The 102120-nt window shown below is 50.5% G+C and overlaps 1 protein-coding gene across 2 annotated transcripts; it reads left to right on the top strand.

Moving 5' to 3' along the window:
- Positions 1 to 7633: 7633 nt before the first annotated feature.
- FBLN1 (fibulin 1) lies at positions 7634 to 86417 on the top strand. Of its 2 annotated transcripts, XM_084749767.1 has the most exons (17): positions 7635 to 7814; positions 23841 to 23946; positions 26457 to 26592; positions 28815 to 28986; positions 30402 to 30458; positions 31621 to 31722; positions 32235 to 32372; positions 33391 to 33528; positions 37865 to 38008; positions 39096 to 39224; positions 39925 to 40053; positions 41334 to 41453; positions 43056 to 43187; positions 45309 to 45432; positions 63632 to 63774; positions 65347 to 65478; positions 85822 to 86417. In XM_084749767.1, the coding sequence occupies exons 1-17, from the start codon at positions 7733 to 7735 to the stop codon at positions 85959 to 85961; spliced, it is 2124 nt and encodes a 707-aa protein (XP_084605893.1). In that variant the 5' UTR covers positions 7635 to 7732; the 3' UTR covers positions 85962 to 86417. The 2 variants fall into 2 exon arrangements, with proteins under 2 accessions (XP_084605894.1, XP_084605893.1); XM_084749768.1 differs by lacking the exons at positions 63632 to 63774; positions 65347 to 65478; positions 85822 to 86417 and adding an exon at positions 52828 to 53270 and having other exon boundaries at positions 7634 to 7814.
- The last annotated feature ends 15703 nt before the right edge of the window (positions 86418 to 102120 follow it).

Raw genomic sequence — 102120 nt, 5'->3', positions numbered from 1 at the left:
TCCACCTACCTTGCTTGTTAGTGGGCGTGGCCAGGAAGCTCCGTGAAAACATGGGAGAGTGGAGGAAAGAGTTCGAGTTCAAAACCCTGTACCCTGTGGTGATTTATGGAAGCCGCACACATCAAAGACCAGAATGAGCACTCTGCAGCTCCAGCTGTGTCAAGAGGGAGGGATTATGGGAAATCTTTGTTTCCGTTTTCCCAATTGTTTACATTGTGGTTCTGGTTAAAGATATATTGTAAATAAAAAGCAATCAAAAGCATAGAAGGAAATGGCTAGTTTAGTGAGTGAGTGAGTGAGTGAGTGTGTGTGTGTTGGCATGGCCTGCTTTAGATTTTGTCTCTGCAGACAATAGAATCTCACCCTGGCTGATTTTAATAAGTAGAATATGTTGAGGGGGAAAGTACATCAATGTCAACTTCCCAGTGTGTGTGTGTGTGTGTGTGTGTGTGTAAAAGTGTGTGTGAGTGTGTATGAGTGTGTGTGTGTGTACGTGCATGTGTGTGGTCATGTGCAAGTGGAGTCAAGACCCATGTTAGATGTCTTCCTCACTCCTCTGCTTTATTTTTTGAGACAGGGCCTTTCTCTGCAAGCCTGCAACGTGTGAGTTGGCTGCACTAACTTCTAGGAAGCCCAGAGATTCCCTTGCCTTCACCTCCCTGGTGCTGGACTTGCAGAAGCCCAGGCTGCACCCAGCTTTTATGTGGGTGCTTTGGATTCTCAGGCTTGCCCTACAAGCACTTTACTGCCTGAGTCATTTCTCCAGCCGCAATATTCATATTTATTTTAACAAAGGCAGTGTATACACAGTCTTAACTTCTGCTTTCATTTTTAGCTTATTTGGACAATAGTTTGTTTCAACAGTGTTCCTGTTTGCAAATGTGAAGTTTTACCATATTTCAGGGGGGTCTGTTGTATTTATATGACTGTCCCTGTATGATATATTCTTTATATTTCTTTTTATGATTATGTTTCTATGGTAAGTCTCATGGTGATAAGTATTTGCACACAATGCTCCTGTACTTGTCCACAACAAACATGTAAAACCATATAGCTTTCCTTCATATCATATCATATTATATGATTTTTCCATGGAAATATTCCACTCAGAGTGGCAATCAATTACAAAATGTTTAATACTATAGTAGTACAGATGGAGGTGCGAGTGCAGGTCCACAGCTGCGCTTGGCAGGCGCAGGGCCCTGGTTTAATCCCTAGTGCCACTGTGAGCATGGTGATCATAGCGGTGATGGGGGGGGGGTGGTTGTGATGATGGTGATATTGGTGATGATGGTGATGGTGATGAAGTTCCCACACACAGATGAGCCTGGAGGACACTACACTCAGTGAAATAAAACACCCTCAGAAAGATAAACACCTTGTTGGGCAGTGGTGGCGCACGCCTTTAATCCCAGCACTTGGGAAGCAGAGGCAGGCTGATCTCTGTGAGTTCAAGGCCAGCCTAGTTTACAAAGTGAGTTCAGGACAGCCAAGGCTACACAGAGAAACCCTGTCTCAAAAAAACAAAAAAACAAAAAAACAAAACAAAACAAAAAAAAAAAAACAAAAAAGAAAGAAAAAAGAAAGAAAGAAAGAAAAACATCTTGTGTCTTATAGGTCATTTTAAAATTATCCAACATTTGGGTTCAGAACGCATGATATTTACCAGGCCCAGGAGGCAGAGGAGAAGTGGAGGTGAGCTTTAGGGCATTGGTTTCCAAGTTGCAGACTCAGGATTAATATGTTCCGAGCTCTGGTGTACACCACCAGAACAATAAATGGACTAAACCTCTGATACTGTAAGCCAGCCCATTTAAACATTTCCTTTATAAGAGTTTCCACGGTCATGGTGTCTCTTCACAGCAATAGAAACCCTAACTAAGACACCAACTGTCTCATTAACTGCCCTCACTAGAGACAACTAAGTATTGTGTAGCTATGGCCCTGGTGACATCAGTTCTGGGTTGTCTGTCCTCAGGGGTTGTCTGTGCTTTCTGTTTTGTTGTTTACATAGGTTTACATGTGTGTGGGGAGGAGGGTAGTGCATGCACATGGAGGCCAAAGGTTGACCTTTCCCCTTCCTCATCACTGAATATAAAAGATACATAACACTAACCCCTTGCTAATGCCCGAGAGTCCAACTGCTCCCCCCAAACTTTTCTAAGCCAACTCCCAATCCAAACTAGAAGATCAGAGTAGAAAATTATTAACAGCTAAACTTGCCTCCAAGGTCAGGGGTCGGATGATAAGTTTTGAAAAATAAACAGGATGTGAAACAAAACTTAGAGATGAACCTACACACAATTTGTGTTGAAAAAAAAAAAGACAGATGTAAGTGATGGTGGGAAAGATCAGATCCAGGAGATGTGTCAAATCGCACCTTCCGCCTATGCGGAAGAGGGAGTAGAGGCCCTGCAACGGGGCTCAGGAACCGTTCTCTGCGCACACACTGTGCATCATTTTCGTCTGTTGCTTTCTGCAGCCCATTCAAGGCCACAGCCCATCTCTCAGCATTTCTCTTCCTGCTCACAATGACCATCCCAAGAAGACAAGGCAACTAAAGAAGGAGCATCTAGAAGGGCAGTGAGGCACTACAGGCCCAGGCCCACTCCTAACCTGCGGGGTAGTAGTGACCCTGCAGCAACCCTGGGGGCTGACGTCTCTCAAGTCTCTCAACGTCGCATGTAAAGGGCAAAGGAGAATGCCGGTCCTGGCAGTGGGTGTAGTGTTACATGAGACTCTTGCTGAAGGCTGACTTTTTCTTAGCATGTGAGAGCACCACTATAGAGAAAGGGCCTCTCTCCGTTCAAGCCTCCACAAGGCCTTCCAAGCATAGCGTGAGAGGCATGCAGTCCCTGGCCTCCAGGAACACAGAAGCCAATGCACTAACAGAGATATGAAGGAACATAAAGGGGACTGGAAGCCAGGGGTAGGAGAGGAGTCAGGGTAGGCCAGGGGACATCCAGGCCCAAATGTGGCTAGCCGTGGGAAACAGGAGTCCCTCTTAGAGGTGAATCTTGGCCAAGGCATGAAGGGCAGGAAGAAGCCAGCTGCTTAAATGTAAGGCCACGAGGCCTTTGAAGCTGCCTTTGAAGCTGCCTTTGAAGCGAGTTTAGGAACCAGACAGAAGCCAATAGTCGAACCGCACACACAGCTCCCTTCCAGGGAAGGGCTTCTCTCTGCACAGAAGCAGAAAGCAAGGTGAGGGTTTAGGTGCTCTGGGAGCTGTGCAAATGCTGCGGGCTGAGGAGGGGGTGTGACGGACATGAGGCTGAGATGTGCCCTCGAGGGACAGACAGAGGTCAGGGCAGCCTCTGCTTTCAGAATGCCACGAGGGAGGGAACCCGGCTTCACGTACAGAAATCACAGGCAGCTGTGCTTTAGAGGCCAGCAGCTTGAAGCCATTTGTCTCCTAACTTGGGGGAAGGGGAAGGACAGGACAGGCTACAAACGCCAGCTACGCTCTCTCAGCCAGATGAAGAGCTATTTGTTATCAGGAAAGCCATCTGCTAATCTGGACTCTGGAGATGAGACAAAGCTGGGCTGTCACACAGGCCGTAATGAACGACTTCCTGCTAGGCGTGGATTGTGTGATTTGTATGGCTATGTGTCATCTGGCCTCGGACCCAGTCCTAGAGCTCCACTCTCACTCTCCACAAGGAACCTCTCAGAAGATCAGCCTCATTTTATTTTTCTTTTTGGAGACGGGATTCCTGTGTGTAGCCCTGGCTGTCTTGGATCTTGCTCTGTAGACCAAGCCGGCCTCAAACTCCAAGATCTACCTGCTTCTGCCTCCTGAGTGCTGAAGAGGCTTGCGTCAGCCTCATTTTAAGAACTCTTATTGGGGGCTGGAGAGATGGCTCAGAGGTTAAGAACACTGCTTGCTCTTCCAAAGGTCCTGAGTTCAATTCCCAGCAACCACATAGTGGCTCATAACCATCTATAATAAAATCTGGTGCCCTCTTCTGGCTTGCAGGTGTACATTCAGGCAAAAACATTGTATACATAATAAATAAATAAATCTTTAAAAAAAAAAAAAGAACTCTTATTGATTGATTGATTGATTGATTGCAAAATGCAATCCAACATGTAGCTCCTGAAGTTCTCTTAAGTTTTACATAATATTTGTGCCTTCCAGTAACATGGGATCCTTCTTTGGGCTAAAACCAAGAACCACAGAAGTCACCACAGTTTGCTTCTTTTCTTTTCGTTGCCAAGAAACTCAGGGTCAAGTTGAGGTGCAATAATTATATCTCTCTAGGTTTCTTTCTTGCATAATTGTTAATTCAATTCAATTATGCATACCACAAGTAGGCTGTTGATGGACATTGCATTTTTCTATATTTTTGCTGTTACAAATGATTCATCCATTGTAATAACTTAGTAAAAGAGAGAAATACAAATGGCTCATAACACATAAGAGATGTTTGGTTCTTTCTGGAAATGGAAATTAGACTGTTTTCTGGTTTTGGTTTTGCTGGTGAAAATAGCCTGCATGAAGAAATTCTAGCCTACACTGGCTGGGAGGTAGTTCCCTTCCCTTGAATGTGAATTCCTCACTTTTGGGCTTTCAGGGCACCCCAGCCAGGAATGTCAAAGACAGCCCAGCATGGAGGACAGAACTCACACTGCCATAGTTTCTAACCCTGCAGAACACTTCACAACAGTCAACTGGCTACTGGTTATACCCATAACATTCACACAGTGTGAACATATACAAGGCAAGGACATGTTTCTGCACTGGCGTTTGGTAGAAATTGGACACCCAGATACCAAGTAGACCAGGGATGGGGGTGGGGGTGGGGGTCTAGGAGTCAGAAAACACGGAATCCAATCCCAGTGGCGCCACCGTCCAGCCTTGAGCCTCCTGGTCAGAAGTGAGAGAGTAGCCAGCTGCTTCCTGACTCTCTCCCACGCTCCAGGGGGCTGAGGTCAAGGGCCAGTGTTGAGTGCTTCCATACACTCAGAAGACATGGAACTTAACATGCTGACCTAAATAGCAGAAATCACTCTCCAGTGACAGCACGTACCAAGGGGTGGCAGTGTGATGGGGCCGTGACTGCCATGGTTGGCTAGCATCCTATTCAAGGAGCTGGAGGCAAGGGGACGGTTTAACAGGAAGTGAAGAGGATTATATAAAGTATTCTGTGACAGCAATCTTTGGGCACAAACATTAATACCAAGGGTGATGTCTGTCCAACACTGCACAGGTCATTGCTGTAGGTATCTTCACAGAAGTATTTTCTGGGCAAGGATGGGATGGCTTTTGTGGTAGAAGAGTCTCCTGGGATGGAAGGTTCCTGTTACTGGGAAATCACATGTGAGCACACCTCCTTTATTCATACCCTCCTATTGAACTGGTTTTTTATTAGGGTCTGACATGAACGACTCCATGTGGACATGTGGATAGCTTCCTCTTCCTTCTCTTCTTCCTCTTCCCCACATTCACACTCCACTTCCTCCTTGTTCTCCTGTTTTGTTCTGTTTTGCTTTTTTTCAGGCGTCGGGGCAAGAACCTCAAAAGTAAGGGAAGATGAGAAAGAGTGACCTGGCAGAGCCTAGCAAGGACTGAGCACAGATCTCGGGTCTCCTCCTCCTCCTCCTCCTCCTAACTCTGCATCAATAATCAAATCATAACAGAGTCCTAATGAACTTCCAATCTGCTCACAGCTCAGGGACCCCTCTCTCCAGCACCTGCTCAGGCCTCCTGAACCACATCCAGGCAAAACTCCTCACCATCCTCTCTGGTGCCAAAGCTTGTAAGCCTCTGCAGAGACTGGTCCCTCTGCCCTCCCTCCTTCCCCCTCTCCTTTTCTTTCTTGTCACCTGAGGCCATCTCACACAACCTCCTCTGTCCTTGAACTCACTGTGTAGCTAAGGGGGTCACCTTAAACTTCTGATCCTCCTGCTTATAATCTCCTGACTGCTGGGGCCACACCTGTCACCACTATAGCTGTTTTATGCACTGTTGAGAATCCAACACAGAGTTTTTTGTTTTTTGGTTTTTTTTCATACTAGGCGAACATTCTATCCACTTGAGCCCTGCCTCACTTCTGGGAAGCCTCCTGAACTGAACTGAGGGACAGCCAGAGCCACCTGGTCCTTCCTCCAGCTTTCCTGGTCTCTCTGCAAACCTCTAGCATTAGGCGTCTTTTGAGATGAGGTTTCTTACATTCAGAGACAGCTGGACACAGCGTCATCTGGACACAATGGTGCATGCCTGTAGACCTAGCTGCTTAGGAGGGTGAGAAAGGAGGCTCACTGGAGCCTAGGAGGTCAAGGCTAGCCGGGGCAACATAGCATGACCACCCCCAACCCCACCCCCCACCCCCGCCTCTCAGAATTAAACAGAAGGGCATATTTTGCAAGTGAACAGCCTGTTAAGTTTTCACACACTGACTGTATGAAGGAAACCACTTCTCAGACACTACTCATGCCAGAAGCACCATGCTCCTAAGTTCGGACCCTTCCTGCCCCTCCTACAAGCAGACCTACACAGCAGAAGTTCACCTGTGGCTGCTCCTACTCTGCACTGTCAAGAGTTTAAGGTCCTACCATGTGTTCCTCCCCCTCCCCCCCTCCCCACTCAGTACTCACTGACTGTGGATGATGTTGGGTGGCTCCCACCATGGACAGTCCTAGCTCAACATCTCTGTGTGCAGAAAGGCATTTATTTCAGCGGAGCCTAGTCCCTGTGATTGAGTCCCTGGTCCCACACAACTCACTAAACGGTTTCCTATGGTCCTCCAAGTTTACTTGCACTGAGATTTGTCTTTTCGTTTTAGTATTTTTGTTTGTTTGTTTTTTCAAGACAGGGTTTGTCTGGGTAGCCGTTGATGTCCTGGAACTCCCTCTGTAGACCTGGCTGCCTGCCTCTGCCTCTTGAGTGCTGGGATTAAGGGCATCTGTCACATCTTGCTAAAAGTCTAATGTTTTGCGTTGATTTTTATTTATTTTACAGGAGTGCTGGAAATTCGAACTCAGGTCCTCATGCCTTCACAATAAGTTACTCAGTTTTTTTTTTATTTGTTTGTTTCCTTTATTTTTAATAAATCTATGAGTCTTCTAAACTAGCTGGTGGCTGCCATGCATTCTACACAAACTGGCTTCTGCGGGTCCAGCCTAGGAGAGCTGCTTGCTATCCTGAGCTGTCAGGTCAAAACAAACTTTTCCAGTGACCTTCCAGGCTGTTGAGGAGCCCAGAATATACCCCTGGTGCTAGGAGTCTGTTTGGCCTGACAGGCAGCTCTGGCCAGCCAGTCCGATCCAACCCGCTGGAGCCAACCATGGACTTGCGGAGTCCCGGGAATTCGTGAGGCAAGAAAGAAGCCTATGCTGGGTGCGGGGCAGGAGTGGCAAAAGGGACTCCATGAGAGGCCTGAGACGCCTAAATCCAATCTCAGCAAGGTCCGGGTCCTCTGCAAGCCATCTTTAGGGGGCTGATGGGATGCGGATCGATTCTGGGGCACCGCGCCTAGTTGGGTGGCGGGCCACGTCTCACAGCTTAGTGGCCCCCGTGGGTGAGTCCCTGCAGGAGAGTCTGGGTGGCCGCGTGCCCGGGCGGCAATGCCGGAGGTAGGGTCCCCGCGGGCCCCGCCCCCCGCCGCGCCTCCTCCGGGCGGGATAATTGAACGGCGCACACAGGGAGCCTCAAGTCGGCTGCCCAGGCCCAGCCAGAACGTGCAGCCGCTGCCCGCCGCTCCTTTGTCCGCCGCCCGAGCCCACCGGCCCCATGAAGCGACTCGCGACGACGTCGCGCCCGCTGCCGCTGCCGCTGCTGCTGCTCAGCAGCCTCTCGCTGCTGGCGGCCCGAGGTAGGGGCGCCCCGAGCCCAATGGCCCCGCACTAGGTCCCCACCCGGGCCCCGCGCTCCCTGGAAGTTTGCAGCTGCCGACACTCCGGAGCGCGCACTGCGCCCCGGGGGTCATCGGATGGTCCCCAGAGCTGCATGGAATCCAGGCCCGCGACCTCCTCTCCCCAACAATACTTCCGGCACGGCCCTAATGCCCCCCTCCTCGCTATGAGGACTTGTTTTAAACTCTTTCACCTTCCTGAAAGAGATCCTCCAGCGGCTTCTTGCAGCCACATTCTCTGCTGGTGGGGACGACCAGAACACTGCCCGTTGGGCGGCCGTGGGGTGGGAAGTAATCAATCTGTTCTGGAAGTAGTGTTAGTGTGTTTTCCTTACCGCCTCCAGCCTGTACCCTCAGATGCGAGGAGGTTATGGGGGCCTGCTGCATTCATTTTGTTTCTGAGCTGAGACAGGAAGACAGGATCAATAAGTTGTTCAAGGATGGGGGCAGAAAGAAAAGAGAAAATAGAGGAACATTCCGGGAGATTTGGGAGTTGGCCACCCCCTCCCTGCTGGGCCATCGAGTGCCTGGCTAGCAGATTGGTGGCCCCAAACCACTTCCCCAATACAGGAAACTTAGAATGAACTAGGGTCCACCCAGGCTGTGCTTCCCCCCCCCCCCCCAATCCATAATTCTTAAGGTCTGGGGCAAGTACTTCACCTGTACCTCAGAAAAGATGTGAGGCTGTAAATCTATGACCTTTAACCTCTGGGGCTCTGGGGCTCTCAGAGCCATCAACCAAGCCTGGCCCCTCCTGGAGTCTTTGTTTCTGCAAGGGGCCGTCTCCACAGCACTCTCTAATCTCTTACTCTTTAGGGTTAGCTTAGTTTATTTTTAGATTCTCGGATAGCTAACCTCCTGGTCAAAAGGTCACCACGGGGTTGTGGATAACTGCAGGCAGGAGTCTGAGAGAGAGGCAGAGAGGAGAGAGAAGGGACTGTCTTGCCTGGTTCTGAATGCTGGAAGAGTTCTGCCTGTTCTGGGCACTGGCTGCAGCCTTGGCACATCTTGGGTCCTTTCTCAGTGTAGGAGACAGAGTGGGTAGGGCTCATAGCCCTCTGTTAGTGCCAAGAGCTTTGCAGCCCCTCAGAGTTCATAGAGGCTTCTCGGAGGAGATTGTGCTTGGCCCGGAGACGATGAGTGAGGTGGATGTGAGCCAGAGAAGGCATTTGGGTCACTGCCAGAGAGAGGGAAAATCAGAGAGGACTTTTGATAAGGGAGGGAGGCACACGGTTGCAAATGGCAGGGACCTCTGATACCCGCCGCACGACGACGTTGTGCAGATGAACAAAGCAGATGGAGACATGAGGCGCTCCCAGCTGCGTGTGAGAACCCACACTCGCCAACCTGGTTCCCGTTCAGCGCTGCAAGCACCGTTCTTCATAGAAAAGCTTCAATCTGAAGCCACCCAGGATAGAACATCCCGGGACCCATTTTGTGTCTTGGGCCTTGCGTTTGGGTCAGTTCGGTTTGATGATGTGGTCTTAAGAAAAGGGTTTGAGTCTGCTCGGCTCCTTCCTGCAGCCAGGTGAGCTCGATCTTAGGCCTCAGAGACATCTGAAAAAGGCCTTGGAGAAGATAGACATGGAATTGTGCCCTGTTGCTAATCTGCTGCCATTCATTTGGCCGCCGCCGGTGGGTTCTGTGGCCACCTATATGCAGAAAGGCCCTCATCTTTCTTGCCAAGGGACAGAGTCAGCCCACGGTTATCCTGTGACTGATCTGTCCCTGTTGGGCTTGGCTGTTCCAGGGCCAGCTGAGGGTGTGGGGAGGGGGAGGTGTTGGGAGAAACAGTTGTGTCTTCTCCAAGGCTTTCTTGGAGGCCTCTGGCTCCAGCTGGCAGTTTCCGACTGATTAAAAGAAAGTCCTGTTGGGAGGGACAACAAAGGCAGAGAGCGCCTTGGCAGAAACATGTGGCTGTGAGCTGAGAGCTCCTGGAAGTTTCCCAGTCAGGAGGTGGAGACCCGGAGGCAGGAAGATGAGACTGGGGGTTGGGAGAACCCTGGGGGCAGCACTGAGACCTCCAGCACTTAGGTGGCCTAACCCTGAGCTGCATGTATCCCTCCCTGTGTCCGAGTGTCGTCTCCCTCTCCCCCACATTGTACTCTGGAGGGCAGAAGTCGGGGAGCCCAGCTACCCAACTCACTCATCAGGGTAGGTACCTGAGTACCTATTGTTTTGGAAACCAGTTTTCCTATCTACAGGGAAAAATCCAGTACTATGGCTGGGTGGTTCCCTGTTTGTAAAAAAAAAACAAGATAACAGATTCCGACTTGTTAGGTTGGTTGCCTTAAGGGTTAAGGAAGAGAAGCCAGAACTGAGAAGAGGCTGAACCATCATTGTGTCATTCTTTTTTTTTTTTCCCCGAGACAAGGTTTCTCTGTGTAGCCTCAACTGTCCTGGCCTCGCTCTGTAGACCAGGCTGGCCTCAAACTCAGCAGGGATCCACGTGCCTCTGCCTCCCCAGTGTTGGGATTAAAAGCGTGTGCCACCACTGCCCAGCCTCATTGTGTCATTCCCGTTCATGCTAATATTGAACTTCAGACTCTTCCAGAAGGAGCACCCCAGCAGAGTCCCAGACTGCAGCCTTCACAGGCAGCCCTGATGGTGCAGGCCATGCAGAGGCATTCACTAGATAGCTGCCCAGGGACAGCTCAGCGCCAGACACTGAGGTTTCCTGGATGTGGCGGGGGATGAGACAGACTCAGCCCTTTCCCCCTCATGTGGCTCCCAGTTCCCAGGAGATCCAGATCAAGAGTCAGGACAGAGTCAGAGTCAGGGGAGACTTCCTGGAGGAGGCAGCATACTCTGCCAGAAGAGAGTTCATCTCACCATTCGGTCGAAGGTGTGGGTAGGGCTGGGAGGGAAGTGTGCATCCCTGGCAGAAGGAAGAGCCTGAGCAAAGTCCTGCAGGCAAAAGAAACCGTGAACATCTTAGTTACTTCTCAATTGCCAGGACAAAACACCGTAGCCAAAGCAAGTTATGAAAGAAAGCATTTAAGTTGGGGATCAAGGGCTGGAGTCCATGGTCGTCATAGCATGGAGCATGGCACCAAGCAGGCAGGCAGGCAAGCATGGTGGTCCAGCAAGGCCACACCCCCTAATCCTTCCCAAACTGTTCCACCGACTGAGGACCAAGTATTCAAATATATAAAGCTATGGGGGGGGGGCATTCTCATTCAAACCATCACAATGAGATACCCAGGAACATAAAGGGGCTCTGCCCTACCCTTGTGCCTGGGGAAGCCCCCTGCTTCCAACTCCCTGAAGTCCCAGCAACCCAAGCAAAAGGCATGGACTGGACAGGCAGCCCTGCAGATAACACTCTGGGAAACAGTTCTCAAAGGGCACACAAGATTCTGCCAGTGCACTTTGTTTTTATTTATTTTTTTTTTTAGGTTTATTTATTTATTATTTATTTATTTTTGGCTTTTCGAGACAGGGTTTCTCTGTTTAGCCTTGGCTGTGTCGGACTTGCTGTGTAGACCAGGCTGGCCTCAAACTCAACAGCAATCCGCCTGTCTCTGCCGCCCAAATGCTGGGATTATAGGCGTGTGCCACCACGCCCGGCGGTTTATTTACTTTTAACTTTTATCTGTGTTAGAGTTTTGCCTGCGTGTTTGTGTAGCACGTGTGTGCAGTGCCAGAGGAGGCCAGAAGAGAGCATCAGATCCCCTGGTCCTTGAGGTATAGATAGTTGTGAGCTGCCATGTGGGTTCTAGGAACTGAACCCATGTCCTGTGCAAGAGTACCTAGTGCTTTAAAAAAAAAAAGATTTATTTATTTATTATTATGTATACCGTTCTCTGTCTGCATGTACACCTGCAGGCCAGAAGAGGGCATCAGATCACATTATAGATGGTTGTGAGCCACCATATGGTTGCTGGGAATTGAACTCAGGACCTCCGGAAGAACAGTCAGTGCTCTTAACCTCTGAGCCATCTCTCCAGCCCTTTGGTGCTTTTGTTAGTTAGTTAGTTAGTTAGTTAGTTAGTTAGTTAGTTAGTTAGTTAGTTAGTTAGCTAGTTAGCTAGTTTGTTTGTTTGTTTGTTTGTTTTTGAGACAGGGTTTCTCTGTGTGTATCAGTGCTCTTAACCTCTGAGCCATCTCTCCAGCCCCCTGGTGCTTTTGTTAGTTAGTTAGTTAGTTAGTTAGTTAGTTAGTTAGGACCTCCAGAAGAACAGTCAGTGCTCTTAACCTCTGAGCCATCTCTCCAGTCCTCTAGTTAGTTAGTTAGTTAGTTAGTTAGTCAGTTAGTTAGTTAGTTTGTTTGTTTCTGAGACAGGGTTTCTCTGTGTGTATCCCGTACCTAGTGCTTTTAACTTCTAAGTCACCATTCTAGCCTAACTCCCCCCCACCCCCCCACCCCTGCGCCTAGTGCATTTTATCCAAAAAAGATTTTCCTTCTGTGAAATAGCAGATCATAACAATTTGATTGATAGCTGCTTTGACATATCCCATGTGAGTCCAATTTCTTTGAGATGATCTCAGCTGTGGCTGTGTAACAAAATAGGGTGGGAAGGAAGGGACTTTTTCAACATCTGGGCAAGGCATCTGGCCCACTCCAGGCAAGCAGGGTGCCTCACTTCCTTCCATCCCAGGCTGGTCCTGAGTCAGGCTGGATCTGTGATGTAGTTAGTAATTGCTACTCCAGTGGTCTGTATGTTTCCAGGAGGTGTATATGGGGGGGTTATTACCCCCCAAAAGAAGGAGGAGGCAGCTAGACTCAGTTCTGAAAGTGGCTCAAGGGCCTGGAGAGATGGCTCAGAGGTTAAGAGCAGTGATTGCTCCTCCAGAGGTTCTGAGTTCAATTCCCAGCAACCACATGGTGGCTCCCAGCCATCTATAATGTGATATAATGCCATCTTCTGGCTTGTAGGTGTACATGCAGGCAGAGCACTGTATACATAATAATAATAAATAAATAAATCTTTAAAAAAGAAAGAAAAGAAAGTGGCTCAAGATGGTGGGTGACCCAAGCCTGTATTTCTCTGAGTCAGTCTACTTCACTGTGGCTAATGCTGCTCTGGGCTGTTAGGCTGACTAAAGCGGTTTCTATCCAGAATCTTCACAGCCCCGTGAGATAGGTGACCCAGTATTTTTCCTGGGTCTCTTTCATTTTGGCCCTGTCACCTACTGCAGTTAAGATAGACTGAGTTTTGCCACATGTGTGAAGTTTTCACTTAAAATTCTCTTGGGAGAATCCCATTACTAGGAGTCTGTACTGCCTGTAGTCTGGCTGAGAGTGGCCATGCAACACTATTCTCCCTTGACATTGTGCATTCTTGAAACCAGCCCTGGGCCCCAATTCACCTATAGGACCTGACTGCGCCTCAAATGCCTCCTCACAGAGGAGACTGTCATTGTCCCTGTTGTACAGAAGGACACCAAGGCACACAGAGATCAAGGGTCCAAGGCAGCCAGGCCAAGCACTTCGGTCCTTACAAGGATGCTCAGTGGCCCCACCTCTCTCCAGTTAATGCTCCGTTTTCTTAATTCCAGCCTCAGTGAGGGGATGGGGCTTCCCCTGGGCTTTTATAGTGCACATGGGAGCTTCAGAAGCTGAGCTGGGTTGAGGTCCAGCCAACTTCTGCTTCTCTGCCCGAATCTCTCCCTTAATGGCCCAAATAGAGTTGCTAGGGTCTCCTGAGATCTTTTGTTTATTCGCAGACATGGAGTGGTGGCGGTTGCAAAGCGCTGGGACAAAGCACACAGTGAAACACAGCCGGTGCCCTGCCCTCCAGGTGTCAAGTTCAAGTAAAATCATTTGTGCTGAGTGCTGGGGATGTAAGAGAACAAAGAGGCTGTGCAAGACAGGAAACAGATCTGCCATGCGCCTGCATGTTGGAGCGAGTTGAGGGTGGTTAGGAGTCCCTGAAGGAAGGGCTCTTGGCAGGAGTGCATTGGCCTAGGACCACCTGGCTGCAACTTCTAAAGGCCAGGTGCAAGGATACATGACAGGTGGCCAGAGAGGTGAAGAAAACCAAGGGGAGATGGGTCTTAGGAGCTCAAGAGACCCTCAGTGTAGAGTACAGTGCTACGACGGGGCCAGCGGTTGGGGGATGGCCCGGTGTGTGCTAGGCTTGGCACAGGAGATGGCTGCCTGGGCTGGACTTGCTCCAGGGAAGCTTCAAGGGGAAGCTAATTCACCTTCCCACCTGTGCACTGCTCATGTCTTCTGCCGCTGCCTCCTCCTGACCCTTGCACCATCTGTGATGGGTGCTGGGCGTGTGTACTGTGTTTGGTTTGGCTTTCTTGTCAGGGTCTCTGAAGATAGCATCTCACTGCAGTTCTGGCTTCTTCATCCCTGGCTCTTGGGCCCTGTAGGGCTTCCCCCCCCCCCCCCCCCGACACACACTTCTGCTGTAGCTTTAGAGAAGGCAGTGACTGGGGCAATGCGCAGGATCCTTGCAAGGTGTGAGCTCTGGAGGCTCCAGGGAGCAGGCCCAGAATCACAGCCACTACGGGAACACAAGGGCTATCCACACTCTTTGAGGGTCTGAGCTTGATCAGAACCCCAGGGAGTCAATTGATGCTAGCATCACTTTTAGTCCTTCTCCCGCTCCCTTTCACACACACACACACACACACACACACACACACACACACACACACACACACAAAATCCAATAATCTGTAGAGGAGTGTTAATTCAGAACATGGCTGCTATGGCAACAGATCACATCCAAAGACCTCCTAGGTCTGTGTGATCCAGCTGGAATACAAACACGCCTTTAATCCAGGAGACAGATGCAAACAGATCCGAGTTCAAGGTCAGCCTGGAATAGAGCAAGCTTCAGGAAAAGAAAAGCTTAGGTCCAGACATGGTGATACATGCCTTTAATACCAAAGAAAGGTAACGTTAGTTTGTAGAAGGAAGCACCCATGTTGGAAAAGTGATGTCTAGTTGAGTTGCAGAAAAGGTGACGCATCAGAGAAGATTTGACAGAATAGGATACGCCCAACTCTCACGAGAAGAGAGAGGAGAGGGAAGCTACTTGAGAGGCAGTTTCACGGAGCATCTGTGCTGGAACACATGTGGCGCGCTGTTGATACCTCTCAGCTTCATGGGGTTTACTTACTTGTGGCTGTGTGCAGGTGTCTGTGTGTGTGAAGTCCAGAGGTTAACCTCCAGTGTTGTTCCTTGGGAACTGTCTAGCTTGTTGTTGTTGTTTTGTTTTGTTGAGACAGGCTTTCTCTGCATAGCCTTGGCTGTCCTAGACTTGCTTTGTAGACCAGGCTGGCCTCGAACTCACAGAGATCGCCTGATTCTGCCTCCCTGAGTGCTGGGATTAAAGGCATGTGCCACCACACCCAGCTGTAGCTTGGTTTTTAGTGTAATTGAAAAAAAAATGTGTCTGTGTGTGTGTGTGTGTGTGTGTGTGTGTGTGTCCGTGTGTGTATATATGTACCCTCAGAGGCCAGAAGAGGGTGTGGGATCCCCTAGCACTGGAGTTGAGAACTACTCAGCCTGGGTGCTGGAAACCGAACTCAGGCCCCCTGGAAGAGCAGTAATTACTCCTCTTCACTGCTGGGTCATCTCTCCAGCCCCACCCTGCCTTTGAGACAAAGCCTTTCACCAGGACCTGAGGTTTAGCACTGTTAGGCTTGGCTGGCTGACGAGCAAGCCTCAATAATCCTCCTGCCTCTGCCTCCCCAACACTGGGATTACAAATGCTTAGCACCATGTTCAGCCTTTTATGTGGGTTCTGGGGTTTCATCTCAGGAGCACAGGCTTTCATGGAGAGGAGTTCACTGACCAAGCACTCTCCCAGCCCCTTGAGGGTGTTAACTCACCTGGAAGAAAGTTAGCCCGATGACCTCTGCCCCCTGTGGGCCCGTGCCATCTTTTAGAGCAGGGATCTGGGTCATCAGATGGTGGGTAGGGGGAGTAATTGTCCTGTTTGTTTGATTTTGAGGGTTCTGTTTTATCCCGTAGTCCTGGCCCCAGGATTAACCCCTTCACCTCCCTATCCCTGCACAACAGGTTGAGGAACTGAGGTCCTCACAGGTTAGAGAGAATGGCAGCCTGTCTGAGGCTGTGCAGGGTCACCTTGTTTTTAGGTGGCGTCTTATATCACTCAAGCTGGTCCCCATCTCCTGGACGGTTACAGACTCTTGTAAGTTATCTGGGTGCTGGGACTCAAACCCTGGTCCTCTGCAAGAGTAGCCAGTGCTCTTAAGTGCTGAGCTGTCTCTCCAGCCCCAAAGAGGATGGTACTTTGTTTGTTTTGAGACAGGGTTTCTTTCTCTATGTATCCCTGGCTGTCCTGGAACTCTCTCACTCTCTCTCTAGACCAGGCTGGCCTTGAATTCACAGAGATCCACCTGCCTCTGCCTCCTGAGGGCTGAGATTAAAAGTGTGCGCCATCACGGCCTGACAGAGGATGGCACTCAGTGCTGTTTGCTTGCCTTTGGACATTTGACTGACAGTCGGCCACATTTGGCAAGTGAGTTTATTCCTGGTTTATACTACTAATTGCTTGTGGGTCCTGTCACACAGGCAGATGGCTGAGTTAGAAGCTAAAACTAGTCGATAGGTGGTACTTCTCCTCAGAAAAGACAAGCAGGACTGAAGTGAGAGAAGGTTCTAGATTGGCTGGAGGGCCTACTCAGTGGAGGGACAGACCTTAACGCTCAGGGAGTATGGTGAGTTAACTGACAGACTTTGAAGCTGCCCCTGGATGCTGTCTGCACAGAAGCAGCCATGATGTCCTGGAAACAGAATAGAAAGACAGAGTTGTGGGGACACGGGAGGGCAAGGAGCCCCTCACCCTGGAGTCTGACTGAAGCCTCTTGTCAACTGAGAAGCAAGAATTCCAGCACTTGCAAACAATACTCCTCTCATTTACAGATACTTTCTATCAGCGGTTCTCAGCCTGTAAGGGCTGGGGAGGAGGCGTGGTTGAGGGGGGTGACGCATATCAAATATTTACATTATGATTCATAACAGTAGCAGGACTACAGTTATGAAGTAGTAGGAACTTAATCATTTCATGGTTGGAGGTCACCACAACGCGAGGAACTGTATTAAAGGGTTGCAGCATTAGGAAGGTCTGAGAACCACTGCTTTGCGTTAAAGTGAGACGAACCAGGCTTAAAGCCTGGACAGTAGCGCGTTGGGTTAGGGCCTCGTTCTTTCCTGTAGGTTGGGCCTGGGAATCTCAAGCGAGGTGAGGTGTTTACAGTGCGGCTTTTCTACCCGCCACATTCCTGTGGGATAGACTTTTGTACCTTCTTAACAGCCGTGATCCCTTTCGGCCCTCGGGTAATCATTTAGTTTTCACAGCGAGCCTTTGAAGAGAGTAACTTCAAACCCTACACAAATGATATATGTGACTCTCAGAAATTCAGTGATCTCCCACTCTCCCTGGGGAGCCCACACCCACACTTGGGTATGTCTCATGTCCCGAGACTCCTTTGAGAAGCCCATATCTATGCGCTTGGGTGTGTCTTATCTTTCTGTCTGCGCACCTCTCCTTCTCTTAATCCTCTTACTTAAGCCAGTTTTTGGTTTTTTTTTTTTTTTAAATACTCTTATCAAACCTCAACTCTGGCCAGTCTTGAAATTCTTTTTTGCACCCATGCCGTGATCAACTCCGGTTTGGCCACAGTTGAGCAGGTGTGGTTATCAGGCCCTTTCTCCATGCCCTGTTGGAAGTGAGGGGGCAGTGAAACCACCCAACCGGACCACTCTGTGGGTAGAAAGAAACACCTGTTTGGGAAATCAAAGTTGCGGACTGTCTCACAGGGATGGAGAGCAGCAATTTGGTGGGAAGCGGCAGGTGATGATGGTCTTTGAGTCCATACAAGTTGTTCAGATGAAGCAGGAACTAGATGCCCTCGCCTGGTGTAGTTGACCTTCGGGGCAGATAAGGGAGGCAGTGGTTTTCCTGGTAAAGAGAAAATCGCCTTACAAGATTCTTGAGCAATACTATGTTTAAGCTTCTGTTTATCCAATAAGATTCCTTGTGTTTACCCAGTTCTGTTTAGGACCTTGTCACCAGGGCTGCCATTTTGGGGGCCTTCACTGGACCTGACACTTCCCCCATGGATACCTCAGAGGCACAGGGGAAGACGCTACCCAGGGAGGCTTGGTTGGGTTTGGTTTTGGTTTTGGTTTTTCGAGACCGGGTTTCTCTGTGTAATCTTGGTTGTCCTGGACTCACTTTTGTAGACCAGGCTGGCCTCGAACTCACAGCGATCTGCCTGCCTCTGCCTCCTGAGTGCTGGGATTAAAGGCATGTACCACCACACCTGGCTCCCTGGGAGGTTTTTAAAAATAAATCATTTGAATGATTTTTACTCATTACTGCAGTTTAACTGTCCCCGTTTGGAATCTCATAGCTCAGCATGCAACTCATCTCACTGCCTCTCCAGCTGCTCTTGAAGAACATTCTACAAATTAATCTCTTCACAGTGTTCAGACCAGCATTGGCTGAAAAAGACAAATGAGTTTATGGGCAAAATATTCAGTTTCTTTCCTAATGACAGAGAAGGCAGAATGGCTCACAAAACCTATTTTATTTTATTTTATTTTGGGCAGGCAGGATCTCATACAGAGTCCAAGCTTGAGATCTGGCTCCCTCAGCTTTCCAACCTGAGATTTATAGGAATATACCACTATTGCCTGTCTAGGACTGTGCCATTAGTGCCTGTCTAGGACTGTACCACTATTGCCTGTCTAGGACTGTACCACTATTGCCTGTCTAGGACTGTACCACTAGTGCCTGCCTAGGACTGTACCACTAGTGCCTGCCTAGGACTGTACCACTAGTGCCTGTCTAGGACTGTACCACTAGTGCCTGCCTAGGACTGTACCACTAGTGCCTGCCTAGGACTGTACCACTAGTGCCTGCCTAGGACTGTAACACCATTGCCTGCCTAGGACTGTAACACCATTGCCTGCCTAGGACTGTACCACTATTGCTTTCCTAGGACTGTACCACTATTGCCTGCCTAGGACTCTACCACCATTGCCTGCCTAGGACTATACCACCATTGCCTGTCTAGGACTGTACCACTATTGCCTGCCTAAACACATTTTTAAAAAAAAAAAGACATTCTTGCTATGTAACTCTGGCTAGCCTGGAACTCATAGAGATCCACCTACCTTTACTTCCTGAATACTGGGATTAAAGGTGTGTGCCACCACCATGCCTGATGAAAACACTAAAGTTTTTAAAGGTTTGTTTATATTTACGTGTGTGAATATTTTGCCTGTATTTATGTATGTGCATCTCATGAGTGTAGTTCCCAAGGAGGCCAGAAGGGGGCATCAGATCCCCTTGAGCTGGAGTTACAGACAGTTGTGAGCTGTCCTGTGGGTGCTGTAAAAATAGTAAAGGCTCTTAGCTGCTGAGCCATCTTTCTAGCCCCTAAACACTAATTTTTTTAATGAATGTTTTCATTGTGGTAAAATGTGTATCACATTAAACTCATCCTCCTAACTGTCAGATGTATACTCGCAGAGCCCATAAGAGAATACACATTGCTGGGCAAATGTCACTTCCATTTACTAGAACTTTCTCATCTTCCCAGACAGAAATTCCACACCTATTAAATTCCACACTCCACCTCTAAGCCCCTGACAAACACCTGCTTACTGGCTATAATTTTTTAGCATTAGAAAAGGTGCATATGTGTGAGTGGCCCGTGCAGTGGCACATGTGTGGAGAGAGCAGCCTGCAGGAAGTCCGCTCTTTCTTCCTACCATGTGAGGCTCAGGGATCGAACTTGGATCTTCAGGTTTGGCACAGCCACCTGCACTCTGAGCCATCTGTGCCCTTGTCTGGAGCACCAAGCCCACTTCCCTGAACGTTTCATTTTCATAGGAGTAGTATAACTTATCTTAAAAAAAAAAATGAATGCGAACATAGCAATCTACCTTTTTAACTAGAATGAAAGTGTGTTGGAGGGGATGGTGTGTGTGTGTGTGTGTGTGTGTGTGTGTGTGTGTGTGTGTGTGTGTTCTCCTGTGCTTCAGGCCAGCCTGGCTGTGCCCTACAGAACCTGTCTTGCTTGAGACACACATATCTTTTAATGATTAACCTTCTATAGAGGGTGTCTTTGTTGGCATCTTGAGCTGTGATACCAGGGGCTCCGCACCCCCAGAATGTCTCCCCATTTCTCCAACCCCTCCTCTTCTTACAGCTCAGTCTTTTTTTTTTTTAATGGCTATAAGGTGACTGATGCTGAGCCCAGCAAGGGCAAGGCGGCCATCTCTAGGGCTCAGAAGTGGCAACTCCAGGCTCTCTGGCTCTTGTTGAAGTTCTGGCCAGTCTTGCCCCTTGCTGTGGTCAGCCCCAGCCTAGGAACCTTCCCTCTGGTCCCTCCCTCCACTCCCTGAGATGAACCAGAAAGAAGCCTCTTTTGAAAGGCAAGAGCATCCTGCCCAAACAGCCTCTGTGTTTTAAGGGTGGCCATGCCCACCAGTTGCTTCATGAACCTCAGTGGGTATGCTCATCAATACAGATGCTGTAGGGACCAGTGAGGGGAGAGAGATGCATCTCTGTCCATGAAGAAGGTCCAGTTCAGGGTGGGACTGCAGAACTCAAGTCGGGGAGCAGCAGTGTATAGGGCCTCGGAGTCTGCCAAGTCCTGGGTGACGCAAAGCTCTGGTGGGGATGGGAGCACCGCAGCATTGTTTTTTGTTTATGGTGACTTGATTTAGCTTCAGTTCCTAGCTCAGTTTGAAGGCTGAAGTCCTTCCTTGCTATGGCCATTTGATGGCAGAGCACTTAGGGTATCTGAAAGAGCCTAGTGACTATGGGATGGGGGAACAGAAGTAGGCAGAACCCAGGTGGACTTCCCATAACTTCAGGGTGGTGACACTAGACCCCTCCCCGGATGAGGACCTGGAGGTTCAGCTGCTGCAGGGGTATGTCCAGGAGAGGAAAGCAGGGCAGTAGCTCAGACCCAGGTGTGCCCATGCCAGCCTTCTCCCTCATTCAGCATCTGGAGCTGCCGCAAACCATTCAAGACTGGCATGTGCCCTCTCGGGCTTCTTTCATGTTGGGCTTGGAGCTCCCAGTGCATCCTTAGACAGACAACTCCACCTTGTTCAAGGAGCCTGTGAGCTTGGGCCAGTCAGGACAGCTCAAGTAGACACGGGTCATGCTTGGCAACCTCCAGTGGTCTCACGATTTAGCTATAGGACTGGGCTTATAGAGCGATCCCTTGCGTGCACCAACAGGAGTCAGAAAACATTGTTGTCCCTAGCCTGGCTGCTCTCCTTTTCAGGCTCTAGCCAGAGCAAGTAATTAGAATAAGAATTCTAAATCTTGGTGTTCTGCACAGCTGTTCTGCCAAGCTTGGGCATTCCTTCCTGAGAGAGGAAAGTTAGAAGTAAGCGATCTCCCTGGAAGGCAAACAAGGCAGGAAGGGGTTGCAGCTTCTCAGTTGCACCACTGAGCCCACTAACATTATGTCCTGGGCTTGAGATGGTAGCAAGACGCTCAGAGCTTGAGGGGATAGGACCTAGGGACTGAGTGGGACCTTGTTTGTTTCAGCAGGGACACTTGTCACTCCTCTGGCCACTTCCAACCTGGTTGTGGTCCCTGCCTGTCTCTTCCTGCTCCCTGAGGGGACATGCAGGCACTGTCCTCTGACTTACCAGACCCCTCAAGCCCAGGGAAGGTGAGCTGACCCTGTGCAGCTTCATGGCAGTCCCCGACAGCTTTCAGACAGCTTTGGTCTGCAAATATCAGGTCTGGGACACTCCGCTCAAGGACATTTGAGCCACATTCCAGGCACATTCCAAGTTTCCAGACTGCCCCAAAGGTCCAACATCTGATTGTCTTGCTGAGCATAAGGTTCTGAGTGTCCAGGGTCCCCAGACAGGTATCATTTTCAACACACTAGAAGACTCCCTGCAGCTCAGGACTCAAGTCCCACCCACCTACTCAGAGCACAGCTGCACCAAGGGAGTTCTCCACTCAGGGCCTCTAGCAGAGGCTCCCCTCTAACAGGTAACAGCAGGCTTCCCTCCTGATGTCTTTTTTTTTTAAATTAATTTATTCAGATTACATCTCAATTGTTATTCCCTCACTTATATCCTCCCATTCTTCCCTCCCTCCCTCTTTTACCTTATTCCCTTCCCCTAGGTCTGGGACAGAAGGGAACCTCCTCCCCCACCATATGGTCACAGCCTATCAAGTCTCATCTTGGTAGCCTGCTTATCCTTTCACTGAGTGCCATCAGGCCTCCCCACCAACGGAAAGTGGTCAAATATGGAGTACCAGAATTCATGTCAGAGTCAGTCCCTGCTTTTCACACAACTGTGGAGAATGTCCTGTCTATTGGCTAGATCTGAGTAGAGGTTCAATGTTTACTGCATCCTTGGTTGGGGCAGTAGTTTGAGCAGACCCCCCTGGGTCCAAATCCGCCCATCATGATGTTCTTCTTGTGGGTTTCTAGGACCCTCTGGATCCTTCTATTTCCCCATTCTCCCATACTTCTCTCACCTAGAGTCCCCAAAGTCTTAACAAGTTGCCATGTTCAGAACCTCATCAACTTGTCTGCCATCTCAGACATTGCAGAAGTCTCATGGTCAGAGGGGCGAAGTGGCCTGGCCAGGGTCACAAAGAGAAAGTTCTAGCACTAGAGCCCAAGTTTGTTTGGCTCCAGAACTTTGCCCCCCCCAACCTTGCCCTTGTTTTTGTTTGTTATTCTTTTTCTTTTCTTTCTTTTTTTTCAAGACAGAATTTCTTTGTGTAGCCTTGGCTGTCCTGGACTTGCTTTGTAGACCAGGCTGGCCTCGAACTCACCTGCCTCTGCCTCCCGAGTGCTGGGACTAAAGGCGCGCACTGCCATACCCGCCTCTTGTTTGTTTTTCTTGAGAGCAGTTTACTGTGTATATCAGACCAGACTTGCAGGCATCCTCCTGCCTCAGCCTTCTACCTATCTCTTTATCTCAGCTCTTTGCTTCCACGTCAGTTTTTTGCCAAAGTATAAGGGGACAGGATCTCTGGCTGGGAGAGTCAGATAAATGGAACGTTAGAGGCAGTGAGATGAGCCCAGGATGAAGAATTCTGAGATGGGAGCCAGGCCCCTAAGACTGGCTGAGTGGGCCCAGCAGCCTGTAGGGAGGTGACAGGCAGTGAGTGTAAGGAGGGTCTGGGTCTGGAGAAGAGCTTAAGGAGTCAGGCTGAGGGTAGGAGTCTTATCACATCTGGGGTGTGTGTGTGTGTTTATGGGTATAAATGTATGTGTGTGTCTGTATGTCTGTGAGTGTATATATGTATATGTTTGTATATATATATGTGTCTGTGTGTATGCTTATATGTGTGTACGTGTGTGTGTTCATATGTATATGTGTGAGTGTGTGTGTGTGTGTGTGTGTGTGTGTGTGTGTGTGTGTGTACACATGGAATCCAGAAGATAGCGTGATTGCTATCTTCAGAATGTCAGTTGCCACCCTGAGATGCGATGGGGGTCTTGTATCAGTAAGGACTTTCCCCATCCATATGTTGAGGATGGAAGCCCCTCTCCCAGCTTGTTACAAACACTAAATGAGAACCTGAATGTGGGCCCCAAAAGCTGGTCCAGAGATGGAAGGCCTTTTTTTTTTTTTGAGACTCCTCTTCCTTTCTCCCCTCTGGAGGAATCAGGCCCTGGTCATCCTGTAAGTGCTAGGTCGGTAGTGCCCCCACCACACATCTGTCAGCAGAACTCTCTTTTGTTCTCTGGACCAGAAAAGCAAGGATGTGACCTGTATGCTCAGGTCCCAGCACTGAGCTTGGTGCTTTCAGAGCTGGCCTAGGCCTTTGTGGGAAGAGTAGGATGGATGCTTCCAGCTGAGAGTGATTGGCATGCTCAGCGCTGGTTTACAAAGTGATTAAGAGTGTTCTGTGGGCACTCAGCGCCCTTCCAGACTTGGTCTGATGTTGTAGTTGGGGCTGCAGGGAGCAGGCATCCTGATGACATGGCTGGGGGGGGGCGGATACCAAGCAGGTCACCCATCTGCCTGTTCTCTTCTCTACACAGTGAACGCAGACTTCTCCATGGAGGCTTGCTGTACAGAGGGAAATCAAATGGCTATCCAGCACAGGGACTGCTCGCTGCCCTACACCTCAGAATCCAAGGAGTGCAGGTACGCGTACCAGTGGCCACTGTTTGACGGCACATGCCCATCTAGAGGCAAGTGGGAGGAAGGACAGTGTGTGCCAGGTGTCCGAGATGTGGCTAGGGGGACCTGTCTCCCTCCGCCTGCTTCTCTTTCCTCTGTGCTTCTGGGCCCTTTGCCCAGATCTTGGCTCGTTGTCCTGGGCTGCCCTGTGCTCACTTAGGGGCATCTGTTGCTTTCTCTGGCCTGAAAAAGATGATCCAGATGTGCAGCCCTGTCTAACTCTGGGCAAGTCAGTTTCCCAAATAAAAGGAAAGATAGAGGCTGCGGGGCTAGGTTCCTGCCAGCTGCCTCTTAGCCATCATCGGCCTCTGCCAAGCCACTGGTGCCTGGGGCTACTTGTACAAAGTTGGGGACCATCTGTAGGAGGTGGGAGGGGGTGGTTCTCAGTCACTGGAGGGGTTACACTTATAGAACTGGGTGGGGCTTATAACTTTAAGGCAATAGTGTGCCCATGAGCTTATGGGCCAGTGTGACACCACTGAATAGTGACATAGTGACATTGCCCAATCCAGTAGGGGAGAAATGGGCTCCCTGAGGCGGAAGTGCTTGTCCCTGTTTAGCAACAGAAGCAATGAAGGGAGAGCAGGGATCAGGAGCCAGTTCCCCAGGCATCTTTCCCATTAGGGCAAGGTTTGCATCTATACCCCAGAGTGCTTGTGGGGACTAGGCCATCTGGCCTGTGTCCTTAGAGCCTTTGTGGTTGAAGAGCACACAGTAGGTCTGCAGACAACAGTACTTTGTAAATTGTGATAATAACATACACATAAAACTCACCATCTTGGTCCTTTGTGAGGGCCCATTCATGCTGTCCACCTCCTAGACCCTTCCAGTCCTGCAAAATGGAACTTCTGACCCCACGCAACTCTTCTGACCCCGCGCAACCTCAGACCCTGGCTAACCCATCAACTTCCTGTCTCTGCATTTGACTTCTGTGTACCTGTTGAACTGACTTGTCTCACTTAGCATTGGGCCCGGTAGGTTCCTCTGTGTCATTTGCATATATCAGAATTTCCTTTGGGTTTTGAGGCAGAGTCACATTCTGTCACATTGTGACAACTTCGCTCACCTATCCCTTCCTCCACTCACATTTAAGTTCCTTCCACATTTTGCCTGTTGCAATTGGCACTGCACGAGCTTGGGCAGGCATACATCTGTGGGAGACCCTGCCCCAAATTCTCTTGATTGGGGTAGCTGGATCCTATGACAGATCTGTCTTCAGGTCTTGGGAGGAACCCAGTGCTGTTTTCCCAATAGCTGCCCATGTTTCCTTCCTACCAGCCATGGACAATTTATACAGCCCATGGCTCATCATCTTCATTGCTTTAGTTACTTCTCTATTGCTGTTACAAGACAGCATGGCCAAGGCAACTTATAAAAGAAAGCTTTAAATTGGGTTTACAGTTCCAAGCAGTTATGTCCATGATAGAGTCTAGTTACAATCCGCCTCCAACAGGGCCACACTCCCTAATCCTTTCCAAATAGTTTCACCAACTGGAGAGCCAAATATTCAAATATATATGAGTTGGGACCATTCCCGTTCAAAGCACCACAGTAGCACTTACCTTCTTTTTTAGCATCATGGGTATTAATGGCGTAGTATAGACACATCCATCCCACCCAGATCTGGAGGATGGCTCTGGAGAGACATGGGAAGCCGGGTTCACACCTCTGAGCCCTGGGGAGAGGAAGAGGTGGCCAGGGCAGCTGTCCATGGGTGTAGGCAACCTGGCTGGCAGTAAAGGGAGACAGGGAAGCCATGTCCTCTCTTGCTGACAGGTTTAGGTGGTTGTTTCTGCCCTTGCTGGCTCTGGCTTTAGCTTACTTTGGTCTGGGTGAGATCACGTATGACACCCCTCCTTCCTTGGGGCCTGAGGGGCTGGCTTTTTGGCCCCTGAGACGTCACAAAATACGTTTGAGTCTCAGGATTAGACTCTGATAGGTTCGGGTCCTACCTGAGCCCCTGTTTTCTGAAGAGCTTTTCATAGCCAAGGCTGTGGGGGGGGGCCGGGGGGGAGCAGGAGGCTGGGGCTGGGGATCCTGGTTGCTACTGTCTTCCACACTGGGTCCTTCTACAAAAGACTCTGAAACTTCCCCCTCTGAGCCTGGAAGACAGAGGGGAGGCTGAGAAGAATTGAGCTAGGTGGCAGGAGGAGAGGGTGGAGCCTGGAGCCTACAGCAGGCTGCTTTGTTTATATAAATAGATAAGAACATTCTATACCCAGCTTTGGCAAAGGGCTCTCAACTGTGTACAGAGTGGGGTCTCTTGACTCCCACCCCGGACACTACCCTGTGTTTGGTTTTTCTAACTAGACACCTGCCAAGTGCTTCCTGTAGGCTAGACACTGTGTGTCTCTCTTCCTGTGGGACCTGGGAAGTGGAGGATATTCCAGAGGGTGGCACCTCTCTCCTCGGGACTCTCTTCTGAGCTTGGCTCCACCAAAAAAGCCCTGGCACGACCCCTGCTCTGCCCACAGGATGGTCCAGGAGCAGTGTTGTCACAACCATCTGGAAGAGCTGCACTGTACCACAGGCATCAACATGGCCAGCGAGCCAGAAGGCTGTTCCACGCTCCAAAACTACAACAGTAGCCTCGAGACCATATTCATAAAGGTGAGTAAGGCTGAGGGCCACACAAGGCCACCATTCTCCCTGGCCATCCTTGTCCACCTTTCCTTGTGACCATCAGACCACTCAGGTATCCTCCCTTCCTCATTTAGTGGGTAAGCCTTACCAGCTGGACTTCCAGACAGGAATGGGGGATGGTCCAGCTTCCCCCTGGGGAAACAGGAAGAGCCTGAGGATTACCCTGCCCCAGTCTTTAGGCAGAAGGTAGAGCAGGGGTTTTCTGGGCCTTTCAGAATCTCCTCCATTCCCCCACTGCCTAGGAGGTCCCAGTGTTTCTCTGCTCTTCAGGTAAACTGAGGCTCTGAGCTCACAGCGGACCCATACTGTGGCCTCTAATAACATGAGACTTCTGTAACCATCTATAGAAGGCATTGGTTCAGAGAGGCCAAGACTCCCGTAGCCTCTCAGAGGGGAGTCTCCATAGAACATAATCAGGATAAGTAATGAGATTCCCTTTCCTGAATGCTCCTGGGGCCCCAGGTTCTGGCCAGGCTGTAGAGCTGCCATGGCTATGGAAAGCTTGTGTGTGTGTGTGTGTGTGTGTGTGTGTGTGTGTGTGTGTGTACACATGTGCCTGCACACACATGGGAGCTGATCACAGCATCTCCAGGCTTGAATACAAACAGACCAATGGTCAGACCCCACCTGCCCAGGAGAAAAGCCAGTGTCTTCCTGGGTGACTGCCAGAAGTGATGACAATGGCTTTCCGGGACACACCCTATCCCCATCAGGAAGGTGGCAGGGGAATCTAGGAGTGAAAATCTGATTACAGTCTGGATTCTGGGAGGGTGGTAGGCATGCCTGCACTGGATCCAGAGCTCTGCCTTGGCAGCCATGGCCTATCACAGCCACCAGGCCTTTATGGTGCTGGGGAGGAGACGCTGACATGGTGAGCTAGGGAGGGCTAGAGTGAGTGGCCTGGTTAAGAGGGTCTGTGAGCCAAGACTCTAGGCGCATTCAGAGACTGCTTTCCTGGGCTCATCTTAGGCTGTATGCCTGGCAGGCAGCTGTGCCTCCATCCCTAGACTTGAGGAAAGAGAGGTGTGAAATATTAGAACATTCTGGCAAGAGCAGGGACAGATTACCTGGCTGAGTTAATGATGTGTGTCTCTGGAAAGGATTAGTCACACCCCGGAGGAGGGTTAGGTCACAGTGGCTCCTTGAGGCAGCAGAGTGGGTAGAGTGACATGAAAGGACCCCTCAGCCTCCACAGGCACTGAAGCAAAGCTGCTGGCTGTGGGCTTTCTGGAAAATTCTCTGTCTTTAGAAGGACTGACCTGGAACTTTTTGTGTGTACCCTAGGATGTGGATTAGGGCACAGGTCTAACTTTGGGGGTGTGGGGTCTCAGTGAACGGCAATAACCAAGCCTCATGCCTTACTGGGGACCTTGAGGCTCTTGTGCCCAACCCTTGGGGTTGAGAGTGTGCACCCATTCTTCTGGCAGGGAGTTGAGACCTTGCAGACAGAGCAGACCCTTGGGGGGCATTGGTTTGGTCCCTTCTCCTTGAGATAGATGGGCTGGACTGGGGGTTGCTGGTCAGAAAAGGGATGTCCAAGGGGGTAGCTGTCTTAGAGTTTTACTACTGTGAGGAGACACTGTGGCCACAGCAACTCTTATAAAGGAAAACATCTGATTGGGGTTGGCTTACAGTTCAGAGGTTCAGTCCATTTGTCGTCATGGTGGGAAGCATGGTGGCACACAGGCAGACATGGTGCTGGAGAAGGAGCTGGGAGTTCTACCTCCAGATGGTCAGACAGCAGGAAGATAGTGAGGCACTGAGCATGACGAGCATCTGAGACCTCAAAGGCCACCCCTAGTGACACCCTTACTCCAACAGTGCTACACCTATTCCAGCAAGGCCACACAATCTCCTAATAGTGCTATTCCTTATGGACCTATGGGGGCCGTTTTTTATTCAAACCACTGCAATAGTCACGCAGCAGAGGGTGGGGAGGGAAGTGGAGTCCTGGTAGGTGCCAGACCTTGTAGATTCCTTTCAAACCAGACCCAGGAGGCTTGGAGGGGCCCAGCATGCTTTTTGACATTCTTCTGATACCAAGATAAATTACCCATACTAGATGCTTTCTTGCTGTCCTGAGGACACGGACACGAGGGTGTCAGAGGTGTGTCCCTAAGGTTCTTGTGGGGGTCCCAAGGGCTGCTTGTCCAACCCCCTGTCCCCAATCTAGAATCTCTTGTCCACAGAGGTGCTGCCACTGTTGCATGCTGGGAAAGGCGGCCCGGGCCCGAGGCCAGACCTGTGAGGCCAACCTCATGATAAGCTACCAATGTGGGCTGGTATTCCGTGCCTGCTGTGTGAAGGACCAAGAGAATTCAGACTTCCTCCCGGGCAACGGTGGGACCCTTCAGGACCCAGGTAACTCCTCTCCCTTGCAGTATGGAGCAGTGGGTTAGCGTTCTCTGGGGCGTGTGCATCTGTGACACGGTTGGCTCACCCTTTCTGCAGGGGTCGCATTACTGGATTCCACCAATCACAGATTAGGAATATTAGAGAAAAGAGGGCTGGGAGATGGCTCAGTGGGTAAAATGCTTGCTGTGCAAACACAAAGGCCTCAGTTTGGATTCCTAGCACCCACATACAAGCTAGAGAAAGCAGCATGCGTCTTTAACCCAGGGCTTGGGGTGTAGAGCAGACAGGGAGATCCCCAGGGGTGAGCCTCAGTTCAGTGAGAGACCCTGTCTCAAAAAATAAGATGAGACCCGGGCGTGGTGGCACACACCTTTAATCCCGGGAGGCAGAGGCAGACAGATCTCTGTGAGTTCGAGGCCAGCCTGGTCTACAAAGAGAGTTCCAGGACAGCCAAGGCTACACACAGAGAAACCCTGTCTCAAAAAACAAACAAACAAACAAACAAAATAAGATGAGAGCAATAGAGGAAGACATTACCCAGAAACAGCTCCCTGAGAACTTGAAGCTGTGGGTTTAACCAGCTCTGCCTGTCTTCATCATCTACAAGCCAGATGTGCATAAGCCCCGAGGGGTATGGCTCTGTGATGTAGGAACTTGTTGGTTTTATTTTGTTGTTGTTGTTGTTGTTGTTGTTGTTTTTGTTTTTCGAGACAGAGTTTCTCTGTGCAGACTTGGCTGTCCTGGAATAACTTTGTAGACCAGGCTGGCCTCGAACTCACAGCGATCTACCTGCCTCTGCCTCCCGAGGGCTGGGATTAAAGGCCTGCGCCACCACTGCCCGTTGTTGGTTTTAATTCGTTTATTTTTTTTATGCACATCTGCGTGTCCTCCATGTATGTATACCATGTGCCCCCCAGAGGCTAGAAGGGTGCTCTTAGAGGTCAGAGGAAGGAGTTGGAAATCCTAGAACTGGAGCTGCCAGTGGCTGTACACCAATTGTGGGTGCTAGGACCTGAACCCAGGTCCTTTGCACGAAAATGCTTTTTTAATGGCTGAGTCGTCATGTCTCCAGCCCCGGCCTCCTGGGTCTTTAATCAGCTCTCACTGACATCGTGAGCTCCTGAGCCGTTTGGGAAGCACTGGGAAGGTGCAGGCACCCGTTCACCATGCTTGCTGGGGATTTTGTCTCAGTCTCATCTCTCTTGAGCTTTATACTCATATAGAATCCAATATCCAGTTCAGGCCTTGTTTCAGGAGATTGCCTAAGAGCTTAACTGCCCCTTCAAGTGAGGGTACATTTAATAAAGGCAAGAGAATGCAGAGTGTACAAATGAGTCTCCTGCCTGATGCTGACAGAAGTAGCTATGCCTTCTCCTAAGATGAGATCGGATCGTGATCTTGTCTCGTCTCTCTGCCCCTAGCTAAGATCCCTGATGATGAGGAACAAGAAGACCCGTATCTGAATGACCGCTGTCGAGGTGAGGTGTTGGGACCCTCGGGAACCCTTTGGTAGGTAGCTAAGAAAGCCCAGGGGATGGTGCTGACTGCTGCAGGGACTCAGCTGGAAAATGCTTCCGCTCTTGTGGCCCCGACGGGCCCCCTGTCTACTCTGTCCCTGAGTGCTCAGAGCTGGGGGTCTGTGGGGGGCAGTGGCTTACAGAGGCAGGACAGGTGTGAGTACTCCAGCACCAGCAAGCTCACGGGCCCTGCGATGGTGAAGCTTCTCCGCAGGTGGAACACCCCCAGGAGAGTAGCTAATTTCTTGCCCTTTGTGACCCCGGAATCCCAGTTGTCCCTTTAGAGTCGTGGTCTCCCAGGAGACCTTTACACTTAAGTCAGGGTGGCCTTGTAGCTTTGCTTTTCCTGATTAAAACTATTTTTCTTCAGGAACATTCTGGCACATCTAGTCTGGCCAGCCTGTTTCCGTTCCACCCTGGGGCTCACTCTGTGATGGGGCGTTAGTTGTGGAGGCAGCGTAATCACAGAATGATGGAAGTCAGGACACGGTGTCAACCAGCACCGAGGCCGGGAGGGAGGCCAGAGAAAGATAAGGAGCTCCAGCGAAACCTGGAACCCTCTCTGGGTGGCCACAGATGATTTCTGGGAGAGTGACAGCCAGTGTGTGACTTAGGAGGGTGCATTAGCCAGGATGGTAAAGCCTGTGTGTACCTGGTAGCCCGTCCGAGTGGGGTCACAGTTAAAATATCCCCATATGTGCTCTGCAGGGAGTGTGAGTCACAGAAGGGGTGCCAGGCAGGAAGAGGCCATACCCACAGATGTGGTGGCACCTGGCCTTGGGCCAGTGTTAGTGGGAATGGGCAGCTGGGAGGGCTTGAGAGTCACATGGGCTCCTGTAGAGTATGGCCTCCAGGTGGAGCCTGTTCCTCCAGGCCTAATGTTGTCAGTGAGCAGACCGCCTCTCCAGGTCCACTTTAACCACACAGGCAGTGCATGTTACCTAACTTGTCAGACCTCTGCTGCCTCCAGTGGTCCCAGAGATGGCCCGAGTCAAGGCTTGGGAGTGTCCCAAGGACCACATGTGGTGACATCAAGGAGCCTGTCTTCTGTGTCAGTGTACCCTGGGAGGGTCTCTGAAGGTCTCTCGGTGTATTCATTACCTCCCATGGGTGCTGGTTGCAGGTGGCGGGCCCTGTAAGCAGCAGTGCCGTGACACCGGGGACAAAGTGGTCTGCTCCTGCTTTGTGGGCTACCAGCTGCAGTCGGATGGTGTCTCCTGTGAAGGTAATATCTGAGGGCTGGCCACTGTGTATGGGAACCTCTCCCAACGATCTGAGCGGGCCTGTGTGGTACAACCTTGGCCCCATTCCTGCAGAAGAGCTGGTACCTGCTTGCCGCTGTTGCCTGGAGTTCAGGCCCCTAGACAAGGCTGTGTTTTAGATGTATATAGAAAACAGTGTGGGAAAGGGGCTACATTGGCGTTCACCTGGGTTCTGGGTTCTGTCTAGGAGATGGAGATGATGCTGTCTCCTTTGTGGGAGTCTTGTGGATGCTGTGATGCTAGGGCCTGGCACTTACCCAAAGAGATCTGAAACTTAACAGGGCTCGATTTGGCGATGGCCCCTCTCCAGAGCCCTTTCCAGATGTGCCCACAGCAAGACCAGCTCAGTTTGATTGGGCAGCTTGAAGAATGCAGGAAACCAGATCCTCCATGACCTTCTGGAACAGTCCTTCTGCTCAAGCTTAAGGCTTGGTTGTTCTTGCTGGTTACCTCTGCGTTGCCTTAATCTCTCTAGATATCAATGAATGCATCACAGGCAGCCATAACTGCCGCCTGGGAGAATCCTGCATCAATACCGTGGGCTCTTTCCGCTGCCAACGGGACAGCAGCTGTGGGACTGGCTATGAGCTCACAGAGGATAATAACTGCAAAGGTACACCTCATATCCAAATCTAAAATCCTCCCCTTCCCCAGTTGTGGGTGTGGCATAGACAGAAGGGCCCATTCGGCTCTGTGGTGCTGCCTCCGTGTGGCTGCCTGGGCTACTGCAAGAAAGAGGCGGTCAACCTCCTTGCAAGTACACTAGAGTGTTGCAGGTGGGGGTAGGGGGCAATGAAGGAAGAGCCGGGTCTATGATGAGCAGATTTACTTTTAGTATGGGGCTGTGCTAGCACGTCTGACTTAGGACGATTGGAGCCTGATCCCTGACAAACAAGTCCAGGTCTTCACTCATGTTTCTGTATAAACAAAACCAAACCCGAATCAGACCAGGCTCTGGTAAAGACGTAGCATAGGTCTTGTGTAAAAATGTTGATCATTGAATTATGTGGGGGGACCCAAGAGCCAGACGGCTTCTCTTGGCAGCCAAGCCCTTGAGCAATCCGGCTGCCCCACCCAGCACTGGGCTCTGGCTAAGCTCTGGACTCCACTAGAGCCTGGGAGCCAGGCCAGCTGAAGAGATAGATACACTTGAGCCTTTGACAGGCACGAACTTCAAGACAGGCCCATACATCTTGTCCTATCTTGATGTGACTATTGTTAATATTTGGAATATTATGAAGACCTCGGGATGAGAAGGATTTCAGAGTTCGTGTTTATTGTCACTAAGATAATTGCTGTAATGATCTAATCTAAACATAGACTTCTGAATGAGTAATAACACCTGCCAGGAAAATGCCTGGGCAATTTGTTAAATAGCAAAAGCCTTGCCTCATAAGTCAGGGTCGGGGAGTGTTTTTTTGGTTTTTTGTTTTTTTTTTAATCTTTAGCAATTTTTTACACAGTTTGGCTCACTGAAGGCCTTTTCGTAACACCCTTTCTGTTGAAATGTTTTGGGGTTATTGTCTGAGAAATGAGTATATTTTTAAAGTACTTTCTTGTGATTTTGAAGTATTGTGAGATGCTTCTGGCGGGACTCTTGCTAACAATCTCCTTTTTTTATGATGCACCAGATATTGACGAGTGTGAGAGTGGTATTCATAACTGCCCCCCCGATTTTATCTGTCAGAATACTCTGGGATCCTTCCGTTGCAGACCCAAGCTGCAGTGCAAGAACGGTTTTATACAGGATGCTCTAGGCAACTGCATTGGTAAGATATGATGCCACTCGTGGGGATGGTCCACCAAGCGTCCAGGGACAATTAGCATAGATCAGGGGCTGGCAAGCTTCCTTAAAGAGCAAATAGCAGATGCCATAGGCATTGTGAGGCCTGTGGTCTGGGTCACAGTGACTCAACTGGGAAGTCACAGGTCAAAAGGCACAAAGTGTGTGTGTGTGTGTGTGTGTGTGTGTGTGTGTGTGTGTGTATGTATGTATATATGTATATGTATATATACATACATACATACATACATACATACATACATACATACACCCAGGTGGTGGGGTTGTGTCCCAATAAAGCCTTATTTATAAAACTACTGACATGCTACATGTAGTCTAAGGCATCTCCATGGTTTGGATGAAGGAGTACGGACTTTAGAATAAAAGACTCTTAGATTTTAACTTAGTGTCCAAAGATTTACTTCATTCCTTGGAGCCTCAGGTGCTTCCCCTATTGCATGGGAGTGTTACTATAACATCTGGCTAAGAGGCTAGAGGCAAGGACCAAGGTGGGCGCTTGGGATGGGGATGTGGGAAGCAGCATTTGACTGGCTCCCTGTCACAGCCACTTAGACCGTTAGAAGTTGTTTCCCAGAATATGAGACAGAATAGAGTGGTGGTTACCGGGGACCCAGGGATGGAGAGTTGGTGTTTGATGGAGACACTTTCACCCTGGAAGATGACAAGACTCAGAGATGGATGGGTTGATGGCAGAGTAGACCAGTATGTAAAGGAGAGAAGATGACATGAGTTCAGTGTGACCATAAGAGGTCAGAGAAAGGCTGCCCGGGTAGGAGGGGCACCAGCCCCCTCTCTGTTTTGTTGTCTTTGCGCTTGACAGTGGCACCCCCTGGCTGTTAGCATTTAAGTCCAGATCTGCCTGGCAGGAAGGTGCTTCTAACCCCTTCCTTTGAGGTCAGAGAGTCCACTCCTTTAATCTGAGCTGCAAGTGTCACTGGTGGCCACCCCTTGTCCCTCTTAAAGGAAGATACTGGGCTCTGATATGCAAGTTCCTATCCTATTTCTTTCTTGACTCTCCAATGACCTTGCCTTTGTCTTTTCTTTGAAATGGGTTTGAAACGTCATTTCCCCTGTCCCTGTCTTAATACCCCTAAGTAGAACCTTTTGGGCCAGGAGTTTCCCCCGAGCCCTGCCCACACAGCCCGGGTCTTAGCTAGTGGAGAAGTGTCTGAGTTGTTGGGACCTCAGCTGGGTTGTGAGTTGGCCCCTTACCAGCCTCCCGAAGTCACTGTCGTCACTCTGCAGTAAGCAGGCTGTGACTTCCCTGGGGCAGGGAGGAAAGAGGTCCCTGCTGAGACTTGTAGCTCAGGGGTTCTTGTGGAGACTGTATCAGCTGGGGACGGAAACCCTGACTCATGGCAGAATTGGCCCTGCTTTTTTTTCTGCGAGAAAATCTTTGCAGGTGTCGTCATGCTCCGGGTTTCCCTTCACAGAGTTCAGGGGCAGAGGTTCCCCATGAGCACCCCAACCAGATCAGATACAAACCCAGGAGGAGCCCAGGATATTAGTCAGATCCTAACCTGGTGGCATATACCTCTCCCATCACCTCTGTGTATATCACAACCAGAGACATTCAGTGTAGAGGCCCGTAATTTGTCATGGGGAGAGGGTCCCCCTTTGTACTTACTGGTCACAACTAAACCAAGGACTCACTCTTCTAGAAATTACTTCTTTTAGTATAAAAATCATGCCTACCTGATTACAAATGAGGAAAACCTAAGAACAGAAAATGACGCTTTGCCTGCTGGGCCAGCCTCTGGGTAGGCAGGGCCGCCCTTCTGGGCATTGCTCCCACAGTTTGTTTTTTCATGGAAACAGGGCCGGACTGTTCTATCACTTGGTTTTTCCCTCTTGACAATGTGTTTAGAAATCATGCTGTGTTGGCATTTTTTAAATCCTGTTTAAAATCACATCATTAGCAGAAATAGCTATCAGGGGACAGTGTATGAATTATAAAGGGAGGAGCTGGGTACCGAGGTACACACCTGTCATTCCAGCACTGCACAGGACAAGGCAGGAGGACTGAAGTGAGTTGAAGGCTAGCCTGGGCTCTACAGGAATTAAAGTCCAGCCTGGGCTACACGTTGAGACCCTGTTTCATAAAACAAAACAAAAATAAAAACCGAAGATGGAGGCCACCCAGGAGAGAGCAGCAGGCTCTCCTGTGCATGCATCCAGGGCCTACAACCTGTACACTTCTGCCTGTGTTTCCTTGCTCTCCCAAAGCAGCCCCATCTATGGTGGAAAATACTGACCCCCCAGGATCTACCTTCCCAGAACCCCGCTCCATTCCTGTCCCTGTGCAAGGAAAGATAAATTCTGCCTCCATCAGACTAGCATAGAAGATAAAAGGCTGGCCTAGGAAAGCAGAGGCCATCTCAGTACAAAGAGTAAAATCCTTTTAGATCTTTGTGGTTGGTTTTTCAACACTTTGAGGAAGTCTTTTCTGGCTCGTCTTATTCTTTTTCTTTGCCCCCTGGTGAGGAGGAGGGAAGGGGTCAAAGCGCTGTTTCCTGTATGCTCGCCTACAGCTGTGGAGTTCTTCAAAGATCCTGGGGCCGTCACAGGTCCCGGTTGGTCTTAGAAGTCCTTTGTGAGACAAAGCGAGCCGGGAATGACAGGTGGGGTACCTGGCTTGTGCCATGACAGTCCCCAGAGGGAAGGCACTCAGCATGTCCCCCACAGCCCCCCTCTGGCCTCTCCTGTCCATCTTTGTCGATCTACTTTTGATTTCATTGATTCATTCATCGTGTAACTTTCGAGCAGCCCAGGCCAGGGAGACTCTCCTCCAAAGAGCACACAGTGTCAAGGGACACCAGTGTTGCATAGAACAGTTTGGGAAATCACATCAGACAGAGCACTCCAGGCTGGGGGTTGGGGGGCCGGGGTCACCACTGGCCACTGCACTCACTGCTGACAACAGGCAGAGGTCACCCAGCTTTGTGTGGAAGAGTAGATTAATGGCCTTGTGGCCATCTGGTTTCCGTCATAACCGCCAGGCTTCTGCAGTGGTAATGCAGAAAGCAGCTGTAGGCCACATGTGAGGCGGCAGGCCTGGCTGGCTGCCAATAAAACTTTATTGACAGGAATAAGCAGTGGGCCAGATTTGGCTAGAGGGGATCTTGAGGAAGGAGACTGGAAGTGATTGTGAAGATGCATGCCAGGCCTCTAGACCTGGGCTCTGTTGCCTTCTCGGCTTCTTGTGAGCCCGAGGAGTGACTTGCTCTCCCCAGGTTCTGGGCTCCCAGTATAACGTACAGACAGTAATGCCGGCTCTGCTGCCTGCAGGCTGGTTGTTGCAGTCCAGCGTGATTACAGATGGGAAGGCCGCTGTAAACTTTGAAGTGCTGCATAGTCTGTGTTGAGGCCCATTCCAAGGATGCGAGGGAGTCAGGCTGAATTTTACACAGCCCGAGGAGGGTAGGGCTCGGCCCCCAGGAAGCTGACCCCACTTTCCCACTTTAGCTATGAATCTTCCACCATTGCTCCCTTCCTGCTGTCCCCTGACACCATGCGCTTTGTGAATATATGAACTAGGAGGCTCCTGAAGGTGACTTTCTGAGACCTAGGTCCTTTTTAAATGTGCTCCGGGAAGAGGTTTGGTTTATGGGATAGAATTTGCGCATAAAGAGCAAACAGATGTGTATGTACTCCAATGTTTCTCGAGTGTTTCCTGGGACGCCTTTGTGTGTGTCCATCCGTGTTTTGTGCGTGTCTACCAGTTGCCCCAGACTAGAGTTGTGTCCTTTTGAGTGAGGAGACCCCATGTGGGGAGTTCTGAGTGGCTTGAGTCAGCCTGGATGGGGGACACAGGAAGGAGATTTGGTAGAGATGGTGGTCACAGACATGGCTGTCACACTGAGTGGGGGTGGGGTTCTGGCTGGTCCAGGAGCTATATAACCAAGGCTTCTAAAGACTAGCCAGGTGAAGTTGACAGGGACCACATACCCACCAGAGGAGCATAGGGCCTCTCTATGGTCTGATGCTGGTACAGAGGGGTGGGTACCTCTGTCTCCCTGACACCAAGCTCAGGCCAGGCCCTATCTACCTGTGTGAGTTAGATGCATGCAGGAAAGTCAGGCCAGCAGGTACCACAAGAGATGGAGAGGTTGTGGTTGGAAGCAGGGGGAGAGAACAGGGCGGGACCTGAGGCTGCCTTGTCCTGCAGGGTAAAGGGATCCGGGACTGTTGGCTTGTGACTTGGCAGAGAGAAGGGAAAGGCTCTTTTGGAGGTTCGGTGGCTGTATTCATGGCTAGCCTCTATGTTTAACCATGCTGCATCTTGTCTCTTCTCTCTGTAGATATCAATGAGTGTTTAAGTATCAGTGCCCCATGCCCTGTGGGGCAGACATGCATCAATACAGAGGGCTCCTACACATGTCAGAAGAATGTGCCCAACTGTGGTCGTGGCTATCATCTCAACGAAGAGGGAACTCGCTGCATTGGTTGGTATCACACATAAACACACACACACACATACACACACACACCACACACACATACACACTCACACCACACACACACCACACACACACACCCACTCACACCACATACACACCACACACACACACACACACACACACCACACACACATACCACACACACACATATATACCACACACACACACACACCACACACATACACACCACACACACACACACCACACACACACCACACACACCACCACCCACACACACACATACACACACCACACACACACACACACCACACACACCATACACACACACCACACACACACACACCACATACACACACCACACACACACTCACCACACACACACCACACACACACACCAGACATACACACACACCACACACCACATACACACACACATACACACACCACACACACACACATGCACACACATTTATAATTTCTGAAACTTGGCTTTTCTGTGTTTCCAGCACATCCCTTCTCTTCTCTAGAAGGGAGAGTTGGTCCCCAAAGTGAAGATGTTCTGCCTGTGTATCAATTCATTTGCCCCTCCCCAGGCACAGGCCTCTGCTGTCTTACCTGCACCATTACAGTAAAACACCAGCACTGCTAGCCCTGTCTTCAGTCTGCCCAGTGTTCTCAGGCTAGCAGATCATAGCTTAGCCTATTGGTGGCCCAGGACTGACACTCAGAATTCAGTTCTCCTAAACTGGCATGACATAGGTCTTGCTGCTCCCCAGAGGACACGAGACTGCTAGGTGGCATCTTGTTTATGCCTACCCACATGCCTGCTTCTGTGTAGCTTTGGGCCAGGGCAGTCAGCTGGCCTAGATCTCTTCCAGGAAAGGGACCATCCTCCCAGCAACCCCCAGGCCATCTCAGCATCTCCCTCACAGTCCTGGGTACTCCCTGCCTCACTGGGCATCAGTGCTGGCCCCTTGGAGGGTCAGCTGCTATTCCAGATTGGGCCCAGCACATAGCAGGTGCTCTGTGAAGAATAAGTTGCTACTGTCCGTGTACAGTTTAGTGTGTACACTAAAGGCCTTTCAGCGTGTCATCCTTTCTCTTTCACAAGATGTGGACGAGTGCTCACCACCAGCAGAGCCCTGTGGGAAGGGACACCACTGCTTGAACTCTCCCGGCAGCTTCCGCTGCGAGTGCAAGGCCGGGTTCTATTTTGATGCCATCAGCAGGACCTGTGTGGGTATGTAGATGCCTTTTAGGTTCTGGGGGGTCCTGAGCAGGTGACACCACACAGGAGACAGTCTGTGGTACCTAGGGTGACCATGTCCAGCTCATCCTCATCTCAGGAGGCCCCAAGTGTAGGCAGTCCCAGAGTGAAAACTCTCAGGCAGGAGACATTGTCTAACTGTAGCTCTGCTGCCACCTTGGCCTCTGGCCACCATCAGGGCCCTGGTGGTGTCAGCCTGCTCCCTCATGGAACAGGCGTTCTGTTTGACCCCAGCTTCCAAGGGCCTCCAAGACCCCAGCCCAGGTCTGCAGCTGGCAAGATGTCAGTGATTTCTCAGACTTGCTACAGACCTGCAGGGCCCTGAGGCTTGGGATGCGCAGCTCCCAAAAGTAGTCAGAACGAAGGGTGGCCCGGGGTGGAGTCAGACTCTATCCAGTTAGCACTTCCTGTTACCAAACCAGGGTACTCGGTTGAGGCTGACAACTGCCTGGCCTCCAACAAATCCCTGCAGACTCTCCCGTGGGCAGAGGGGTATCTGTCCAGATGTGCCACGTTGGTCCAAACACAGGGCACAGCCAGGCCTCAGGCCTTCCACCTGAGACACGAAGGGACTTTAGGGGCAGAGGACCACGAGCGGCTGCCGCTGGCAGAAAGGTGGCACGTGGCGCTGCTCCAGCGGACATGCTCTGAGCCGCCTGCCCCTCCGTTTCAGACGTCAACGAGTGCCAGCGTTATCCTGGGCGCCTGTGCAGCCACAAGTGCGAGAACACACCGGGCTCCTACCACTGCAGCTGCTCCGCAGGCTTCCGGCTCTCTACTATAGACAGCCGGTCTTGTGAAGGTAAGCGGGTGGGTCACGGAGCAGGCCAGCAGCCTCAGCCATGTCCCTCCTCTGCTCACAGACTCATTTTTGGGTTTCCTGGGATATGACTATATGCCAGTGGCAGCCATGCTGAAACTTGGCCAGTCTCTCTGGCAGGGCTTGGTCGGTCGTTTGGGCTTGAGAGTCTTGCTGTGCACAGATAACAGAGTGTCTTGTATTATCAGCTGTGATTATTGTTTCTGGCTGTGCTTAAGCATCTGAGCCTTGTGCTTGGGTAATACTGAGGACACGGTCCTGAGGCCTGGCCAGCCTTGCCTCGACTATGTGTAATTGAGCACATGTACTATGGGTGTCGCAAGATGTGGTTCCTGTGTCAGGGAGTATGTCTACGATGTGATGGAGAGCCACGCTGCATATAGACCAAGCAGGTGACCTGGCCAGGCATGTGGGGGCCCCAGATATGACGTGTTGAGAGGATAGTGGTCTATCCCTCTTTCCCTCTCAGAAAGAGCAGTAAGTGAATGTAAGAAGGAATCTCTAAGCCAGAGGTTAGCAAGCTTTTTCTCTTCCAGCTGCATGGTGACTATTTGACACCTTTTTAGCCAGTCTGTACATAGTACCCCACCCTGCTGTAGGAGTACAAATGCAGCCATAGGTCCTGGTCAAATGTGTTTGTAGCTATGTGCCAATAAAACTTTATTTACAAAAACAAGTGGCAGGCCAAACTTGGCCTGGAGCTTGCTCTAGGTGAAAGGAATTGATGACTGATAGCTATGTTGCTGAATAGCTTCTATGTCCAGAAATTTAGAAGTACCAGGGTTACTGTCCCATAGGCTATGTCACCTGTGTCACCATGTAGGAGATGAAGTAGGAAAGCAGGAAAGATTTTCACTGAGAGTTAGAAGGGACTGTGGTCCCGATGGGACTCTGGATATGCCGTCATGCTGAGCCTGTGCCCTGTGGGGACAGGATGGAATGGAGCCAAGCCTGAAGGCCGTCACTGCCATCCAGCCAGGTGATGGTGCAGCTTCCCAGAGGCAATATTGGGTGGAAAATTCCAGATTTCTCAGCTATAGTGGGATGGGAGTGGAGGCCCCTCTGTCTTTGGGCATCTCACTCAGTTGTGAAACTTCAAAGTTCACGTCCCTGTTTTACACTAGGGAGCTGGTGAGTAAGTATTAGACCCACTGCTCTCTGTGTCCTCCGTCAGGACTGCTGGGAAGGCAGGGACCGCAGGTGTGGCTCGGAGGTGTGGCTCTGAGCCGTGACACCCGCCCCCCCAACCTTTTCTCTTCTAGATGTAAATGAGTGCCTCGATATCCCCTGCAGCCAGGAGTGTGCTAACGTCTATGGCTCCTACCAGTGTTACTGCCGACGAGGCTACCAGCTGAGTGACGTGGATGGGGTCACCTGTGAAGGTGAGGTCACAGTGTGTACTGTGGGGCGCACCCTGACCTCATCATAGCATGGCAGTGTCTGGCTGCATTTCAGAATTCGGGGCAGAGTAGGATTTCTCCACCTGGCCAAGTTCCTGTTTGCACCCTCGGAGGCTGGGCCGGCTCCTTACTTTTCTTCTTCTTTTTTTTTTTAAAAAAAATATATTTTATTAATTTATTCATATTACATCTCAATGGTTATCCCCTCCCTTATATCCTCCCATTCCTCCCTCCCTTCCATTTTCCCCTTCCTCCCCTCCCCTATGACTGTGACTGAGGGGAACCTCCTCCCCCTTTATATGCTCATAGGGTATCAAGTCTCTTCTTGGTAGCCTGCTATCCTTCCTCTGAGTGCCACCAGGCCTCCCCATCCAGGGGACGTGGTCAAATATGAGGCACCAGAGTACGTGTGAAAGTCAGTTCCCACTCTCCACTCAACTGTGGAGAACATCCTGTCCATTGGCTAGGTCTGGGTAGGGGTTCGAAGTTTACTGCACATATTGTCCTTGGTTTCTTCTGATAGATATTGAAGACCGTTTACTGGGGTTGAGAGGGAGGTTAAGGAAGAGAGCAGCCCAGTCCATGGGTTGCTCTAAAATACACATGGCATGGTCGTAACCTGTCGGTGTGCTGACACTCAGGGCACAGGGCACAGGGCTTGGCAGCAGTATGTGGCTGAGAGGTGTGGAGCAACCTGAGGACCACCAGTCCCTGAGACCGAGCTCTGCTCTGGCCTTTCGAGCTCCACCCTCACCACACCTGGCCATCATCTTTTTCTGTCAAACGCAATACTCCTTCCTTGGACTTTTGGACAGTCCAACCAGATTACAGCTAGCTCAGGAGCACCTGGGAGCTTCAAGGGGAAAATGCTACAGATGTTATAACAATGTTGTGCATGCATTAGCAATTGTTAATCTACTGGGCTATGTCCCCAGATTTCTAAAACCTGAAGCTTTCTGAGTACCAGTGTGACTCCACACTGACAAATTCTCTACCATGAGTCCTGTCCAGACTCAGGCACACTGACAACACTGTCTAGAAATACCTTTTAGTCTGCGTGTATAAAACAGATGGATTTGGAGGTTAGACTTGACTCTTACCCCCAAGATATCTTATTGTACAAGTGGCAATGTCCCCCAAATACTTGAGACACTTCTGGTCTCAAGCATTTCAGATAAGGGAGACAGATCAGGGAGACCCAGCCTGTATTTTCATGTGATGTGTTGTGAGTTTTGTTTGTTTGGCTGGTTGGGTTGAATGGTTGTTTGTTTGTTTGTTTGTTTGTTTGTCTTAGCAGATTGCTCTCTATTCCCTTTCTCTGCATACTTCCCACCATGAACCTGCTAAATATCCCTCCACTAGTCCCACCCCCTCCCTGGGCCTCAGTTTCCCCTTCTGTAACAATGGTCTCTGTGGCCACCCCCAGCCCCAGCACCAGTGCCTGAGACCTTTTCCTGGTTTGCTTTCTGCTGGTGCTCCCGAAGCCCAGCCTGGCCTCCTGGGGCTTACCAGTTGGCCTCGCTGCAGCTATGTCCATGGGCCAGAGCTAGATGCTGAGAGAGAACTGTGCCTCTGCTCTTTCAGATATTGATGAGTGTGCCCTGCCCACTGGGGGTCACATCTGCTCCTACCGCTGCATCAACGTCCCTGGAAGCTTCCAGTGCAGCTGCCCCTCGTCTGGCTACAGGCTAGCCCCCAATGGTCGCAACTGCCAAGGTGAGTGAGGCAGATTCTCTGCGTTGGGGTAGCCCAGGCATATTACAAGTCCCACGGTGTCAGGGGAGAGAGATGTGCTTCCCACATGTAGGGCCTGTACCACAGTTGGGAATGTATTCACAAGGTAGGGAGGGGTGTTCCGGCCTCTCCCAATACAACATCTAGCCTATCCTCAGAGCTGTCTGGGCTCCTTAGGTCCTATTAGGTAAGAACACCGGCGTCCTCCCACTCTGTCCTTGTCAGCCCTTGGAAGAGTGACTCAAGGACCCTGTGCTCAGCTTAGTCTAGGCGTGCAGCCTCTCACCCCAGCCGGGTCCTGGGTCACAGAAGTGAGCAGGTGTCACGTGTCTCAGCTCCTGCAAGGGGCTGGCTGTGGTCTAGTGTGAGAACCCTGAGGTCTTTGCATTTGGGGACAATAGTAGTTGTGAGCGTTTAGTGGGCTAGGGTCAGCTCTGGCATGGGCTCAGTGATGAGAGCTGGTAGAGTTTATCTACCCGCCTCCCTTTCAAAGAACTTGCTGGGTTCCCCTGAATCCCACAATCATCCATTTGGGTTACTGACAGTGCTCCGGACAAATTTGTGAACAAACAACCCTGTGTGCACTCTGGCTCGCTCACACCAGGAGTGCCTGAGGACCAGAGCATAGGCAAGGCTGGCCAGCCCCTTCCCCACATGTCCCCAGGAGCTGGCCATCCAGGGGCTCTAGAGATTGCCAGGCCTGCACATGAAGATGGTCATTAGTAACCCCCATACGGCAGGTGCGGTGACAAGAGAGTTCCTTAGAGCTGGCTGAGCAGCTGAGCTACCCAAATGCTGAGCATCAGGCTTAGTGAGAGATATTGTCTTGGAGGGGTGGGGAGCATGGGCAACAAGCAATAGAGGGAGATATCGGATGTTCTACACATTCACGTGTGTGCACCCACACACGTTTGTGTGCATACCCATCTTACACACACACATGCATACTACCATCACCACCACCAACAAAGAAGGTGGCCAGCTAAAGGCAGGGCCTGCAGCATTCTCTGGAAGGGATCCACTTAGCTTCTCTGAGGTTGGACAGGGCAGGCATACACACACACACACACACACACACACACACACACACACACACACACACGCCACCACCCCTCCCCCAGTCCTGCTTTCTGCTCTCCTGGCCCAGCTCCCTCACCACAGCCTGGAGTCCTGCCCAGAAGCAGCAAAAACACATTCCTCGGCTGGCGAAATGGCTCATTGGATAAGGCCCTCGATGCCAAGCCTGCTGATCCTGAGTTCAATGCCTGGGACCCACATGGTGGGAAGCGGGAAGAGACTCTTGCGAGTTGTCCTCTGACCTCCGCACACGTGCTGTGGCCCATGCCCGTCCCTCTCCCTTCCCCCCCCCCCCAGCCCTCCAAATAAAAATGTAAAAACACCACAAGCCCACATTCCTGAGCAGTGGCCTCTGAGATTGGCAAGGGCTGCTTTTGCCAGTGACAACCAGACATGTGATGCTTCTTAACGGCTGTGTCCTAGGCTCGGTGATACCCCTGAACCCTACCATGTCATGGAAGGTGCTCCCCCACTTCTAGAAGCTCCAGGCCCTGTAGCAGGACCTCCAAGCCCAGTGCCCCCTGTGTAGCCACTTTAGTCACTACCCTGAGACCCAAGACAAAATGCCTGATTCCAGTAGGCCTTGATTCCTCACCTGTGACGTAGACTATAGGCTCTCACCTTTCCTGGCCCTCAAGATGTAGCCAGCCATTCATGTCGAGGTGGCGTTCCTTGAGAGCCATGGAAAGGCGCTAGGTGGTTGGAGCACCAGATTCTGGTGCTCAACTGCCTGGGTTCAGAGCCTGACTTTGTCCTAAGATGAGGCTTGTCACAACACTTGCCTCATGCGTTGCCTTTCCTGGTAATGCTTCAGTGACCTTCGCATGGTATCTGCTGTCGTTGCACACCCCCACTGCAGGGATCATGAATAAGCTAATTTTCTTGTAGCTCAATATCTGGTAAACAGCAGATCTGGGACCGGCCACTGCTCCCATGGAGGGCAAGGGTGTCAGTGCACAGTGTGTGTTGGTTGGGGGTGGCTTTCATGGCCCTAGCCTATACCATACTATCTCTGGGTCTCTCCAGACATTGACGAGTGTGTGACCGGCATCCACAACTGTTCTATCAACGAGACTTGCTTCAACATTCAGGGCAGCTTCCGCTGTCTGTCCTTTGAATGCCCTGAGAACTATCGCCGCTCCGCAGACACGTAAGTCCCTGGGGCCTGCTGTGGTCTGTCTGGGTTTGGTTTCCTAAAAGCCCAGCTCTGGGCATGGGCAGGTCGTTTACAAGCTTGTGACCTTCGTGTTCTCCTATTGGGCCCTAAGAACCTGCTGGTTCTTGGTTTTCAGGCCCCCCGAGGGCCAGTGAGACTATCAGGAGGCCACGGTGTGCCTGCGGTTGAATCTTGGACTGTGGGCAATGCTGTCATTGAAGTATGCCTCAGTCTCCTCATCTGTAGCATGCATGTGTGAGACTATGCTGGCCTGGATGAGCAGGTGGCAGTGTCGCTGTCTTGGGGCGAAATCCAGGATTCAAGGTGACTTTCTAAGGCATCTAGCTGAGTGATATATGGGGACAGCATGGGATATCTTGTATCCTCTACTTGAAGCTGTGTGGCCATGTGCCCTTGTAAGTTCTGATCACCAGGGTATCCCAGAATTCCTTCCTTGGGGCGTGTGCTCCTAGGAGCTGGCCCTCCAGGCTACAGTTCTCAACACAACCACAGTCATCTGAGTTCTACCCAGAGAACCTCATTTTCTTGCTTTGGGGAAAACCCCACTCTGGGATCTCATTCCAAGAGTGTGGACTGACGACCTCTCCCCCAGCACAGAAATGTTCAAAGCAAGCATATGGCGGCTGGACAGCTGGGTTCTCCATTGTGGCCTCTTGACCTTGCGTTTGTCTTTGGTGCTTGGCCAGCTAGCAGTGGGCAGTGCTTCTTTTTGGTGATGCGTCAGGCATCGGGGGACAGCTGTTTCTTCTGTAGGTTCTGTCCAGCTTCCAGCTTGCTCTACACTGGCAGCCCTGAGTACTTCCTGGCCTTGGGGCTGCTTGCCTACCACCCTGGCCACATCCCCTGACCTGCTGTACTTCCCTAGCATGTTTCAAATCTACTTACAAACCCATCACCTTTCTTGGTGTGTTGACGCAAACTTGTAATCCCAGCATGAGCAGGCAGAGGCAGGTGATTGTCAGCTTGAGGTCAGCCTGGACTACATCTTGAGACCCCCATCTCAATAGCATCCAGTTTCTTTCTGTGTCTGGGCCAGGAAACAGCTACTCTTGAAATGAGCTTGCAAATGTGTCACATTACCAAGAGCTCATGAGTTACGCAATAGCCTGGCTGCAGTTGCAGATCTGCCCCGAGTCACCAACAAAGCGATGCACCCTTGCTTTGAGGCTCTGTTCTGTTTCCCAGTATAAACGCCTGGGTTTGAGGATTCCAGAAGCCAAGCTGCGGTTGCCATGGCAACTTCTAAATCCTGTGCAGCCATCAGGCTGAAAGGAGGTTGCCTTGCTAAGGTCAGGACATATGAGTCCATGGGTAGGCAGCTGGACCTCCTTGCTTACAGAGTTATTGCTAAGGTAAGCAAAGGTGAGGTGCTAGTGGGCTGACTATAGAGGCTTCTGGGTCCATGGATGCCCCAGCCCCTGGGCCAACTTCTAGAAGCACATGCCATACAGTAGACAGAGAATACACCAGATACTAAGAGAGTGGAGGGAGGCCAGTCTGGCCAGGGGAGGGGTTGGGATCTGAATTAGGCAGTGGGAGAAATTGAGGACTGGCACACTCTGCAGTAGGGTGTCCTTGGGACACCTGGGATATGTCTCTTTCCAGTGTGGGATTGATGCAGCAGGCCTCAACTGGCCCATCCCACTGCTTCTGTGGCTAGAAGTGGACACAGGGATGAGGGAGGTGGGGAGAGATGCCACAACCTGGGGAGAGTGGCTGTCTTCCTATGTCACTCACTGTCCTCTCTGCATCTGTATCACTGAGAGCCTGAACAGAGGCTGGGGAGGAGAATGAGGATGAGGAAGTGGAATCCTTTGCACTGATGATTTGGGGAGGCTCAGGTGAACTGCCCCACCCCCACCCCAGGACTGCTCTTCTTCCAAGCAAGGACTCAAGCCTTATGGAGCTGCTGTGACACTCCAGAGAGATCAGTTTGGGAGTCTGGCTGACTTGGGTTGCAGATTCCTGGCTTTCTTGGAGCTTCTTGTCCTCAGCTGTAAGATGGAATGTTGAGGAGGCCTGCAGGGGTCCCTGCGAGTGACCCATGATTGTGGGGCACAGCCTCCCCCTGCTCGTTTTACATAGACCTCACCCTAGGTTCTGCCCAGTGGGCAGGGGCAGGAGTTACAAGACACGCTCATCCCTGCAGTACTGTTGGAGTGAACAGATGCTGAGTCTTCAGTGTTTGTGGCGTGTAAATCTAGGAGGCCATGTGGAGATAAAAGGACTTGGGCTGTGATTTGGAAAGGCTAGGCTCCTGGTCCTGGCCTTCCTAAGTGCTGTGGCCTTGGGTCAACCTTGGGCCACCTAGGTGAGGTGGTACTAAGCTTACTTGCTCGATCAGGCATTGATGATCAGAGGTAGCAAGCCTGGCTCAGTCTACACATTGAGATGTGGTAGGGTTGAGGATGGTGAACTGTTGTTCTTCTCCTCCTCAGGGCACAAGTCAGAGGACAAAAGTCCTTTTGAGTGATGTTGTCAGTTTTGTTCTGCTGGTCAGTTTGTGACAGGGCCATATCTAAGGTCACTCAGCTCTCAGATGGGGAAGCCTAAGATGGCACACGGAGGGCACATGATTATGGCTTTCTCCTGTGATGCTCCCCACTGAGGAGCTGTGAATCAGTTGTGAAACCAGTGTTGGATGGAGGAAGTAGGGGTGGGGCCTGAGTCTGCAGTGGGAAGGTTTCACCCTGTTGCTCACCCCCAGTTGGCGAGTAGAGACCCACTTCCTGGCACATCGTGGGAAGGCTTCTATTCTACAGCTCCATTTTCTTCTCATCAAAAACCTCTTAATTCCCTGACCTTTAGAAAGGAGACAGTAAGCTGGGCGTGGTGGCGCACGCCTTTAATCCCAGCACTGGGGAGGCAAGGAGGCAGGCAGATCGCTGTGAGTTCGAGGCCAGCCTGGTCTACAAAGTGAGTCTGGGAAAGCCAAGGCTACACACAGAAACCCTGTCTCGAAAAACAAACAAACAAACAAACAAAAAAGAAAGAAAGGAGACAGTAGACAGTGTAAAACAGATGCCGTAGCGTAACACTTGCAGTCTCAGCACTGGGGAGGTGGAGGCAGGATGACCAGGAGTTTAGGGTCAGGTAGACCCCATCTATGTGAGACCCCCGTCTCAAAAAGAGACAAAATGAACTGGGATGAGGAGATGGCTCGGGAGGTAAAGAGTAGGAGGGCTGGATTTGGATCCCTAACACCCGTGTGAGGATGCATAGCATCTTGCCTGTAATCTCAGTGTGGAGACAGGGGATCCCCAAAGCAAGCTGCCTAGTTAGACTAGCCCAATTGTCATGCCCTGAGTTTAGTGAGATGCCCTCACCATATAGGGCAGAGATCAACCAGAGAAGGCATCAGATGGCAACCACGGGCCTCCACATGCACGTGCACACAAATGTACCCAGACACACATGAATATGCATGCATGCACACGAACACTGCATACATGTGTGTACAAAGGAGCCGGTGGGTGGCTCTCTTGAGGTTCAAGCTTCACAAGGTGGCTTGTTTTGGAACCTTGGTGGGTAAGATGTGGGAATCAGTCTGTTCTGTCTGTTCTTCCTGTCTGTCTCTCTGTCTCTGTCTGTCTGTCTGTCTCTCTCTCTGTGTCTCTCTCTATATCTCTCTTTCTGTCTCTGTCTCTGTCTCTCTTTCTCTCTCTCTCCCTCTCTCTCTCTCTCTCTCATCCACCCCCCCAGACCCTCTTCCACTTCATGCAGCTCCCTTCTCTCCTGTGATGATCCTGGCTACTCAGGAGCCTGACCCAGCAAGCTAAGGCCACAAGCCACAAATGAGTCATGGACATGCCAAGGTCCTGACCTCAGAGTGCCTGCTGCTCCTGTGTTCCAGGCTATCTCTAGCATTAGATGGGGCTGGATACATCTTTTTTGGATGTATCTTTATTTGGATTCAAATGGATACTGTGAGGGAAGTGATGTCAATAGACGGCCACAGGGGTGGTCCAGCAGCCTTCCTCTGAGCTTTTGTCTCTCCTCTTCACGGAACTTGGAGAGTGCCACAATCAAAGATGTTGGGCTAGAGAACTGGGATCCATTGCACTGTAATGTATATGTAAGGAGGCAATATGTCTATGGAAGCTGAGACTGGTCCCTTTGCTAGTCAGGATGCTGGTCCAGCTCCCTTTTGCTCTACTCTGTACTAGATGCAGTAGTGACTGCCCATATCCATCTGAGTCAGCTAACAGGTTCTATTGTTCCTAGTCTGACCAGCAGTTTGCCACACACGTGAATATGATTTCGAAGATGTTTCTTTTTTCTTTTTTTTTCTTTTCTTCACCTCCATTTTTTTTTCTAGACAGAGTCTCTCTGTGTAGCTTTGGCTGTCCTGGGATTCACTGCCTAGGCCAGGCTGTCCTGGATCTCAGAGATCCGCCTGCCTCTACTCCTGCGTGCTGGGAATAAAGGCGTGCATCTCCACCCCCTGGCTGGTTTCTAGGATATTTCAATAAATTTGGGACAGAGAAAGAAAATTAAGGACCAATCTTCCTGTACGGTGACAATTTACAAAGTACAACCCTCTGCTGACACAGTAGATAAAGCCAATGAGCCATGGCCTCATCTGGGACATAAGTAGTCTAAAAAGAGCCAGTCTAGGATTCTCTTGCCAGGGAGCGCTCTGGTGCCCTGATAAATGACAGAGTGTCATCTCTGCCGTGCTCTGGAATGTTGGGGTCTTAGGAGTTGGACCAGGAGATCCTGCGTGCCTCAAATTTCTTGCCCTCACATTTGCTGTGCTTTTGTGGCAACTCTTTGGTCAGTAGAGGGCCCCGTGGGACAAGTGGAGAAGCCAGATTCCACCAAGGGGACTCTAGCACCACCTACTGACCAAACGCATTCAGAGTATTCCTGAAGCAGTGCTCATGTGTGTGTGTGTGTGTGTGTGTGTGTGTGTGTGTGTGTGTGTGTCTGTCTGTCTGTCTGTCTGTCTGTCTGTCTGTCTGTGTCCAGTGTGTGCTGTGTGTTCGAGTATGGTGTGTATGGTGGGTGGGTGTATGTGCATATGTGTGACTGTGTGTGGTCTGTGTGTATGTGTCTGTGTCTGTCTGTCTGTCTGCCTGTGTGTATTTATGGTGTGTATGGTGTTTGTGTATTGCATATGTGGGTGGTCTGTGTGTGTGTGTGTGTGTGTGTGTGTGTGTGTGTGTGGTATGGTGTGGTGTGGATGTGGATGTGAGTGTGGTGTTTGTGAGGTATGTGGTATGTGTGTATGTGTCTGTGTGTGCATGTGGTGTGTGTGTGTTGTATGGTGTAATGTGTGTAGGCTGTGTGTGTATGTGTGTGTTGTATGGTATGATGTGTGTATGTGTGTTGTATGGTATAGTGCATGTATGCTGTGTGTGTGTGTGTGTGTGTGTGTGTGTGTGTGTGTGTGTGTGTGTGTATTATGGCTGGCTCTCCATGGCCCTCCTTGCTCCTGATCATCAAAGATTCTTCTTTGATAGAGAGATCTCTGGTCATTTAGAACACTCTCCTCTGACCTGGTCTTTGACAGTGTCTATGGGCAGCTGCCTTTCAGCAGTGCCCCTACCCCTTATTTCCTGCTGTTAGCTCTGGGCTCTCCCACAGGTCCCTCCTCCTTCGGTGGACATTGTCCTCTCCTGTCACTGACACCACAGATCTTACTTGTGAGACTGTTTTTTTTTCCTTAGAGCCAGAATGGTAAATAGTCAAGTAAATGAGAGGCTTCCTAGCAGCTGTTAAGCGTTCGATAAGATGCAAACAGAGACCTCATGCATAGGAAGTGCCAAGTGTGACGTAAATCCAGGACAAGACATGGAGACTTTAAAACAAAACAAAACATAACAGGAGAGATGTGATGGAAGGAAGACCAGGAGAGAGTCCCCAACTGAAGAATCTAAACTCAGTCAAAATGGCAGAACTTCCTGAGAAGGGTTAGGTCAAGTCCTATGGGGCTTGACATCGTGGCTCTACTTCTTAAGTTCGTGCCCACATTGCCCTCAGAATGTGCTGAGCCTGGTGTTCAGGACATAGAACACAGTTCCTGTCATTTCCCTGTCAGCATCCTGTCACAAGAATATAGTATCTGTCCCCCACCCTGTTGCAGGAAGTCAAGAGTCTATAATTAGAATTTACCAAGAGAACTCATCCTCCTCCTGTCACAGGAACTGATTTCCTGTGACAGGAAGTTAAGGATTGTCTTCATCCTGTATCCTATCACTTTTTCTTTATCTCTGCTACTACGGTGTTAGTACATGCCTCCATTCTGTTACAGGAAGTGTCCTCATCAAAGTTAGGACCTGTCTTCATCTAAATCACATATAGGAAGTTAGAGCCTGTCACAGGAAGTAAGAACCTGTCTTCATCTCCACCACACAGGAAGTTAGGGCCTGTCTCCATCCTGTCACAGGAAGTGAGAACCTGTCTTCATCTCCACCACACAGGAAATTAGGGCCTGTCTCCATCCTGCCACAGGAAGTGAGAACCTGTCTTCATCTCCACCACACAGGAAGTTAGGGCCTGTCTTCCATCCTGCCACAGGAAGTGAAAGCCTATCCTAGGCATATCACAGGAAGTTTATTTCTGTCACATTATTTTAGTCTGTCTTCATCTCCACCACACAGGAAGTTAAAACCTGTCTTCATCCTGTCACAGGAAGTGAGAACCTGTCTTCATCTCCACCACACAGGAAGTTAGAACCTGTCTCCATCCTGCCACAGGAAGCTCTGTCTTCTCACAGGATGTTAGAACCTGTCATTATCCCCATTCTGAGTCTCTGTGGACAGACTTAGGGAGCTGGACCAGGTGCATAAAGCTAGATGACCAGGGCCAGGGAGCTGATCTCACGCCTGAGCATAGACTTGGCTTCTTCTCTTACTCTGGGCCTTTCTCTAAACCTGTTTCCTCATCTGAGAAGTGGCACTCAAACCACCACCTTCAACACTAGTAGTGATGGACCTAATGAGTGTCTGGGGACTAGTCCCACATGCAGTAAATTGCCACAGCCGTGATGAATTCTGGGTAATCTCTGAGACCCACCCAGGAGCTCTTTGTGGTCTTGGCCACTATCTGGGTAAGGCCTTTGCTGAGTGTACCCAGAATAGCTCTCTGCCTTGAGATGGGGACACATCTCACCCTGGGTGTGGCTTGACTCCGGCCCCCAGTACCCCCAGAGGGTGTTGGAAGAGGCTGGTACCTGAGCCTGCAGCCTGGAGGTCTAGAGCACCTCCCTCAGGTGAGTGGGGGTGCTCTTTGCGCTGGCCATATCGGCCAGCGGGTGGCAGGAGGCCTTGCCCATCGAGCCACGCTTGCCCACACTCTGTTGTTTCTCCGCTTGCTGAGGTGGCGCTAACCCTCTTCCTGTCTCTCTGTCCACTTGTCTTTCAGCCGCTGTGAGCGCTTGCCTTGCCATGAGAACCAGGAGTGCCCCAGGCTGCCTCTGAGAATAACCTACTACCACCTCTCTTTCCCCACCAACATCCAAGTGCCCGCAGTGGTTTTCCGCATGGGCCCCTCCAATGCTGTCCCTGGGGACAGCATGCAGCTGGCCATCACGGCTGGCAATGAGGAGGGCTTTTTCACCACTCGAAAGGTGAGCCACCACAGTGGCGTGGTGGCCCTCACCAAGCCCATCCCTGAGCCCAGGGACTTGCTCCTGACCGTCAAGATGGATCTCTATCGCCACGGCACAGTCAGCTCCTTTGTGGCCAAGCTTTATATCTTTGTGTCCGCAGAACTCTGAGCTCTTGCTTGCGCCCTGGGCACTCCCTCCTGTTGCTTTCCTACCCTTGGGGGGGGGGGGGCTCTAATAAAGTCTCAGTAGCCATCCAGCACAGCATGCTTCTTGTGCCTTGGTTTTATTTGGCGTGGACAGGGGTCTCTGTGCTTTCTTTCTCATTAGGGATAAGCTGAGCCCCCTTCCAGAATTGGTTTCCCTAACAGGTGACTAGGGAATACCTTTCCTAAGGTGTGGATACTTGAACCCTAGGAGCAGAGCTTTTTAATCGCACTACCAGACAGCCAGGCAAGGGAAGAAGCCGAGGCTGGGCCGGGTCTACCTACACCTATGGACTATCCTGTTGTGGAAATCCTGCTGATGGCTGAGTAAGGCACCTCATCCTCAGAGATGCCTGACTTCTGCCTCCTTCATCTTTCCGATATAGAAAGAGCCCCCAAGAAAGGATGGACTTGGCCTCTCATGACTTGGCCTGTTGTGGCCAAGCTAGCCTGAGGAAGTGGGCCTCCTGCCTCCTGGGGCTCCTGGTAAGAGCACCAGGGCTGGGCATGTAACTAACCTTCTGTCCTGGGAAAACACTGAAACACAACTGATACTTCACTCATGAAGCTTTTGGCTAAATGAGCTCATTTCCCACCACTGAACTTCAGGGTGTGGCAAGAGGAGGCAAAGGCCAGCACTGTGCTTGCTGGGGACCATAAAGTGTTTATTAGATAGTTCGAATATACCTTCAGCCTCTGTTGTTTTTGCGGATACTCAGAGGAGGTGTGTGGGATGCCCAAGACCACACAAGTGGTCTGTGTCCCAGGGCTCCACAGGTTTGCCTAGTGTGTTCTGTCACAGTACTTCCACCTGATCCTCCCGCCTGTATCTTCTCCAATACAAGTCCAGCCAAGCCACCTTCTGCTGGTCTCCTGGCAAACACTCAACTCTCCCTCAGTTCATTCTCTGCTCAGAAACCGGAGTGTTTTTGAAGAATTTGCCAAACGTCCTTCATGGATCCTTCACGACATCCGCTGCATGTAGTTGTGGTACCCAGTCTATTCTTTTGGTTTTTGTAATGGTTTTTTGTTTTGTTTGTTTGTTTGTTTGTTTTTGGGGGTGTTTTGTTTTGTTTTGTTTTTGTTTTTCAAGGCAGGGTTTCTCTGTGTAGCCTTGGCTGTCCTGGACTTGCTTTGTAGACTAGGCTGACCTTGAACTCACAGTGATCCACCTGAGTGCTGGGATTAAAGGCGTGTGCCACCACCACCTGGCGCCCATCCTATTCTTTAAAAATTACATATATTTATTTTATGTGTATGAGTGTTTTCTCTGAATGTGTGTGCATTGACTGCATGCCTGGTGGCAGACAGAAGAGGGCGCCAGATCCCCTGGAATTGGATTTACAGACCCTATGACTCTTCATGGAAGTGCTGGGAACTCAACCCAGGTCCTCTGAATAAGCAGCTGGCGCTCTTAACCACGGGACCATCTCTAAATGGGATTTTCAAGGGTGGACACAATTTCTTCTTAGTGTGACAGACAGTCCATCCTGACCTCAAATTACTCTCCCTTTGCTCGCTTCCCCTGAACCACAATGACATCATTTTATATCCTTAACCTGTAAGCTGGTTAAATCTCAGCTTAAGCAGGCTTTCCTCTTCAGATGGCGTTAGTCTGTTTTTTATTAAGATAACAAAATACCGGAGGCCGAGTCACTTCCCGAAGAAAAGGTGTTTGTTTAGCGTCTTATTTGGCTTCTAGCTATCGAGATCTAAGGTCAAGAGTCTATACTTGATGATGACTCCCCTTGCTGGTAGAGTCCTGATGAGTCTCAGGGTGTCACATGGAACAAGATGGAGCATGCATAAGCATTTGTATCCCTTGTTTTTGTTGTTTGTTGATTGGTTGGTTTGTTCGAGGCAAGGTTTCTCTGTGTAGCCTTGACTGTCCTGGAACTCGAGTTGACCTCGAACTCACAGTAATCCACCTGCCTCTGCCTCCTGAGTGCTGGGATTAAAGGCGTGCGCCACCACTGCCTGGCTTGTGTCCCTTGTTTTATAATGCCCCCAGAATTCAGTTTTGGGGCTCCACTGAATGGCCAGTAACCTTTCTCAGACCCCATCTCTAGATGTCATAGTTGGAGTGAGTGTCCCCTCTCCTAATACCTTGGTAAGGATTAAATGTCAATACATGAAGCCTTGAGGGGGACACCTACCACATCCTCCCTGTTACAGAAGCTTTGCCCAGTGCCCCAGGTGTTCTGTCTCTGCTTATAACACTATCTTTATGGTGCTTAAAAGAGCAACCTGAGGGGCTGGAGAGGTGGCTCAGATGTTAAGAGCACTGTCTGCTCTTCCAGAGGTCCTGAGTTCAATTCCCAGCAACCACATGGTGGCTCCTGACCATCTAGGATGGGATCTGGTCCCCTCTTTTGGCATGCAGGTGTACATGGAGGCAGAGCACTGTGTACATAATAAATAAATAAATAAATAAATAAATCTTTTTTTTTTTTAAGAGTAGCCTGAGATTCCCATTTGTTTCTGTTCTTTGGATTTGGCTTCCTCACCATCCAGAAGACTTTACACAGGGACTGGGTCTGTCTGATTCAGTTAGTGTTCTGGTCTCTTAGCAAGGTGCCCAGCACACAGCAGGTACTGTCCATATCTATGGTGACTTTGCCAACACTGCCTGTCTTGTCAGGGTTTCTATGGCTGTGAAGAGACTCTATGACCATGGCAACTCTTAAAAAGGATAGAACTTAATTGGGGCTGGCTTACAGGCTCAGAGGTTTAGTCCGTTGCAGTCATGGCGGGAAGCATGGCGGCATGCAGGCAGACATGGTGCTGGAGAAAGAGCTGACAGCTCTACAGCTAGAACCGCATGCAGAAGGAAGAGAGAGAGTGACACCGGGCCTGGCTTGAGCTTCTAAAACCTCAAAGCCCACCTCCAGTGACACACTTCCTCCAGTAAGACCACACTGTGTAATAGTGCCACTCCCTATGGGCCTATGGGGGGGGGCATTTTCATTCAAACCAGCACACTGGCTTAGGTTTTCAGTCTTTGAGGGAATCTGACTGCTGGTGCTGTCTGAGCAGAACCTGGAGAAGAGTGGGCAGGCAGACTGGAATAAAGGACTCTGCAGCATCTTCAGGCCTCCTGTTACTTGTGAAGGGCTGGGATATGCTCCCCGCTGAGAGAGGAGAAGACAGTATGCAGTGGCCTCCGCCTTGGACAGGAACAGCAGCTACCTTGCTGCCTGGCGTGAACCCATCAACCAGTCGTCTCCATGCCTCCCACTCTGTCACCCTACCTTGCTCTGGGATGTGGGGGCTGGTGGCCTTCCAGGTGCCTGTCTCCCCACAGCATGTGCAGGCTTCAGCAGAGGGCTGAAGGACTAGTCTCGCTCTCCAGTTCCTCCTTTATCTCTGGTTCTCTTTCCTAGGTCGTGATGTCTGATTTCCTTGAAATGTGTCTGTTTCCAGTGTGACCACTGGCCCTGCCTACCCTCTCGGCTGTAGCTCCCATTCCCTGCCTCGTGCCCTTTGCTGGTGTCCTGCCCCTTCCTTGCCATGCCCTGAATATGTCGGCTCTTGGCCTCAGCTTGAGCTTTGCCCTTTTCTGCAAACTGCCATTCTTCTTACAGACTTAGCTCGAAGGCCATCTCCTCAGTGAAGCCTTTCTTGGGTAGCACTCCCTGGCCCTAGGCATCCTCCCTCAGAGCATTTACCCTGGTGTCTTAAAGTTGTTAATTTGTTCATTGCATCTGATAGGTCGTGGCCTTTTGAATGGAGTAGTAGTCTCTGTGGTTGGTTTAGGCACCTTTGGGCTGTTTAGCCTGAAGAAGCAACTCAATACATAAATGGGCAAATAGGTATGATGGGTAAGTGGGAGAAAGGATGGATGGATGGATGGATGGATGAATGGATGGGAGAATGGATGGATGGATAAAATGAAGAATGGATGGTTGAAAGGGTGTGTGCGTGCATGCGTGCGTGTGTGCGTGTGTGTATTGGGTGGATAGCAATTTCAAAGTTTAGGTCAAGTCTGTCCTCGGTGAAGCCAGCAAAGCTCAGTGGGGAACTTGGTTCTAGTTGGAATGGAGGGTCCAAAGGTCTTAGTCTGCCGGTCATCATGGTCCAGATTATTTAGCAAAGGGGCACTGTTGTTCTCATGAGCACAGATTTGTTAAGAGGGAGTTGGGGCTCCAGTGGTCTCAGGCACATGGCTTGCCACAGTCCCCTCCACAGTGTTTTCAAGTGTCTCTATCTCTGCTTGAACTCCTTTGTGCCCCTACCTCCTTATTTTTTAAGACTCCTGTGTGAGCGTGCGTGCATGTGCGTGCGGGTTGTCCCATGTGTATATGAGGGTACACACATAGGCCAGAAGTAACTGGATTTCCCCAAAGCTGGAGTTACCTATGGTTGTAACCCAACATGGGCTTAGGTCCTCTATAAGTGCAGCAAGCACTCTTAATCACTAAGCCATCTCACTAGCCCACCCCCATTTTTTAAAAGCTTCCCAGAGCCACAGATCTTTGTTCCCAGGTCATGCTACTGGGACACCAGATGGTACAGGACAAATGAGCAGGCCTCCTGCCTCCTACACACAAGCTCTGTCCCTCCTCCCAGAGCCCACAGCCTTCGCTGGCCTTCTCTCAGAGCCCACAGCCTCACTTTGTGGATGGCTTTGAAGGGTCTTTGAAGTGACTTCTGAGGCCATGTATGGTGTCTAGTTAGTGGGCTGTGAGCCCTAGCCTCCCAGTGGGAAGTAGCCAAAGGGTCCTTTGGGTTTTGGTTTAAGTGGGAAACTCAGGCTCTGGTGGTTTGGGTCTGTCTGTGTGGTTACTAACAGGAGAAGCAACCATGCCTCTAAGGCCTGTGATCTCACCCTGTCAGTGTGGTAAATCAAATTTGCAAGGAGAAAAGATACAGATATTGATCAGTATTATGATGACACACGGAACTCACAGGGACACATGGCACTAACAGTGGGTCCAGTGTCGTTCCAAGTCCCAACTTCCAAATAAGATCATTTGGTGCACATCTGTAATCCCAGAACTTGGGAGGGAGAGGCAGAGGCAGGCAGATCTCTGTGAGTTTGAGGCCAGCCTAGTCTACAAAGCAAATCCAAAACAATCAAGGTTATACAGAAAAATCCTGTCTCAAAAACAAACAAACAAAGGATCATTTGACTTCTCCAATCCCACCACAGCTGGGAATCAAGCTCTACTCATTTCTCTATTTCATGAGACTCATACAGAAGCACGCAATTTAGGTAAATTCCCCCAAATCGCACTGCTGGTGTCTGCCGAGGCCAGCATTGGAGCTCGCAGCTTGGTCTAGGGTCTGTCTTGAGCTATACCACATAAGAGAAAGAGGGAACTTTCTGGGGATGCGATGTCTCCAAAGGTTTGTCCCATTCTGTAGTCCCCAAGAGCCACAGCAGAATACTTTGTCAGTTAGAGGAGGAGGCAGTGTGCAGTGGGATGGAGCACGACAGGTAAAATGTAGTAGAGGCTGGAGAGGTGGCTCAGTGGGTAAGAGCACTGGCTGCTCTTCCAGAGGACCCAGGTTCGACTCCCAGCACCCACATGGCAGCTCACAACTCGCTGTAACTTTAGTTCCTGAGGATCTAATGTCTCCTTCTGGCCTTCTTGGCCATAGAGCCTGCATGCAGTGCACATGCATACACCCAAGGCAAAACAACCATACACATTAAATAAAAGTGAAGAAAAATTTAAAACGTAAAAGTGTGTGCCGACTGGGCCACCTAATAGATGTGGGCAGAGCTTTTGAAGGCCTCTGGATCCTACCCCTAAAACATTCAGAACAACTGGACATGAAGATTAAAAATCCATGGAAAAGACTTACTGCTAAACAAAGCAACGAGACACCTCTACAAACTCCCTAGCTACAAGTCAGGGCCTCTGCAATGTTGGTGGCATCTGTAGGAAATGACTGGGAAAGTAGTGGAGAAACCCAAAATAGTCCCCGGGCATCCCTGGAAGGAGCAGCAGGCTAACGCGAGAAGCTCAAAGGCACTGGGAGCCACCTCTCACACCCCAGTGGCCAAGGTGTGTGTGATCCCATGGTGGGGCAGGGTTGGGCAGAGCAGTCCAGCCCTTGGAGCATAGGGACTGAGCTGCCAAGACTTTCCTTAGTGGCAGGGTCTCTCTCTCTAGGGATGGTTTGTGAAGACAATAGAAAACTGACAGTGACAGCAAATACTACAGAAGGGGAAGGCCCCAGGCTGAATAGGGACACATTAGAGAAGGGATCTTTGAGGCAACAGACTAGGAGGCTCTGGGAGGTCAGACAGATGTACTGCCTTTAAGATGCCAGGGAAGCAGATTCCTCATAAAGAAGACCAACCAAAAAGCACCAATGTCAGAGTCCATTTAAGGACCATTTACTAGGCGGCTTTGCACAGTAGGGACCTATTATCTCTCACTATGTGTTTCCCAGTCTCTGCTCCATCTAAAGCAGGACACCCGCCTCCCTGGAGAGAAACAGACCTACACAGCCTCTGGTGGATTGCTCATCACCTTCCTTGGCTTATAGCCATGCCCCTGTGACATCTTTGTCTTGCCATGGGTCTCTTCCTGAGAGGACTGATGTGCTCCTGTCTTGGGGTCACACCTGCTCTGCTGCGACCTCATCCTAGATAATTCCATCTGCAACAACCCTGATTCCAAATAAGGCCATTTTCTGAGACACTTTGACATGCCTCTAAGGGATAACACCACAGTTTCACACCAGTTTCTAACCTTTGAAGATAGAGACAGAGGCCTTCAAAAATTTAAATAAAGTAAAAGCAAGGCCCTAATCCATTATATCTGAGTCCTTATATGAAGAGAGCTCTGGGAAAATCCACATGAAGGCACAGTGACCCCTACAAGCCAAAGACAAAGGCCCCAGAAGAAACTGACCCCATCCACACCATGAGTATGTGCTCCCAGCCTCCAACATTGTGACGCAGTTGCTGAAAGCATGCCTGTTGCTTAAACGACACCGGTGGTACCTCCCGTGGCAGCTTTGGAAAACTGGTGCATAAAACTATTATAAGAACAAAGACTATGAGCCAGCGTGACAGTCCTCAAGTGTGCAAAGCACGTTTGAAAGACAGAACTCTGATGTGCAGTGACTCATGGTGGCTCCCACCCTTCGTGCATTTGCAAGGCTGAGGCAAGAGAGTTGCCACAGAGTGAGAGCCTGTCTCTAAACACCAAGCAGCAGCAACAACAAAATTTACTCTGAGGAGTAAGAGAGAGCCATAAAGTTCACGATACAAACACCTGTTTGTATTAGTTGCTTTTCTCAAATTCCTAACGAAAAGCAACTTAGTGGAAGAGAAGATATTTGTTTAATGGTTTGAGGGTACAGTCCATCATGGTGGGTGTGTGTGGTGGCTGGAGCAGCGCTTGGCTGGGGTAGTGAAATGAGGCAACTGGTATACTTCCTGGCCACTTAGAAAACAGGACAGGAAGTGAGCCAGGCCATAAATCTCCATCCCCGACCCATTAGTCACTCCCCCAATCTCCTAAAGGGTTCTTAACTTGTCAAAACAGCACCACCATCTGGGACCAATTGTTCAAACTTGTGAGCCTGAGGAGAACATTTTATATCCGAGCTATAACACCGGTTAGTAGCAGGGTAGAATTGGACCTCGCAAGTATTGAACTATATACTTCTTGGGGGCCGCATAGCAGTAGCATATATGAGGCTGCTGCCCTGCACGGAAGGCCAGCTGCATTTGTCCATCCCCGAGGTGCAGTCAGTGGGTGTCCTAGGTTTCTACTGCTGTGATAAAACACCATGACCAAAAGCAACTTGAGGAGAAAAGGGTTTATTTCACCTCACAGTTTATAGTCCCTCATGAAGGAAAGTCAGGACAGGAGCTCAAGGTAGGCACCTGAGGGCAGGAACGGAAGCAGAGGCCATGGGGGAGTGGGCTGCTTATTGGCATGCTCGCGCTATGCTCTCCCTCCCTCCCTCCCTCCCTCCCTCCCTTCCTCCTCCCTCCCTCCTTCCTTCCGTCTGTCACCCTCCCCCTTCCATGGGTTGCCCAGCTGGCTTTCTTATATTACCCAGGACCAGCCATGCGTGATTGTACACACTTTTTGTTTGTTTGTTTGATTGGTTGGTTTTTTGAGACAGAGTTTCTCTGTGTAGCCTTGACTGTCCTGGACTCGCTTTGTAGACCAGCCTGGCCTGGAACTCACAGCGATCCACCTGCCTCTGCCTCCCCGAGTGCTGGGATTAAAGGCGTGCGCCACCATGCCCAACTCGGTTGTGCACACCTTTAATCCCAGAGCTCAAGAGGCAGTGGCTAGTGGATCTGAGTTCAAAGCTGACCTGGTCTACATACTGATTTCCAATGTGAGAGACCCTGTTTCAAACAAACAAACAAACAAACAAACACATAAACATGAACAAAACCCACAAAACATTATATAACCCAGGACCACTTGCCTAGTAGTACCATAATTCATAGTGGGCTGGGCCCTCCCACACTAATCATTATCATGAAAATGATATGCCAACTGGCCAATCTGATGGAGCCATTTTCTCTACTGAGAGTCCTTCCTCCCAGATGACTCTGGCTTGTGTCAAGTTGACAAAAACTAACTGAGACAGTGGGTGCAGGCCCTGGAGTACTGACAGCTGTAGGTGACACAGAAAGGCCAGAAACCACAGGACCTGATGGGAGACACCCCACCTCTGTCATCTTACCAACAAGACCAGGCTTGTGTCTAATCCAGCAGCCAGTGTGAGGGAAACTCAGAGGACAGAGGAGCACTCTGGACCACACCACAAGGATGCAGGCAGCTGACTCCTGATGATGGGACTCTGTGGCAGAAATGCACTAGATTCCTTACCAGATCATGTGGAAAAATAAAAGGATGGGGGTGGGGGTGAAGGGAGACTGTCATTCAAAAGAGACTTAAAGAAAACCATAATGTATTCATGGGCGAGTCCATAGAAATGTACAGTGTGGGACAGAGCTGGGAAGAAACCCAGCAGGGAGGGGCCTATGTGGGCCCAGGTTATGGATTAGATGCAAGGGAATGGACACTTGATCTTGGTCTGGTGAACATGAGGTGGCCTCAGGCAGTTGGCTGAGGTTTCCTTATGTATGTGAATAATTTTTTTTAAAGACAGGATTTTAAAGACAGGCTGGTCTTGAACTTGTAATCCTTCTGCCCCTAGCCTCTGACATGGCTGATAATTATAAAGATGTTTTCCATTCAATAACTTGTCGAACTATTTGTAGTCCATTCATATCTGTTTTTATTTCATTTATGTGTGTGTGTGTGTGTGTGTGTATGTGTGTGTGTGTGTGTATACACACATGTCCTGTGGAGGCCGCAGGACAACTTTTAGTGTCCACCTTTTTGTTGTTTGTTTAGTTTTGTTGTTGTTGGGTTTGTTTGTTTGTTTTTTGAGACAAGGTTTCTCTGTGTCGCCTTGGCTGACCTGAACTTGCTTTGTAGACCAGGCTGGCCTCGAACTCATAGTGATCCGCCTGCCTCTGTCTCCCAAGTGCTGAGATTAAAGACATGCACCACCATACCCAGCTGTTTGTTTAGTTTTAATTTTTATGTATATGGGTGGTTTTACCTACATGGATGTCTGTACACCATGTGTGTGCAGTGCCCACAGAGGCCAAAGAGTGTTGGATCCCTCGGTCTGGCATTACAGATGGCTGTCTTGTGGATTGTTTGAAAGAGCAACCTTGTTTTCGCTTTCTTTCTTTCTTTCTTTCTTCCTTTCTTCCTTTCTTTCTTTCTTTTTTTCTCTCTTTCTTTCCAGGGTTTCTCTGTGTAACAGAACCCTGACTGTCCTGGACTTGCTTTGTAGACCAGGCTGGCCTTGAACTCACAGAGATCCTCCTGCCTCTGCCTCCCCAAGTGCTGGGATTACAGGTGTGCACCACTGGGCTGGGCTCATGGTAAAGTTTTTAAGAACAGTATAGCACAGTGCCTGGAATGTGGGCGTGGGCTTACAGTACATGTTAGTTAGCCTTTTCCTTCCCATCACTTCTCTGTGATGGGCACTGAGATCAGCAGTTTATATGTTCTCCCCCCTGCCCTCAGCCAAGAGCCCTGCTAGCTGCCTGGTGGTTGGTTCCCAGGATGGAGGACCCTGACATCCTTGTTCACTTTGGTATCCATGGCACCTGGTACCCCTAGCTACTCAACACTGTTGCTGAGCAACTGAGAAGTTGAGCATGTGCTACAGTGGCAGACTGATGCCCACTTGGTGCAGTTGGCAAATTCCAAGCGGTGCACGTTAGCAGCTAGGCTGCACAGAGCCTTATAGTGCAGTCTGGCCACAGAGGCCACTGTTAGGCGATGATAGAATTGCCTTTGGGCCACCTACTACTTGTCCCCCTTGCCCCCGACTGGTATCCCCATGGGAGCTGTAGTCCTGGCTTTGCCATCAACGTTCCTGGGCTGTGTTTCCCCTGCAGCTTCCGCCAAGAGAAAACAGACACTGTCCGCTGCATCAAGTCGTGCCGTCCCAACGATGAGGCCTGTGTGCGGGACCCTGTGCACACCATCTCCCACACCGTCATCTCGCTGCCCACCTTCCGAGAGTTCACCCGTCCTGAGGGTGAGGAGGGAAAGTTGATGGTCCTGGGACACGCTTCAGAGCCCCCCTTCTGATTGAGCAGAGAGCCTGGCCTGCAGGAGCCCTTCCTTCTAGGACGTGGTGGGGGTGGGACGCACAACGCTCTCACAGGGGTTCCTTGCCCGCAGAGCCTTTCTATATTCTGCTGGGTGACACCCATTCTGTGAATAGCACTTAGTTAGCTATTTACCTGCTGAGCGCTGGGGAGTTGAGGAGGACTTCCTGAGGGGAGTGGACAGGAGATGACTGGCCAAAGTGGGAGGGAAAGAGACGAAACTTGGTGGCAGATCATAGCTGCTAAGGTCTGGAGATGAGTGGGGCATTGAGGCCCAAGACACACTCACAGGCCTGGAAGGATGAGCAGGGGCCTAAACCCAGAGCCGAGGAGGATTCACCCCCAAGGCTCAGGGAGCTGTGGAGAGATTCCAGTGGATGAGATTGGCCATGGCAAGGCATCTTGGAGACTGGGGCAAATGGGTGGAGTTGCCAGACTGGAAGCAGCGATGCCACGGGTAACATGCCAATTCTGTGTCCTTCCTGTGTCCATGTCCCAAAGGACATGACAGGTGCCATCCATCACAGCACGTTTCTGAGGCAGCCTGGGGTTGCATGCTTCTGGGTGAACCACACTACTTATGTCACATTCTGGGGTGTGTAGCTATGGGACTCTCGGATCCCTGGACACCTTCTTTCTTGCGTCTCCCTCCCTGGCCAGCAGGCATTCAGTGAGCTTGTGTGCCAGGCTCTGGGAACACACTAAGAAAAGAAGGCCCTTTCTCTCTAGGAAAATGTGTGCCCGAGTCATCTAGGATGAACCCTGGGCCAACACTGTGAAAGAGTCAAGCAGGAGTTGGGGAAACATGCGAGACCCACAAGGCCACTCCCCACTGGCTCACTCTTTCAGAGAAGTCTTCACAGCTGATATTTGGCCTTGTGTGAAGTAGAGTTTCAACAAACCTCCACACACAAGTCTCTCCCAAGTCCCCAGCCACCATTTTTATGGTACTCTACCCCATGCTGACACGGGAGTTTGTTACCCACATGGGAGCAGCCAAGATGCCTGTTAATGTCCTAGGCTCAGGAAACCGAGAACGCTGAAAGGCCCCTCAGTGGACATTAGCCAGCTTCCTCTCTTATTATTTTGTAGATGAGGAAACTGAGGCACAGAAAAAGGACTCAGCAAAGATAACCCTGAGCCTGGCTGGGATCTGAATGGTGGCCCCAAGGTTCAGGTGGCTTATGTTTCTTCACCGTGAGGTGACCTGGAACCGCAACCACCACTGCCCAGCGGAGCCCACACTGCTGGCTGGCCCCAAGACATCAGGGCAGATAAGAATTGTCAAGTTGTCTCAAGGCCTCAATTTCCCCACAAAGATGGGCTGTGACGTAATGGCCAGGACTCTCTCCACCCAGGGGGTGGGGGGGTTGGTTCCAGCAATGTTGCCTTAGGAGTGAATCCTTATCATGTTAAGTGTTGGGGGGAAGTCTCTGGGGAGGGGAGGGGCTGGGCCAGCTCTGTGACCTTCTCATGCCACCCTCTCTCGCTTGCTGCAGAGATCGTCTTTCTGAGGGCGGTCACACCGCTGTACCCTGCTAACCAGGCTGACATCATCTTCGACATCACAGAAGGGAACCTTCGGGACTCTTTTGACATCATCAAACGCTATGAGGATGGCATGACTGTGGGTGAGTGCCCCTCTTGCAGAGCCCAAAGCATTGGCCAAGGCCACGGGATCTGTACAGGGACAGCCTCTCTGCACCCTCTTCGCTTCCATCAGGGTCCCTTTCCCAAGGCCGGGCGGTAGTGGTGCACGCCTTTAATCCCAGCACTTGGGAGGCAGAGGCAGGCGGATCGCTGTGAGTTCAAAGCCAGCCTGGTCTACAAAAGAGAGTCCAGGACAGTCAAGGCTACATAGAGAAACCCTGTCTTGAAAAAACAAACAAACAAAAAACAGAGTCCCTTTCCCAAGTCCAGTCCACCTGGCCTTCAGGTCTGGGCCAACAGCCCCTACTCAAGTATGGAGAGCCTGGTGTAAAAAATTCTTCTGGAGATCCAATTGGCCATGCTACTGACTGTGGTGCCCGCGCCACTGCGGTACCGAGTCGAGGGTGAGGAACTGCGGATTTAACTCATACACACACACACACACACACACATACACGCTAACACATCGGGTCCTTCATGCTAAGAGAGCAGCAGCCACAGCAGCAGCTGTGGCAGCGGTTTATTATTCTCCTTTCCAGAGTTCCAAAGAGCCTTCTTATAGGCAGCAAAACAGGAATCCTCTTCCCAGGTGAAATCCCTCATGAGGTGATTACACACAGGAGGACAAGTCTCAAGGAAGGGAGGGGCGCATTCTCAGAGCAGTAAACACGACTAGCTAACCATGATAAACACAGACATGGAAGCTGCTAGAAACAGGACATGAAACAGCAAGACAGGCAGGCAGCCCAGTCGGGCCTGGTTCCTACAACCGACTCCACTGTAAACCCTGTCAGCCTTAGTCTCCCCACTTACAAAATGTTCAGAGCTTTAAAGCGGATTAAATAGACCTTGCGTCTCATAGCTGGATTTCAAAGGCCGTTTTGAGTGTCCCAGGGCCAGGCAGCATTCCTTGGTCAGTGGGAGCTGGTCTGTCTGCTATTCTCATGGTGCTGTGAGAAGACAAGCAAACTGGGCTTCAGAAGACCCCCAACCACCCACCCCGACTCTAATCCTAGCCATGGAACCACCTTGACCTAGCATGCAACCTTGAGCCACCCTGCATCCCTTCCCCAGGTGTCAGTGGGTAAGGACCCAGCTGCCACCCACCGCTCAGCCTTTTTGTATGTGGAGCCTGCTGTTCTTTGCTCCCGGAACAATCAGTGTCTCAGGAGCACAAAGGAGGCTGAGGCAAAAACAGTCAAAGGACCCTTCTGTGTTGGTGGCACCTGGGCCTGGTGAAGAGGAAGTTGAAAGGATGAGCCAGACACTGGCTCCCAGAGGGGAGATGTGAAGGAAGGAGGGAAGCCATGCTTGCTTGGTAGGGGGCTGCAGTTCCTTTTGCTGTCTTCTGGCCTTTGCCAAAGTATTTTATCAGAACTGTCTTTAAGTAACTTTTGTCCTTGGAGATTGAAAACAAGTCTGGACTGCCACTTCTGACTTAGATTCACGCTCTGAACGTTTTAAAGCAGTTAAGAAACTGAGTGGCAGTTCCTCTTCTTCCCCTGGATCTCTGTTTTCCGTATGCTCTAGTCTCAGGCTATAGAGCCTGCGAGGTCTGGGTCGGAGCAGCGCGTTTGCTAGCCTGGGCTCCAGGTGGCGCTGTTGGATCTCAGATCCTCCGTCCCAGCTGTTTCCACCACCCCCACCACCCCCCAACTCCGACAGTTACTAAACTGGCAGCTACAGAAAGGGAATCGTTAGTCTCCTGTTGCCAAAGAGCCATTTATAGCAACTTTACAAGCTCTTAAATGGGTTTGCATGTTGTAAACACGACTGAGTCATTTGGGGGCTCACCACCCCCGGCCTCCTCCTCCGCTGTTTGGCAGCAAGGATAATTAGTTAATTACAATTAATGGTTCAGCAGCCCTCACTGAGATTCCAAGGAGAGGGCACAGCAGCCCGGCTGCCAGCCGTCATAAGCCTCACCTTCGGCTATGGATGAGTGGAGGGGCTGTGTAGGGCTTGGGGGGGGGGCGGTAGTAAAGGTTTGTCCTGCTTCAGGTGTGCATGAGATGAGCACCCTGTCAGTGGCCTGCAGAAGCCCCCTAGTGCTTGCCCTGTGAGTGACCTGCCGCTGTGGCATGACACAGGCCCGGACCCCAGTGATTACAACCATAGAACCTTCCAGTTTACTTGCTTTCTTTCACTTTCTGAACCCTTAAGTTACTGGCCCTGGCTGGCCCATGTTCATAGAGATAAATACTGCCTTCCCTCACTCGCCTTTCCCCAGAAGAGAGACAGCTTCATCAATCGACTGCGTCAGGCCTCTTTGACCCACCCCAACTCCCTTTGGAAGTGGCCCTCGCCATTTTCGTATCTTCTATTCCTGGCTAAGTCTGTCCTGGAGTGAGCTAAGCTGGGAAGTTGGGTAAACTGAGTCCTGGAATGATGCCACCAGTGATGGTCGGTCACCCCAGACCGAGCAACCTTGGGTGTGTCTGCTCTTTTGGCTTAACTATCTGCTAGGTCAGAAAACCCTTGTTGTGTTAGAGCCGGGAAGCCTCATCTTCTCCAAAAAACTTCCGCAAAAGGAGAAAGAAAGGCCATGGAGAGGCAAGGGTGCCAGTCTTTTCTTAGTGACTCAGGGGCACAGCTGGCCATGACGTAACCCCAGGTGTGATGAGTGCCCACAGGTAACCTTCAGACAGGTGGCATCCTGGGAATGGAATGCAGCTGAGGCCACAGGGAACAAACATCCCCTCACCGTGCTTGGTCATGGGTGCCCTGATCCTTGGAATTCTAGTCTTGGGTGGCATGGGGTTGGACCCCGCCCCAGCCCTCAGAAATTCCTGGGGCTCATCTCCCTGCCTACTGAGTGGCCCAACCTTTTCTGACTCCTCAGCAAGTTTGCAGGGTGCTCCATCTGGTGCACATATCACCTCCCAGATGGGGCAGGTTAAATTGAGTGGGGACCAAGGCTGGGTTATGTTTTTCTCCCGGACTTCTTGTTTTCTGGCCTCGGTTCTCTGCTCGGGACATTTTTCCCCGGGCTTTCCTGTAGCCTCATTTCTTTTCCCCCTCTCTGCCCAAAAACATCTCTGTGTACCTGGGTTGTTCCCCCAGGAGCTACCCTGTCCATGGTTCCGGAGCTGACCACTGGGGGATGGAATTTTCTCCTGAGTTTCCACCCCACATGAAGCAACCCTGGGAATGGGGTTTCGCCCTCATGGCTTCTTGCCACCACTGCACGCTCTCGCCCCCACATTCTTGTTTAGTTCTTGCAAACCTGACTGCTGGGAATGGGACAGGAAGATCTCCCTCGGGCAAAGGAGGGAACAGAGTCAGATGACCTTGTAAGACTGTGGAACAGCAAACCATGGGGTTGGCATATTCTGATTTATTTTGAACAAGAGTGCAGTGCTTACTTCAGGCCCTGCCTTAAGCAATAACCCCCCCAAGGCTTGGCCATCAGCAAAAGCATTGGTTCAGGGCTATGCAGGCCTGCTGTCTGCTGCTCCCATCCAGGGTCAAGAGGCTCGCTCTTGTGTCCCTGACAATGGGCATGGGCCTGTATATGGCCATGCCAGGGCACCTGCCTGCTCACTGAGCTTGCTGAATACCTGCCTGTGTGGACACTTCCTACTGAGGGCTTTCCCAGAGAGACAGGGATCAAGCAGAGTCTCCTTAGGGTTAGGAACTTCAGGAATTAGCAGATCAGGAACCAGCATCCAGTCCCTGGGATATGGAGAAATCATCTCCACTCGAGGATGGGGGAGCAAGGGCTGCCAATGGAGGCTAGGACTAGCACGAACCTAGGCTTCCCCAGAGCTGGAACCCACAGATGGCCAGTGCTGGCATAGACAAGGTTCTCTAAGTTTGGAAGTCCCAGAAAAATAACCAGCAGATAATGATCCTTTGAGCCCCTGTGGCCATGGCATTCAGGCCCTTGAAAGTGACAAGACGGTAGAGTGCCTGAGTGAGCGGCGGGGATGGGGGAAGGCAGAGGGGAAACACCTAAAAAGCCTAGGCTTCCTCTAATCTAGTCCTTGGATCTTAGGGGATCAGGACGATGCTGCTCAGGGCAGAACTGATGCCTCTGCAAAGCCCCCCCTTGCATTCCTCTCTCCAGCTGTCATGAGACTGAAGAATGCTTCTCCGGCCTGTGGGCTCCATTAGTGCCTGGGGGCATGCTTGGGCCACCACAGAGCCTCCTTAGCCTGCTTGGGGGGTTCAGGCTTCACTCTGCAGAGCCCAGACTGGGGTTGGGGTGCTTGGAAGAATCTGAGAAGAGTGACTGATGGGGAGCCCTGGCCATGAAAAGTGGGGGCCACTCACTGTCAGCTTGAGCCCTTTCTGAACCTCTGGGATTTAGTGTGTACCTGGGCCCTGGGCCTCCCCTTTAGCCTGCAAACTCACAGCTTCTCAACTCTGTTTTTCTAGAAGTAGGGAAAACAAACTGTCTAGAATGAGGGGCTGGCTTTGACAGCGTTTCTACTAAAGCCTCACCAAAGCCAAGGAGAGCTGAGAACACTCAGCCGATATGTTTTTGCTTGTTTGTTTGTTTGTTTTTGCATTGCCATCCTGACCCTGCATCCCATCATCCTCGGCAAGACCCTTAGAGACACGCTTGAAAGACCACCTAATAGTTATCTACATGGCAGCTGGGATGGTACAGAAGTTAATAGTGGGGCACACGAGGCAGGCTTCTCGGAGGAGGTGACACAACTATCAGGTGTGGGGGGGGGGCATGTTGAGGACTACTTTAGACCCAAGGCCCAACTTCACCCGCATGAGGCCACCATGAAGCCCATTTCTTGGCAGTATGTACCCAGTGATGGCTATCCCACTGGCATCTGCCCACAGCAGGTAGTCCGGGGTCCCATATAAATATAGTCCTCAGATTCTGGGGACATGTAGGAGTAAACACCCTCGCAGATCCATGGGACCAAGATATGAGGTTCACTGGGAGGGTGCGGCAAGGTTCAGGAGCACCCACCCTGATTCCCTACCTGGCTAGTACCCATGTGTCCCTGCTCTGGCAGTGCCACACCAGAGCTTGTGAGGACACTCAGCATTGTGTCCCCCTTCCTCCATCTGTCCACGGACTGGCAGCCTGGGCCTCCAGGGCCCCAGTGCCTGAGCAGTTGCAGGGTGAGGAACTCAGGTCACTTTTGGGGGGGGTGTACAGGGCTGGGCATGGGGGTGGGGGGAGATAATGGATGGTTGAGTGTGTGGACACACATGATGTTTGGTTTCTGATTGGTTCCTGCTCTGGCTTGCAGATGGCTTGCCACCAGGCCTCATGTCCCTAGTACTAGCCACCTTAGGATCAGGGACAGGGTTAGGAGACTGCCAACTTCTACTATGGAGTCACTTTGTACTGGTGCTGGTGTTGTTCTGTCACCCAGCATGCGCACTGAGCAGCCTCAAGGATAATAGTTACTCGGACTGGCATGGCTATTTACAGAGGAAAAATGGGAAGTATGTGTCTGGCTCTTCTGGCCAGCTGGCAGTTGGGCCTTTAGGTCTGTTCTCTGTTCTAAAGCTCCTCATCTCCTAGATGGCTTTGGGGGCACGGCTTTTAGGTACCCCATGGGAAGAACAAGGGTGGCCTCCTAAGCTCCCATGAATGGGTGTGGCTGGCCCAACCCCATGCAGCTGGGAATGTGGAATGCCAGCAAGATTGAAAGATGGGCTGGCTCACCTTGGGCACCATCGCCGGGTTAGGTTGGGAAAGACACTCTGATTACAGAGTCCCTTCAGCGTGACCCAGAAAGGGATTGGTGAGAGAGGCCTTCGCATGCCAGGTGCAGAGAGGCCTACAGAAATCTGACGATGATGGTTCAGGTGCTGTGAGTCCAGGCTCTCCGGTGTGGGGTCTGAGAGTGGCTCTAAATGCCAGACCTTCCTGGGGTGAGAGTAGGCACAGGTTCATGGTCAGGTGAGACCCAGGTGGCAGCACAGCCAATCCCAACCAAGGAACAGGTGCAGCTGATCTCTCAGAGACTCCAGAAAAGAGATGGTGCCCCGTGGGCCCAGCAGCAAAGCAGTGTCTTTGACACACACACACACACACACACACAGTTAACTTGCAGCTCACCTTGGGCACCATCGCTGTGTTAGGTTGGGAATAGGGTTAGGGAGCTGCCTGGCCCAGAGTCTTTGTTGAGGTCCATGGCTGCAGTGGGTACATTTAGAACAAGTGGGCATGGCCTCCAGGATGCCATTCTGTGGCTAAAAGGTCATCATCGAGGCCTATCTATCTGCCCAGTGCATGCAGCCTGCCTTCTGGGGAGTGTCTCTAAGAGACGAACTACTTGCGCTGCCCGCCCTGAGGCTTGGGAGTACAGAACTGGAGGTTGTGCCCTGCTGGTGAGAAATGATCGAGCCGCTATTCAAAAATAGATGGTGATCTTTAGCACCAAAAGTATTCGGTGTTTCCAACATCACCTAAGCACGAGTGTAGCGTGTGCGCGCACGCGCACACACATACACACACACACACACATACACACACACACACAGCACTCCCACACACTCTGCTTTTTTATTTATTGCTGCTGTTGTTTTGGAACAGAGTCTTGCTTTGAAGGACAGGCAGGCCTGGAACTCATGACTGTCCTTTAGCCTTTGTGTCCCAAGGGCTAACGGTAGAGGTATGACCCACCCACTATACCCTGCTCCCACACCCCCTCTTAAAGATCACGGAAATACTTTTCATTTTGAACTAGCATTTAAAGTCTCGTCTATGAGTGCAGAGAGCACAGGGTTCATCAACTGAAGAATATACTATCTGGGTGCTTCTTTTTTAGGGTCATATGCAATTGATTCCAAAAGGCCCAATAAAATCTGTTCTGGGCTTGACTTGGTGGGGGCGGGGGTGGGAGGGTGGGGGGGGATGCCTTTGCTTTCAGTTTTGTGGCCTCAGGCTGATTACACAACCTCTCTGGGCCTCAGTTTTCTTCTCAGAAGATCAATACAGCAGTCCTTGCCCTGTGGGACAGTAGGGATTGAGGTGACTTACGTGTTTAAAGACAAGATTCGAACAGTCTGCCTGCATGGGCTGTTCAGACAAATGAGTTCCTGGAGAGGCAGTTTGGACCTCTCTGCTGAGAGCTCAGAGCACACTCAGGTGGCAGGACACAAGCGCAGGACTGTTCTCTCCAGTTCACTTCACTGCCTGGGAACTCCTTAACAGGCATGTCCTACAGTCTAAGCTAGTGAGTCTGGCCTTGCCTAAAGCACAACGGAGGCCGTGCCTCCCAGGTCCTGCCAACCTTGAATTATCTTACTCCTCCCACAAGGGTAAGTGTGACCCTGCCCTGTGCCAGGCCCCACACTGATCCACTGGGAAGCAGCTGCCTCTGGGAGCCTCTCACCTGCTTTCAGCATGCTGCCTACCAGCTCCCCTAGCAGGGCATCCGTTGCATTTCCATGGCTGAAAGTTCTTGTTTTTCAGGAGTTGCCTACATATCTCAAAAGGGCGAGAGCAGTATGTGACAAGACTGCCACGGGCAGTCGAACTTGTCACATACCACGAAACCCTAGGGATGTCATACCTAGCTTAGTCTATGTGCAGAGTATGTCCTGTACAACCGTACACGTGGCCGCAGAATAAGGACTTGTGAAGAAAGGCACCAACCTACTTCACCCTCTTAGCCAGAAGAACTGAGTCAAGACTTGACGTCTAGGCTTGCCTTGGCTCTTTGGCATCAAGGCACCTACCTTCTGGGTCTGGACTGCCTGTTCAAACCATTACCTCCTAAGGGGTTAAATATGAGAGACTGACCCTGCCCTGAAATCCAATTTGGCAGGTTTGGCCTGGGATCAGTGGGCACTGCAAACGACATTCAGAAACTCCAACTAAAACAACAGCACAGCCATCCCTGCCCAGTGACGAGTGATTGGCCCTGTCCTGGCTTTCACGGCAAATCCCAGGGATTAGGCGCCTTCTCTTCTCCGGGAGGCACAGCCCTGTCACCCGGGGCCACACCCTGGCCAGCAGCCAAGTTGCTTCCCGGGTGAGGGGCCCAGCCTCCTCCTCAGTCTGGGATGGGCCAGGGCTTGACTCTGCCACGAGGCTGGCAGGAGGTACTGGCAGGGCAGGGGGCGTGTGAGTGTGTGTGTGTGTGTGTGTGTGTGTGTGTGTGTGTGTGTGTGTGTGAAGGGTAAGAAGAGGGCAGACACTGTGCTCTCTGTGTGGGGATCCCATGGAGCAAAGATGGGATGAACCTCTCAGGGCACCAGAGGAGATGGCCTACCCTTAAGCTCACAGACACAGAAGTTCAAAGATCTCCCAAACATGAGACATACACCCCCAACCCACAGGCATGGGTGTTGGGGGAGGGGAGCTTGATGGGGGCATGACCTCTACTAGGGGCTTCCTGAAGTGATGCTAAAGGGCATAAACAACAGCCAGGAGTGCCTGCCCTTGCCCAGGTGTCTCCAGCTGACCCCTAGGATCCTGCTATGTGATGCCTGAGTGTTGCCTTCCCTGCCAGGACAGCTCTGCGACCCAACTTTAGGCCCATAGCATAGGCTAGCTGGTGGCCAGCAGCCCCTGCAGCCACCACTCCGAAAGAGGAGCAGATATGATGGGGTGCCCCACCCAAGCTAATCACCAAGTATGTCACCACCCAATTAAAAGAACAAGGCGGTTGAAACTGTGTAGGTGGAACTGTCCAGGTCCCTAAGAAATATGGACCAGGATGATGCCTGCCTCACTCCTGGGTAGTGGTGATCATTAAGGTTAGACTGGAAGAGTAGTCTGGCAAGTGTTCAGAGATTTCATCCTCTTGCACTCACTTTGTCCCTGTGGACATGTACCTAGGTACCTGGGGATTGTAAACTGCAGGACATGAGGGTAGGGTGTCCTTCTGAACAGGGGACAGGTGCGGGTCTTGAGCAGGTGTCTCTCACAGAGTCAGTATAAAGGACCAGAGGTAGCAAAAGAATCTATCTGTTTATCTATCTATCTATCTATCTATCCATCCATCCATCCACCCATCCATCCATCCATCCATCCCCCTTACCCATCTCAGAGTAAGGCCCCATGATGCCCATAGGTAAGTGACAGAATAGCCAGCAGGTAGGGCTACAGATGGGCCATGTGAGTGAGTACAGTGCAGGGACAGGCCTCCTGTATGGCCTCTGAACAATGTCACATGTGAGCCCTGAGAACTCTGACCATCAGACCCCCTCTGGCACTCATGGCTGCTGACGCTCGGTTCCTGCCATGCTGCTGTTGCCAGTGCAGTAAGTCCCTGGCACCTTGTCCTACGGTGGCCTGGCTGTACTGCAGAACTCAGCCTCCACTCCTGGAGGTAGAATCTGAGACCCACTGGATGGCTCCCTCCCTGCCGACAGCCAGTGTCAACTTGGTCTCTCCCTGCTGCCTGGCTGGAGAGACATCTGTAGCCTAGATCTGCGGCTCCCTCCTGCTCCTTTCCTCAGAATAGAGAGCATAAGGGACAGTCTGTCTGTCTTGATCACTATGGAGTTAAGCAGTGCCTCACTGCAAGCTCAGGCTCCAGGATGCCATGATGCACCCCGAGTTTGTGTACTGGCACCTCCAGCCCTGCCCCTCACAAATGTCCCTTTTACTGTTGTGCCCACCCCAGCTACGCCCACACCCCGAGCACACAGCATACTCTCTCTACCTCTCAGTAAACTATTCATCTTTTTGTTGTTGTTGTTTTGGTTTTGGGTTTTTCGAGACAGGGTTTCTCTGTGTAGCCTGGACTATCCTGGACTCGCTTTGTAGACCAGGCTGGCCTCTAGTTCACAGTGATCCACCTGCCTCTGCCTCCCAAGTGCTGGGATTAAAGGCGTGCGCCACCACACCCGGCCTATTCATCTTTTATAAACCACCTCAGGCCCCTTCCCTGCATTGTATACTTTTTATACCACTGCCAGGCAGCAAACAGTGTAATACACAGTCTGGTGGTGACAAATCCTTCAGAAAGGGAGGTGGCCTAGGGCTGGGGGTGGGGGGTGGGGGGGAGAACATACCACTTCAAATCTGGATACTGGGGGCTCTTGGCAAAGACCAAGAAACCTGGGAAATGAGCCTCAGGCAAGCTGGAGGAGGAGCCTGAAGGCTGTGGGAGCAGCATGCACAAAGCCCTGAGGCAGATGTGCTCACTGTACTGAGGTACTGCTCAGGCAGAGGGAGAATGGAACTGGGACTTTGGGACCCTGAAGCCACAGGAAGGCCTCTGTGACTGAAGAAATGAAGGAAGCTGACATGTGGAGAGAGGTGTTTCCTGGGCGTGGCTGTCACGATTCTGCAGAAGGGCAAGAGGATGGTGGCTCTAACCATGGGGGTCTGGTAGGAAGCAGTGATGGACAGATAGTGATATAACTGGAAAGGCAGGTCATATTTGCTGATGGGACAGATAGGGCACTGGCTTGATAGCAGGTATTTGGCTCTGAACAGCTGTAAGGTAAGTGGCCAAAGCGGTGACAGGAAAATGTAAGGTCATGAGCTGCTCGTTCAGACGTTAGGTCTATTGGGCTTGTCAAAACCCTCAGAGATGTGGCTGAAATCATGGGCTGGATCCTTCTCCAGAAGGGATGGTAGTTAGGGCCTCAGAAGTTGATGAGCTCACTAACATGGGGAGAGGAAAGACAGAGAAGAGCCCAGATTGAATACAGTCCAAGAGATGGAAGAGACAAGGAGTAGCTGGCAACGGGGGCAGAGGAAAGGCCTGGAACCCGGGAAGGGCTGCTAGGCTGTACTGCTGGGAATCAGACTAAATGAGGACCAAGGGGTCACCATCAGGTTGGCAACACAGAAGGCTTGGTGACCTCCCTCACTAAGGCTGTTTCCATGGAGCCAGGACAGACACATTGGCTGGGGGGGAGGGGGAGGAGGCGGGGTGTGCACTGGGACCTGGGTCCATAGTCCTGGGACCACTTTCTGGAAAGTTGGTCAACAGGCAGAACCTCACAATGGGATGGGCAAGTCCAGGAACAAATTGAGAAAGGTTTGTGAACCTTTCTCATCGCTGACAAGGGAGTGACTACTAATGCTTCTTCTGCACACACACACACACACACACACACGCACGCACGCACGCACGCACGCACGCACGCACGCACGCACGCACGCACACAGAGACACGTTTCTTGAACACATGTGTACACATGACTAGGAGGTAGCAGGCCCTTGCATCCATCGGGTGTTCAGAACCCCTGGGGGACCCTACTATCATATTTACCTTCTGGAAGGTGAGGATGAAGGGGGCTGCAAGCTCGAGTGGGAACAACGGGGCCCGGCCTAAGGGCCTGTGTGGAGGACAGAACACTGATAAGAAGAGAACGGGTGACCCTGAGGCTGGAAGGAAGCATCAGCTGAGACCGGCTCCAAGTTCCTGGCTCTGGGGAGTTAGGTAGGCTTTGGGAATAGAGTTTTCTTGTCATCGTGAGTGACAGTTAGGCCTCAAACCTGGGCAGGTGGCTGAGGTGCTCACTGACATATCAAAGGACCTATGGGCCGGGCCCTTCCAGCATCCCTCAGTCCCTACCTGTTACAGGGCCGGGCCCTCCCAGCATCCCTCAGTCCCTACCTGTTACAGGGTCCTCCATGCTGGCATACCCCACCCCCTAGCCTAAACTTTTCCGGCCCAGGAGTTGAGCTACTCTTTCCCCCAGCTGCCCTCCCCTATGTAATCCAGCCATTTTGAGTACCTGGCCTTTTCACTTGCCCTTTGCCTTCCTGGCCTCTTGGTCTGGCTCTCCCCTCTCTTCACCGCACTTTCCTCCCTTGGCTTAGGGTCGCGTCCAATCTGGACTCTCCCAGATGTCTCTGCCTCTAGTTATGCTCTCCCTTTTATCGACAATAAACCTTCTCCTCCACCATACCTAGGAGTAGCCATGTCCTTTCCTTTTTGTTTCTTACTTTTTACTCAATGACAAAATACCTAAGAGAAACAAGATAGGGCTCCTTTCAGCCCACAGTTCTCAAGGGCACACAGGTCAACATGGCAGACAGGGCACGAGATTAGCTCACATCATGGCAGCTAGGAAGCCTCGGGCAGGTAGTACCAGTGTTCAACTGCCTTTCTCCTTCATCCCCTTTGTATAGTCTCTGGGTTCCTATCCCATCGGTGGCCCCACCTCACCCCAGTTAATCCTCTGGGAATCTGAGGTGTGCTCCTCAAGGCTCCTTGGTGACTCTAAATCATTTGCATTGAGTGTGAAGACTGACCCGCCACCAGGAGGAAGGATGGAGGTTTAGGAGCCGGTGGCTTAGGTTTCGGTATTCTGTTCATTTGGGGGCCATCTGTACATGGTTGAGTAGGGGGCAGGGGCGGGGAGCACTCCGCAGGTGTGTCAGTGGGACTAGATCAAGGCAGGGTCACAAGAAAAAGGGAGGCAACACCTGCTCCCTTCCAACACAATTACACTTCTTACCAACTCAGTCTAAGTAGGAGCTCCAGGTGGCACATCTTCCCAGAACATTATCCAGACTCCTCGTTTGGCCACCCTGAGCTTTATTCTCTCCCCTAATAAGCCACAGAAAATGATAGCAGTGGCCCTATCACAACCAGCAGTTGTGTGTGTGTGTGTGTGTGTGTGTGTGTGTGTGTGTGTGTGTGTGTGAGCCCAGTGCTGCAGAAATGCTGGTCCCCTGTCCCCAGACACAGCTCTGGGAGATGTAGCGCTAAGCTGGATCTCTTGACATTTCCCGTCATTTCTCCCCAGGGCAGCTGCGTCCCAGGTTTCCTCCTCCACTTGGCTGCCTGCAGGTGTCTGCTTGATGTATCTGCTTTTGCTCACTGGAGACTTGGGGCGGGGCACATTTATAATAATCCCAAAATATGGCTGATGAGTTTTGCTGAAACATGTTGAGTGACATTTGGTATTTTAAATATGCAGCCTAGACACCTGTCCGGCCATTATGGGGTTTCTCGGGCAAGCAGGGAAGGCAGGGTGTGGGGAGTTCAGACACAGCCCTAATTCCTGGGCTGATGGCTCTAGAATTCCAGACTCTCCTGCCCAGTTTGCTGGATGGTTTTTTTTTTTTTCAAGAATTACTTGTTTTATTTTTATGTGTTTGAGTGTTTTGTCTACATGTATGTATGTATGTGCACCGTGTGCATGCCTGGTGTCCGTGGAGGTCAGAAAAGGGTGTTAGATGCCCTGGCACTAGTATTATCAATGGTTGTGAACCACCATTGGGTTCTGGGAACCAAACCCTACCCTTCTGCAAGAGCAGCAAATGTTCTTAGCCACTGAGCCATCGCTCCAGTCAGGGGAGGGGGCATACACTGGAAGCATTTATGTGTTGAGTCACATGGTAAAGTGACAAACACGCTTGGCTTTGGGATCAGTCCTGCCTGGACCAGGACCCATGGCCCTGGTGGCTGGAATTTGGGACATCTTACTCTCAGAGCACCACTTTTGCCCTTTTCCTCCACATGAATGAATCTGGTTATCTTCACAGATCAATGGTGGGGACCAAATTCAGCATGGTCGCAGGTATGGGGACCGGGGTGAGGAGGGGTCTTCCTCTTTCCCCACCCAACTGTACCCTAGTTTTGTATAGATACAAGTCAAGCATTCCTTACTCCCCCCAAATACAAAATGCTCTAAGAGCTGAGACTTGCTGAGTGTCTGAGGCCATGAGAAAGACGTCCCACATGGTGAGATATCCCACGTGGTGAAACTCGGCTTCATCTGCAGCATCTTGTATGAAGGACTGTGTGTTCAAGGCAGATGTGAAAACGGATGAACTTCACATTTAGATGTGGGGTCCCTCCCTACCATTTATCAGGACCTGTGTGTGCAAACACCCCAAAGCCCCCATCACTTTGGTCCCAGGTGTTCCTGACGGGGGAGTGCTCAGTGTGAGCCAACAGCTCTCCCACCTTTCCTTAACCTCCTTGCTCTGGCTCAGGCTGCCTGTCCCAGCCTGTGGTCCCGATCCTAGGGAGGTTTGCTAAAATCGAGTGAGGACTTCTTTCTGGGTGTCTGACATGGGGTGGGAAGGGCTTGCTACTGAGGCCAGACAGCTCCTCCTCCCAGGTGGTAAAATGTTAACACTTTGGGCTATTGGTGATTATTTCCCGGTACTTCCACTTGTGGGTGAAAATTTCCAGCTTTCTCGGTTACACTCAGTGCTTGACTCAGTGGTCCATGCATTCAGTAGCCGTTTGTTGAGTAAACCAGGCAGAGGGAAGCTCCAGGAAGCAGGCATGCAGGAATAGCCCTCAGCCCTCAGCCTTGGCTTTACACTGCAGTAGGGAGACCTATCAGTGAGGAGAAAAATGTGCCCCACCCCTAGTCTGGCTTCAGGTAGGGAGAGTTTCTTACCCTCTGCATGGTAATGACATGTGGCTTTCAGACTGTCACCTGTGCCTTCCCCCACCTCCCCGACTCAAGCCGCCGTCTGTTTCCTCGCTGTAGCATCTTGACTAGTCATCTCGCTCTTTCAAATGCTCTGACAGCCCTGTCCACTCCATTACACTCTTGTCAGTTCGAATCACAGCGCTTTCGTGTCAGAAGCTGAACTTGAGACCGTGTGAGGCTTTGCATGAGGTCACACAACTGGCCAGCACAGAGCCGGCCCAAGAGCCAGAGGGTATGACCCTGGGTGTCTGAACAGAATGCCTGAAAGCCAGTAGTCGGTGTACAGAGAACCCAGATGAGTTTGTGCCACTTCAAGCAATTGGTAGACAACTGAATTCACTATGTGGAAAGAGACCGGATGGGCTTGGTGAGGGGTGGCTGAGTGTGCGGACCACCAGCCCCAAAAGACAGTCTTCCTCTGCTGGCTCTGTGTTCTTTGTGATCAGGATCAAGGATCCCAGAACATCAGCTTCAGGTTACACCGCAGAGCTAGATGTGAAGGTGAGCTGCCTCAGGGGGCTACATTTTTCTTTCTTTCTTTCTTTTTTTTTTTTTTTTTTTTTTGGTTTTTCGAGACAGGGTTTCTCTGTGTAGCCTTGGCTGTCCTAGACTCGCTTTGTAGACCAGGCTGGCCTCGAACTCAGTGATCCACCTGCCTCTGCCTCCCGAGTGCTGGGATTAAAGGCGTGCGCCACCACGCCCGGCTACATTTTTCAATGGGGGGAAAACAGGCTTAATTATATCTCTAAGAGGTGCAGACACGCTGAGGAGAAATACCAGCAGCACCTGGGACCTGGAGCAGACATGCCTAAGATGAGGATTTAGAAGGTTAAGGCTGTTGAACTCAGCACCAACACCCACTGTGTGTGTGTGTGTGTGTGTGTGTGTGTGTGTGTGTGTGCACGTGTGAATACAGGTGCATGCACGCACAATGCATATGTGCAAGTCAGAGGCCAGTCTTTAGCGTTGGTCTTTAAGCAATCTTCTACCTTTTGTTCAAGGCAGAGTCTCTCATTGGCTTGGAACTTTGCAGAGTAGGCTAGGAACTCCAGGAATCCTATCCGGCCCCTCCACCCCCACCTTATCTTGCCATCACTAGGGTTACAGGCGCCTGTCACCACACCTGGCTGATGAGTGCTGAGAATCCTAACTCAGGTCTTCCTGATTGCTGATTGCAAGGCAAGCACTTTCCCCAATAAACCATCTGCCCAGCCCCTCTTTTCCTTTTCCCAGAGCCTTTGAAATGGGAATACTCAGCCAGGTGTGGTGGCGCCCACCTTTAATCCCAGTGCTCCCAGAGGCAGAGACAGGTGGATTTTGTGAGTTTGAGACCAGTCTGTTTTACAGAGTGAATCCAGAACAGCCAAGGCTACACATAGAAACACTGTCTCGGGGGGGAAAAAAAACATAAATAACTAAATAAAATTTAAAAATTAAAAAAAGAAAGAAAAAAAGAAAAGGGAACGCCCCACTAGACGGGATTGGCATGTCAGGCCTGATGGAAACGGGCCTCTTCCTGTCACACCGGTTGGCCAAATATGCCCTTAGCCAAGCCTTCCATATCTCCTAGCACTTGCAGGACAAAGATTTGTCTGCTTGTGTGTTTTTTACATTTTATTTTTTAAAACCTTTGTACAATATATTTTGATCATATATTTTCCTGTTCCTAACTCCTCCCAGATTCCCCCCACCTCCCTCCCCAGCTCACTTCATGTTCTTTCTGTCTGTCTCTTTCTCAAAAAACTAAATCAAACCTTTACAACAACAACAACAACAACAGTGCACATAAAAAACCATAGAGTCCATTTTGTGTTTGCCAACTAGGCTTACATTTGAGGCCCTCCCTAGAATGGAGCTCATTTACCCAGTGACTGCCCTCCCCTAGCAGGTGTCAGTAGCAAATAGGTTCTTGATTGGGGTGGAACTTCATGTCCTGCTGTGTGTTCCGGAAGACGAAAGATGCTGTTTCCTTGGGGAAACATCCACCACCTCTGACTCTTACAATCTTTCTGCCTCCTCTTGTGCACAGATCCCTGAGCCCCGAGGGGAGAGGTTTGATAAAGACATCCCACTTAGGGCTAGCTGCTCTAAGGTCTCTCACTGTGCACTGCAGGACAGCACTTCGGTGAGAGAGCCTAGCCTCCTCCGCAGAGCGCTACAAGAAGCGCAAATTCAGAATAGACTCAAGGGGAAGAAGACGTACAGTGATGGTGGCCATGGTGGACCTCACGGGAAGGTGATGGCACCACAGCACAGGAGGAAGAAACCGGGGAGTGCCTCCAGAATTTACAAGCCAATTTCTGACTCCCAGAATGGGGCTCATGACTCCAAGTTTGTGCCATGGCCCACAGCAGCCTATGGGCTCCACGGAGGAAGGGACTGTTTGCTCCCAACGAGTATTTACAGGAGCTTTAGGCAGATCAAACAGAAGGAAACGCTGCTTGTGAGGCACAGTGATGTATTCCTGGGCAGTGTGGCCTCAAGAACTGATTTCCTTCCCTTTCCTCCCGTTCTCCTTCATCTCTCTCAGCAGTCATGGCTGAGATCCTGCCAGCTCCCTGTCCAAGCCCTGGGGATGGTGGAGCAGGCATGAGCACTGTGCCATCTCTGCCCTGAACGGGAGGCTAGCTGGAATGTTCCCCTGAACTGGGCAGGTGGAGCGTTACAGTGGAGAGCATGTCCTTCCTGTTCTCTAGGCCCCTATGTGCCCTTCACAACCCAATTTAAATATCGGTACCTCTGTACAAATAGCCTCAGATTTCCCTCTGTAGATCGACCTCTATGGGATAGTGGGTAGATGAAAGGGTGGCTGGAAGAATTGATGAGATAGATGGGTTAGACAAATGGATGACTGGGTCAGTGGGGTGGATGGATGGATGGATAGATGGATGATGGATGGATGGATGGATGGATGGATAGATGGGTGATGGATGGATGGGTGGGTGGATGGGGCCATGATGGATCAATTTGTTGGTGGATAAGTAGGTGCATGGATGGATGATAGATGGGTGGTTGGATGGGTGGGTGGATGGGTCATGGATCAGTTGCCTGGTGGATAAGTAGGTCCATGGATGGATGATAGGCGGATGATGGGTGGATGGATGGGTCGGTGGATGGATGGGTGGGTGGATGGGTCATGGATCAGTTGCCTGGTGGATAAGTAGGTGCATGGATGGATGATGGGTGAGTGAGGAGATGGCAGGTGATAGGAGGATATGAACAAAGAATTGGCACCAGAAACAGCCATTCATTTGACATCTGTTGAGTGCCAGATGCTAGGGACCAGGTGGGTTGTTTTGTCATCTTTCATGAAACACTGAGGCCTGGTTCAGTCAAGGTGAGGCCAAGAGAGTGAAGGTCATGCTTGAACTAGTGAGGTGAAGGAAGCATATTCTCTGAAAATAGAGATGCAAGAATGTGTGGCTGGGCTGGAAAGGTGGGATCCAGGTCCTCTGAGGGATCTAGTGTGGGAAAAATAGCTTTGGGCTGAGTAAGGCTTTGGCTAGTTGGAGGTACCACATAGACTTTAGGTCAGAGCGGGGAGAAAACAGAAGATTCTGGATGAGCAGGAAGGGACACATTCCTTCAGCCTGCACCCACGTGAGCTCTTGCTTAACCCAGCCAGCATCTCAGGCTGTCTTTGGTCATCTTTCTTGCTATATGCAAAAATCCTGAGCTGCTACAGGCTCTGAAAATGACTCGTGTCTGTGATGCTGCCTGGCATCTGGAGGCCCTGTAGTCTGCCTTTCCCTAAGGCAGAATGTGTTTTAGTGCCTTGTCCCACCGAGTGACTTTTTACAAACCAAACAACCAGCCAACAGTATGGAGCTCTAGTCTTCAGCTATGACGGAAATGGCCCTTCATGGATTCCTTGATATGATGGGTTTTGGTGCAAATATTTCCTACCCATTGGAGCACAGAGATCACATTGAAATATTGTTTTATAGCCAACATTGAAATATTGCTTGTTTTTATAGCCAACAGTTCCCTCTCTCTCTCTCTCTCTCTCTCTCTCTCTCTCTCTCTCTCTCTCTCACACACACACACACACACACACACACACACACACACACACACAATCCAGGGCCTTCTTGCTGGGAAGTGCTCTGCCACTGAACTACATTTTCTTAAAACTTTATTTTGAGACAGGATCTTACTTAGTTCCCAAATTTGGCCTTGAACTTACACTGTAACTCAGGGAGGCCTTTAACATTCAGTGTTCCTGCCTTCACCTCTCAAGTGCTAACAGACCTGGCCTCACATTTGTTTGGTTTCTGATTTTAAAGACTGCTAGGTTTTGGAGTTTTTGTTTTGGTTTGTTTTGTTTTGATCTCCATCCACAGAAAAGGCAACTGAGACTCAGAGCAATTAGGTAACTCCTCCAGCCCAGGTCAACCACACTCAATCCCTGAGCCCTTATACATGAGCTCTCTCTTATCTCGTCTGACCCAGACCCACTGTCTGCTACCGCCATTGCATTCTCCACATCCTTTTTTAAAATCTTATCTATTTTTCTGTATGTGTGCACATGTGCGCGTGCGTGTACACACACACACACACATACACACGGAGTCCATTCACCCCTTCTGCCGTGGGTGCCAGGTATCAAACTGAGGTTATAAGGTTTGCATGGCAAGTGCTCTGTCCACTGAGACACCTTGACAGCTCTCTCTCCCCATTCTTACATAGTTAGATGTCAGGCACCTATCACAGATGCAGACATGACTGTGTGTCTGAACTGTGAACCCTGTGAGAATCCCACGAGTATCCAGGAATGCTCCCTCAAATAAGATACGCCAACACGCATGTCATCATAAAGATGCAACAATATGATCAACATGTAAACATTATGCCAACATGTAAATGCAAAGTGATCCTTATTGTTTCAGATCTTATTCAAGTTGGGCATGGTAGTTCATGCCTATAATCCCCACAAACGGGGTCCAGAGGATCACAGTTTGTTTGAAGCCAGCCTGGGGTTTCAAACCCCACTCCCACAAGGATATAAGATTTTGAAAATAAAAGACATAAGATTTTATGTCTATGTCACACACTGAATTTTTTTTTTCGTCTTTTGAGACAGGGTTTCTCTGTGTAGCCTTGGCTGCCCTGGACTCGCTTTGTAGACCAGGCTGGCCTCGAACTCACAGCGATCCGCCTGCCTCTGCCTCCCGAGTGCTGGGATTAAAGGCGTGCGCCACCACGCCCGGCTCACACTGAAATCTTGTGCGTCATTTATATGTAATCAACAACGTATCTATATCTAAATTATATTTTGAATGAAATATCTAAATTACACAAAATATCAGTATTTATATAAGATATATTTTAATTTTTAAAGTATGTACATCTGAATAAGTCTGTGTGTGTGGATATGTGCATGGGAGTTCAGAAGGGGCCTTGGATTCCCTGGAGCTGGAGTTATAGGCTGTTGTGAGCCACCCAGTGTGGGTGCTAGGAATTGAACTTTTATCCTCTGCAAGAGCAGCATGCACTCTTAACCCTTGAGCCGTCTCTCCAGTCCCCAGAAAATTATATTGAAAAACACTGTTTAATAGCAACAAAGCAGGATCTGATCAGATTGTGCAGACATTTATCACACCACTGTACTGTGTAGGCCCCAGGCATATCACCTCTCAGGCTTTCCTTTGAGCAGCAGCCTTTTAGCCATGGACAGAGAGCTAAGGACACCTTTGCTCTCCAATGGCTGAAGTCACAGTGGCTGGGGTAGATAACCCTGTGAGCCTGGGGCCTAAGGAAGAGGAAAAGTGTCACACATGGGTTCAAAGGAGCCCTGAGAATATTATGGACTCAGCGCTGTGACCCCATCCAATCTGGCAGGCAGACCTGGCCCTAGTGATGGAAACAACTGAGTGACCAGGATGGAAGGGGATGGTTACCCTGGCGACTCAAGCATCTGCCTCATCTAGAAATTGCCAAGGGATCCCCTTTCCCAGATGATACCCAGGTTGCTCTGTGCCTGCTGACATCCAACAACACGCTTTCTTCTTCTCTCTCTCTCTCTCCAGGTGTCGTGCGCCAAGTGCGGCCCATCGTGGGCCCATTTTATGCCGTCCTGAGGCTGGAGATGAATTATGTGTTGGGGGGCGTGGTCTCCCACCGGAATGTCGTCAACGTGCACATCTTCGTCTCCGAGTACTGGTTCTGAGGGCTGTCTCACAAGCACAGCCAGGGGTGCGCCCCTCCCCCTGGCCAAGTCCTTATGGCCAGTGACTGCCAGGTTCTTGTCTATACCCCTTGAGGCTTTGTGTTGGTTTGTAAGGCCACATTCATTAAGCTGTGCTGTATCAAGTCCAGCTGATGTGCTGCGGCACTTAAACACTAAGTCCAGTTGCTCAGCCTGTGGTCGAATCCTTGCTTTTTTTAGTGCAAAGGCAGAATCTCATTCCCTTTCCCTGCCTGTGGGCTAGGCCTTGCTAAGGATCAAGGAAGGAGTATTCAACGCAGCAGTCCATCTGAAAGCTGAGGTGACCAGTCAGACTGCATGAGGGTTGACATTTTGGCATTCCTTTTTTTTTTTTTTAACCCCTAAACCAATTGGGCCCTGTGTGGCTGCTGTAGAGAAGCATATAAATAAATGTACAATAAATTCTCCCTAAAAGCAGCTGACAAGCATGCCTCAGGGGCACTTAAAGAGGTGGGATTGCAGCTCTGTTCAAAGGAGGGCCCCATGGTGAAGATGTGAGCTGCAAGGTTTGTGTGTGGCCTGGTGTCCCAGTGTGTCCATAGGGGGTGGCTGGTGCATCCCTGTATGTTTGTGGGCTTGCTGATATGTCCCAGTATGTCTGTGGGAGTGGCTAGTAGGTCCCAGAGTGTCTATGGGGTGGCTGGTGTGACCTTGTATGTCCATGGGGGGTGGCTCATATGGCCTCATGTCCATGAAGGTGGCTGATGTGTCCCAGGGTGTCCATAGGGGTGGCTGGTGTATTCCAGGGTGTCTATAGGGGTAGCTGGTGTGTCCCAGTGTGTCCATACGCTGGTGTGTCCAATGGGGGTGGCTGGCTTTCTTTGTACCCTGCAGCCATTTTTCCTCACAAGGGTAAATAAGCTTTTATGACCTTCCTGAGAGTCCATTACCCACTCTCTGGATGGGCTTCTGCTAGCTCAGGGGTCTTCCAAGAGCTGGAGGACTTCAAATCTCCCCTAAAGCCTAAAGACTTACTCTGCCTTCCCAGACTCAACAAAGGGCCAAGGGACAAACTTAAGCATCATTCCTCAGGCACTTTCTACCTTGGTTTTTCGAGGCAAGAGCTCTCATCTGCAAAGAGATGCTCGGGACAGCCTGCGTTCTTGAGAGATCAGTGCTAATAGCACACAAGGGAACCAGGAAAGGGCAGCAGAGCACTCCCACAACCCCCTACTCTCCTGGCTGACAGAACCAAAGATGGAGAGCCTGCCTCCCAAGACCCAACAAGGTTCTTGGGTCTGCTCTAGCAAGTAACCACCTGAAATCAGCTGTATGGGGTTTTTTTTTGGGGGGGGAGGTGCTTTTTAATATTTTATTTGAAAGTTCAGATATACATGTTGCCTAGCACCAGCCTCAGAGCCAAACAGCTGCTATCTTCATGAGCTCAGGGGCGGGCCTGCTTGTAAAAGATCATCACAGCTGGGCTTGTTGAGTGTTGGCATTCCTTCAGTGGAGGGGAGGGGTCAGAGAGCCATGGGCCCCTCGCCTGGGTATCCAGCCCTTCCTCTCAATCACTTGTATGCAGTTCTCAATTCTGCTCTAATTGAGTGCAACCTTGAGGTTTTGGGGAGGAGATATAGTATACAGCGTGGGGAGGACAACGAGAAGGAGGCCATGTCTGTGCAGCTGTGTGGGAACCATCATCCATGCTGGTTGTAGACCTTCCCGTGTGGGAACCATCATCCATGCTGGATGTAGACCTTCCAGTGTGGCTCCTTGAGAGGCAGCCACACTTCTGCCTGTGACACTTCACCCACACTCTGTAGCTAAGTCTAATAAACCCACTAGTTCATTACTTCCCAGGGAAAACTTGGGTTTGTCTTTGGGACCTTAGAAGGTGGAGCTTAGTTGCTTTCTTGGTATCTCGTAGAGAGAAAACTCTTACAATGATACAGCAAGGTTGGAAGGATTTTACTAAGAATGCCAGAGCATCTAGCGCCTAGATTCCGCTCTTGGGTTGCTAAGGGTTTAGTTGCATTTTGAAAATATGGCAATAGGATAGGACAGAATGACTCCCAGCTTTATGCCCACTTTGCCCACCTATTCTTTGAAAATTGTACAGTAGACAATAGGTCTATTCTCTCTGGCCCTGATCTTGGACCCCAAACCCAGAACCATGTTCCCAGAAAAGCAGCTTTCCAGATAGCACCCTCTCCATGACATAAGAAGAGCCAGGCTGTTGCGGAGGGTGGAGGAGTGGAGCTACTGGTCAAGGACAGTTGCTGTGACAGTGCCCTGGGGTAACATGCCGGGCTTTGAAGCCCATGGAGGACATGCTGAGCCAAGTTCTCGCCAAGGCCGCACTGTGGCCCTAGCTGTGGCAGCCACTGGAGTCTCAGAAGCGAGCGAGGCCTGTTTGCCACTTGGCAAAGCAGAAGCATCTTATTCCACAGCCCATCTTGGCAATTTGATGGTTGCTCTTCACAGCCCCATCGAGATAATTGCATAATTAATTGCGTGCAGGTAAATTCACCCAGGGGAGGAGGTTAACAGGGGGTGGGGGCCCAGCTTTCCACTGCCCTGGAAAGGCGCCAGGCAGCCTGCGTGCAGACCCTATCATGGGCACGCCTGCCAGTGTGCTTGGGGGCCCTTGGCATGCTCATGAGACTTCTAGGGGACAGCTCTGCTGGAACCTGGTGACCTTGTCACTTCCTGTTTACACTACAAGCTTAAGTCAGAGGCTGCTGCTGAAAGCAGAGGCCCCTGCAGGGCGGTTGGGGTGAGAAGGCCTCTCTGCTCAAGGTTGGAAGGAGTGGACTTCGGCCAGTCCATTTTCTGGATGCTTCTGGAAAGCACTGTCCATAACTTCTACTCCCACATACACTCCATGCCACACACCTCCTCGCTGTCCATAAAACTACACATTGGCTCAGGGGTCCCAGGAAGTCAATCTTCAAAGGACTGGGTCCCAGTGGGCAAAGTATTGGAGTCAGAGAAATGGTCCCAGAACAGCCTTAAGTCTTTTAATTTCCCCTCTTGGCTTGCTTTCTCTCTATTGCCTCCAATCTGGTGCAGCTGTGGATGCTGGGAGAGGGTAAGGGCAGACGGGGTCAGGCCAGGGTTGCTGCCTGCTCTCTATCCATCAACAGTCTGCCAACCCCAGTTTCCCTCCCTGTTACACTCTTTCTTCCTGTGCATAAAGCTCGGGGACAATGCACAGGTGTATGGAGGCTTATGAGATGTCATCTTGGTGCTTCAGTGGGAGTGGGGATGCTCTAGTGCAAAGAAGGCCAGAGCCCCTCTCCATCACTCAGCAACCCACCCAGTGCATCCCCAGCCTGCTCTGGAGACAGACAGGCAGAGAGTGAGGTAGAGAGAGGAGTCAAGGTGGGCTAGAGTGGAAGGAATATGGAACATGGGACTGAACCAAGGAAGGAGGAGTCACGGGAGGTGGGGCGGGGTGGGGGAGGGCGGGGAGCAGGACCCAGCATCCACTAACACAGTGGTTCTCAACCTTCCTAACGCTGCCACCCTTTAATACAGCTCCTCATGTTGTGATGACCCCCAACTCCACCACCATAAAATTATATTCGTTGCTATTTCATAACTGTAATTTTGCTGCTGTTATGAATAATAATGTAAATATCTGTGTTTTCTGATGGGTTTTAGGTGCCCCATTGGCAGTTTTCGATCCCCAAAGGGAGTAGCAACCCACAGGTTAAGAGACGATTCTCTAAGGCCATCCAAAGTGTCTGTCAATTGATTCTATGGGATCAAATTCCCACATCATAAATGGGACGTCTAAGTGGTCATGGAAGCCAGACACAAGGTAGCATCCACAAGCGACTCTTACCTTTGTCCTGCCGTGAGGCCCTCACCAGCTGCACCAGGGCCACACCCAGCTGCTTCGCCTCAACTACCACTCCTGTGTATGGAGCCTGTGGTGATCCTGGCTCAACACCCATTCTGCACTTCTCTGTGTAAAGTCACTTCCTGCCAGCAGGGGCTACTTCTCTTTTAGTGGGGCACGCACACACACACACACACACATAAACACCATCCTCACCAAGTGGTTTGGCTCAAAGGAATTATCCCTATGTTATTTCTTCTATGTCACCTCCAAATTAGGGACTTTGCTTGAAACTGTTTCTCCTCAGCCTCCCACCCCCAGCAGGGGCTACTGGAACCTTCCAGAAGCCCTGTTTTGGACATTCAAGCATACTGTTCCCAGATCACAACAGAGGAAACTCAAGTGTTCTGGTACCTGCCTGCATTGATGGGGCACACTGGGCTAGGTTGGTATCTCTGATGAGCAAAGAGAAGCCCTCAGCCTGTTATCTGGCTGGGATTTTGAGTCTTGGGTGTTTTTTAATTTCAGACTTCTGTGCCGTACAATTCAGCAGAGTTTGCTCACTTAGGAGAATACAAGGAGTTTGTTTGTTTGTTTGTTTGTTTGTTTGTTTGTTTTAAGGTGAATGTGTGCTTTCCTGCCAACTTTTCTGTTGATCACAGTGCTGGAGTAGCAGAGGACTCTGGGTAATCTGTGCAACTGGAGTGTGGCCTGGCTGGGAGGTCAGTGATTTAGGGAAGGGTTCTCCAGTGTTCCGGGGATAATCATGGTGGAATGGGCATAGGAAGAGAGCTTAGCATCCAGAAGCTCAGAGACTGGCACTCAAGACTCCAGAGTCTACTTCTAGTAGAAGCTGTAAAGAAAGACAATGCAGCCGGGCAGTGGTGGCGCACGCCTTCAACCCCAGCACTCGGGAGGCAGAGGCAGGCAGATCACTGTGAGTTCAAGACCAGCCTGGTCTACAAAGTGAGTCCAGCACAGCCAAGGCAACACAGAGAAACCTTGTCTTAAAAAAAAAAAAAGAAAGAAAGAAAGAAAGAATGACAGACAATGCACATGGCACAAGGGTAAGCTGCCTAGAGAAACCTCAGCACTTGGCATGTGCTACCACAACACAAAACTTTCAGATCAATGTCAACTCTTGCCATGTGGCCGAGGGCAGTGACGAGCCTCAGAACCCCGCCATCTGTTCTTGCCTGCAAATAGTATCCCACTCAGTTTTTATGTGAATGGGCATTTGCCTGAGTGTGTATGTGTGTGCAGAGTGCCGTGAACAAGCACAGAAGTCAAAGCTGGGCGTCAGATCCCCTGGAACTGGACCTAGAGGGGGTTGTGAGCCACCACCATGTGGTTGCTGGGAATTGAACCTAGGGTCCTTGGAAGAGCAACCAGTGCTCTTAACCACTGAGCCACCTCTCCAGCTTTCAAAAGCTCTTATAAACAAACAAACAAACAAAAAACAGGGTCTTACACATGCTAGAGAATTGTTCTATCACTGAGTTACATGCCAGGTCCTAAAGCACATTTTTTTCCTTCCTTCCTTCCTTCCTTCCTTCCTTCCTTCCTTTTCTCCTTTCTTTATTTTTTCTTTCTGTTTTGTTTCTTGAAATAGGGTTTCTCTGTGTAGCCTTGGCTATCCTGCAGCTTTCTCTGTAGACCAGGCTGGCTTTGAACTCAGAGATCCATCCACCTGCCTCTGCCTCTTGAGTGCTGGGATTAAAGACATGTGCCACTACACCTGGCTTTAACTTTTATTTCTCAGATAGGGTCTTTACTCTTGTATCCCAGGCTGGTCTGGAACTCACTACCTAGCCCCAGTTAGCCTTAAAATTACAATTGTGCTGCCTGCGCCTCCCAAATACTGGGATCATGAATATGAGCTACCATATGAGTAAAGCATACACGTAAAGGGCAGACATCTCATAGTTTCTTGCAAAATGAGGCATGAATTAGAAATAATTTCTGTGAAAGATAAAAGGATTATCATAATTGAAATCACCTGACTCAGATGGGAGTGCTAACTCACGCCTGTAATATCAGCATCTTTTAGGGCAGTATTAGCACAGTGAATCCAAGTTAATCTGATTTGCATAGCCAGCCAGCGCTACATATCAAGACCCTATCTCAAAACCCGAAGAGGTGGGTGCTGGTAATGTGGCTTAGCAGTTAAAGAGCGTTTGCTGTGCAATCATGAACACTGAAGCTTGGAGCCCAGCATCTATATAATATGCTGAGCATCCACCACACACCTGTAACCCCAGTTCCCTGGGGGGGGGGGGACAGAGACAGGAAGCCCCCTGGGGTTTGCCAGCTTCTAGCCTAGCTAAGAAAACCTCAGCCCAGGTTTAGGGCAAGACTTTACCTCAAAGAGACCTTACCTTACCTCAGAGAGAATGGAAGAGGACACCAGACTCTCTCTTCTTGCCACCTTGGGCACCTGTACACATGTGGCATAGACTCATACAAATACATAAATAAAAACAAATCTTTAAAGAAAAAAAAAGCAGAGAGAAAGACTTGAAAGATGGCTCAATGGTTAAGATCCTTGGCTGTTCTTGTAGAGGACCTGGGTTTGGTTCCCAGCACCCAATGACTGCTCACAGCTGAATGTTAATTCTTCTAGTTCCAGGGTGTCTGATGCCCCCTTCTGGCCTCTGTGGGCACTGCATACACGTGATGCACAACCCACATTCAGACAAAGCACCCATACACATAAAATAGCCAGCTGGGCATGCTGACGCGCACCCCTGTAATCCCAGCACTCGGGGAGACAGATCTCTGTGAGTTTGAGGCCAGCCTGGTCTACAAAGTGAGTACAGGACAGCCAGGGCTACACAGAGAAACTCTCTCTCAAAACCAAAAAAAAAAAAACAAGACCAAAAACCAAAAACATCATCACCACCATCATAAATAGCAAAGGGAATTCTAATACATGCTGTCACAGGGATGAACTATGAAGACAGTGTGCATGTGACACAGGACAAATCCTATGTGATTCCACCTATATGAGGCACTTAAATTAGTCAAATTCACAGAGACAGAAGGATAAAAATGGGGGTTGTTGGGGCTGAAGACCTGTTCAGAGGGGTTGGAGTATCAGTTAGGGGAAAAGTGACAGTTCTGGGCAGTGGGGCTGATGGTGGCCAATATTGTGAGCAGGTTCCATGCCATGCAACTGCACATTTTCATAGAAATGATTAAAGCCGTGAGTTCTGTCATGCATGTTTTACCAAAGATTTAATGGTGAATAAGAAACCAAAAGGAAAGGAGCCAGGGAAATGGCTCAGCTGGTAAAGGTACCTGCTCCCAAGAGAACCTAGTCCCACATGTTGTCCTGTGATCTCCATGTGCATGTGTGGCATGTGCACATGTACACACACACATACACACACTTTTTTTTCCTGAGATAGGGTTTCTCTCTGTAGCCTTGGCTGTCCTGGACTCACTCTGTAGATCAGGCTGGCCTTGAACTCACAGTGATCTGCCTGTCTCTGCTTCCTGAGTGCTGGGATTAAAGGCGTGTGCCATCACCGCCCGGCACGATTAATGTTTTTAAAATGTCTTAAAGAAAGTACTTAAAGGCTGCATGTCACTGTGAAGGCCCTGTCTTGCAGAATGTTGCCAGGGACCTCATCTCCATCACTTTTTTTTCTTAGTAGAGAGATGCCGCTGTTTGGATTCATCTGTCCTGCTGCCAGAGCTCATTGTTCCAGGCCTCTCTGAGGACACATCCACTGTACCAACGCTGACTTTGCTTTTAACTACAGCTTGCTCACTGCCACTGGAATTTGATGAGTGAGCAAACCCCTGGCCCCAGAGCAGAGGTCATGTGTGCAACAGCAGGACACTGGGTAGCTGAAAGCAGTTCCTCAAGGCCAGCATAGGCCTCAGCAGAGACAGCAACATAAGGCAGTGCTCAGCAGTAACTGTCACCACTGGTTTATCCCTGGCCTTGAGCTATTCACACCACTTCCCAGTTATTACTTATATGAAGTCATCACCTATGGTTTTACCTGTTGGCTGTGGGGGAGAAAAGGAAAGTGCCATTAGAAGAAGAGCCACTGAGCAATGGCAAACAGGAGCAATCTCTTTCTGGTGAAGAGGAAGATGGGAGGCTGCAATCCTGGTGACAGTGCTTGGTAACAGGACGTTACAGACACTTGCTGTAGTCATTGTCATCTTTGGGGATGCCAGGGGCTGAGGACAGCGCTCAGCGGTATATAGAAGCCAGGCAGACAGTAAGCCCTCTAGGGCCCTGGCCAGAATCCCGTGGCCTGAACTGGAAAAGAACGGCCAGCTTGAAGCACTGTGGAGATGCAGTTACCCTGGCAACACTAAATGTACATTTCAGACAAAGTGTAGTGGTGGTGGTGGGGATGATGATGATGGGGATGATGATGATGATGATGATGATGATGATGATGATGAAAGCCTACGTTGGAGACTTGGTTCTTCCCAGATAAACTGTGTGATGGGGGCAGGTGGCTGAGCCTCTCTGAGGTACATTAAATGACAATGATGGTTATGGAAGTTTCTAGTATAGTGCGTAGGACCGTGTAAGAATGTCCTATACAGGGGAGGCCAAGGACCCGCAGAAACAGCAGTGAGGGAACAATGAGCCACTTGTGATTCTGGCGGCTTATTCCTTATGCAGGTGGCAGGAGGAGGCGCAGTGTCCCTATGTATGAAGACAACACAAGTGACAGAGAATCTCATAGGGGAGGAGATGATGTAGATGCCAGCTAAGATGTCATATAGGCTGCAGCCTCACCAAAAGGGACAAGTGGGGGGGTGGGGAAAGGGGGTCTCCAGGTTTTCACTTCAGTATTTATTTTGGGGGTGGCAGTGTGTGGGTGTGACTGTACCATGGCACATGTGTGGAGGTCAGAGGACAACTTTTGGAAGTCATTCCTTCCATCATGTAGGTGCTGGGGATCCAGTTGGCCAGCAGGTTTGGTGGTTTAGTGCATTTACCTACTGAGCCGTCTTGTCTGCCCCAGATCACCACTTTTCTTCGCCCCCCCTTCTCTCTCTCTCTCTCTCTCTCTCTCTCTCTCTCTCTCTCTCTCTCTCTCTCTCTCTCTCTCTCTCTTCCTCTGTTAACCAGGATGGCATCACACTTGCAGCAATCTAGCTTGGCCACTTTACTTTCTCATGCACACACTGCTGGAGACTTCCACCTTGGCTCTCCCTCCGCTGCTGCTCACAAGTTCCCATATTTTTATTGTTGTTGTTGTTGTTTGTTTGTTTTTAGTTTTTCAAGACAGGGTTTCTCTGTGTAGCCTTGGCTGGCCTGGACTCACTTTGTAGACCAGGCCGGCCTTAAACTCACAGCGATCCACCTGCCTCTGCCTCCTGAGTGCTGGGATTAAAGGCGTGCGCCACTGCCGCCCAGCCCGATATGGTTTTTTTCCTCATCCTTCAATGCAAAGAATTTTCTAATTCCCACTGTGATTTCTCCTCCTGTTATTCAGAAATGTGTTCCCAAACGCGTGGGGACTCTCTGATGAGCTTTCTGTTATTACTTTCCTCTTTAATTGCACTGTGGTCAGAACACACTGTTGTGGGAGTTCAACCCTTTGAGATCTGCTGAGACTTGCTTGAGGGCCCAGCATGGGGTCTGTTTTGGTGCCCTGTCTTATCAGTCCTCTCCCCGGGCTGGCACCGTTGGCCCTGTAGCTTGTAGGGTACATTCCCTCCTTATTGCTCCACAGACCTAATATTTTGGATATTCACCCAGAGTGTGCCCTTTTCCGCATCCTCATGCAGACAACCCATACTTCCCTTGGGAATGCTGCCTTCACTTTGGAGAATTTGGGGTCGGGGAGAGGGGGCATTCCTCGAGTGTGGCTCTGTGAGTTCCAGCTTTCCTCAGCAAATCTTGAAGATATTTCTGCTTAGCCTTCGTTTCTCAAGAATCTCTCCTTCAAAGAGGTGAGCAGGCTCTGTTTGCTTTGTCAGCAAGTCCACGCTGTTAGCCCCCTTGTCTCCGAGGTTCCAGAACTACGAAATGCTTCACCAACTTGCGTGCCACCCTTAGGGGCTGTGCCATCTTCCACACGCCATTCCGATTTCATCCATGCGCTGTCCCAACAAGCTTGCAGCGGAGTTTTAAAAATCCGTGCCACACCATTACCTCCATCCCCCACCTGGCTTCCCTGTTAGCTCCTTCCGCTAAACGGGGAAGGGAGAAGCCCACACATCCTCTGGGTGTTTTCTTGCTGTGGGTCCCCACGCAGATCCCTAGAAAGCTTTGCCCTTCTCTCTTCCAAGTTCTTCTAAGAGGCGAGTCAGGGCAGCGACAGAATAAAATCCCTTTCACTCCCCAGTCGAGGGCAGGGTAGATGTTTGTTTGGACGGAGGACAGGAGCCTACTGCACACCCAAAGCCACACCGAGGGGGCATTCCAGACATTTCCTCGGTGCAGCCCAGCTTCAGAGGCAGCTGTGAAGAGCTCAGTGATGCAGCATTTTGAGGGTGTGTACCTTCCCTTTCCACACTTGAAGCAGCGGGGGGTGGGGGGTGGGATTCAAATCCGAGCTGGCATCTTCGGAACAAGGCTTTAAGAGTACATGGGAATGCCAAGCCCCAGCCTGGCGAGGTTCATTGAGCAGAACGGTATATATTACATATCCAAGCATGTGAAAAGATAGCTCCCTGCTCACAGCGCCTTAGCTCCCTAAGCCTTTTCATGGCTCTTCAAACATTCCAAAGCCTGTCTGGCTTCTGCTTGCTGTTCCCTTGACTAATAAATACCCCCTCCCCCCCCCCCCCCCCGCACCTCCAGGTCTTAATTTACACATTCCTCGTTAAAACTGTGCCTCTTGCTCCTCCTCCTATTTAAATCAGCGCCCCTGTGTAACCTTGTGTCATTGACTTTGAATTTTTCCCTTCTGGAACTTGCCATACTTTGTAGTAATGGGTGTGTGGCATTATCCTGACCCGTATGTTTAAGCTTCCCGGAAGCAAGGGCTCCTCCATATTGAACCTGCCCTGTGGGTTCCTGGCACTTTGGTATGTTCACATTTGGTTGTGCCCTACCTTTTCACACCTTTCCCATCCCCTGGAGCAGCCAGCTTCCCCATCTTGGTTCTAGTGGAGACAAGCCAGGGAATTTTCTGCGAGCCACACAGGTGAGTGGCCTAGGTGCCTGGCATGACTGTACTGGTTGGATCACAGCAGGCGCCTGGCAGTTGTAGGGATAACACGTTCACCTGAGTCATCTTTGGCAAGGGTGACCGGGCTGGGATGGAACATGCATGTGAGAATCTCCTCCTCCTCCTCCTCTTCCTCCTCCTCAACATACCCTTATCCCGCCAGGTAACGGAGTCCCGGTGGTTAGCATTAAGTTCATGTGCTAAAACAGCTGGGAGGAAGCTCATTTCCACACCCTGAGAAACCCTGTGTGTTATGATGCCTTTGCCACAGTTTGTTTGTAGTATTGTACGGTCATGCACATGTGTCTTCCTAGCTGTCTGTCGATGTGTGTACTTATGTTCCCGTGTATGTACGTGTATGTGTGCATTGCAGGTGGAGGTGAGCGATCCGTGTCACGTGTCCTCCTCTGTCTCTCTCCAGCATAACTTGCTGAGACAGGATTTCTCCAGGAAGCTGGAGCTCATTGGGTCCCTCCTGTCTCTGCCTCCCCTACAGAGGGATTACAAGGGCGGGCTGCCGCACCTAGCTTTCCCCCATGGGTGTCGAGGATCAAATTCAGGCCCTCATGCTTGCTTGGCAAGCGCTTTGTAGGCTGAACCATCTCCCCAGCTCCTTCTGAGGCCCCTGACTGAGAGTTCTGAATCCCAGGGAACTGTGTGGTCAAGCAGGCCCCTCCCAAGTGACCTGAGCTTTTGTTGTTGTTTGGAACTTTGTGTGTGTGTGTGTGTGTGTGTGTGTGTGTGTGTGTGTGTGTGTGGTGTATGTGTGTGTGTGTGGTGTATGTATGTGTCCCAGAGAGCTTGGGGTTGAAATAAGCTGGCTCCTACCACTGACCTGCCCTAGCCCAGTAATCTTTATTTAGATTTTTGTCTTGAGGCAAGGTCTTTTTGTGTTGCCCAGGCTGGCCTCAGACTTCTGAATTGAAAGTGATTCTCCTGCCTCTACCTAGCTTTAGAGTAATCCATAAACCCGCTATGGGCTGGTCTCTGAAGACATCATATGTCGCTCTCATCTTTCTGGCAGTTATCGCTGTTTAAAGTTTTACTTGACAAATGACGCAGCTGAGGCCCCAAGCCTTGCAGCATCTGCAGCCCTGAGTTCCTGCTCAGACCTTTTGACAAAAAGAGGAAGCACAAAAATGGGTCACAGTGGCGCACACCTGTCTATAATCCCGGCACTCAAGGAGGCAGAGGCAGGTGGATCTCTGTGAGTTCGAGGCCAGCCTGGTCTACAAAGAGATTCCAGGACAGCCAAGGCTACACAGAGAAACCATATATGGAATCCATATATATTATTATATATTTATTGGTCAAAGGAACAGCAATTAGAAGCCAGATAGGTTTTGGAACGTTTGAAGAGCCATGAAAAGGCTTAGGGGGCTATCTTTTCACATGCTTGGATATATATATATATATATATATATATATATATATATATATATATATATATATATTTATTTATTTATTTATTTTTAAGGCATCAAAATTTAAGAAGACAGTATTTGCCCTGGAAGTTTGCTAAGGGGTAAGGCCAAGGTTGTATTTTTCCACTGCCAGGGGTGAGGGTGGGGTTAGTGGAGGTGATGGTGGTAAGGATGAGGATGTTGGGGTTGGGCTGGTGGAGTGGTGAGAGTGGTTCTTTTGTGTGTGTGTGTGTGTGTGTGTGTGTGTGTGTGTGTGTGTGTGTGTTTCTTGACACAGCTCATTCCACGAAGTACAGCTGCCACAGCACCTCCTCTCAGGGAGACGGCATTGGAAGCTCTGCTCACACAGACACACAGACCTGGTCCCACCCTCAAATTCCTTGCCTGGTACTATAAAAGAAAACAAACCTCCAAATGCCACCAAAAAAAAAAAAAAAATGCCACACAATGAATCAGAAACACTGCCGCCACGGGGCACAAACTTCCAGAAAGCTGGTACTGCACTCCCTTACAGTGGTTGGGACACCTTTGTGGTTAGATGACTTGCTTTGCCTGGCCTGACCTGACCTGACCTCCAAGTGACTCTAGAATCATGGGGGGTGGAGGGTGGGGGGGAGGGGGGGAGGGGGGTGGGGGGAGGACGACAGATCCCATGACAAGAAACTAACAACAGAAAAGCAGCAAAAGTCATCATACTTCAAGGCTGGAGTTTGCAAAAATAAATAAATAAACATAACATGATGGCAAGTGACTTTAACTGTTCATCGACATTCTGCAGGGACAGTGTCTAAAGTCGGTTCTTTGTATCCTTCAAAGAGCACCCCTGCCCACCAGGCGTGGTGGCACACATCTTTGATCCCAGCACTTGGGAGGCAGAAGTAGACAGATCGATGTGAGTTCGAGGCCAGCCTGGCCTACAACGTGAGTCCAGGACAGCCAAGGCTACACAGAGAAACCTTGTCTTGAAAAACCAAAAAAAAAAAAAAAAGAAAAAAAAAAGAAAGAAAGAAAGAAAAAAAAGAAACAAAGAGCACTTCCGAAGTGTTTTGCTATTTTAGTAATGCAATATTAGAGACCTGCTGAGTAACAGTCACAACATATCTAGGAAAATATAATATACACAACACTGTTGAGAAAGATGGCTCCCAGAGCTGGAGACAAAGCTCAGTGGTTAAGAGCACTGGCTTCAGGCCGGGTGTGGTGGCGCACACCTGTAATCCCAGCACTCAGGAGGCAGAGGCAAGCGGATCTCTGTGAGTTCAAGGCCAGCCTGGTCTACAAAGTGAGTCTAGGATAGCCAAGGCTACACAGAGAAACCCTGTCTCAAAAAAAAAAAAAAAACAAAAACCCAAAACCAAAAACAAACAAACAAGCAAACAAAGCACTGGCTTCTCTTGCAGAGGACCCAGGTTGTATTCTCAGTGCCAACATGGCACATGGCATCTCACAGACATCTATAACTCCAGTTCCAGAGGATCTAGTGCCCTCTTCCAACCTCTGCGGACACATGACAGAGACCCTCCATGACAATAGTGGAGTGCTCAGGGGTCCTACTAACTGGGGTGTGGTGATATGAACAGTGGTGGTCATGGCTATGGAGCCCAACTACAGACCTGAAGGAGCAGGCCAGGTGCTCTGCACTCACTAAAGTCATCGTGCAGGTGAGACAACCCAGCGGGACGCTTTTACACTGCATCCAAACTCACACAGCTGTCTATGGTAGAGGCATATTTGATAACTGGTCTCTCTGAGATAAAGCAAAAAGTCACTTTCCAAGCATGGGGGTGGGGGTGGGGGTGGGGGTGGGGGTGGTCACGTGCATAATTCAGCCCTCAGGAGGCAGGAGAATCAAGAGTTTGAGATGAAGCCAGATGCGTTAGTTAGCTCATGCTTGTAATCCCAGCACTTGGGGAGGCAGAGGCGGGTGGATGGCTGTGAGTTCCAGGCCAGCCTGGTCTACAAAGTGAGTCCAGGACAGCCAAGGCTACACAGAGAGACCCTGTCTCGAAAACAAGCAGACAAAAAGAGTGTGAGATCAGCCTGCTCTGTATAGCGAGTTCCAGGCCAGGCTGAACTACAGAGTGAGAGCCTGTCTCAGTAATAAGGTCCATAATAGTTAGGTCCCTCTGCAGAGCAGGCAGCTCACTGAAAACCCTCCGAATGATCCAGTGCTACCTCAACAGGTGACCCCCCCATACCTAAAGCACAGGACTCTTCTCCCAAAAAATGAATCTCTCAGACCGAAGAAAACAAGTATTTGCCAAACGAGAACAAATTGCTATGAGAAAGGAACGTAAACACACCCACACTGAAGAAAGTAGGCATTTATCAAACAAGAACAGAATGCTCTAAGAAAGGAGCTTACAAACGCGCGCGCGCGCGCACACACACACACACACAAGGCGGTGTGGGGGTGGGTGCCTACAGTAAGAGGACAGAGCCCGGAACAAAGGAGCAAGGAAATTATTGAAGTGGAGGAAGTGAGCATGAACAAACAAGAAAGGAAAAGGATGGACCAAGCTGAAGACAGATCAGGAGCCACAGTTTTGAGCCTGCCCTGCCACAGAAGCTTGCATGTACCTACCCACCCTCCAGAGGAGTCCCTAAGGTGTCCTTCCCCATGGGTCAGGGTGCAGATTGTCTCCTTTTCCTCTGACTGACCACACCTTGAAAGTGACTCCTTATTCACCAGAGGGGCAACGGTTAAAAAAAAAAAAAAAAAAGGAAAGGCATTGTGTTCTGACTCACAGCCTCTTCCAGGAGGGTGGGGGAGGGGCGGATGCCAGTGTCTGAAGTCTTGATTGATCGTCTGTGATTATGACCTAAATTCAGAACACCCAGGTGAGAGCTGGGTTTCAGTGTTCTGTCTTAGGCAGCTACCTTTAACGGAGAGGGTGGGGCTGGCCCTGGAAAATGGAATTTGTAAAAACTGTGCCTGGAGACTGGGACGCAGTGGATACATCGCCCAGAGAGAACGGATCCCAGCCACAGTTGCACGCCAGCCCTGATTCCCTAAGCCAGTCTAAGCGGGAAGAGGGCTGCCTGCACGGCCAGCCCGGGCAGCACAGGGGGCCCCAAATGAGCAGAGCTGGACAGAGTCCTACAATACAGACGAGGCTGAGCCTGCTGATGCCACATTCAAAGCCTGTGGCCGACTGTGACCCTGATGTAGGAAGGGATCCTACATCTCAGAGGATCTGAGTAACTAGGGTCACTTGTCCTTGGGGAAGACTGCATGTTTGACCGTGCACCACACTCACTGTGTTTGAACAATGAAGCATTGACCTGGGAAGGCACAAAACCATAAAAATTATGAAGTCACAGAGGCCTGGGTTGACCTGGTGGGACTTTCTGATCTCTTGTATTTCCTTGTATGCGAATAGGAGGATGATTTTTACGCACAAAGCCAAGGGACTTGGACTCCCTCCCCCCCCCCCTCTCACACACACACACACACACACACACACACACACACACACACACCCCAGGCACCTAAAAGAAGAGCTCTTTCACACACAGCAGTACCTTCCAAGCCAACCACACGCAGCCTGGACCAGGTGACTGTGCTGTGGTTTGAGTGAGAGAATTGTCCCTCATGGGCTCCTGTAATTGAACTCCGGTCCCCATTTGGTAGCACTGTTTGTGAACCTTGTGGAACCTTTAGGAAGTGGAGCCTTGCTGGAAGAAGCTCATCACCTGAGCAGCCTTTGAAGTTTGGGAGCCTGACCCCACTTCCTGTTCTCCCTCTC

The sequence above is a fragment of the Acomys minous genome (assembly GCF_964271855.1).
Source record: "Acomys minous genome assembly, chromosome: 12".
NCBI classification, from domain to species: Eukaryota; Metazoa; Chordata; class Mammalia; order Rodentia; family Muridae; genus Acomys; species Acomys minous.
The sequence above is the reverse complement of the archived record's forward strand: the minus strand, read 5'-3'. Positions and strand labels throughout refer to the sequence as shown.

Coding starts and splice junctions, on each gene's coding strand:
- FBLN1 (XM_084749767.1), top strand. CDS start 7,733: ATGAAGCGACTCGCGACGACGTCGCGCCCGCTGCCGCTGCCGCTGCTG. Junction 28,987..30,401: donor TGGGACCCTTCAGGACCCAG/GTAACTCCTCTC, acceptor CTCTGCCCCTAG/CTAAGATCCCTGATGATGAG. Junction 45,433..63,631: donor TATCGCCGCTCCGCAGACAC/GTAAGTCCCTGG, acceptor TTTCCCCTGCAG/CTTCCGCCAAGAGAAAACAG.